This window comes from Colossoma macropomum, unplaced genomic scaffold, assembly GCF_904425465.1.
Source record: "Colossoma macropomum unplaced genomic scaffold, Colossoma_macropomum, whole genome shotgun sequence".
Lineage (NCBI taxonomy): Eukaryota > Metazoa > Chordata > Actinopteri > Characiformes > Serrasalmidae > Colossoma > Colossoma macropomum.
The window spans coordinates 43,722,047-43,849,546 of record NW_023494795.1 but is presented as its reverse complement, the minus strand read 5'-3'; the positions used below and the strand labels follow the sequence as shown (position 1 = coordinate 43,849,546).

The following is a 127,500-nucleotide window of genomic DNA, read 5'->3' as shown; positions in this document are numbered from 1 at the left end:
GCTTCCTGTGTGTCCAGGAAGGGGGCGGGGCCCCAGATGCGGACGGTGCCGTCGTCGGAGGCGCTGGCCATCAGACTCGGCACACACGGGTTCCAGCTCACACAGTTCACCGTACGAGTGTGACCCGTCAACTCCGCTATCGGCAACTCACTGCGCTTGTGCCAGATATAGACTTTATGATCTGAGCGAGAGAGAGAGAGAGAGAGAGAGAGAGAGAGAGAGAAAATAATGTACACAGTGTAAAACTTGACTAACAGTAGATCATAATGATATGACAAACTTTTAAATCTCATTCTATGCTGATATTATCAAAACTCGTTATACACATTTAATAAAGCTTAATTTAAGTCTGAACAGTATTTTAATCCCGAATAAACTAAATGCATTTAATGTAAATCAGTTACACTGTTATCACTTAAAATAGCTAATCAGGTAACTCTGCTAACTGTAAACAGCTAACGTCAGCTAACTGTGCCAACTACTCTACTCAAGTTTGCCAACAAAAAACTGACTCTGCTATCTGAAAAGTTAGCAAGTGTGGCCTGAAGTCACACGATGCAGGACAGCGGGGTCACAGTGGTGACTGTCCTGGGGGTCAGAGGTCACAGTGGCGGGGTTGCGTGTACCTTCGCTGCCACTGGCAATGAAGTCCTCGTTGTGTCCTCCGAAACAGGAGTGTATGGTGTAGAAGCCCTGGGTCACTCCCTGATACTTCCTGACCAGCACACGGTCCTGCAGGTCCCAGAGATGGACTCCCTAGGGGGAGAGAGAGAGAGAGACACCTTTATGTAAACAGACAGATGCTAACGGTCTTTTACCTCAGCTAACATCACCTCGTATCTTTCAGCTGGAACACAGTGAGTTTGTACACACAGTAAGTGAGGAATCCAACGCTGAGCATAATAAATAACACTGAAAGTTTTATTCCATTACATTTTTATCATTTAGTATAAAAATGAACTTGATGCTCATCAGCGCTCTCATGGAACCACATTCCCAGACACTAGAGGGCGCTCCCGAATGAGTCCAAAATGAATGGGTTAAGATGGAGCATTTGAGCAAAATCATAATTTACAAACACCTTTTACTGTAAAAGAACACTTTAATTTCCTGAACAGCGTAAAACATTTTAACACCGCTGTTATATTTTTAAGAGCTTTTGAACTCAAGTTATAGTTACATGGTGTCTCATGTACATTCACGTCAGGAAGTGCAAACAGCCAATGAGCTGCTCCGCTCGTCAATCAGCGCTCAGTAGCAGTAATGCTAACCAATCAGCGCTCAGTAGCAGTAATGCTGACCAATCAGCGCTCAGTAGCAGTAATGCCAACCAATCGGCACTCAGTAGCAGTAATGCCAACCAATCGGCGCTCAGTAGCAGTAATGCTAACCAATCAGCTCTCAGTAGCAGTAATGCTTTGCTTTCTAAAATTAAAGGAAAGTTCTGTGACAGTGATTAGAAACTATTTTAACTCTGTTTTTAGCCGTTCGGTTCCATTCACCCCCATTCATTGAGGACTCGCTCGCTGCCGTTTGGATGAAACGGGGGAAACAGGACGAAGCCAGCCTCCTCATTAAGCAGCTTTGACCGCCGTGTTCAGCAGTTCTTCCTCTGACTAAAACGTAAAACAGGCTCTACACTGCCCTCTGCTGGAGAACAGAGTTCAGACACCTCATGATTCTGCAATGCCAGCACTAAAACATCTTATTTACTGTTCTGTTCCTTACCTGAGTTGCTACATTTAACAAAGCTAATCTTCCATTCTTGGAAACAGTGAAAGACATGATAGGGTGGTCCTCCTGAACTCTGCACGAGAGAAGATACATTTCAGTATTTCAATATAAATTATAATCTATATTTATTATATCACAGCAATAGTAGTGGTAGTAGAATAATAACAATAGTAAAATTGTATTAATAACTGTAGTAGTAGGGATATTAGCAATTGTACAGCCATAAGATAATAATAATAATAATAATAATAAACAACAATAATAACAATAACAACAATAACGTGGTAGTAATATTATAACAATACCAGTAGTAATATTTTAATAAGAACCGTAGTAGTAATATTACAATAACGTATATTTTAATAATAACAGTAGAACTCATAGAAGTAATAGCAAATAATAGCAAGTAATAACAGTAGTAGCAATATTTTAATAATAACTAGTAGTAATAACAATAACAGTAGTAGTAATATTATAACAATAGTAATACTTTAATAACAGTAGTAGTAATATTTTAATAATACAGTAGTAGTAAAATTATAATAGTAATATTTTAATGACAGTAGTAGTAATATAACAATAAGAGTAGTAATAATATTTTAATAATAACAGTAGTAATAATATTTTAATAATAACAGTAGTAGTAAAATTTTAATAATAACAGTAGTAGTAATATTTTAATAATAACAGTACTAGTATAATAGAAGTAGATGTAATAGAAGTAATCAATAATAGTAGTAATACAGAAGCCACAGGAAGTGCTACTGACATGTTTCTATCTGTAAGGTCCTCAAAGTTGTAACCACGGATACGCTGATGCGTGTCGGAGGCCAGAACAGTCCGTCCGTCACTGAGACACCACAGACACTGCACACGCACGCCTTCCCATGAGTCCAGCAGGTTACCGTCCAGATCCTGACCACACAGCACAGTCACAGTAATCAATCACACAGTAAATTAATCAATAAGCCAGTCCGGTAAAAGGTCTCGGTCGACTCACGCATTGATAGAACTGCCCCCGCTGTCCGCCCGTCACGAATCTTTTACCGTCAGGGTTCCAGGCAACGCTGGTCAGACTGTCCTCGTGAGACTGGCTCATTTTCGTACGCAGTTCTCCTGTCTGAACACCAGGGGGAGACAAAACTCACTCAACACTGAACTTAATAATGTGATTATAATTATGTGATGCACTCTGAGCTCTCCATAAACTCATTATAAGGAAAAACAAATTTGTAATTAAAAAAAATATATATTTAGTCGTGTTGCAGTTTGGTTTAGATTCTGAACCTGGAGTTGCGGGTTGGACTCTAAGCTAAAAAATTTAATTTAACTGAAGCTCGGCAGGACAGGTAGCAGTAACACACTGCGTCTAGAGGTTTACCTACAGGACAGGCAGAAGTACAATGCCTTTAGACACAGGGTTACCTGCAGGACAGGTAAAGGCAAAGTGCCTACAGAGGAACAGAACAGGTACAGGTACAGTGCCTCTCGAGGCGGGGGTACTTGCACGACAGGAAGCGTTACAGTGCGATTAGAGGCAGGTTACCTGCAGGACAGGTAGCATTACAGTGCCTTTAGAGGCAGGGTTACTTGCAGGACCAGTAGAGGTACAAAGCCTCTAGAGGCAGGGTTACCTGCAGGACCGTTAGAGGTACAGTGCCTCTGGAGGTGGGGTTACCTGTACGTTCCAGAGCCAGAGTTCAGAGCAGTCGTCCGGTCCGCAGGCGATGAGGTAAGTGTCGTCCGGACTCCAGGCCAGGTAAGACACTCCGTAAGCGTGTCCCTCCAACGTCCGCCACAGCTTCAGCTGGTGTGTCTCCTGATGAGAGGGAACAGGTGATGTGTGTAGTTATTATATTAAAACAAGCACAGCTTTTAGAGACAAATATGAGCAATCAGACAGAAAATGACCAAATCAACAGCCTGATTAAAAACACCTGATACTAATTTAAGCAGTAGAACACCGAAGAGGGTGCGCTGCGGTGAATATAGAGCACTGTGACCAAATCACAGTCATCACCATAACATCACACAGGTGGGTGATACGGCAAAAACAAGAAATTTTCACAATACACGATATGTGTATCGATATGCTAATCGTTCGGGTTCAATCTTCCATTGCTTGTTAGCCTCGTAGCTCCTGATACATGCCTTGCCTGACTGACTACATTTGGGTTTGAGGTAAAACTGTATATACAGGGTGTCCCAAAAAAACTGATTTTGTAGTCTAATAACAGCCAATTCTCCCTCAAATGATCTCAAATTTTAACAAAATGAGTAAAAACTAACCAAGTTTAATTTTTAATGTTTTTTCCAGGGTGAAGAATGGAGTTCGCTAGAAATGAAAAGGCATTGTGTGTGTTAGAATATGCTCAAACACAGTCAAACAAGAGTGCAGCGGCATTTTCCAGAAAATTCAGTAAAATGCACCAACTGGAAAGCAGATTTGGACACGGCACAAAAAATTCAAAGAGGAAGGCTGTCTGTGCAGCACAAAGGGGTCTGGACGACCACCAGTATCGTAAGATATTACAACTGTGAAGCTGTGAAATGGGTTATTAAATCTCCATCCCTCTGAATTTCTTGTTCGAATTTTGATAAATAAATCTTGTATTGTTCATCATGAAGCCCGTTTATTTAATTTTAATATGTATTTACTCAGATATTCACATCTCAAATGATGTCAATTTGTTTGGGACACCCTGTATAATTTTTAAATTACAGTGCTTGATAGTGATCTAAAGAGCTTAAACCAAGTGTGTTCTAGAGCAGGAGAACCGGAAAAGAATGCAGAACAGAGGTTTATCCTACAGAGGGGTCAGCTGAACTGGCCCTGCACTGACCGGGTCCACCTGCCACACGATGACGGTGGTGTCTTTGGAGCCTGTGGCCAGTTTGGTGCCGTCGTTGGAGAACTTGCAGAACCAAACCTCGTTACAGTGCTCTGTCAGGATCTGCTGGGTGTAACACGGGAACTGCTTTCTGGAAAAACACAGACACAAACAGGAAATCAGTATTTAGAGGCCCAAACTGAAGGCTGTGTCCCAAACTGAAGGCTGTGTCCCAAACTGAAGGCTGTGTCCCAAACTGAAGGCTGTGTCCCATACTGAAGGCTGTGTCCCAAACTGAAGGCTGTGTCGATGTCTTGCTGTGTCGTAAGTCAGTGCCTGTTAACACAGTGATTGAGGCACCTGCAACCGAATCGAGATGCACTTCGAAGGCAGCCATACTTCACTACACTGCCAAGACACCGACAGTTCACAGCTACCTGTTAGCCTTTAGCCATTTTAGCATCTTTTACCCAGGGAAAAGAGAGCATTTTAAGAATAATAATATACTGAACGTTTTATAACACAATGTGTAAACAATCATTGCACAGATGAAAATTCGATTTATCGTGCAGCCCTAATGGGCAGTATTTGTTTCAGATATGGCCAAAAATGCTAAGTTCTGCTAGCGTCCCTATGAGATTTTAATAGTACGTTAACATTAACATAATGCTGGGGGGGCTTTATACCACCGTAGTGGTCTCAGGTGTGTGTGTCGGGGGGGTACCTGCTGCAGACGTGGTCCAGCAGTAAAGACACTGAGTCCAGGCTGTTGTCCAGCTTGGTGTTGTGGTAAAGGCAGCGGTCCCTCTGCAGCTCCACCGCCTGCCGCAGGAGTGTGTGGAGTCTCCGTGGAGGCAGCATCACCGAGGGGGGGAGGTATGCTACACACACACACACACACACACACACACACACTAAACATCTGTTTGAGATTGATGACGCACTGCAGAGGCATTTTCGACAAAATGATTAAACTGTTTTGTCCCTCAATCCAGTTTTAGCAGGAAAATATGGCAATTGTGTAGTTGTCGGTACACTAGATGGCGCTGTGTGTCATTTACTGTGTGTCTACATATATTTATTGTCATCAGGCACAATAATTAGCAACAATCCTTAATATCAAATTATATTTGTTTCTAGACATGGCTTTAAGGGGAATTCCACCAATGTTCCTAAATTTTCTGCATAATTAAGTGGTTGAGATGTAAACAAAGTTTCTAGAGAAACTTAAAGAGTCAGAACTGTTCACAGTGGTGGTGATAGGAACCAGACGTCCACATCTAAAAGCTCCCTCACAGAAAGTTCCTACATGAAATGGTTATGAATTCACTGCCTGATGACTGAGACACTGTTTTATGATAGTTTAGAGAACTTAAACTCCATTCATGGTGGAGGGATACATGCAGGGCGCTGTGAGGCAAAATAGTCCCCAAAGAAAACTTATTATTTCAGATTTTCCACTATTTTCCATCATCAACATTCCATATAAACTCAGAAGACTCGTGTAGGTTCACTGGTGGTTCTGGATAGTAAATAAAATGTCTATATCTGTGTTGTAGTCATGGCGATCCTAACACCACCACTGTAAAGACACCATTTCACACCAAACCACTCTGAATCACTCTGTTTACACCTCACACGCTGAATTATGGAGGAATTTTGGTGGAATTCCCCTTCAAACAAAGGACTGCAATGCCAATAATGATTAAACCCTATTAAGCTCTTTACAGCCCACATTTAATCTTATTCTGGCACCAAGAAACCAGCTCAGCAACTCAGAGATGATTATAACTGAAAACGCGAGTCTGGACGTGTATAAACGTGTAAGAGTATCTGTGCACATACAGCTCTGTGCAAAAGTCAGAGACCACTATACACTAATCTAATTTCCAAAACAGCTATTAAGAACAAGCTATTCATTTTTCTGCATCAGAAAGTTACCCAGAAGCCTCAGCAGCAAAATCTACTATCAGATGGTTTGAGTGTTCAGTGAGTCCCTTTATTCCAGCTTCCACTCTTTTCAGGAGACTCACTTTCAGTTCCTCAAAGAATCTGCAGACACACCTCCAAAGTTCAGTCTTAGAAGCTGGTTGATGATTTTCTGAAGTAATCAAACACATTCAGTGGTGTTGAGGTCTGGACTCTGGGGTGGTCAGTCCATCATTCAGCTTCTTTGTTTGATGTGTCCGTCTCCTTTTCTCAGTGAGGTTCTTCTTGATCAGCTACACATCCTTTCAGACCCACAGCGCTGAGTCGTCTTCTCACAGTGGAAGGATGGACAGAAACACCTGTGGATGTTTTCAGATCTGAAGCAGCTTGATTTTCTCCTCTCTCTCAAAGATGAAAGCTTTAAGTGCTGTTTATCTGATGGGGGCAGTTTTGGGGTCGACCAGCTCTTCCAGGTGGTTGTTAGGAGCCACATTTTCTCAGTAGCTTTTAATCAGTGTTTGGAAACTCACTCTGACTTTCTCCTTTCTTAAGCAAGTGGATTATCTTCTCTCTAACCTCCTCAGAAATATCTATAATAATATAGATAGAATAACTCGTGCTTAATGGCTGTTTTGACTGGAAGCTAAATAAATGAAAGGTGGTCTCTGGTTTTTTGCACAGTGCTGTATATCTACTGGGGCCAGGCTGTGTGGATGTGTACACTCAATGTGAAAAGAACAGATCAGAGCTCTTCTGAGAGAGTGTTGGGGTTTCTCACTCTGTAGTTTGTCCAGTAGTCTGGAGCGTGAGCTGACCCCTTTTCCCTCCCACTCAGCCTTCGCCCTCAGGTCCTCCGCATGGCTACACATCAGATACCTGCATGACAAAAACACACACAGTAAATGTAGGTATTTTAATTAAAGTTTTTCCTGGTCAAAGTTCATTTAAAGTCTTTCAACATTCTTTGTTGACGTGTCCCCCTGCTGTCCTGTATATGAGGGAGAGACCACCCTGGTCTGATGAAGCTGTGCTGAAGTTTAGTCTGTAGTCTGCACTGAAACACTTCTATTGAAAATGCACATCTTTCACTACAAATGTAAAAATGTGCTGGAGGAAATAACACAGGTAAAATGTAGGTGTTTAAACGTAGCCAACAGCTCAGTTTGGCTTTAGTGACCGACAGATTGGATTGGTTACCTTGTTCATTCAGCAAACGGCGACACTCAAATGCCAACCAATCAACGCACAGCAGCAGTAACGCTAACCAATCAGTGTTCAGCAGCAGTAACGCTAACCAATCAGCACACAGCAGCAGTAACGCTAACCAATCAGCGCTCAGCAGCAGCAACGCTAACCAATCAGCGCTCAGCAGCAGCAACGCTAACCAATCAGCGCTCAGTAGCAGTAATGCTGCTGTAACTCTTGTTATTGCTTAGACTGACTTTACATGCAAAAAACATTCAACAAAGTTACTTCACTAGTTAATCAAATTAGCTGCTCATATTTTATCCACGACGCCCAATTTACATTTTCATAGCATTTTTATCATCTTCACGTATCTTTCCCGCTGTTATTGCTGTTCTTTTCCTAAAGTTGCCTTAAAGTTTCATCAGGCCTATACGCTCATCAGTTAAAGGTTACAGATCCGAGGTTCTGGGTTATTGGCGTGCCGGTCAGTTACCCGCTGAGAACGTGGATGCGGTCTGTGTTGTACTTGAGTGGCGTCAGTTCTCCTCTCAACACCTGTAACGCTTCCAGAACCTTCCCGTCCTCCAAGTACTCAAGATACTTCTGCTGCAGGAGCAGGAACTTCATCCTCTACAGAGAGAGAGAGAGAGAGAGAGAGAGAGAGAGAGAGAGAGAGAGAGAGAGAGGGGAAGCCTTTACCCCCAGAAAATAACACAAATACAAACAATATAAAAACAAACCTGAATCTTGAACTGTTTTTAGTTCAGTTTAATTTTTTATCGTTTATGCTGGGGTGGCCCATATAATGCATATTACGATAATTAATGCTTCTAAGTTTATCTTGTAAGAACAGTAATTTTTCGCTTTATTAACTAGTTTTATTCAGTAAACAGGAAATGCAGCAAAGTGGGCCAAAATCCAATCGGCTACCTGTTTCTATGCAGCTTTAATCTGATGTACGGTGCCACTGCTGGTGGTCGTTTACAGGCTATATAATCGGTCTAAACGTGTCTCGTTGAAGGTCCAGTGTGTTCAGTGTTCTAGAAATACTGAATGTAACCATCACATACTCAGAAAACAGCCTCATGGTGGAATTCGGTAAAGTTCCAGGAGTGTTGGGATTGTTTTCCTAATAACAAGATGGAATTTTCGATTGTTTATTTAAATAAAATAATCGTAATTAAGGTTTAGGGTCACTGAAAGCAATTTTATTTCATTTTTGGGTGCACAAAGACATTCGGACCGCTTACAGGAAGCAGAGGCAGGATATCGTCACCCGTTAAACAACAGAAGAAGAAAAAGAAGCGTGAGAGGAGAAGAAAACGAGCCGCGGTAGCTCACGGGGAGGAGACCGAGTATTTAACGGTAATTTGATCTGTATAAAGTGCTGTTGGAGTCGCAGTGTCTCTGTAACCTCCACCCTCAGCACTGAATTCTGCTCTCAGCTGATACTGAAGGAGGTTCACACACCGCTTATCTGTGTGTCACACTGACCGTCCATGCTGGGCGGAACACCCCCCACCCCCCAACACACACCACACACCCCCTCTTTACTAAACTTATTAAACTTCTGTAGGTTCAGGGACCGAGAGCCAGAACGTCTGTTATTTTACCCATTCAGGAACGCAGCTCAGATCAGATTCAAAGGGGGATCCCACCAATTTTACAAAATTCCCACATAATTAAACAGTTAAGATGTAAACAGAGTCATTCAGAGCGGTTTGGTGTGAAACACTCTGTTCTAGACAAACTTACCGAGTCAGAACTGTTCACAGTGGTGGTGATAGGAACCAGACGTCCACCTCTAAAAGCTCCCTCACAGAAAGTTCCTACATGAAATGGTTATGAATTCACTGCCTGATGACTGAGACACTGTTATTTTGGTCTATAACGTACTTTACTCAGCTTATTTCAGTCTATTCATTGTGGAGGGATAAATAGAGGGTGTTGTGCCCAAAGAAAACTTTTTTTTTCCCCAGGTTGACCAGTATTTCACCATTGTCAACAATTCATAATACACTTGTGTGGGTTAACTGGCAGTTTTGGACAGTAAGTAAAATGGTGTCAGTAAGTTTCGCTGCAGATGAACCTTTTCACATCAAACCACTCTGAATGTTTATATGTCAACCTCCGTATTTCCTACAGAAATTTGGGAAAATTGGTAGAGTTCCCCTTTAGGGCGGAACAGAAAATCTGAATAAGAGGCAGGCAAATAAGAAGTTGTGACTTTTCCGTGACACTCTGTGAAAAATACTGTTTGTTTTTCAGTTTTTGCCCCTTTTACTGTTTGTAATCACGGTTTATTTCAACCTTAAATCGAAAACGACTTGTGTTGACTGTTTAACGCCCTGCGTCACACTCGCCTCCATAAAAACATCCTTTGAACCGATTATGATCAAAGAACAGAGTTAACAGACTCGAAGAGTCGACTCCAAGTGTTTCCAGTCTCAGAGTCGTTGGCTGAGTCGACCTAATGTAGCCTTTTTTTTATGTTTGCGTCGGGCTGCTAGCCATAATCGCTAAACACAGCATTTTTATCACGTTTATTAGCCGACGTTGTTAAATATGTATCAGAGACTGAAATAAGCACTTCTCCACTGTGTCTGAGCTCATGACCTGCTTTTATTCAGCACCGCCAACTATCAGTCCAGGCTAATGTAGCTAACTACGTTAAATACAGCTAACCAGTCTAGCTAGTGCTGACAGCAGTGTGATCCTCTTGAGCTAAATCTCAGTTTAAGGCTTAAAAATTTGGCTTAAAATGTTTAAAACTGAAAAATTAAGACATTTAAATCACAGCTTCGCCAGTGAGCGTGTTATTCTTTAAATAAAATTTCATTTACCACGTTACGTGTAATAGGCTCCAGCACCCCACCGCGACCCAGAAGGATAAGCGGTTTAGATGATGGATGGATGTTACATGTACCATGTAATTTGACATGTTTTGACCTGACTGCATGACAAGCACGTTGTTTATGAATGTTCTGTTAAATAATACATATTTTTCTTCATAGAACTGAACATTAAAATCGAAAGCCAAGTGATTTTTTTAATTGATAACTCTATCAGTTCATTTTACTATACCAAGCCAATGCTAATGCTAGTGCTAAACTGCTTTATGTTTTCAGTCCTGCACGCCACATTGTCTGTCCTTCATTTACGTTTTTTGACCTCCTTCGTCCGTCAACATCACTGCGGAAGCAGAGCAGCGTCTCTCCAGACACTCATCAGGACACTCAACACTGTTTAGCCTCTCTCGCTAACAAGCTGGTGCTGTTTAATTAGCCTGCATCGCTGCGGCGCTCAGGCCTCCGGGCCGTCCTTAACGCTGGAGCTCCGACTCTCCGGAGACGCTCTCCCGTCTCTCTGGACCAACAAAGGTCTCTTTATAAGTACTTCATAAACGTCCTGTTCTCCGGCGCTGCTGGGATCCATTCTGGGGTTTCTCACAAACAGAACCGGTTCTTTCAGCTGGTTTTAGCGCCTGTCTGCCGCATTAGCTAACATAGCTAACGCTGCTACGCCGTCTGTACGGCTTTAACAGCTTTCCAAACCTGTTACTTTATTACCTCAGTCCAACATACGGCCTGTGGAAAACGAACGGAATTAACCTTTTTCACATTTCCGTCCGGTTTAGAAACGTTATGTTGGTCCTTAAGTAGAAGAGCAGAGTATTGATACTGTATTGATACAAATCAATATCACAGTATTTCCCCAACAAACAACAATATCACAATATAGGATATTGAGCTCATTTATAGGCGGACTCGATCAGCTCCATCGCTAAAACGTCGCTACGACTGAAAGGCGTCAGGACGCGTCAGAGTGACGAGCGGCGAGTCGAGCTGTTCAGACTGTAACGACCCAAATCTGGGCGAGTATCGGCTGCCAGAGACATTCCAGAACATCAAACCGACCAATCAGAGAGCAGCTCAGCTTCATCAGTGCTGCTGCATTCCACATGATTCGTTCCAGACGTGCCTTCAGAGGCTCAGAGAGAGAGAGAGAGAGAGAGAGAGAGAGAGAGAGAGAGAGAGAAGGAGTAAAAAGAGAAAGAGAGAGACAGAGAGACAGAGACAGAGAGAGAGAGAGAGCGAGGGCGAGAGAGGCTTACCACGACAGCGTTGGGTGAGTGCATCAAGGCTTTGAGCTCGCTGAGGTCGTTCTCTGCCTGCGTCACACAAACACACAGAAACAGAAGAGTTAGTTCAGCAGTTTGATTGGTCAGGACTGAACGGCGCTCAGAGCTTCCAGACCGGCGGACGGACGCACTGACTTGGCGCCTGAGGCGGGAAATACGACTAAACTCATCATTACTGTGATAAACAAAGTCACACAGTGCTTTGCAGAGCGTATCATGAGCGTCGTCACCATCAGGGACTCCCCGATTTGAGAACCGTGAGCCAATGCCGATATTTAGTATGACTAGTCAACGACAGAATTTGGACATATTCCTGCAACAGCCAATAAAAACTGAGAGCGAAAGAAGGAAATACAGGAAGTAAACAAGGAATAATGGAGAAAAGTCTCGTGTGGAGTGAAGCTTTTTAATGAGCTGAGTTTAAGGCTCAATCGATTTTATTTTTGTTTAAACTCTAAAAAAAAACTCTAAAAATCCGACACATCACATTTTTAGATCCATGATCCTCTTAAACATGTTTACCTGCTGCTTCTTTACTGTTTCAGCGCAAACGGCAGAGAAAACAGCAGCAGCAGCACATGTTTGTTTATTTGCGTCTCCCAGTAATGAGAGAACATGAGAGTTCACACGAATTCATTAAGCTCCGCTCGGTTCAGCAACAGCTTAAAAGCTGAGTAGTGTGTGATCCCTAATATTTCAGTCACCCCCCCCACAAAAAAAAGGCAAAAACCAGTCGGATAGTGTGAGACACCCAATCTGTTAGAATCTGCTCAGACTTTAAAAGTCGTGTACTGAACCCAAGGCTTAAGCAGGACTGACTGTTTACTGTGTTATGTAGCTTTTTTGTGCATGTATTCAAAAATTCAAGACCACTGTTTTTAATGCGAGCACTGCTCTCAGTGTGTCACGCAGCGTTCTGACAGCTCTGCGTTAAATTAAAGCATACAGAGACAAAAGAGACACACGGTAGATCAAACACGGCTTCAGTTTACACAGAAGAGGCAGCCAGTCTTTTAGGCTTTGTTCACTCAGCAGGAGGGCTGGGCGATAAAACGATAACGATAATTATCGCAGTGTAACTTTCCTAGATAGAAATATAAGAAACATTTAATATAATGGGTCAGAGGTCACTAACAGGCAGACCGCAGTCCGAGTCCGGACCCAGACGGTGTCCTATTTGAACCTGGGCCTATAACCTATAAACTGTGGAGAACTATTTATTTCGACTGGGTGGTCCTACTGTAATCGGCGTATCATTTCTAGCCTTTACGGTAGCTTTAGCGGCCCAGGAGACTCACAGACCATGCAACTACGAGTGTGAAAATCTCACCAGCCTTTTTCTATCGACACTGGTCAGGGGATGCTGGGACTGCCGTAAACAAACAAACAAATAAATAAATAAATAAGCAAGCAAGTACACACCTTGTCCCATTCTCCTTCCATCACGTGGTTCCGAAACTTGGTAGCAGAAGGATGTTCAAGTCTACAGCCAGATTCCTGCATGAGCAGATCCACCGTCTGACTGGAGAGAGAGAGAGAGGGACAGACGGAGAGAGAGAGAGACAGGGAGGGACAGAGAGGGACAGAGAGAGACAGAGAGAGACAGAGAGAGACAGAGAGAGAGAATGCATTACCCCTGCACCCAGATGCCATCATCACACATCAATGTCTGTATATAAAGCATTCACAGGGGTGGGCACAATGACATCATCCTTAACGTTCTGCAGAAACGTTCCACTCTGTTCTGCTCTTTTGTTTGGAGTCAGATCATGTCCGTCCCTTTTGTTTTCCACCTAACAGTCCTTCACAGATCTCTCCATTAGTGTTCTCTGAACTACAGGCTGTTACTGCAGGGATCACTTCTACAATCCGTTCATCTATTTACTGTCATCCGATTCATTGATCGATCTAACTCAGTTCTTCTCTCTTTGTCGACGCCATCATCACTTCTGTCTGCGCATCAAAACGATAAAATCTACTTTACAGGTCACTTATTAAAGAGCCCATATCACAGAGAACCCATCTCCTCTGGTTTGTTTTAAACATAAGGCGTCAGCATAGTAACACAGAGTTTCAAAAACATTATAAAACAGGTAGTTCTGGACCTAAAATCTGATTGGCTGAGCCACTTTCTAAGCCGTTGTAAAATCCACCATATATGCACACTGATGACGCCTCACAGCAACCGAATTATATATTTCTACGCCACGGCACAAAAAATCCTTCTGCTGTTATGAATAATCTTTGACTCTCATGCTGCTCACATGGAGCACCGAGTGTACTGATGAAGAAAGAACCCGTTCTTTGTTTAACCTGAGGAGCAACTTATGTTCTTATCTAGAACCAGGCTGGTCAGCTAGCTAACAGGCTAAAAGACAGCAAACAGGCTAAACAACTACATCAATAATATCACATGCTTGAATTAAAGCACTTACAGTATGATTCACTGTAAAACTGCAGTGTAAAAATCTAAAAATGTCACTTTAATGTTTTACACCCTTCAAATGTTGTGTTTCAGTCAGAAGTCACGTCAAACCCAGACTGATTCCCAAACGGCTCTGTACTCCCTAAATAGTGTCTGAATCCCAAATGACTGTTTCATAGCTGTATTTTGCTCTGTTGGGCTGCAGGATCCAGTATTTAAACTCCACTGTAGTGCACTATGTAGGGAGCAGGGAGCTGTTTGAGATTCAGCCCCAGTGTGAAAAGAGGGCGCCGCTGGATTGGTGCTAAATACGACTCGCGGTGGTGATTTTGTACCAAAAAGTACTTACAAAGCAAATTTTTTGTATTGAACAGTGCTGTGTTATCATACATTCATTATTATACAACAAAAATGAAATGATAAAATCACAGTAAAACACAGCCTCAAGTGGATTATTGCTTTATTCACTATACTGTTAATATACAGAAGCTAAGCTGTTAAAAGACCCATTTTGAATTTAACATCTTTGTGAAAAACAGCAGTTTAGCTCCGCCCACACTTAAGCTTAAAGAAGCTTAAAAGCTGTAGGCTAAATAAGTGGAAATGTGTGAAAGAATAAATCACTTCAAAATTTTTAAAATGTTTATAAACTAAATTAAACTTTAACAATTTTATTTCAATTAAGCCCCCTACACTTCCTTTAGTGTATTACAGTCTGTCAGAGTGACTGTGTGGATCATATGAACGTTATAGAGGCTTTTTAAATGAAACAGTAGAAGCCATATCGCCCCCTACACTTCCTGTAGCGTATTACAGTCTGTCAGAGTGACTGTGTGAATCATATGAACATTATAGAGGCTTTTTAAATGAAGCAGTAGAAGCCATATCGCCCCCTACACTTCCTGTAGTGTATTACAGCCTGTCAGAGTGACTGTGTGAATCATATGAACATTATAGAGGCTTTTTAAATGAAACAGTAGAAGCCATATCGCCCCCTACACTTCCTGTAGTGTATTACAGTCTGTCAGAGTGACTGTGTGAATCATATGAACATTATAGAGGCTTTTTAAATGAAACAGTAGAAGCCATATCGCCCCCTACACTTCCTGTAGTGTATTACAGTCTGTCAGAGTGACTGTGTGGATCATATGAACATTATAGAGGCTTTTTAAACGAAACAGTAGAAGCCATATCGCCCCCTACACTTCCTGTAGTGTATTACAGTCTGTCAGAGTGACTGTGTGGATCATATGAACATTATAGAGGCTTTTTAAATGAAACAGTAGGAGCCATATCGCCCCCTACACTTCCTGTAGTATATCACCATACACTGCTACATTATGTATTATTACTTTTCCTTTTATTCAGCATCATTCTGGCCTGTGTTTTGACCTCCTGAACACAGGGGAGAGCACTGTGCCCTCCCACAGCCCCTGTCCTGAGCTTCCCGGGCCGTAAACGCTGGCTTAAAGCGGCCCATGTTTACTCAGGGATCCAGGCTGTGGCCGGACTGAGCCAGTGGAATTTCCCTGCAGGCTGCGGCTGAGCAGAATCCAGCCAGACGTTCAGGATTTCCCGGAGAAACAGCCTGAAACGCAGCGCTCGATGGCTTCAGCAGGCAGGATCTGCACTAAAATTAGACCCGAGGCGCGTTTCTAATGGAAAGCAGCTGCTCCAGGCCGCATACCGCGGGCGCCATGAAGCCAGAGAACAGCTCGCACACCTCAAAACGACCCCAAACTCGGGCTAAACAGCCTCCCAAATACCTCCCTAATGCGGCTTTCCCGAGCAACAACCCCACACCAGCGCTGCCACAGCGCTGCTACTGTCCACAGGCAAAAAAAAACCCAACCCAGCCATAATCATCCAGACATGAAGTAACTGAGTTTCGTTATGAAACCAGTTTCAGAGCAAAAATAAAGACTCTGAAACTTACAAACTGAAAACCAGAAGCTGAGAAACACAATCCAAACTCCACAGAAGAACATTGAGAGCTGCAAACCTACAGACGGAACGATATATCACTTTTACATTGATGAAGTTGTTGCTTATTAGTATGTTCGTCATAATTTGGGCTGGAGCTGAAAGATCAATTGTTTTTATATCGAAATCACAATTTAAGAGCACAATTCTGAAATCACAAGAGCTGCAAATTGTAAAAATTTAAAACGTAAAAAAAAACAGCCTACATTATCAAAAACCTTGTCTTAAGTTTTAGAGGCGAAATTTAACCTAACAGCACAGAGCTTGTGAACTACCTGTAGATGAGTTAGACCAATCAGAGGCAACTGAACCTCCTTGTGTTGTGACATCACAACCACAACTTACTGCCAGGCCAGAAAAACTGCATATTCTGAACTTCTTTACCAAAAAAAGAGGCCTGAATCTCAATTTTTAGAAAATAATTTGCAATATTAGTCAGAAACATTGTACTTTGATATTTCTTAAAGCGTTCAGCCCTAATTTGGGCTGCAATATGCCAAACTGGCCAATCACAACACAACTTACTGAGTGCTGTGGACATCCTGACCAATCACAGGCAAGTTCCTGAGGTTGTTTTCATGATTCAAGGCAGCAAACGTGACCCAAAAAAGGACAACACAGGCCGATCAATGACACGGTTACCAATGTACTTTGGAATATATCAGATTCCCAGATTCTAGATTAGACAGACAGCGCACAACTCTCACAAAGCACAGGGTTCCTTACTGAGTTCCAGCTTCGAAACACTCAAACAAACATCAAACGGAACCGCAGTTAACTCATTACTTTACGATGACAGTATCTCTGCTAATCCGGGTTAAGACACTCGCAAGGAGTGACGTTTAGGACGACCAATCGTGTGAAAGACAGAACATTTTCCAAAGAAGAAAAAGAAATAATATGATATACAGCTGTGTTAGTGCACAGTGGAGTAATAACGCTTTATACTCTTCATATCCACTCAGTATGATTTGCTTCCTCGGCTGAAAAGTAATATTTTTCACATGATTGACACCACAAACATCACAAAGACAAAAACAGTGACCCGAAAAGGTCCACCTCCATCAGAAGGCTGTCCCTGATGGGCTGACTGGCTAGAAACTCAGCCCTGACTGGTCCAAAAGCTGTTTATGATCTATAATCCTGAACTTAACCGGCCCTGGAGCAGGTTAGACAGGCAGTATCCACCGCATCCACCATCTCAGAACAGAAAAAAACAGGGCTGAACTGAACTAAGCTAAAGTTAGCTGGCTTCGTGCTTCGTGAGACCCCAGTCCAACCTTTCATTCCTGAAATACACTCCAACACTGGTCAAAACAATGCAGGTCAACCAATGTTCACCAATGAGCCGTAACACAGTGCCTCATATCAATATAAACATGAGATTACGATCAGATCAATGTCAAACAATTCGACAGATGGAAAAAGCACCAACAGTTTTCCATCAAAAAGCAATTTTCTGTGCAGTTCTTGTATTTTTTAAGCAACGTGGCTGTTCGCTCTTGACATAACAACCAACTGTAGAGTTGATCAACAGAAAAAGTTGTGAAGTCAATAAAACTTGACTAAAAACAATTCATTCATACCACATCAACGTTTACCCGCTGAAAAAAATAGAGAACATCTAGTCGAGGTCAACTAACCCAACAATCCATGTGTGCTTCCCCTTAAGAGTCTTCAGGTTTTGTGAAGAAAACTGGTGTTTGCTTGTGGTGTACCAGCCAACACTCCAGTAGAACATGGCATAACGTCAGCAGTGCCGGTCATTACGATTAGTTTTTCTGAGGGTCATCCATGACCCTGCTTATACCTGGTCACTACTATCTGGACTGTATCCTGAATAGATTTAGCCCCATGTATTTGCACTCGGTAGTCAAATGCATCTCCGGTTGCTGTGGGATGGAATATGCAAATCCTCTCGGTACGCAGCAACCAATCACCAACTGTTAACCATTCAGCCTCTTCACCTGCAGTGTGTTTTGTACAGTCGCGTCCGTCCATGTTGATATTAAGTATTTCATTTCGTCCCCAAACACGAGCGTCCACCATGATTCTCTTCCTCACAGACACGGATCACACACTGCATGGGGCTGCGCTGGGAGGAGTTTCAGTTGTACTGGGAGGGGTTTCAGTTGTGCTGGGAGGGGTTTCAGTTGTGCTGGGACAACAACACTGGTCTTTGCTTGTGGTGTAACAGGTAACACAAGTAGAGAATGACAAAAGGGGTTTCGGTTGTCAAATGTATCTTGGAGAGACGGACGTGTTCACGCTGCTACAACATGAGGCTCAAATGCGTCTCAGTCCACCTCCTGAAGCGATTTGTATCTGTTTTAAATGCGTCTTGGCTGCGTTTACACTTGCATTTTTATGTGGCCTCATCCAGATATAATCCTGAACTGGTGTACAGGGGTCCATGTCTACTAATGTTGCGTTGCAATAATGCAATATTAGTGTCTCTTAGATTAGTTAAATGCTAAACAATCCAACTGACAGGACAGTCCAGTGTCCACTGATGATGTTTTGATGTGAGGCAAGATATCAACAGATGTTAGATTACTCACAGATTACTCAAATATAACTTGTAAGAGCCAACAGCTGGGTTGACAACCTGAGAACATGTGCAGCTCTTAGTAAACAACAATGGAACCGTGTAATTGTTTTTCTCTCAAAACAAAGGTTTTGTAATCAATGTCAGTGTTTGCTTGTGGTGTAAGAGCCAACAGTGGGATTGACAACGGAAAAAATGTCAGCAGTGTTGGCCAAAACAACGCAAGCTGTGCTACAGCCAAGCCCACCAATGCTGATTCAATATACAGCAATATACCCCCACACAGATTAGACTATTCTTAGGTTACTCAAACACAGCTGCTTTTAATGCATGTCAGGAAGCCAACGGTTGACTTAACAAACCGAGAGCATGTTGTGTAGCTCTTTGTAAACAAAGCAACGAATCGGATAGTCTCAAAAATACATTTTCCTCGAGTTTTCGGGTTTTGTCGGTTATTTTGGTGCTCGTTACTGGCTCAACAGCTAGTAGTCGAGGTAGAAATGTGAAAAAATGTCAACAACAGTCAACAACGTTGGTCAAAACAATGAAGGCCGCTTGTTATCCATGTCCACCAACGTTGCTTTCATAAAATGCAATTTATACATCAAAACATACTAGATTACGCTTAAATTAGTCAAAAAATAACCAAGTAGCTCTTTTTTACAACATCGTCAGTGTTGTCTCCTTATATAAGAGCCAATGGTTCCATTGACAACCTGAGAACATGTTGTGTAGCTCTTGGCACACGGTCAGAAAAAAGGTACCGAGCTGGCGAGGCTCCCTCAAGGGAACGTCTTCAGTATCTTTAGTTACGGATCATAATTGTACCATATTCCTTTGCGATTTCTCCTTCTAGAAAAAACGTATTAAAGGTGAACAATTGGACCTTAAAACCACTGTGGTCCCTTTGAGGGAACGTTTACGTTGCTCGTACCTTGAATAACAAAAAAATGCACCTGTGCAGTTCCTTCATTCTGACAGTGTAAACAATGAGATTCATGCTGCAGCCCCATTGTTATTGCCTCAAAAAAACATTTCTCTTTGAGTTTTCAGGCTTTGTGAACTATTTTGGTGTTCGTTTGTGGCGCAACAGCTAACAGTCAAGCTGACAACGTCAACGGCGTTGGTCAAAACAGCACAGCCCCACTGTTACCCACGCCCACTAATGCTGTTTTGATATAATGCATAAGAGCTAACGGTCAATTTGGTCAAAATGATGCAAGCCGTGCTCCATTCACGTCCACCAATGATGCTTTTATATACTGCGATACACATCAACATACCGCCGTTGTTGGAATCTCCAAAATGGTAACTTTACCAAAGAAGGAAAAAACCTACTCTACTTTTAATGTAGGTCAATGGAACCAGACACCCCACCCCCCCAAAGTCATTTTGGTCCATTCATCATGAAATTTACACACAATGTAAAGAACAACAGGCATTTTCAGATTCTGTCAAAAACTGAAAAACGACAAATACAGAGATACGAGGTTTTGTTCCAACAGCAGCGATAAATTCGATTAGATTTTGCTAAATTTCCTTCAGGATCAATAAAGTATCTATCTATCTATCGATCGATCGATATTCAAAAGCAGGTCTTTTTAAAACAATGTCGGAGATGTAACGTCAGCGGCGGAGTTGACAACCTAGAACATGCTGTGTAGCACACATTTCTCCAAGTTTTCAGTGTTTGTGAGTTATCTTAGGGTTCTCCTGGTGGTGGCGTCCACCAAAGCTTCCTTTATATATCAACATACATTAGACCACTTTTCATTATTCAAAAGTATCTCTTTTTAAAGCAGTGCCAGTGATGTAAGAGCCATTGTCTGAGACCTGAAACCTGAAAACATGTTGCGCAGCTCTATGTAAACAATGTGATCCCTGAAAAGAAAAATTCTCCAGGTTTTCAGTTTTGTCAGTTATCTTGGTGTTCACTTGTGACGTCCACCAAAGCTGCTTTATATATCAACATATAACATATTCTTTTATCAATCAAAAATAGCTCTTTTTAAAGCAGCGTCAGTGATGTAAGAGCCAACGCTCGGGTTGACAACACGGGAACATGTTGTGCTCCCCATGCCCACCAACGCTGCTTTAACATACCTCAACATATTTAACTATTCTTAAATCACTCAAAATTGGCTCTTTTCAAAACAACGCTGGTGTTGTCACCTGATGTAAGAGCCAATGGTTGAGTTGACAACCAGAGAACATGTTGTGTAACAAAGCAGTTGGTGGAACGGTTCTCCAGAAAACATTTTTCTTTTCAGTTCAGAGTTTTTAAATTTCTTGTTCTTGATTTCAGGGCCATCACTTGCGCTGACATTGAGAGGTGGACGATATGGGAAAAATATATCACGATACTTCAAGACGTACACGATACGCATCACGATATTTCGTGTTGTTTTGAGATTTAATAAGTTGGAAGAGACAAAATAGAACCTGTAGTGCCTCATATAAAAATACTATTATTACATACAATAATAATAATGTTAATAAAGCTACAACTACACTGACTCTTAATCAATGTTTTACAAACCGCTCTGCACTAAATCCAACTAAACAGGCCTAATTATGCTCGTTTTGTAATCAGACGGGTACTTAGTGCTCTTTAAGCACTGACGATACCCGAGACAAGCTCAACAAAGTGTATTTTAACATCATTTATCACAATAACGACCACATATCATCACATCGCCCAGCTCTACGTTGACAAAATACTGACAAACCAGTCATCAATGGTGCTCAAAACAATGCAGGCCAATCTGCACCCATGCCACTAGTGCAGCAGTATATATCGAATTAAGCAGATGTGTAACCGCGATGTGATCACTGTGTCGATACCGTGCAGCCCCTGAGCGGCTGTAGGCCCCACTGCTGCTGTCAACGCTGCGCCTTTTGCGCAATCCTCCACAAAAAGCAGACAAAAAACAAACCTGGCGAGCCATCTTTCTCTTTGTGCTCGCCTGTAGGGTAAAAAAGAGCCCCATCTCTGTCCATGACACGTCGATTTGAGCTCTAATGAGGCAGGAATTAGGGGGTGATGTAATGCTTTTTCGCACCGTGCAATAAAAACAATAACAAAAGCGCAAACGTCCAGAACATTTCTCCAGAATCGGGTTTTCAGATGTGATCCGTGTCCGAAGCGAGGCTCGTTTAGCTCGCTGACATTCCACATTTCAAAACAGAGCCTGTTATCGTGCTAAAAACCGGGCTGAAGTTGGCTTGTGATTCGGATTTCCCCGTTCCACCTTAAACGGTGCAGCAGTTACATTCTGGATGTAACATTCTGTTCGTAACTGCTGCACCATTTAAGGTGGAACGGGAAAATTCGAATCACAAGCCAACTTCAGCTTCGGCCCCCTTGTTCTTAGCTTCCTAACTGTTAGCGCCCCATCCCCCATTGTTTTTCTGCTTTTAGAGGCACTAAAAAGCTCGTAAAAGCAGAACCGGGATCTAATTTTTCATCCCCACACTTACTTCAGCCCTAAGCCGTGCAGATGCTGCCCAATCAGGCGGATCACGTCCTCCTCCGCCTGAGAGAGCCGCTTCTTCTTTTTCAGCGAGCCGAGCTCCGAACCGAGGACCGTGGTCGGAGCTCCAGACCCGGCTCCGGCCCCGTTGCTGGCGCCGGAGAGAAGCCCGTTGGAGTGAGCTCCGGCGGCCGAGGAAGACTCTCCGTTCTGCGCGGCGCTCAGGCAAGAGAGAGCCGCCGGATCCTGGCCCTGGCTCTGGTCCTGGTTCTGGCTCTGGCTCTGGCTCTGACCCGCCCCGTTGGACTGCATGCTGGAGCCGAGGCTGGCTTGGGAGCTCCGGGTGAGGAAGGCAGCTGTCCTGGTGTCCGAGGGAGAAGCAGCTAGCGCCAGAACCAGCGCCGCGGGAAGGCCCGCCGAAGCCCCGGGCTCTCCTGCTCCCTCCGCCGCCGAAGCTCGGTGCTTTTTCCGCGGGGGCGGCGACGCTCCGCCGGTGTCCGAGTCGGAGGAGGAGGAAGCGGAGGAGGCCAGAGTTTCCTCGCCGAGAGCGGCCGTGGTGAGGGCGAAAGGAGCGAGAGAGGCGCCGGGAGGGTTTGGGGGGAGCTCGGAGGGCGGCTGCTGGGGGGCTGCTGGGGGGCTCCGGCCTTCCGCTCCGCTCCTGCTCAACACACAGCAGCCTAATGCAAACACACAGCGCCTGACGTCACCGGAAATGCCTCCGCGGCGTCCGGGCACCTACGACCAGCAGGGGGCGCGATTAAAATTAATATCCTTTCAAAACAAAACAGCTCGTTCAGAACCAAAAACCCCAAAACTGCTTTTAAGTTATTTTGGTGTTTGGTTTTGATGTAAAAGTCCAGTCGATAACCAAAAAAAACGGTTTGCTTTATCTCTGACACAGTGACCAGCAGGGGGCGCACGAGCCTCTCAAAGGAGGAGTTCAAAACAAAACATCTTCTTGTTTGTTTTTAAACAACAATATAAAACAGTTTTATTAGTAATTTTGGTGTTTGTCTTGATGTAAAAGTCCAGACAGACTCCCACAAACTTACTGTACCACTGGACACCCTGACTGACCAAAAATATTATTATTATTATTATTATTATTATTATTACTGTTGTTGTTATTATTGTTGTTGTTTTTGGTATTTTTCTTGAGGAGTTCAAAACAAAACTTATGTTGTTCTTAAACAAGAAAACAGAACAATCCCAGAAAACTTTGCTTTTTTCCAAACAAAATACACTAAAATCAGTTTAAAAATCTAAAAATCAGCAATTATGGTGTTTGGTCTTGATGTAAAAGTCCAGATGAAGCCCCAAAAACGCACATTACAGCTTAGCTCAGTCGTTCAAAATAACCTCTGTTTCTACGTTTCCATAAAACTTATTTTACTTTTTTCAAACTAAAATACACAAAAAACAGTTTTAAAAGCAACTTTGGGTTTTGTGTTTGATGTAAAATTCCAACCCAAAATCTTGTTTTTCCACGGGACTTATGGAAATATGGGGGCGTATGATAAAATGATTTTTCAGAGGTTGTTCAGAATAAAACTTTTTTTTATTAAAAAGAACATTTGAAAATGTAAGGAATTTGTTCTGTTTGGTGTTTTGATGTAAATTCTGGTTGATTGCCCTGAAAACTACCTTTTCACCGGACACAGCGACCAGAAGGGGGTGCACGTTAAAAATCTTAGCTCACAGTAGTAGTTTAAAACAATGCTTTTTGCTTTTTTCAACCAAAAATATATTTTAAAACACAGTTTGAAATTAATTTTAGTGTTTGGTGTTGATGTAAAAGTCCAGTCGATAACCCAAAAACACTTTATCACTGTACCAGCAGGGGGCGCACTTTAAAACACATAATTTACTGTTTTCTAACCATAAATATGTTTAAAAAAATTAAAAAGGTGAAGCACTGTTCACCTCAGTCATTTAACCAAACCAAATTTTTAAGATTAAAGATATAAATAAACAGTGTTTCTTTAAAAAATCAACTCTAAACTGAAGCTTATACAACACGAAAAAACAACACTTTTAAAAGCAGTTTTGGTATTAGGTGAGTCAGTAATGCCCCAAAACCTTTACCATAAACAAACAGTTTGGCTGGCTTTGCTCAAAAAGTATTTCTTTTGCTAGTTTTTAAATCAGAGGTATTTCAGATTAAAGACTAACTCAACAGGCTTCAACTAAGAACATGCATTAAACACAGTAGTGAAAGCGCACGGCGTCCAGGAGACACTGAGCCATAAACCTTTAGCTCAAAGGAACAGCTTTCATTTCCTTTCCTTCTCTTTTTCTTCATTTTTACAATGTTTTTATTTATAAGCAGTGTTGGCGTTTATTTTGCTATAAGTCCCAACAGCCGAGTCAATGAGATAAACTAATCTATCAGATGACACGTCAGTGAGAATCATCACGTATTCACTACAATTAACGGTTATATTCATATACATAACACTGAGAGTATATAAACCAGTCAGCCATTACACTAAAACCACCATTCTATCAGCTCCACTGACCGTATAGTCTCACTCTGTAGTTCTACAGTTACAGACTGTAGTCCATCTGTTTCTCTGCATACTTTGTTACCCTGTTCTTCAGTGGTCAGGACCCCCATGGACCACCACAGAGCAGGTACTATTTGGGTGGTGGATCATTCTCAGCACTGCAGTAACACTGACGTGGTGGTGGTGTGTTAGTGTGTGTTGCGCTGGTCTGAGTGGATCAGACAAAGCAGTGCTGCTGGAGTTTTTAAACACTGTGTCCACTCACTGTCCACTCTATTAGACACTCCTACCTTGTCAGTCCACCTTGTAGATGTAAAGTCAGAGATGATAGCTCATCTGCTGCTGCACAGTATGTGTTGGTCATCCTCTAGTCCTTCATCAGAGGTCACTGTGGTTGTTAAAGGTTGTCACTCAGGTGTTGCCAAGCAGTTTCTTTGGTATCCTAGATGGTTGCTTGGGTGTTGCTAGATGGTTGCTACTGTATCCAAGGTGTTTGCTAGGATGTTGCAGCTTAGTCGGTATGGTAAACTCTGTAAAATTAGCCCAGACTGAAAAGCAGGAACGCTGCACACTCAGCGTGCATGACTGTAATTGAGCTATAATAGCTCAATCACTATAAATCAGTTATTACAATAATGCCTAACTTAGCTATTATTCTAAACTGGATTGATAGGTAGTTAAATCTGCCTTCATGGATTCATTCAGGACACAAAGAGGGATACAGCGCATCAAAACTGAGAAATGAATGGTATTACCACGTAATCCTGCTGTTAAAGGTAAGTGGACTTGATTTATTGCATTTATTCTACCAATAATGACCTTAATTATCAATTTTATTTTTATTATTAGTAGCCGTAGTGGTTTATGGTGACAGACTATTGCTTATAAACACTAAGGTGTGTTTAAATAAGTGTGAATGTTATGCACATAAAATATATGACATTTTTTCCTGCATTTTTCCAACTGGCCCTCCTTGGAGAAGACCACCAATTTGAGTTTGAGACCCCTGTTCTAGACGGAGATTCTCCAATATGAAGACTGGGCAAAGGCCCTTCTGATGTAGAGGGGAGGAAACATTGAAAAACTACCACTGCTACTGAGGACGTCTTCTGATCATCGTTACAGTGGAGAAAATGAATCACTCAAACCACAGAAAAGACTCGTCAGTCGAAGCAGACAAGCTAAAAGCTAAAGTTAGCCTGGCTATCTAGATATCTTACCTCAGTTTGGCTCTTTTTCTCTGACTGAAAGGGTAAAAACTCGTCTCTGAGGTTCATTTAGTGCTGAATAAACTTACAATCACAGTTTTCTTTATGATTTTATTGAACAACCAAGATAAGAGTTACGCTAACGCTAGCTTGGTTGTATTTTTAGCCTATATCTCAGTAGCTAAGCTAGCAGTCAGGACTGGGCGACACCACAGGGATTCCCAATGGCTGTATGATGTATTAGCGTAATGTATGCTGGATATTGTTCTTAGAGATAAACAAAAACATGAAAATGATTTAAAATCGTGAATTCTGCGCTACACAATACTGCATAACACGGCAAACAACATATCAAACTGTAGTTATGAAGCAGGCAAGTGTCTTTGCATACACGCAGAAATATGTTTGTACATGATTTGAAGAGTGGATTTGTCATTGAACATCCCTGTGATGAAGGTTCATACAGACGCAGAGGTGGGTAGAGGAGCCTTAGTCAATACTCAAGTAAAAATATTAATCCTCTGGTAAAATAATGACACAAGTAAAAGTACAAATAAAACAACTTGAGTAAAAGTACTGAAGTATCAGGACAGAAAGCTACTTCATTTTTCTATTTTTTGGATTATTTTGGTCTTAAATAAAATGCTAAAGCTCTAGAATCCGACATGCCACCCATCACAAAGCAGTACAGGAGTTTCAACAGTAAAACAGAATGAAATTAAACACAAAAAAGGAGCGGATAGCTAAATATGCACAGCTAAAATGTGTCTGAGAAAAATGTAGACTCCTTTAATCACTAATGTACTTCAGTAGATGTGAAAGTGTGACAATTTGAAAATACTCAGCTGAGTACAAATCCATGACCATGTACCTGAGTAAATGTAACGAGTTACTACCCACCTCTGCACAGGTATAGGTAAAGGTTTAGGTGCCAGTGCAAAGCTGTTGTGAACATTAGACAGAGTCTCTAAACATTTCCAGAAAGTTCTACTCTTCTACAGCAGTTCTCTGTGTGTAAACGTTCTCGTGTGCGTTCCAGTCTCCTCCGTTTATGTACAGCGTCGACATCATCAGGACTTGTCCAGTATCTGGTTGGGGAGGCTGGGGAGGACCGTGTGGCCGTTAGGAACGGATTTGTCTTTTCCCTTCATGAAGTAAGTGAGCAGTTCTCCCTTCCCTTTCACGAAGATGGGGCCTCTCCTCACGAAGCGGAACCCGTACTCCCTCAGGATCTTATAGCAGTCCTCCACCACCTGAGGGCGCCACACGCTCACAGTTAAAAGCAAAGGAAGTTTCCACAACACATCCTCAACCGACTGTAACAGAAAACCCACAAAATACTTTTAAATCAGTGTTTACTCCCAAAGCAAGAGCCTGAGAAAATGGCCTGGGGTTCTGTATACAGGCTGACCAGCAGAGGGCGCCACAGTCAAGGTTAAATTACAGTCTCCACAGTAGAGAAGCTGATTCTTCCACACTGATTAACTGTGTTTTCACTGAACAGGACTGAGCTTTATTTACTGGAATGGATCAAAGTTGACAGTAGTGCACAGTTAGTTTAGTACCTACTAGTTTAGTTTAGAGCTTGAACTATTATAGAGTTAGTTAGGTAATAGATTTATTTTAGTGTTAGTTTAATACTTCAGTTAGTTTAGAATTAGTTTAGTATTAGAGTTAGATTAGTACTAGAGTTAGTTTAGAATTAGTGTAGTGTAAGTTTAGTAATTAAGTTTAGATTTTGTGTGTGTGTGTGTGTGTGTTTGTGTGTTACCTGTATATTACCCATAACTCCAGTGGACTCCATGCGGCTGGCCACATTAACTGTGTTCCCCCAGATATCATAGTGAGGCTTACGAGCTCCAATCACACCAGCTAACACTCCACCCATATTCAACCCTGACAACACACACACACACACACACACACACACACACACACAGCAGCACTGTATTCAAAAAGCAGTTCATATCTTATCAGCTGTTCAGAAGAACACAAGTTTGTACTTCATGCTGCTTCTCAGCCATCACATGGATTTATTACATTTAAGCAGCACTTAGTTTCATTTAATGATGTGTTGTTCAGATAAAGCAGATAGGAAGGAAGGATATATATATATATATATACATACGTACACACACACACACATATATATATATATATATATATATATATATATATATATGTATGTATGTGATCAATCACTATCCAACAAAAAACATGAAGCTGTTCCTTTTTCATTTTAAGATGAATGGACCAACAGAAATGCAGCAGAAGCGTAAACATACTCCTGTTAACTTACTCATTTACAATTTACTTTTTGCTTTAAAACTCAGTTCCAGAAAAGTTGGGACAAAAGGCAAAACAAAAAATAAAAATTGATTTGTAAATCCACATTGACCTGTATTTAAACGGAAGCAGTACAAAGACAAGATATGTAGTGTTTTATCTTATCAACTTCATTGACTTTTTGTAAACATACTGGCATTCTGAAACCGATGCCTGTAACACATTCCAAAACACAAATTCATGGGGAAAATTAACGACTAGAAAAATGTGAAATGTTTAGAAGACAAGGAGGAATCTGGAGAAATCTGTGTGTAAAAGACAAACCACAACTGCATGTCTCTGTAGACTGTACTCTGCACAGTGGAAGGCATATCAACAACATCCAGAAACGCTGCCGACTTCTTTGGGCTCAAGCTCATCTGAAATAGACTGATGTTCAGTGGAAATGTGTATTGTATTTTATACAATGGACCAATAGAAATGCTCCAGAATCACTTGGAACAAAACCTCTTTACTTTAACTTACAGTAAACGTTGACTTATGTAACAGAAGAACAGTAAAAAATTTGCTTTCAACTAAATCGGTTTGTGTTTTCAGTCAGCAAATGTTTATTAAGTGTCATTAAAAGGACAGATGATGTAACGCAGTAGTAAACATATGTGTTTTTGGAATGTGTTGTATGCAACGAATTTGGAATCAATGTATTTTTACACAAAAAACAATAAAGTTCACAAATTACAAGACCAAATATCATGTTTTTGCACAAGCATCAAATAAATTTAGGTCAAACAGAATTTACTAATCACTGCTTTTTGTTCTTATTAGCATTTCACACACTGTCCCAACACCACTACCTCAAACCTTTGGAACTGAGGTTTGTAAGATGATGTTTTTTTTTTACCAATGCGGAGCATGAAGTTGTTGAAGGACTGCTTGTTGAGGTTATTGAGGGTGACCTTCATGGCCAGAGCAAAATCAGCCAGATCAGCCAGATGCTGCCATCGTTCCATAAGACACTGATCCTCCTTCTGTTACACACAAACACAACACAGCATCATCCCTACAGTACAGGTACTGTCATAAACACTGAGTGTGTTCTACAGTTTCTCATTAGGCTGAATGAATAACCGACTCTAAATGTAGGTATTGTGATATAAACTGAGTCTGTTCTGCAGTTTCTCATTAGGCTGAATGAATAACCGACTCTAAATGTAGGTATTGTGATATAAACTGAGTCTGTTCTACAGTTTCTCATTAGGCTGAATGAATAACCGACTCTAAATGTAGGTATTGTGATATAAACTGAGTCTGTTCTGCAGTTTCTCATTAGGCTGAATGAATAACCGACTCTAAATGTAGGTATTGTGATATAAACTGAGTCTGTTCTACAGTTTCTCATTAGGCTGAATGAATAACCGACTCTAAATGTAGGTATTGTGATATAAACTGAGTCTGTTCTACAGTTTCTCATTAGGCTGAATGAATAACCGACTCTAAATGTAGGTATTGTGATATAAACTGAGTCTGTTCTGCAGTTTCTCATTAGGCTGAATGAATAACCGACTCTAAATGTAGGTATTGTGATATAAACTGAGTCAGTTCTACAGTTTCTCATTAGGCTGAATGAATAACCGACTCTAAATGTAGGTATTGTGATATAAACTGAGTCTGTTCTACAGTTTCTCATTAGGTTGAATGAATAACTCTCTCTCTCTCTCACTCTGCTGTATCCGTTGGTGTTGCTCTCCGGTGTGAGCCCCGATGCTGCCATGTAGGTACTGCCAATCGTTTTTATTTTGGTGATGCAGCGAAACTCCATCCGATCCAGCAGCTGCCCGGGGTCAAAGGTCAAAGAGAGGAACATACTTTTAGAAACATGCATGAATCAGTAACAGACAAATAAAGTATTGAAACAAAGAAAAAGGGGGGGAAGAGAGAGAGGGGTAGACAGAGAGGGGTAGAGAGAGGTGTACTGACAGTGTCGAAGTCGGAGATGATCTCGTTGAGGATCCTCAGACACTCCAGGCCGCCGTTGTTGATGCTCTCCTCGGTGTAGAAATCAGAGAAGTTTGGGATCGAAGCGAACATCACGCCGATTTCATCATAGGACTGACTGTACAGCTCCTAACACACACACACACACACACACACACACACACACACACACACACACGTACAGACACACACACACACACACACACACACACACACACGAACAGACACACACACACACACACACACACGTACAGACACACACACACACACACACACACACACACACACACACGTACAGACACACACACACACACACGAACAGACACACACACACACACAGACACACACACAGACACACGCACACACACACGTACAGACACACACACACACAAACAGACACACACACACACACACACACACACGAACAGACACACACACACGCACAGACACAAACAGACACACACACACACACACGAACAGACACACACACACACACAGACACACGCACAGACACAAACAGACACACACACACATGCACACAAATACACACACAGACACGAACAGACACACGCACACACACACACACACACACACAAACAGACACACGGACATACACACACACAGACACACACACACACACGCACACAAACAGACACACACACACACACACACACACACACGCACACAAACAGACACACACACACACACACAGACAAAGACACACACACAGACACAGACAGACACACACACACACACACACGTACAGACACACACACACATGTACAGACACACACACACACACACACGTACAGACACACACACACACACACGTACAGACACACACACACATGTACAGACACACACACACACATACAGACAAATAAACAAAAATTCTTCAGCATTTCTGCATCATTAAGTTGTGAAGATGTAAACACAGTCAGAGTGGTTTGGTGTGAAATGCTCTGTTTTAGAGAAACTCACTCAGCTAAAGTCAGCCAGAGTTAACTTCAGGTAACAGGTTAGCGTTAGCAGTGCGCAGAGTTAGTTAGCGGTAGCAGCGCAGAGTTAGTTAGCGGTAGCAGCGCAGAGTTAGTCAGCGGTAGCAGCGCACAGAGTTAGTCAGCGGTAGCAGCGCAGAGTTAGTCAGCGGTAGCAGCGCAGAGTTAGTTAGCGGTAGCAGCGCACAGAGTTAGTTAGCGGTAGCAGCGCAGAGTTAGTCAGCAGTAGCAGCGCAGAGTTAGTCAGCGGTAGCAGCGCACAGAGTTAGTTAGCGGTAGCAGCGCAGAGTTAGTTAGCGGTAGCAGCGCGCAGAGTTAGTTAGCGGTAGCAGCGCGCAGAGTTAGTCAGCAGTAGCAGCGCAGAGTTAGTTAGCGGTAGCAGCGCAGAGTTAGTCAGCGGTAGCAGCGCACAGAGTTAGTCAGCAGTAGCAGCGCAGAGTTAGTTAGCGGTAGCAGCGCACAGAGTTAGTCAGCGGTAGCAGCACAGAGTTAGTCAGCAGTAGCAGCGCGCAGAGTTAGTCAGCGGTAGCAGCGCAGAGTTAGTCGGCGCTAGCAACGCAGAGTTAGTCGGCGGTAGCAGCGCAGAGTTAGTCGGTGGTAGCAGCGCACAGAGTCAGTCGGCGGTAGCAGCGCGCAGAGTTAGCCGGCGTTAGCAGCACAGAGTTAGTCAGTGGTAGCAGCGCAGAGTTAGTCGGCGGTAGCAGCGCACAGAGTTAGTCGGCGGTAGCAGCGCAGAGTTAGTCGGCGGTAGCAGCGCAGAGAGTTAGTCGGCGGTAGCAGCGCAGAGTTAGTCGGCGGTAGCAGCGCGCAGAGTTAGTCGGCGGTAGCAGCGCGCAGAGTTAGCCGGCGGTAGCAGCGCGCAGAGTTAGTTAGCGGTAGCAGTGCGCATCTTGTTTTGCACCAATGCTATAAAGCATTAACATTGCAACATTTTTGGCAATATTGCCTATGTTACATTTCTCTTTCACTCTCTCTCTTTATTCTCTCTCTCTCTCTCTCTCTCTCTCTCTCTGTCTCTATCTCTCTCTCTCTCTCACCTCGTCCCTTTTCTTGGAGCCGAGAAAGTGTTTGGCGACGTGCTCAGGCAGGATGTTGGTGACCAGAGCCTCGTTATTCGTCCTCATCTCGAACACTCGCTCCTTCTGATCATGAACTTCAATCTTCCACAGAAACAGCTTACGGGACTGTCTCTCCACCTGAGAGAGAGAGCATAAAGAGAGAGAGAGAGAGAGAGAGAGAATGAAGATAGAGAGAGAGATAGAAAGTGAGAGAAAGAGAGAGAGTAAAAAGAGAGAGGGTCTCTAAGCTGTTCTCTCTACTTGATATTATCGGTTAATATGATTTTGCAGTGATGACATCATCATAAATCAGTATAAGTTTTGGAGGCAACAACAATCGAGTCTTTTAAATAATACAATATGATGAACCGTTAATGTTAAACCGCTCAGTTAGAGAATGTGAACTGCAGGAGGAGCTGAGAGTGCTCAGTGTGACGTACGTGCCGAGCGAAGTGGTAGAAACTCATCATCATCACGATGATCATCACCGTCATCAGATATTTAGTGGGAACCACAGAATGCCTGCAGATAAACACACACCAGTATTGATCAGTATCAATATTCATACATCATTTGTAATACACCACAGGAAGTGTAGGGGGCGATATGGCTTCTACTGTTTCATTTAAAAAGCCTCTATAATGTTCACATGATCAACACAGTCACTTTGACAGACTGTAATACACTACAGGAAGCGTAGGGGGCGATATGGCTTCTACTGTTTCATTTAAAAAGCCTCTATAATGTTCATATGATCCACACAGTCACTTTGACAGACTGTAATACACTACAGGAAGCGTAGGGGGCGATATGGCTTCTACTGTTTCATTTAAAAAGCCTCTATAATGTTCATATGATCAACACAGTCACTCTGACAGACTGTAATACACTACAGGAAGTTTAGGGGGCGATATGGCTTCTACTGTTTCATTTAAAAAGCTCTATAATGTTCATATGATCCACACAGTCACTCTGACAGACTGTAATACACTACAGGAAGTTTAGGGGGCGATATGGCTTCTACTGTTTCATTTAAAAAAGCCTCTATAATGTTCATATGATTCACACAGTCACTCTGACAGACTGTAATACACTACAGGAAGTGTAGGGGGCGATATGGCTTCTACTGTTTCATTTCTAAATGCTCTATAATTTTCTGACGATAATTGTTCGTTGCAGTCGTGTCGTATATTGAGTGAGATAAAGTTTTGGACATAGCACAGCTCACCGGTACTCCAGGTAGCGTATGAGGTCATAAATGTCATAAATGTCCCTCCAGCTGTAGAGGTCCACGGCGGTGGTGGCCACGGTAACCAGCAGCATGAGGGCGAGTTTGACCAGGTGGCTGACCTGCACCAGCATGGTGGTGGCCACCAGAGAGAGCACGGCGATGTAACTGTAGTGTTTGGGGTTTTCGGCGCAGCCGCCGTCACCCAGAGACTCCAGAGTCAAACCTGCAGTGGAGTTCAGCACCAGCAGGGGGGGCTGCACACAACTCAGCTACACACAGCACACAGACACATTATATTACAATAGACCAACAACTTCTGAGTAATTGTATAGTATTAAAAATAATAATAGAAAATAATAATAATATTAACCCAATTATTATAAACTAGGCACCAGAAAGCATTTTTTGATGTTTTATTCAGTATTTCAAGTGTTTTTTAACTTAAATTTGCATTCATTTTTTGTGAACTTATCTGCCTCATGTTTTGATGACACTATGCATAGTAATTGTGTAAATATGTATCAGTGTGAAAGCGATGATATAGCAGCATTCTCAAATGTGATGCGCAATGATATTACAATCAGTATCAGCTGATAATTGCTTAAAGGAGAATTTCACCAGTTTTATAAATTTTCTGCATAATTGACTGGTTAAGATGTAAACACAGTGGTTCAGAGTGGTTTGGTGTGAAACGCTCTGTTCTAGATAAACTTACCGAGTCAGAACTGTTCACAGTGGTGGTGATAGGAACCAGACGTCCACCTCTAAAAGCTCCCTCACAGAAAGTTCCTACATGAAATGGTTATGAATGCACTGCCTGATGACTGAGACACTGTTTTATGATAGTTTGGAGAACTTAAACTCCATTCATGGTGGAGGGATACATGCAGGGCACTGTGAGGCAAAATAGTCCCCAAAGAAAACTTATTATTTCAGGTTTTCCACTATTTTCCATCATCAACATTCCATATAAACTCAGAAGACTCGTGTAGGTTCACTGGTGGTTCTGGATAGTAAATAAAATGTCTATCTGTGTTGTAGTCATGGTGACCCCTGGTTCCTATCACCATCACTGTAAAGACATCTTTGCAACCATTTCACACCAAAACTCACTTTGTTTACATCTCAACTAAGGGTGGGCAATATGGCATCAATATAACATCACAATACTTGACGATATTTTCACCATCACAATATCTACCACAGTATTTAGATTTCCTGAGGTTTGTTAAGTTGGACTAAATAGTCTTTGAGATGAAACATGTAGTTGATCAGTTTTCTTTAACATGATTTTCACAATATTCTCAGAAAAGCATATTGTGGCATGCTGCCAAAATATCGTCATATTGCACACTGAACCTCTCTGACACTGAATTATGCAGATATTTGAAAAGGTGGTGGAATTCCCCTTTACAAGTGTCATAAAATACTTATTTACCCACAAATATGAGCCGAACTAGAGTTTTACAGTGATGTTATCAGCTTTTCAGTTGTTAAACTGTATGTTTTCTCTGTCTGTAATGAAATGTAACAAACACCTAAATAGCGGTAGTGCATATCACTGCTGTCGTTTTTCATTTTTCAGTTTTTGTCATAATTTGAAAATGCCTGCTGCCCTTTACATTGTGTGTAAATTTTATGATGAATGGACCAAAAGAAACGACCCAAAATGACTTGGAAAAACGTCTGGTTCCATTGACTTACATTAAAAGTAAAGTAATTTTTTCCTTCTCCTGTAAAGTTACAAGGTTTTGCCACTGTAACATCTATGACAATTCAATTATTGTTATCAGCCGATATTCAATATTTAAACACATGGATTGGGATGGAGCTGGATCTTTGGGATCAGGACATCTCTAACACAGACCAGGAGAAATAAAAATCAGAAAGAAAACGAGAGAAAAGAAAACGACTCACCATGTCCGCCACCTCAGCCATGGCCAGGACAAAGATGGCTGCCATTGCCCAGGTGTTCCGAGCCCAGCGGGTGCGATCGATCCACAGAGAGAACGACACCAGCTTCTTCGAGAACAGCTAACAACAAAAATCATCATTATTACCAAAGATGTATTTATTATTTAGGTATCTCGTTTACTTATTTATGTAATACTATCACTACTGAACCCATAAAATGGACAAAATTCAAGCTTCAGTCAGGCTACTGCTGTGTTTAGCTATGCTAATGTTCTTTAGCCCATGTTTATAGGTAACAGTGTTTCATACGGAGTCAGAAACCACACAATTGAAACCACAGTGTCTCTATTAGAGACACTGAACACCTCCACATGCTGTGAGGCTATGATTTATGCAGTTAGCACCATGCTAATTCACATGCTAACAAGCTTATTTGTGCCAAAACAAGGAAACTTCAGACACTAAGTCTTGAGGTCAAGGGGGAAAACGGTAAATTAGTGCTGAACAGTTCCTTTAGCTCATCATTGTTGCTGTAGCTTTGCCGCACCCGTGGGAAGATGACCGCCAGTGAGCAGATGGTGAGGATCAGGAGCAGCACCTCGCCGACCACCAGCGTTACATAATTCACTGTCAGCCTATCAGAAACATGAGTAGAAGAAAATCAGCCAATCAAATGCAGGCACATTCAAATGATTTCAGAATATCTGTAGTCACAAGCTTACAGCATCATTTCCGGTTATGATTATCTCTGGGATCTATTGTGTAGATGTTGTGTAGATGGTTCATATATGTTGTGTAGAGGTTGCGTAGATGTTGTGTAGATGTTGCATCGATGTTGCCTAGGTGTTGTGTAGATGTTGCATACAGGTTGTGTGGATGTTTTGGAGATGTTGTGTAGAGGTTGCGTAGGTGTGGCATAGATGTTGCACAAATGCTGCATAGATGTGTAGATATTGCATAGAGGTTGTGTAGATGTTCCATAGATATTCTGGAGCTGTTATGCAGATGTTGCACTGATGTTACATAGGTGTTGAGTAGGTATTGCATAGGTGTTGCCTAGATGTTCTGTAGATGTACTGTATGTGTTGCGTAGATGTTGTGAAGGTGTTGCGTAGATATGTAAGTGTTGCATAGGTGTTGCATAGCTGTTGCGTAGATGTTGTGTAGATGTTATTTAGGTGTTGTTTACATGTTGCGTAGAGGTTGTGTAGATGTTGCATAGATGCTGCGTAGAAGCTGTGTAGATGTTACAAAGATGTTGCATAGGTGTGGCATAGATGTTGCGTAGATGCTGCATAGATGTTGCGTAGATGTTGTATAGATATTGCATAGAAGTTGCGTAGCTGTTGTGTAGGTTTTGCATAGATGTTGTGTAGAGATTGTGTAGGTATTGCATAGAGGTTGTGTAGATTTTCTGGAGATGTTGTGTAGATGTTGCCCAGATGTAGCATAGGTGTTGAGTGGATGTTGCATAGATGTTCTGTAGATATTCTTTATGTGTTAGGCTTTGTGTGTGTGTTGTGCAAGTGTTGTGTAGACATTGTGTAGGTGTTGTGTAGATGTTGTGTAGGTGTTGTGTAGATGTTGTGTAGGTGTTGTGTAGATGTTGCATAGGCGTTGCGTAGGTGTTGTCACTCACTGTGGGTCTATGAGCGTCTCCATGGCAGACGTAAAGAACAGAACCACGCAGCTGCAGCTGAACGCCACTCCAGTCTGCCTCTCTTTCTCCAGCGAGTAACGCGACTCTAACTCAGAATCCAGAAACTGCAGAGAGAGAACCGCCGTTCTTTTCTCCTTCAGCCTGCGGGGGTGAAATTAGTTATTTAGACAAAACATCTCAAATTTGACCTTTGTTTATCATAAAAATAAACAATTTTAAATAGAATTTTATATTATGACTTGCACAAACAGTGAAGGCAGTAATAACTCTGTGTGTGTTTGTGTGTGTTTATGTTTTTGTGTGTGTGTGTGTGTATGTGTGTGTGTGTGTTTGCGTGTGTGTGTGTGTTGTGTGTGTGTGTGTCTGTGTGTGTGTGTGTTTGCGTGTGTGTTGTGTGTGTGTATGCGTGTGTATGTGTGTGTGTGTGTTTGTGTGTGTGTGTGTTTGTGTGTGTGTGTGTCTGTTTGTGTGTGTGTTTGTGTGTGTATGTGTGTGTGTGTGTGTGTCTGTGTGTGTGTGTGTGTGTGTGTGTGTATGTGTGTGTGTGTGTTTGTGTGTGTGTGTCTGTGTGTGTATATGTGTGTGTGCGTGTGTGTGTGTGTCTGTGTGTGTGTGTGTGTGTGTGTGTGTGTGTGTGTCTGTGTGTGTGTGTGTGTGTGTGTATGTGTGTGCGTGTGTGTGTGTGTGTCTGTGTGTGTGTATGTGTGTGTCTGTGTGTGTGTGTGTGTGTGTGTGTATGTGTGTGTGCGTGTGTGTGTGTGTGTCTGTGTGTGTGTGTGTGTGTGTATGTGTGTGTGTGTGTGTTTGTGTGTCTGTGTGTGTGTGTGTGTGTGTGTGTGTGTGTGTGTGTGTCTGTGTGTGTGTGCTCACATTTCCTCCGTCTCTCTCTCCACCAGAGCTTTAGTCAGCAGTCTGTTCAGCTCCTGCTCATTCTCCATCCCTCCATCAGCCAGTCCGGCCAGTCGCAGCCTCTGAAACGCGGTCAGCACAGCCGCAGGTCATTTTCGCCGAATTCAGGTTTAGGAAAACCAGCACAGACCAGTGCGGCTCATCACCAGCAGAACCAGCATATCACTGCTGTCGGAACAAAACCTCTCATCTCCAAACCGGTAACTTTACAGGAGAAGGAAAAAACCTACTTCACTTTTAATGTAAGTCAATGGAACCAGGGTTTGTACCAAGTCATTTTGGGACGTTACTTTTGCTCCATTCCTCATGAAATTTACGTACAATGTAAAGATTAAAAGGTATTTTCAAACTATGCCAAAAACTGAAAAACGACAAAAATGGAGATACGAGGTTTTGTTCCGACAGCAGTGATATGTTGTGTTTTGATGCTGGTTTGCTGGTCAGCTGTAATGGACATTCATATGCCAGTCACTTTTTGCTGATGTGCTGTTCAAAATAATGTGTTTTTCTGCCTTTGCTGGGTCATTTCTTGACTTTCTCTCATCACAGACAGCCAAAGCACTGCTGAGTGAACTTCATGTTGCCGATCAAACCGGCGGCAGCGCGGCTGTGACGTCATCAGAAAAAGTATCGGTTGGTCTGCTTATCATAAAACGTTCACACAGCGTAAAGAAGAGCAGCTCAAATGATGTAAAATAAAAGACAGAAATAGAAATAGAAGTTCAGAAGTAGGTCAGCAGTGAGGTGAGTGACCTCTGACCTGGGCTTCGGCATCCTCTGTCTCTGCGGTGATGCTGCGGACCGAACACACACTGCCGTTAGTCTCTGTGGTAGCAACAAGGAGAGGAGAACCCCTACTGACCACCTGAGAGAGAGAGAGAGAGAGAGAGAGAGAGAGAGAGAGAGAGAGAGAGAGAGAAGGAAATGGGAGAGAGAGGGGAAGAGAGAAGAGAGAGGGATTGAGAGAGAAAAAGAGGAGAGAGAGGGAGAGAAAGACAGAGGAGAAAGGAAGAGAAGAGAGATGGAGAGAAGGAGGAGTGAGAGAGTAGAAAAAAAGAAACAAAAGAAGGAGAAAAGAACGAAAGAAAGAGAGAAAACAAAAGAAAGCAGAGAAAAGAAAGACAAAAATAGCAGAGAAAAAAGAAAGATAAGAAAGAGAAAAGAAAGAAAGCAAGAGAGAATGAAAGAGAGCAGAGAAAAAAGAAAAGAAAGAGAAAAGAGAGAGAGCAGAAAAAAAGAAAAGAAAGAGAGAGAGAGAGACAGCAGAAAAAATAAAGAAAGAGAAAAAAAAGAAATAAAGAGAGAGGGAGAGAGAGAGAGTGAGAGTGAGAGACAAAGAGAGAGAGAGTGAGAGAGAGAGAGAGAGAGAGAGAGAGAGGGTGCTTTATATTCTGCTTTATAGAAGAGTCTGTATTCTTTCCACAGATGGACTGTTTTATTGTACTCACGGTTTCATTCGTGACCCTGCCCGCTCCATTCGGGGCCCCGCCCACTCCGTTTGGGACTCCATCCCCGATGCTGGTTTCCGTGGGAACGAGCACCAGGTAGGTGTCGATGCCTTTCTCCATCAGGTACTCGCAGCGCTCTCCTCCGTTTCCCGGCTCCAGCTGAAACTCGCCGTGCAGACATTCCATCGTACTCTGGGAGATGTGGACCCGCCTGCACACGGTCATCACACGGAGCAGAGTGGACGGGTTAATACAACACACACACAAGATACATTCACCTACAGAGAAAACGCGGATCCTCACAACCACCTGGGAGACCTGGTAGCCCCCAAAACTGCCCCCATCAGATAAACAGCACTTAAAGCTTTCATCTCTGAGAGAGAGGAGAAAATCAAGCTGATCAGATCTGAAAACATCCACAGGTGTTTCTGTCCATCCTTCCACTGTGAGAAGACGACTCAGCGCTGTGGGTCTGAAAGGATGTGTAGCTGTCAAGAAGAACCTCACTGAGGAATTCTGGGTAATTTTCAAATATTTTTTCCTGCTATTTTCCTGACTCTCGTCCTCAATAACCATTTTGTCTGAATGTGAAATAAACGCTGTCTGACTTTTTATCACTTTCTGTGATAAATTCAAACATTTTACAGTAAATGAGAATTTTGTTCTTACTTTCAATCATTTTTCAAAAAATCTAACATCATATTTACATTTCAGGACTGAAGCCAATTTTAGCAATAAAACATCATCCAAAGTTACCAGCAGACGTGAGTACACTCTGAAATAGATGGTTCTTTAAGAGTGCTTCGGTAAAGAATATGGTTCTATATAGAACCACAAACACTCAGCGAACCCTTTGCATGATTGTAGTCCTTTAGTAAAGAATATGGTTATATGTGGAACACAAACACTCAGGGAACCCTCTGCATGATTAAAGTCCTTCAGTAAAGAATATGGTTCTATATAGAACCACAAACACTCAGCGAACCCTTTGCATGATTGTAGTCCTTTAGTAAAGAATATGGTTATATGTGGAACACAAACACTCAGGGAACCCTCTGCATGATTAAAGTCCTTCAGTAAAGAATATGGTTCTATATAGAACCACAAACACTCAGCGAACCCTTTGCATGATTGTAGTCCTTTAGTAAAGAATATGGTTATATGTGGAACACAAACACTCAGGGAACCCTCTGCATGATTAAAGTCCTTCAGTAAAGAATATGGTTCTATGTAGAACCGCAAACACTCAGAGAACCCTCTGCATGATTAAAGTCCTTCAGTAAAGAATATGGTTTTATATAGAACCACACTCAGAGAACCCTTTGCACGATTAAAGTCCTTCAGTAAAGAATATGGTTTTATATAGAACCACACTCAGAGAACCCTTTGCATGATTAAAGTCCTTCAGTAAAGAATATGGTTCTATATAGAACCACACTCAGAAAACCCTCTGCATGATTAAAGTCCTTCAGTAAAGAATATGGTTCTATATAGAACCACACTCAGAAAACCCTCTACATGATTAAAGTCCTTTAGTAAAGAATATGGTTCTATATAGAACCACACTCAGAAAACCCTCTACATGATTAAAGTCCTTTAGTAAAGAATATGGTTCTATATAGAACCACAAACACTCAGAGAACCCTTTGCATGATTAAAGTCCTTTAGTAAAGAATATGGTTCTATATAGAACCACACTCAGAGAACCCTTTGCATGATTAAAGTCCTTTAGTAAAGAGTATGGTTTTATATAGAACCACAAACACTTAGAGAACCCTTTGCATGATTAAAGTCTTTTAGTAAAGAATATGGTTCTATATAGAACCACAAACACTTAGAGAACCCTTTGCATGATTAAAGTCCTTTAGTAAAGAGTGTGGTTTTATATAGAACCACAAACACTCAGAGAACCCTTTGCATGATTAAAGTCTTTTAGTAAAGAATATGGTTCTATATAGAACCACACTCAGAAAACCCTCTGCATGATTAAAGTCCTTTTGTAAAGAATATGGTTCTATATAGAACCACAAACACTCAGAGAACCCTTTGCAGGATTAAAGAGCCCTTCAGATGGATGGAGAATGTGCTGTACATTAACAATATGGTTCTATAATAGCACCAAAAAGCGTTCTTCTTATTGTTACGATGTCAATCTTGTAGCAATGTAAGAATGCTTTTTGGTGCTATCTAGAACCCTTTTCAAAAAGGTTCTATATAAAACCATCTACGGCACATTCTCCATCAATCTGAAGAACGTTTCACAATTTTTAAATGTTTTGTATTTTTTGCTGAAAAGTTACAAAGCAGCGCTTTTTGAACAGGAAAAAGAAGCTCAGAGTTATTATTATTAAATATTTGTATTGAATGTTAGTTTTTACAACAGATTACAATTAAAACTGAATGAGAGATATAATGAAAAATATAAAAATGTTTAGAAATCATTTTTCTGTTTTTTTTTTTTAATTGTATGTTCTTCCTTTGTTTTACTCTGCTAATGCACGGCATCCCCATATTTGGACAGTTTACAACTTTTTAATAAACTTTTTACATGTAAAATGTACGATTTTTATGAAAATTCATAGGATTTTTAATGTGAATCTGAGTAATAAAAATGATTTTTAAAAAATCTGAAAACAATTTCTACTAATTTATGCATGAAAGTACATTGGAATTGTGCAACACGAGTCCAATGTATATATATATATATATGACAGTTGATTTGAAAGGGTTAAACGAAGTCAGCCACGTTACTTGATTTAAATTAAAACAATTCTTTTTCACAGTGCAGTAAAAATTTGGACATGCAGGTCTGAATATCGTGAAAGTGCCGCTGACCCCGGGATGCCGCCGGACTCCATCTTGTTGGCCACGGTGACGTCGGTGGACCAGACGTCGAACTGCCAGCGCTTCTGTCCCAGAACTCCGCCCAGAACGGTCCCCGTGTGCACGCCCACGCGCATGTCCACTCCCGTCTTCGTCTTCTCTCGGACGTACCTGAGCAGAGGTGAGCACAGGTCAGTCTGAGCCTGACATACTGACCCCTGGAGGAGGTTAATAACTGAAATTGGCTTCTAATGCTTATTTTCAGCGCCACCTTAAACAGTCAGCTTTTTTCATTCTGAATGTAACAGCTGTGCCATTTAAGGTGGAACAGAAAATGGCCAGTTTCAGCTTCAAGCAACTTACATTTTTGTTTTTTCATTGAAAAATTCCCTGCTAATACACCTGGAACCTGGCAGGTTATTGAATAAAAAATCAAGCAACTATGCAAAATTTGACAAAGGAGCCATGAATAATTTTAGGTTAACTCACGAGATGGCCTTCACCATGGCCAGGCCCATCATGATGGAGCAGGCCGCGTGGTCCTCCCGGTAATCAGGTAGCCCACAGATGCAGTAATAACAATCCCCCAGAATCTTTATCCTCAGCTGGTGATATTGCTGCACAAACACACGAAGGTTAGGCCTGTTCTGTACAGTTCTCTCTCACTTCTCAGCTCCATTTAGGACATTTGTGTCACTTTATGTACCAAAAAGTTGTCATAACCACATTGCTTCAATAGGAATGGGAATGACTAAACTGCTATAGGCTGAATGGGTGGAGCTAAACTGCTGTAGCTGAATGGTGGAGCTAAACTGCTGTAGCTGAATGGTGGGGCTAAACTGCTGTTGCTGAATGGGTGGGGCTAAACCGCTGTAGCTGAATGGTGGAGCTAAACCGCTGTAGCTGAATGGTGGGGCTAAACCGCTGTAGCTGAATGGTGGAGCTAAACCGCTGTAGCTGAATGGTGGAGCTAAACCGCTGTAGCTGAATGGTGGAGCTAAACCGCTGTAGCTGAATGGTGGAGCTAAACCGCTGTAGCTGAATGGTGGAGCTAAACCGCTGTAGCTGAATGGTGGGGCTAAACTGGTGTAGCTGAATGGTGGGGCTAAACTGCTGTAGCTGAATGGTGGGGCTAAACTGGTGTAGCTGAATGGTGGGGCTAAACTGCTGTTGCTGAATGGGTGGGGCTAAACCGCTGTAGCTGAATGGTGGAGCTAAACCGCTGTAGCTGAATGGTGGAGCTAAACCGCTGTAGCTGAATGGTGGAGCTAAACTGCTGTAGGCTGAATGGGTGGGGCTAAACTGCCAGAGGCTGAATGGGTGAGTCTAGCTCAATGTGTGTATGTGTGATTGTGTTTATGCGAGCGTCTTACTGCTGCCAGCTTGTCGAAGCGGGCGAAGAGTTCGTTGAGCAGTTTGACGAGTTCCTGAGCGCTGCAGGCCGACGAAAGCTGAGTGAAGCCGACAATATCAGCAAACAGGATACTGCAAACACAGAGGAATAATCGTTGTGTTTTCGTTATCTTAGAATGAGCCCTTCATATCTACAGAGTGAACGGCTCCTCTTCAGTAGAGGCCGCCGCTATGTTTCTACAGTAGCTCAGAACGGACAAACCAAACTCTGGCTCTAGAGGGCGCCTTTCACGCTTTTACACTGAAGCAGCAGGTTGAATTTGGTAGTGCTGCAGCTCCGGTTGGAGGACGGAGAAAGAAGAAGAATCAGTGGCTGCTGCCGGTGCTGACTGAGCATTTTGTGTTGTGAGAAGTTTGTGAACCCAAATTAAGACGAACGGAGGATCAGAATTATTATTATGCACGAGAAAAAGTGAGGGAGGGTGAATCCTCACCGTCAAAGAAGAGAAAACATGATCCGGACAGACGACGACAGAAAACCTGACAGCCACCACAGGTTCTACTACACGCTTGGAAAGGGAGGGGTGAAGGAGGGGGCTTCAGCTGGGTGCAACCTGCAACCTCACCACTAGATGCCACTAAATCTTACTCACTGCAACTGGTTTTCCTAGTTTATCAGTTCGACCCAGGCTGCCGATGGGTTAAACCAGTTTGGAAAAGGTTCTATATAAAACCTTGAACACTCCAAGGACCATTTAATCATCTTTGCATGGTGAAATGGTTCTGTATTGCACCAAAAATTGTTACAAGCTTGACATCGTAATTACAGCAGAAACCTTTTAGGTGCTATATAGAAACAATATGCAACACATTCTCCATCAATCTGAAGAATCATTTCACCATGTAAAGGACCATTTAAGCATGTAAAGATGGTTACATGGTCCTTTGAGTGTTCATAGGTCTGTAAAAACCAGTGTATTTACTAAAGAAACGTTGAAGGACCTTTTTTAAAGAATGTAGGGGGAATATTTAATAGAAACGATCCAAAGACGTTTTGTTCAGACAGCGATGCTGAACAAACACACGTTAATACACACATGCGTGTGCGTTACCTGACGTTCTCATGTCTGTACATGTACATGGTGTTGAACTGCTGAGCTTCTGATTTCTGATTGGCTTCTTTCTTCATTCCCTGCAGCATCTCATCAGCTATGTGCTTCGGCAAGATGGACAACAACAGCTCTTCCTAAACACACACACACACACACACATACACACACACACACACACACACACACACACACACATAAATATTAATGTTTTCCAGCTTGAAAATTACTATGAAGCCATAAACACATTAAACCGATTAAAACCATTAATAAGTAGTTCTACAGTTACAGACTGTAGTCCATCTGTTTCTCTGATACTCTGTTACCCTGTTCTTCAGTGGTCAGGACCCCCATGGACCCCCACAGAGCAGGTACTATTTGGGTGGTGGATCATTCTCAGCACTGCAGTAACACTGACGTGGTGGTGGTGGTGTGTTTAGTGTGTGTTGTGCTGGTACGAGTAGATCAGACACAGCAGTGCTGCTGGACTTTTTAAACACCTCAGTGTCGCTGCTGGACTGAGAATAGTCCACCAACCAAAAATATCCAGCCAACAGCGTCCTGTGGGCAGCGTCCTGTGACCACTGATGAAGGACTAGAGGATGACCAACACAAACTGTGCAGCAGCAGATGAGCTATTGTCTCTCACTTGACATCTGCAAGGTGGACTGACAAGGTAGGAGTGTCTAATAGAGTGGACAGTGAGTGGACACAGCGTTTAAAAACTCCAGCAGCACTGCTGTGACTGATCCACTCGCATCAGTGCAACACACACTAACACACCACCACCACGTCAGCGTAGATGAGTGGACGAAGAGTGTGGATACAAGGAGGTGGACTTGAAAGTAGAAGATCTTGAATAAAACTGTACATCAGGAATGAAGTTCTTCAAGGGGAAAGAGAGAGAGAGAGAGAGAGAGAGAGAGAGAGAGAATAGAGGGAGAAACAAGGAGAGAGAGAGGGAATATGTGTATACAAAGAGAGAGAGAGAAGAAAAAGAGAGAGACAGAGTGAGAGATAAAGAGAGACAGAATAAGAGAGAGAGAGAGAGAGGAGGAAAGGAGAGGGAAAGAGAGGCAGAGAGAGAGAGAGCAGGAGATGGAGGGATGTAGGGTTTGTCTCCAGAGCTTCGTTGCCGTGGTGACGTGAAGCGGTCGGCTGCGCTCCGATTGGTCGTCCGCATGCGTTTCCCAGCAGCCCCGGCTTCTCCTGCGGCATTCTGGGAGTTTTCAAGGCTCCAGAGCATCAGAGAGACGCAGAGGAAAAAAAAGGAATAACAGCAAGGAGGAGTGGAGCGAGGGATGAGGGCTATAATGGGGGTCCCAAGGGGACGCAGTTTCACTGTGTGTGTGTGATGGATCATCAGGAGATAAATGAGGACACAGTTTACTAAACACAGTAATGGGGGGTAAACACTGCACCGCGCTGCTGTTCACAACAACGAGACCAACTAAACAGCTAATTAAGAATAATGAAATAATGCTGTAGAGAATTAAAGCGATAGTTCAGTGTCAAATACACACAATTCCCCCTTTCGCCCAGTAAACTAGCAGTGGGGAACAGGCTTTACAGCCCATACACGGACATTTACAAGAACAGGGTCCCCTGTATGTGGGAAAAACATTACAAAATGATAAACATGTGAGCCAAAAGTAAAAGGAACTCCAAACCGGATATTCTGTTTATATCCCTAATTTCACTGCCCCCATTTTCTCTTGCAATGGGCTAATCCCCACAGGGGCGCTAGCAGAGACTCAGCATTGAGAACCAGATTAAAAACATTCGTTTATAAAGCAAACATGTTTATTAAGATGCACAGTTGTTGTTACTGAGCAGATATAAATTCTTAGCAAAAAAAAATTGTTTTCAACAAGCAGTTTGGCCTGGTTGAGATGGGAAGCCAGCAAAACAAGTCAACCAAGCTGGCCAACCAGCACGACCAACATGACCAAGCTGGTAAACTGCATGACCAACATGACCCAGCTGGTCAACCAGCACCACCAAAATGGCCAAGCATGTCAACCAGCACAACCAACACAACCAAGCCGGTCAACACCATGACCAACATGACCAACCAACCTGGTCAACACCACAACCAACTCGACCAAGCTGGTCAACCAGCACAACTAACACCACCAGGTTGGTCAACCAGCACAACCAACACAACCAAGCTGGTCAACCAGCACCACCAAAATGGCCAAGCTGGTCAACCAGCACAACTAACACAACCAGGTTGGTCAACCAGCACAACCAACACTACCAAGCTGGTCAACCAGCACCACCAAAATGGCCAAGCTGGTCAACCAGCAGAACCAACATGACCAAGCTGGTGAACCAGCACAACCAGCATGACCAAGCATGTCAACCAGCACAACCAACACAACCAAGCTGGTCAACACCAAGACCAACATGACCAAGCTGGTCAATACCATGACCAACATGACCAAGCTGGTCAACCGCATGACCAACATGACCAAGCTGGTCAACCAGCACCACCAAAATGGCCAAGCTGGTCAACCAGCAGGACCAACACGACCAAGCTGGTCAACACCAAGACCAACACGACCAAGCTCAAGTCAAACAAAGTTTCTCAAGTGAAAAACGTATGATCACATGTTCTCTGTTCAGGTTCTAACATGCCACATGTGATCACACACTGTGATTATTCACACTATGCTACTTGTGATCACATGTTTTAGACACATGCAGTGTGAACTATATGTGATGTTATTCAAATTACTCGAATAACAATTAAAATAATCAATAAATTAATGGACTGTTTCTGTAATCAATAATGACGGCCCTTAAGACGACAGTGTACCTGTTCCTGGCTCTGCTCCTCCAGCGTCAGTCGGACCTCCAGCGACTGTTTGGCCTCCAGGAACGCCGTCCGGTATTTACGGTCAGCCATGAAATATGACATCACACCCACCACCATGGCGCCCAAATACAGCATCATATTCGCAACAAGCTGCACACACACACACACACACACACACAAACATACACACACACACACACACACACACACAAACATACACACACACACACACACATACACACACACACACACACACACACAAACATACACACACACGGACACAGACAAATATCAGTAAACGTTGCTGTGTATCAGAGTGTACACATGTACAGCTGTATGCAAAAGTTGTTTTTATATAGCAAATATTAATGCACAGTTACTTTATTAGTGATAGACCTAAAAATAATCGAAAATCATTTTGTGTGAACATTTTGGACACATCTTTCAGTTGTTAAGACTCAGAACTTAATTAACTCCTTAGGCCTTAATTGACTTGTTAGACCTGAATTAACTTGTTAGACCTTAATTGACTTTTTATGACAGACTAGTGCAGGTTGTTGTCATGAGGACAGAGTCTTCAAACCTTGTGCCAACACTCAACAACTATGAGCTCCTCTGAGAAGCTGAGGATAAAGCTGAAAATAAAGAGAATTGAAGCCTGTGAAGCAGTTAATGACTATAAAGAGACATCAAAACACAGCTCCCAATTTCCACTGTCCGAAATGTCATTAGGAAATGGCAGTTAAGGGGAACTGTGTAAGTGAAGGCAAGATCTGGATCTCTCAGATACATCCGCTCACACGCTGAACAGAAGGCAAAGCAAAACCCCCATAAGACTGCAAAGGACCTGCAGGAAGGTTTAGCTAACAGCGTTGTTCTACATGATCTGTACCTTATAATATATATATATATATATATATATATATATATATATATATATATATATATATATTATTTATTAATTATTTAAAATCTAATTAAGCCCTTGCAATGAACAGTCTGCATGACATTTTTTGTAAAAATCATATAAGCATGGTGTGGCATTGTTTAATGCCCTGTATTTAAAATAAAGGGGCACTAAAACATAAACAGAGCATAGTTTGTCTTTTTCATGTAAAAGGTTGTACAAAATAAAATACAAAATAAAATAACTGATAATCAAAAACAGACTAGAATTGTTAATCAATTTTTTTGTTTGTTTTTTTTTGTTTAAGCCAGTTTTTTGGAAAAAAAACATTTTGCTTGTAAAATCAACACTTCATTAGAATACATGCACATAAACACAAATACAGTAAAATACATATTGTTTAAAAAGCAGGTGATATCTTGTGAGCTAGTTTAAAAAACAAAGCATCACATGAATTTATTAAACTCCATCAGCACATCAGATGTCATTTAATGAAGTATTGATTAGATAAAGCAGGCCTTGAATGAAAACTATAAATTGTATTAGGCACGAGGAGCAGTTTGGAACTGGTGACTTTACCTGTCTGATCAGCATCTGCAGGTTGTCCTGCCGCCGCTGCGCCACCACGATCCCGAGCAGCACCGTGTGCGTGACGCACGACAGCGCCCCCAGCAGGACAACGTGCGGCAGTGGCATGGGCAGCGTCAGGAAGAAGGAAAACGTGAAGAACGTCTGCCAGCCTACCGAATCTCCGGGCTCGTAAACACCCACGAAATTCAGTCCCAGGTAGCACAGCACGTGAATCGTGATCAGCAGCCACGCGATGTACGGCACGACCTTCCGAATGACCTTGTCCGGCAGTTTGCCTGACCTCAAGAGGCCATAAAACGCGCTGTCCAGTGCTAGCCCGATCGCAGCCGCTAACACCGTGGCTAGCTTGTCGGGGGAATAAAGCACTGCGGCCATGACGATGACGTAGCAGTTGAACAGCACGGCGGAAACCAGCAGCGCCAGCAGCGTCTCCTGCCTCTGCCGCAGAAAATACGTCTGGTAGACTCTCTCGAGGGAGGCCGGAGAGAAGGTCAGGCGCAGGAACGAAGGGAGGAATGAGAAACGTCCAGAACTTCGCAGACTCATCCTGTGTGTTTGTCCCTTCATCCCTGTAGACTCGGGGATGGTCACCACACAGTCTGGCTGTTGGGACATCTTTTTTGCTGCCTTCACTCACTCAGACTGACCTGTTTTCCACTTTGTAGTCAGAAATATACGTGGCTAATTCGCTGGCCTGACGGATTTTGGTATCTTCCTAACATTTTCTTGTGATTACGATGAAGTATTTGTGTTGAAGTGCTTTGTATTCAGAAATATGGTTAGCTACCTTGCTAACCTGCTATTTTTGGTAGTTTCCCAACATTTCCCTGTTGTTATTATACACTAATGATGTATTACGTATTATATATTAAGTCTTTGTGGTCAAGTGCTTTGTATACATGGTTTGCTAACTAGCTCTGCCCTTAATCTGTGGCTGATAAAAAGTAAGTGGCGAAATAGAAAATCACTAAAAACGTTCTTTTCTCTGCTAATTAATTACAGCTTAAAGAGGCGATTATGTACAATTTTAGGTCCACTCATATTTATGCTAATTCTGTTAAGCACATGAAGGCAGCATAATCCAGACGTTCTCAACATAATACTGCACTTTTTAAAGGGCTGAAAGTTTCCAATGACATCACAGGTGTCTATTCCACTTGAGTCTCCCGACGCTGTCCGTTAACAGTCAGAGCACACGGGACGACTCCCGGAAAAGTGAAAATGGAGAAACGTCTTGAGGGCTGGGGGTCACTCCTCAGAGGTGAACTTCAGCGCCTCAGGCCTGCAATGTCCCTCATGCGCCGCTTCCAAGGAAAACCGTGCTGTTCTGATGTCTTTTTGAAGATCCACGTCCGTCCTTACAGCAGGAGATGAACCTGGGATCTGAAAAAAGTCCAAGAGTCAAAGACACAAACTCATATTATTATCTAATTTGAACAAACTCAGGGCATCTAAGCTTGACAAAAGAGGAACAGCCACGATAACATGAAATTTACATGTTTACAATTACATTCTTAAAGGGGAATTCCACCAATATTTTCAAATTTCTGCATTATTTAATGGTTAAGATGTAAACAGTGGTTCAGAGTGGTTCAGAGTGGTTTGGTGTGAAACGCTCCGTTCTAGAGAAACTTACCGAGTCAGAACTGTTCACAGTGGTGGTGATAGGAACCAGACGTCCACCTCTAAAAGCTCCCTCACAGAAAGTTACTACATGAAATGGTTATGAATTCACTGCCTGATGACTGAGACACTGTTTTATGATAGTTTAGAGAACTTAAACTCCATTCATGGTGGAGGGATACATGCAGAGTGCCTTGAGGCAAAATAGTCCCCAAAGAAAACTTATTTCAGATTTTCCACTATTTTCCATCATCAACATTCCATATAAACTCAGAAGACTCGTGTAGGTTCACTGGTGGTTCTGGATAGTAAATAAAATGTCTATATCTGTGTTGTAGTCATGGCGACCCCTGGTTCCTATCACCACCACTGTAAAGACATCTGAACCATTTCACACCAAACCACTCTGAATGACTTCTGCAGAAATTTTGAAAATTTGATGGAATTCCCCTTTAACAATAGCAGGAGAAACATGGAAAACACTGAACAGAAATGTAGAAATATAGAAAACATACACACTAACACACCTCTAACTCCACTTTGTATCTGTAGATGAATCCATAAAACACTGCATTGTTGCACATTACTATGTTAATATAATATTTTAATATGAGCTCTTTAAATTTAAAGGGAAATCCCACCAATTTTTTCAAAATTTCTGCAAACGTAAACATAGCCGTTTTATTTACTGCCCCAAACCACCACTGAACCTACACGACTATACCTCTCTACCCAAAAAAAAATACATTTTAGACAAAAACTATCATAAAACAGTGTCTCAGTCATCAGGCAGTGAATTCATAACCATTTCATGTAGGAACTTTCTGTGAGGGAGCTTTTAGAGGGGGACGTCTGGTTCCTATCACCACCACTGTGAACAGTTCTGACTCGGTAAGTTTATCTAGAACGGAGCGTTTCACACCAAACCACTCTGAACCACTCTGATTACATCTTAACCACTTAATTATGCAGAAAATTTAGAAAATGAGTGGAGCTCTCCTCTAATGATCAACTCCTCTGAAGCATAATGATGTTTTTGTGATGAGTGTAAATCTCAGAAGAGCTGAGGGAAAACTCACCGCCGGCGCCCAAGGAGTTGAGCGCAAATCCATCGTCCTTTTCTTGTTTTCATTAATTACGTGTTGATTTTATCAACGCACCTCAATGAAATAATGAACTGTGAGAATGTAGCTCAGATCCGCATTTCAGAATGTGTATCTAATGAGATAATGTCTCTCTCTCTCTCTCTCTCTCTCTCTCTCTCTCTCTCTCTCTCTCTCTCTCTCTCAGGTATATGCAGAGACAGTGTTGCTAGAGCAGCTGTAACCAAACTAAGCTGAGCGTCAGGTTGCTAGCGCACTCGCTCTGGAGAATACTGGCGGCCCGAGAGAGAACAGCAGTGAACATCACTCCAGCAGATACTGTCCGTATTATCTGCACTGAACACTCATTACGAATATAATTGCACTTCCTTTGTGCTTCCTTGAGCAGACGCTCCAGCTCAAGAGCACCAATCACCCACAGTGACTTACTGTGGGTATGTGGACACTCCTAATTACTGAGTTCAGGTGTTTGAGCCAGATCCACTGTTAACAGGTGGATAAAATCAAGCACATAGCCTTGCAGTATCGACAGACAAACACTGCCAGTAGGGTCGCACTGAAGAGCTCAGTGACTAAACATGCCACCGTCATAGGATGCCACCTTTGCCACAAGCCAGTTTGGGAAAGCTCCGCCCTGCTAGAGCTGCCCTAGACAACTGTAAGTGCTATTATTGTGACATTAAAGTGTCTAGTGTCTATCTTTGAAGTTGCATGCTGTTCTTTTACTGCCCTGTTGTGGCTCCACAGCAGAATCAGATTATTAGGTAAAAATAAAATAATCCTCCTTTACAGTAAAATAAAGCTCTGCTGATCGTTCAACACAGTTTAACAGTAAATGGTCTTAAACTCTGGAGTTAATGTGGAACTGCTAATTCACCCTTTAACCCTGAAGATCAGCGCAGACTGCTGGTCACCATAGCAACACAGACAACAATCTCGCCTAGCTAGTAGCTAACGAAACAGCAAAGAGAGAGATTTAAGATGAACATAGTTAATTTGGAGATGAATGGACTTATTTACGTTTATAATCATATTTCTAATTTCTAATTTCCTGATACGTTTAATCTGCAGCGAGAAACTGACAAACACTAAAAAGTCGCAAAGCTGAAGTCACTTCGCATTCAACAGCTTCTTGTTCGAATTCTTCCGTTCCACCTTAAATGGCGCAGCAGCTACATTCTACAGTTCATAGAGGCTGAACTGTGACTGCTGCGGCATTTAAGGTGGAATGGAAAAGTACGCGTGAAGCCCGCAGATCCGCTGTCTGCGGTCGGCTCGGGTTACAGTTTCATTGCTCGTGAGCGCCGCCTGCATTTCACTCATTCAGTTCCTGTGTGAATGGTGAGGTTTCTGAACGGTTCTATTTAGAACAATGAGCTCTATAGAACCAGTTCATGATTAAAGGGTTCTTTGCATGGTGAAATGGTTCCTCAGATTGATGGAGAATGTGTTGTATATGGTTCTATATAGCACAAGAAAGGGTTCTGCTACTTGACATCATAACAATAGCAGAACCCGATCTGAAGAACAATTTGACCATGCAGAGAACCCTTTAATCATGCAAAGGGTTATTTGAGTGTTCATGGTTCTATATAGAACCATTTTCTTTACTAAAGAACCTCTGATCTGTTTTAAGTGTGTATGTCTGTTCTGATTGGCTGCTCTGTATTGAGCCTCATTCAGAAAGCATTCTTCATAACTTTGGCATGAGTGGGCGGAGCTAACCTGCTTTAGGCTGAATAGGCAGACATACAGTTTGTGTGTGAAAGTTTGGGCGCCCCTGGTCAAATTCCATGCTGTTGTTGATTCTCTAAGTGTGAATAAGTAAACACATCCTCTACAGAGACTCACTTCTGCACATTTTAATACAAACTTACTGTTTATTTACCGAATTTAACAGATTAGGGAAAAAATTAAACATTAAATGTGGCCTGTGCAAAAGTTATGGCACATTTTACGTTTTTATTTTTTCCCAGTACGTTAAACTCCACAAATACACAGATAACAAGTCGTCCAAATCTTCATATTAAAGATGATGAGACGCCACTGTTGCATCTTCCACCCTCTTTTATCCCTGTAACCAAACTGCAGTGCATCTAAATCTCTCTTACAGTCTCTCTCACAGTTACTTCTTTCCTGACCAGCTTCTCAAATTACAGCACTGTCGGTCTATGAACATGGTTCTCCTCACATCAAACAAAACTGGGAGCCAGTAGTCTGGAAAATCAGTATCTTTTAATTAAAGATCTTATAATGAATCAGTTACACAATTATGAATGCACAGGTTTAATGAAGACTTCAGAAGGCATGGCATGTTTATTTATTACAAGTTTATTAAATAAAAGCGCAAATCAGAGTACTTCACATAAACAAAAGCAAAACAAAAACAGTACAATAAACTTAGGGGGAAGTAAAATATAAAATAAATTGAAAAGAAGTGCAAAGTCTAAACAGAAAGTGTGGAAGACGCACAAGATAAAAAGAAGAGTCTGAGGTTAAAGACGGACAAATTAGTAGCAGATCTGAGATCTTCCGGCAGCTGGTTCCAGCCTCAAGCAGCAGGCGAGCTGGTTTAGTGCAGCCAAAAGGATGTTTATGTTTCATTGGTTTGGCTGAAACTGTTTCTACTGTATGTTGAAGATGTTCTGTGTAAAGAAACAGGGTTTTAGAATTAAACAAGTGAAGATTAACATCCTGCATTGCTCGTTGAATCAGTGTGTTATCGCAGAATTTAAAATCAATCATGGACGGCTGATATTGCAGATATTATTGCCGTTACTCTGTAATTTAACCGGCGCTGTCCTATCAGGTTTTATTTGGCACTTTGTGTGAAGATGGGCCACTTTAGGTCAGTTTTGGGCAGAATTCTGTTGGACTGGTATCAGTTTCAGCCCGTAAACCTGATGTGGTTCAGGTCACGTTGAGCCAGATTAAAGCTTTAATTTGGATCCGTTAGGACACCCAGGTTTCTGACTTGGTCTTTAGTCTTTGGAGCTCTGAAGTGCTCACTGACTTTCAGTCTTTCCTCCTCACTGCCAAATAATATTACTCCTGTCTTTATTTAGCTGGAGAAAATGTTGATAGATCCATTAATGCAGTTCAAGATTAATTTCTAGAGCACTTTTTACAACGAGCGTCACAAAGCAGCTTTAGAGAAAATCCAGGTCTGAGCCCCAAATGAGCAAGCAGAGAGGGACAGTGGCAAGGAAAAACTCCCTAAGAGCAAGAGGAAGAAACCTTGAGAGGAACCAAGACTCAAAAGGGGAACCCATCCTCCTCTGGTCGACTCCGGATTTGCTCTGAGCACCGACACACAGTGTCTATGGGACCACAGTCATTTGGTGAGAGAGTGAACCTGGGTGGCATCAGGATAACTATAATGAGTGATTTTGTTTTCTGGCAGGATTCAGCCTAACGGGAGCATCGAGAGAGGTTATGATTATGATGATGGAGCAGATAAACAAAGAGGGAATGAGGCAGCTTGTTTCCTAAAGTAGGAGATCATCCTGGTGAAGATGGAAGTTCTCCAAGGCTTCTTTTTGGGAGTCGCACTGTTGGATCCACCTGCAGAAAGAAAATCTCACATTCAGTGTTTGCAAACCCAACAACTGAAATGGCTGTTTTATTAAATATGTAATACCTGCTTTTAAAGTTATATTGACATTCATCTCAACCTTTTTGCACATCATTAAATTTAAACTACATACAAACTTAACAGTGTAAACTTACTCATATCAGCAGTGCAGCGACTCTGATCTGAAGATCCAGCATTATTGTCCTTTTTGGATCTCTGTGATGTGAAACATTGAACATATCATCAACCTCATAATCATGGAAGTCTTACCTCATTTCAGTGTATTAATACTAATAATGAATATAAGTAAGTTATTACTATATTGTTACTGGAATAAAACAGCACAAGATTAAAACTACTTAAAAATTACTTTACCTTTTTGAAGATGTTGATTTTTGGCATCTTCAGATGGAAGAAGATGCTCTTTCGCTTCTTCATGTTTACATTTTTCGCCCCCTCTGTTTCAGGACATGCAGTTCGAGCTTCTGGATCTAGATGCTTCCGTAAAGCAGTAACCAGGGCCTCATCAAACGTAGAGTCTTGAGAATTCAAGATCTTGTGCAAGGGACCTTTCTCACCAAACCTTTGAAGGAGCTCAGCAAACGTACCACTTAGAACTCCATCTAGCTTTGCAGGACCAGATGATGTAGAGAAATCTAGGAGAATTCTCTCAATTAGTTCTTTAGGATCGTTGGAGCTCGTTACTTTTCTCAGGTCAGATGAAGATGCTGCCAACTGCGCCAGAACCCGAAGAACCAGCAGAGTCACCAGGCTTGCATGATCCTCTCTGTCGGACTTAAGCAAAACTTTGCTTGCTAACAGCACGTCATCAGTGATCTGGCTGGAGACTAAGGGACAGGAACCAGACTGAACTGATAGAGGACAGTACAAGTCTTTAGGATCTGCGTTCTTAATTGCCCTGACGATGGACACCGCCAGAGATCCCGTCAACAGCTGACTCTGGGCTCTTACACCCTCAATCAGCTCTCTTTCAGAACGACTTCTCTGAAGAAGTTCTGCATATACGGCATCAATGATGGAGTGGTGAAGCTCTTTGAGAGCATGTTCTCCATCTTCTACTGAGACCGCAGTGAAAAGGGCCAGAATTCCCTTGACAGTGTCGGTCACATTCTGGACCTGGACATCATCAATCAAGAGGGGATATCCATGGACCCCAGTGGAGGACATCTCCTGGACTTTGTGTAATATTACACATATGCAGTGATGGAGAGCAGCCACGGAAATGGTTGGAGGAGACGGATTCAGTTTTTCAGAGCTGCGTAAATCAGTGTCAGGTGTTTCTTCAGCCTTTGAAACCACAGCATCCTCCTCATGATCAGATGGTGCTGACATTTTGTCCATTACGTTCTTCACAATCACTTTGGAGAACAGATCTATCGTGTCAGCATACACCTCAGATGGGGGTCTCAAGATCTCAAAACTCTCAGGCGTGACTGTGAAGGGCATCACCAGACTTGGAATATCTTCAGTGGAGTCAGAAGCTGTTCGAGGGGTGATGCAGGACATGAGCAAACGTTTCGCTGACTCATGTGCAAATTCGTCGAGAAGTTCTATAGCGAAGTATTGATGAAGATCAGGGTTCAAGATGTTCAGGTAGCGCAATCTGTCCGTCAGGCTGAGCTGGACCATTTCAGCGAGATCCTGAGTGGCTGTGGTCGAAAACAGGTCATCCACTCTTTTGGTCGCTGCAGACAACTCCTTAAGAGAGATCTGACCTGAGCCCTGTAAACCCAGGGAGGTCATCATGGTGTCCACTAAAGTGGAGATCGAAACCCTCTCTCTGCTTTTGGGTCCTTCTTGTTTGTCTGTAATCCTCACTGATGATCTTAGAAGGTGTGATTTCTTACCCTCACCCTTAGATGACACAGAAGGAGTAGGGGTCCCAGGAAGTGAAACCGTGTGTTCAGGTGACACGAGGTGACAAGATCTGTCTGGATCTAAGGGACGTTTGTCCACGGACCTAATCAGATTACATGTCAGCTGCGGTTTCTCTGAACTGTGTTCATCCGTTGACAAAGCAAGTTGGCCTTTGATGGCCAGAAGCATTGGGTCAACAGTTTTCCCCACATCGATCTCTGGAGCTGATTTCTGCTGATATGTTGCAGAAAAGTCCCTGAGCTGGCTCATCGTACTGCGGTAAATAGTATTCGCACTGGACCAGAGATTCTCCTCAGACACATCAGAACCTGATTTCTTCCCATCCAAATGTTCAGACTGTGTCTCTTTTGATCCTTCAGATGACGTACTAGAATGCAGTCGTTCCCAGATTCCATCAGTAACCGAATCGACGAGAGCCGATGTCGTGGCCGAGCATTTAGACAGGGTTGGTTCAACGTTTTGAGACACGCTGGAATGTGTCTGGCTGGTGTCAGCCCTCAGTGAATGGAGCGAACTTGCTGTGAAGCTCTGTGAAGACTTCAGTAAGATTTCACTCACCTTCTGAGTTGCCCTGGTTCGAGTGTCCTCACTCTGGATCTTCTGGAAGCTTTGGAGGACAGACGGTATCTGAAAATCCAGAGGAACGACAGGTATGGAATCTCCAATGTGTGAAGCTGAGACCTCCTGCATGTAAGCCAGTATACGGTCTACAAGCAGCTCAGCTGTCACAGAAGTGTCAGAGGAACATTGTCTAAGTTCTGACTGGCCGTTCTCCGATACCTCAGACTTTGTAAACAACTCCATCTGGGATAACAGCTCGTCCACAAAGATTTGTGCATACGGGGACGCGTTCCTCAGAGTCTGTCCAGGAATGGAAGTTTCAACTTTGTTCATGTCCGCTGTCGCACCAGGCACGGGTTTCTCTTGGTTCTCCATCTTGAGAGTCATACTGGACAATTTTACAAGGCTGGGAATTCTAAGAATACTCCGGGTCCTTTTAAGTGCTTTACCAGCCAAGCTATCACTTTCACTAGAGGCTGAATCAGAGCTGATATTGTCACTGATTGATGAGCTCTGAGACGACGTTTTCATGTCATCCAGCTCTGACAGAAGACAATCAACCAAATCCCTAACAGTGACAGACATCTTGGGAGAAACAGACAGATCTGTCTCGCTTCCCCTCCTCAGTTTTTCAGCTTGATAGATGGAGTAGATCTCAAGTGTGGCCTCATTAGCGCATTGCTTAAGTTGTTCCTGTTCTTCAGACGTCAGTTCGTTGAGTTTCTCTGTGCTGGGTTCAACGGGCAGTGAGGAATGAAGGAGCTCAGCTGACCCATGTGTGGATTCCAGGAGCTCAATCTTTTCCGTCACGTCGCTAAGAAGCTCGAGCATCTGAGAATCCTCCTTTTCATCCATAGAGTCACAGATGGTCTTCACGAGGGCTTTCGCAACATCTTTGGTGACCGATTGCAAGGACTGGCGTGAGGATCCTCGGCTTGCAAGGAAAAGCGACCTAGGATCCACATCGAAAACTTCTCTAAGCTTCGGAACGATGGTTTTCTGTGAAATCGTGGACACAATCTTCTCAACGTTCCTGATCATGTGGGCGATTTCGTCCATTGTGAGCTACAATCAAAAAAACATTGACAGGTCTTAGTCATCACTAGTATTGTTTTACAGGGTTCATCTGCTTTAATTTCACATTAATGATATTGAAATAAATATATAAATTAAATATTTTGAATTTACAAAACTCACCTCAACACTCATTCCACGCTGCATCACTTGTAATTGCCTGAAAGATTAAAAAAATGCAGAAAAGCCATTTTAGTGCTAATGTAACAGAGACGGTGACTGTTGTGCCAAAATGATCATAAAGGTCAACAAATTCATCATTGATGAGTTCTGCATACTGAACCACCCCTTTTCTTAGAGAAGCGTTGTGTCTGTTATCTTGTTTAATCACACTTTATTGGCTACCAGCTGCTACAGATTCAGGATTAACCAATCAGGATTCAGCGTTGTTACTGTGATATTAATAATTTGAAAGCTAGCCCATCAGCACCCCGGCCGTAATGGAACATCAGCCATAATAGCCTCCATACAGGTATTTTATTGTATATACATAGTAATGACACTGATATGATGATGATAGCTGCATCTATATTGTATAATGTGTATATATTTGTATATTTTTATACATGATATGTATAAATATTTTATATTTAGAGTATTTATATGTAGAGTAAATCCTGGCTGGACCACTCACGTCTGAGTACATACCGATCAGTCAGGCTCTGCAGGAAACAGGAGATGTCCAAAGACGACGCCGAGTCATCAGGTTCCGAGAGAGAACCCGCTGCTGAGTTACGAAGCTCTTCTCCCGCCATGTTAGACTGTCCTGAGAGTTTAAAACACAAAACGCCAGAAATCAGAGAAAGAAACACAGCTAAGCCTACCAGACCACAGCGTCACACAGCGTTACCGCCTTCATCCCACAGCAGCCTTTTGTTCTGATACGACACAGAAGCTCATGCGTTTTTCTCCTGCTGACAAAGTAATGTCCTCCACAAGGGGGCGCTATTAGCAATGTGTGCGGTACAGCACTTCAGCAATTACTTCATTATTAATGCATTACTGTGTGAACAATCCTGCATAATAACATCAACTACAAATAAATAAACAAAATTACTGCAAAAATCCTGTTTGTGCAACAGTCAGTGTAGCTACTGACACACATCATAGAAATAGACAGACATTTAGCAGCAACAAAGGTTCTGAGACTGATAGAGGAACCCTTTTATCTTTAGAACCATCTTTAACAGTTCACCATGAAGTTCACCATCATGGAGATTATATATGTTAATAATAAAAATACAAGGCCTAATAATGATAATAATAATAATAATTATAATATGAACAACAATAATAATAATAATAACAATGATATCAACAACAGCAACAACAACAATAATAATAACAATAATAATAATATGGATTATATGAGAAAGAATATGAAAACCAGCATAATAAACTGTGACATAATTAGAATTTACACCCATAAACACTCCATTATAATTCTTCATCTCAATTATAATCATTTACTCTGGTTCTTTTTCTCTGTTCTGGTTCTTTTTCTCTATTCTGGTTCTTTTTCTCTGTTCTGGTTCTTTTTCTCTATTCTGGTTCTTTTTCTCTATTCTGGTTCTTTTTTCCTCTTTTTCGTTGTTGTTTGTTTTGATTTTATTATCTTCCATCCTTCTTTCTGTAAATATGATTAAAACTGTACTCACGTTTTATCTGATTGTGTTGGTTCCACGCTGTTCTACATGAAAATGATGTTCAGGTTCTAGAGAAACATCGCACATACCGTCATTACACGCTCAACTAACAGACTGAGCAGGACGCTGGAAACGTCGGCTATTTATAGGGAGGCCCCGCCTCTTTATGACGTCACATACGTCGCTCAGTATGTATGTATGTATATATATATATATATATATATATATATATATATATATAATTTTAGAGATTATCCATAATAATAATAATAATAATAATAATAATAATATATAGATTGTATAAGATTATAATAACCAGCGTAATAAACTGTAGCATAATTAGAATTTACACCCATAAAAATAACATTTGGTCAAATGTATTTAGGTGTTCAAATGGTTCTATGTGAAGAACCCACATTTCTTCTTATTGTTAAACCAAAATCCACATCTACACAGTCAATGACTTCACTTCTGGTTACCTTTCACTGAGAGTTCATCTCTATTATAATCCTTTACTCGGGTTCTGTATCTCTATTCTGGTTCTTTTTCTCTATTCTGGTTCTTTTTTCCTCTTTTTCGTTGTTGTTTGTTTTGATTTTATTATCTTCCATCCTTCCTTCTGTAAATATGATTAAAGCTGTACTCACGTTTTATCTGATTGTGTTGGTTCCACGCTGTTCTACATGAAAGTGATGTTCAGGTTCTAGAGAAACATCGCACATCCGGTCATTACACGCTCAACTAACCGACTGAGCACGACGCTGGAAACGTCGGCTATTTATAGGGAGGCCCCGGCTCTTTGTGACGTCACAGGCGTCGCTCGGTATCAATGGCAACCAGACTTCCTGGCACCCTTATATGTACACGCACATACACACGTATACACACACACACACACACACACACACATATATATATATATATATATATGTATTGTATATGTATATATTATGTATGTAAACTAAAGAGAAAAGCAAAATATATATATATATATATATATTGCTTTTCTGTTTAGTTTAATACAAAGTTTAAAACACTGAGAAAAAGAATTTGACCACATTTGAACATGAATTTCAGAATTTCTTAGTATTTGGTGGTGTTTCCCTTTTGCTGTAATGGCAGTGTTCACTCCAGCTGCATGTGGTCTCAGTCTTTTGGATCTGTTGTATATTTTACCCTGTAAACTTTAAAAACTGTTAGAAAATGGCCGTTTCTGAGACATTTGGTGATGTTTGTTGCTGTTTATTGGTGTTTACTGGTGTTTATTCGTGTTTACTGGTGAGAGTTTCAGTGGGACGAACGAGTGATTCTCTGTTTAGCTCCGTCTCAAATCGCTCCCTCCTCCCTATCTAGTGCACTACGTAGCTCATATACTAACATCTTCTACACCCAAACAGGGCGCTGTGTGTATAATAGAGGGTCATTTGGGATTCAGCCACAGGCTGCACGGCTTCTTACTGACATATAATTCACTATTTCGGTGGAGGTGCCCTAGTTTAACATGCGCTACACAGGGAGCCTGGAGCCGTTTGGGACACAGCCTGCTCTTTTCTGCCTCCTTTTCTGGAAGAATCGTTCATGGATGACGTTAATCCACCCGATTAATCATCTGTCAGATGAAAAGATCATCGTCATCGTTCTCTTCGTTCAAATTTTGTAACTTATCTAGAACTTTCGATGAAGCTAGATTTGTCTTCCTTTTAGCCCGATTTTTTATCCGAATTACCCGTTCCACCTTAAACGGCGCAGCAGCTGCATTCTGGCGCCTCAGCACCATTTAAGGTGGAACGGGAAAATTCGAACAGGAAGCTGGCGAATACGAATCTGACTTCAGGTTCGTGTCAGAAGGTTCTAACATTAATCTATTATGAATATCTACACGGATTAATGCTATAACTTACTGCTACAGCACATTAACCATCATTGTAAATAAATAACTACTACATAAAGTTAAGATCCTGAATAGACTATTAAATGAAATGAGCTTAATATAAAACCAGAGGAAAAACAATCACATCAACAGGTTCTCTGAGCTTCACCAACCACAAACATCACACAGACATGAGTGTGGATCACTGCGTTCCCTCCGTTATATAATCCTGTCCCTCTTTCTGAGTGTAATATTATTGAAATAGTGTAATTTTGGACAGTATCTTTCTTAAACTGCCTCTCTGTAATGGTACTGAATGCAGTCCAGCAGCGATGCTGACCGCCCCAAAATGGCGGCGCCGTTGACGTGCCTGGCTGGACCCAACGCGGCATCTAGGTCTGTATATCTATGACTAGACCGCCGTTTTCACGAACTTTCTGACTCACCAGTGTTTTCTTATCTGGGATTTGTTCTTAGGTAAGAACAGAATCTACACAGACTCAAGAGCACAAAGGTGAGAACAGTTCTACGCTTCAAGAACACATCATGGACCAGACGTAGACTTTTTCTTAGGACCTTTCTCAAGAACACACTTAAGAACAGACTTAGGACGATTTGGGAGAATGAGGCCCATAATAAGTAAGAATTCCCTATCCTTTGTTTCTTCTCTCACTACAGAGCTCCAAACTGCCTCTGGAAGCAACGTCAGCACAGAACTGAGCGCCAGGAGCTTCATGGGCTTCAACGGCTGAGCAGCTGCACAGAAGACTAAGGTCACTATGCACAGTGCCAAGCGTCGGCTGGACTGGAGTAAAGCTCAGACACAACTGTAATAGAGATGCTTTGCTCCATTGGAGGATCTCCAGAGGTATTTTGTAGCACTTACACTAATAACAAAGGTTGGGTGTGGGGGCGGGTGGTCTTTGGGTGTTGAGGGGGTCTTATTAAATAAATTAGTTAGTAAATAAAAATAATGCGTATGCATTAGGATCTCGTTCCCACGTGTTAATATTGGCATGGCCACAACTTAGTAAGGCATGGGAATGAGGCAGTTAAGTCGTGGCCATGGGAACGAGATCACTAAGTCGTGGCCACGACTTAATTATCTTATCCCACGTCTTACTAACGCATTATTTCCATTTATACAGGATGTCACCAGCAGGGCGGCGTACTTATTAAAGGGCTAATGTGCTACATTTGTCTCACATTTATGTAATTTATTCATATTTCATTTAATATTTTAATTTATTCACAGACACACTAAGGTTATGGTTATGCTTGTGGTTTTGTGTACCAATATCAGTCCTAATTTACATGATCAACTTCTCTTTCTCCCAGCCAGTCAGAACAGAGCTCATTTACATACATTCACAGAGCTTATTTACATATGTTCATCGAGCTCATTTACATATATTCACAGAGCTTATTTACATATATTCACAGAGCTCATTTACATATATTCACAGCATGTTTAACTGGCGGTAAAATGACTAAAAAGGGAAAAGAGCCCCTAGTTTCAATGCAGCAGAGTGAACACAGGGGGGCGCTGCAGTCCCCTGTAATCTGCAGCTGAAGATCACTTAATCTCTGTCTCGCTCTCTCCTCTGTTTCTCTTTCCTTCCCTCTCTCTTTCTTTTGCTCTCTCTTTCCTTTTTTCCCCTTCTCTTTCTCTTTTTCCTTCTTTCTTTCTCTTCGTTTCACTTACTTTTTCTTTTTCTCTCCCCCTCCCTCTTTCTCGGTGCCCCATCTTTCTCTTTTCCTTTTTTCTCTCCTCTCTCATTACTCTCTCTGTCCCTACATAGACTCTCTCTCTCTCTCTCTCTCTCTCTCTCTCTCTCATTTTCTATCTCTCTCTGTACTCTCTCTCTCCTTCTCTTGTTTTCTATCTCCCTCCATCTCTCTCTTTCCTTTTCATCCCTACACTTTTTTCTCTCTCCTTTCTCTTGCTGTCCATCTCTCTTTCCTTTTTCTCTTACTCTTTTTCCCCCTTCTTTTCCTCTGTGTACTCTCTCTCTGTCTCTCTCTCTCTCTCTCTCTCCTCTCTCTCTCTCTCCTCTCTCTCTCTCTCTCCTCTCCCCATCTCTCCCAATTCTCTCTCTATGCCTCCATATTCAATCTTTCTCTCTCTGTTTTTCTTTCTTCCTCCATCTTTTTTCCTTTTCTCCCCTAAACTCTTTTTCTCTTTCCCTTTCTCCCCTTCTCTTCCTCAGTGTACTCTCTCTTTTTTATCTCCCCCTCTATCTCTCCCTGTTATCTGTCTTTCTCTCTCTCTCTCTATTGTCTCTTTCTATTCTCTCTATTCTCTCTCTCTCTCTCTCTCTCTCTCTCTCTATTTCTCCCTATTCTGTCTCTCTCTTTCTTTCTTTCTTTCTCAATCCCTCCCTATTCTCTCTCTATCTATCCCTCCTTATTCTCTCTCTCCATCCCTCTCTATTCTCTCTCTCTCTCTATCCCTCCTTATTCTCTCTCTCCATCCCTCTCTATTCTCTCTCTCTCTATCTATCCCTCCTTATTCTCTCTCTCCATCCCTCTCTATTCTCTCTCTCTCTCTATCCCTCCTTATTCTCTCTCTCCATCCCTCTCTATTCTCTCTCTCTCTCTCTCTATCCCTCCTTATTCTCTCTCTCCATCCCTCTCTATTCTCTCTCTATCTATCCCTCCTTATTCTCTCTCTCCATCCCTCTCTATTCTCTCTCTCTCTCTCTCTGTCTCTCTCTCTGTTATAAACTCTATCAGCAGGTTTATTAGGTGTAGTAATAACAGTAATAAACACATCGTTTGAATCATTTATTTTATTTTTTTAAAGATCTCCTCAAACTGAGGTTTCACGTCAGACACTCAGTGACAGACAGACAGACAGTAAAGCGGTCAGTGTGATTTGGCAGCAGGTGGTGAAAAGGTCTCTGGTCACTGGCGCGGCTGTCCGAAAGTCCCAAAATTCAGTCAATCAAGGCATAGTGTAAACACCTAATCTTCAGCAGACTAAGTCATCGGAAAGAAAGAAAAACAAACAAACGGAAACATCTGTAAATTCTGAACCTGCACAGCGTAAAGAATCACACAATCATGACTGTCCAGAGAAACGGCCGGACAGGAAACTGGTGAGGAGTAAAACACTCGACTGCTGGCTTTGTGAACACTAGCGTAGAAGTAAACACAGTAAACACATTCAGTACGTCATCGTCATGCACCAAAAACATTCAGTTCAAAGCAACAATTAAAAAGATACATTATTCATTTATTATTTATTCATTTATTTACTCATTTTATCATAAAATACTTTCTATTCCACAAAGAACAAACATAAGTCATCGTTTTTGTCGTTAGGATATGTATGGAGCAGAACTAATGCCGCCTTCAAGCCCCTCGGAAGTTCGTAACTTGTTCGTAAGTTGTTCGTAAGTACTATGTGACATTTGTTTAAGTGGTCGTTAAACAAAACACATGGGCGACGTGATGATATCTGTCGATATTGTGATCAGTTATTGATGCGCTGTTAAGCTATGCTTTTACAGACCTATTTTACTGTTTATGGCGCCCCCTTGTGGACAGAGAGGCGCTTTGCGAAAATCACTGCACTCATAGTTTTGGATAGTATATATAAATAATATTTATATTATTATATTTTTTTTCATCTTTTCCAACTTATCAGACTAAACATGTCGCATATCAGGAAAATAAGTAGTATCATGATATTTTTGCGACACTTTTTAATAATTTAATCGTTAAAGAAAAGGGGTTTGTGCTACTGCGAGAGCTGAGAATACAGTGTTCAGTAATGTTTTGCATTGAAGAGTGAAAAAAATCATCACAGACACTCTTAAAAAGATGGTTCTTAAAAGGTTCTTTAGTAAAGAACCTTTAGTAAATGGTTCTAGATGAAACCATGAAAATTTAGATCATTAGACCATTTGCATGCTTAAGGGATTCTATATAGAACCATATACAGTCTTTAAAAAGATGGTTCTAAACCCTTTTTCAAAACATGTTTTTTTAAAAGGGTTCTATACAGTTTTAAAAAAGGTGGTTCTATATAGAACCCCTTTCAAAAAATGGTTCTCTGCATCTATATATAACCTTTTTAGAAAAAGGGTTCTGTATAGAACCATATACAGTCTTTAAAAAGGTGGTTCTATATAGAACCCCTTTTCAAAAAAATGGTTCTCTTCATGGTGAAATCGTTCTTTAGATTGATAGAGAATGTGTATAAAGTTCTATAAAAAACCTTTTTAAAAGTGGTTCTATATAGGACCAAAAAGGGTTCTACTTCTACGATTGTATATGCTTGTATGCAATAGCAGAACCCTTTTGGGTGCTATAAAGAACCATAAACAAGACATTCTCCATCAATCTGAAGAACGATTTCACCACGCAAAGGGCCATTTAAGCATGCATAATGGTTCTGTGAGTGTTCGTGGTTCTACAGAACTACTGTCTTTACTAAAGAACCCTGAAAGAACCTTCTGAAAAGTGTAGATGAGAACGAGCCATTAAAAAAGCAGTTTAGCGTGAGAACGTTCACGCGTCACTCCTGAAAAACAGGAATAAACACTTTACCATACATTTGTTCTACGATTTTATTTAAATCTGCGACGCTTTCAGGGCTCGTTTACGAATCCGAGAGTCCCGCTAACGTTTACGGCGGCGCGTCTCGTGATTACGGTGTTTCCGTCAGGACTTGAGGGCAGCATAAGGCCTCATCCGTCAGTAGTCACATTGTGAGTAAGCATCTGTTGTTCCACGTAGTTGTGAATCGTAGGTTTGTCATCTTTTTATTCACCTCGTCGTGATCATAGGGAGGGAAAGTGGTCAGAGCGCCCCCTGCTGTTTACGTTCAAAGCGTAGTTTAACAGTGTATTGGAGGTGATGCGCGTCACAGGCTGTACGACGCGTCCCACGTTCAGTTATAGCTGAGAGCGCGTCGGCGGTCTGAGACAGAAATAAATACAGGCTATAAACTCTGTTGTATCAATCGTATTCACAATCATTTGCATTGTAAATATTATACTGTATAAATACTGTGTAAATACTGTATTCGTAGCTACTGCGCTACTGTAATAAACTGTATTATAATTCTCCCTGTGGAGAAACAAATGGTGATTCAGAATGTTTTCGAACCCAACCAGCAGATGGCGCTGTTCTGCCCTTTCCCTCCCCATAATCGTCAATGGCCCTCGTGAAGGTACTTAAAGAACCCGTTAAAGTTCTCCCGCCGTGGCCGGTCAGAGCGGGTAGTGCGGGACGTTGATGTGCTGGTGGAAAGGCGCGTGCGCACCGTAGAGCAGGTCCGAGGGGGCGTGGCTTAATCCCGTGCACAGCGGCTCGTGGTTGCTCAGCACCGTGGAAAGATATTTGGCCTCCTCCGTCAGCCTCTTCACCTCCTTCCTCAGAGCGGCGTTCTCCTTCTCCAGATTCTCGCTCTCCTGCGCAAGAACACAGCGAGAACCAGCATTAACCCCCCAGTTCACATAACGGCTCATCCAAAATCACATTTAGCCCAAGTGTAGTCGTTTAGCGGAGGCGTCTGAAGTTTGCCTGTTCAGTGTCTCTGATAGTCTTGATGATGTGGTTTCTGATACTGCATGACTCACTGATGTCTACAAACATGGATTAGCATGTAATATCAGATAATCTATATCAGATAAAATATTAGATAATCATTTGTGGCTCTTGTTGTGTTTATTATTGTTGTGGTTAATCTTACTGTGAACTGATGTGGGTCATCTGGAAACCGTGTCACAAAGGTTTCAGGGCTTAAAAGGATGCTTAAAATATCAGGCTCAGCTCCGAAAGTCAGTATGTACATTTAGACAGCCGACCTGAGATTAAATGACACTTTTCCTTTATGATTCTCAGATTTTTCTCTTTTATCCTGTTTCATAGTCGCTCTGCGTGCGTAGAACAGCTCAACACAACACCAACTTTTAAACCATTTTTAATATAAGACAATATTTTTAAGAGGTTTAACTTAAGAATTTGTATAAAACAGGTTCATGTTTACTTTTTAAATTATTAACGTTATACTACGTTTAAAAAATATGTATTTCTTTAAAAGAGATTTCGGTCTCTGGTGTTACCAGGACTCTTATTCTACATTGTAACACAGTATTTTCAGCTCTATTAAACTGCTTCTTTGGGTCGAGACTCAGAGAGGAAGCATCTCAAGGCATGAGAAGGCGAGTCATACTCGCTCACTATACTTCATTAATTTATTAATAATTCTGTTTGTCAGGCAGCTCATAACTTCTGTGTGTCACTGGTGTTTTGTGCTTTAATAGCTGGATCATTAAAAGTTTGTCAAAATAATGCTGGATATTCATTTTTATTATTGATTTTAAATAGTTGCTCAAGATCACCTGATCAGCCAACAAGTCAGCCAGTTTACAGAATCCTCAGTTTTACCCAGAGCATCACTGGAGTCACCGTCACTGGTGTTACACCACATTCATACAACACCAGTGACTGTAGAACATGTCTGTAATTAAGCTCCTTTCTGCATTTATGATAATAGGAGATGTTAATGGACATATTAAGATTATTTAGTTTTGGGATGAAAGAAAAAGAAGTTTTTTTTTTAAATGTATCTACCTGAATTTCCACTCCAGACGGAGAATGAGCCGTATGTGATAATATTTTATAAAAAAAAATTCCAAATAAAAAGGAAATTAAAGAGAACAAGCTATACTTTTCTGTTTGGGTGACTTTGGCTTTTATCATGTCATCAAAACTTCAGACGTCAAACATGTCCTGGCCCAAAACTAAATTTAGGGAAAGGGGATAAATGTGTGAATTTTTGGTGGATCATGCTCCGCCCACATGTGCATTCTCTCCAGGGCGTGTCTTGCCGTAAGCCATGCAGGAGGATATTTAGGATCAGTTAATTCATTTATTATTTTTATTTACACACAATTTGATATGTTGCATTTTTTTCTATATGGTTATTATTGTTTATTATGTTTACATTAGCATTTATATTACTTTTCTCCTGATGAAAATTAACCCCTGTAAATCCATCATTACACACTATGGCTTATTATACAGTAACTGCTGGGACTTCAGTGTAAACTGGCTGAGCTGTTCTTAGGTTATAGAGGTGTGTAATAAAAGTTCGGGCCCTGATCGATTAATGGGTTAATAAAACGATCATTTATTTCATTTTCACATACAAAACATTATGATTAGCACTGGTGGGGCCTCTAAAATGTGAGGAAATTCATTTTCAGGGTGTAATTTATGGTAATTAATTCAGTTTTGCTGCTGTGAAGTCACATATAAAAATTCTCAGTGCTGCAGACAGGGGGCGCCACAACACAGACCACTGCAGACACAGCAGAGCGTTCACACGCTGTACAAAAAGGCCTTCAGTGATTAAATCAGCACAAGACGCGTTCTAGAAAACAGAACGATGAGTAATACTGATAAGAACAGACTGATCTAATACACTGAAGTGCTATGTATAGGCACCGGTTCTACACAGAAGCATGAACCTTCGACGAACCATAAACATTTGCATTAAATTGTTCTTTGCATTGTGAAATCGTTCTTCAGTATGACGGAGAATGTGTTGTATATGGCTCTATATAGAACCTTTTTGAAAATGGTTCTATACAGCTCCAAAAAGGGTTCTTCTATTGTTACAAACTTAACATTGTAACTATAGCAGAACCCTTTTTGGTGCTGTATTGAACAATTTTCAAAAAATGTTATATATGGAACCACATATACTCTTTAAAAGAACCTTTGAAGATTCTATATAGAACCTTTTTGAAAATGGTTCTATACAGCACCAAAAAAGGTTCTTCTATCATTACAAACTTGACATTGTAACTATAGCAGAACATGTACCATTTTCAAAAAGGTTCTATATAGAACCATATACACTCATACAAAAGATGGTTCTACAAGGGTTCTTTAGCAAAGACACTGGTTCTACATAGAAACTTGAACCCTCAAAGAACCATTTGCATTTAATGGTTCTTTTCATGGTGAAATGGTTCTACAGACAGATAGAGAATGTGTTGTATAAGGTTCTATATAGCACCAAAAAGGGTTCTTCTACTATAACAAGCTTGACATTGTCACAATAGAGGAACCCTTTCTGGTTCTATGTAGAACCATATACAACACATTCTCCATCAATCGGAAAAACATTTCATGGTGCAGAGAACCATTTAAGCATGCAAATGGTTCTCTGAGTGTTCATGGTTCTATGTAGAACCATTGTCTTTACTAAAGAACCCTTGAAGAACAATCTTTAAGAGTCTGCTTTAATGTAATATTAATTCAGTTTAATGCTGAGAGCTCAATATCCACTATTCTGAGTTATAATAATGATATAAACACTGAGTGATGTTATTGTTGTAAATATTAATAATGTATATCGTGTATTTGTACATCTTCAGCAACTGAATCAGAGAAAACCCTGTGTTAGTTACACTAATTACTGCTCACAAAGTTTTGATACTGATACCAAAGCTGATACCTCGACTTTCGATATCGATTCCTCACTTTGACTGTGATATTTTTTTTCCATACAATCTTTAAATATAAAAAATACATACAGTATTTGAGGACTACCTGCGTAAGAGCTTCATAAAACAGGCATAAGCATTAAATAACACATAAAAAAGCAACATTTGGGTGTTTCTGAGCAGTATTCGCTAATAAATGACTTTGTATTGACATAAACTGAAGTGACTGACATTTCTTCCCTTTATAACACTGTTATAAACAACTTATAAAGCACAGGCCTAGTTCATCTAACGCCCTCAGACTAAAAGCAAAACAAGGAAATCTTGGAAATGTTCCACAGAACTGATATTCAGTGATCTTCACTACATTCTAAACAAAAATGGTTCCATGTAGAACCCAACAAAATGGTTCTATGAGTTGGAACAACAGCAGAACTTTTTAAAAAAAGTTTATAAAACTCTGTTCAACAGCGTTTCCATCTGTGAGAAGAACCATCTGAGCATGCAAAGAATAATTTTTGCGTTCAGATGCTTCTCTAAGTGTTTATGGTTCTATATAGAACCGCTGCCTTTACTAAAGAACCCTTGAAAAGACACTTTTTAAGGGGGCTGCGTAATAATGCTTCATAACAGTCTTATAAATGGAGCACATGTATCATGAATCATATTATCAGCTACTTTATTAGACAACTCATGTCATGTTGCGAGACATAAGCTGTTTATTAATGCTTAGTGTGGCGCTATGAAGGCTGCGTATGGAGCTGTTTGCTATTTGTATTTGTATTTATGTTAATGACACGCTCATCAGCCAATCACCAGCCTCGATTATGGACCAAATATGCAAACTTTTAATTAAAATTTCTGCATAATTAAGTGGTTAAGATGCAAACAGAGTCATTCAGAGCGGTTTGGTTTCTAGATAAACTTACCGAGTCAGAACTGTTCACAGTGGTGGTGATAGGAACCAGACGTCCACCTCTAAAAGCTCCCTCACAGAAAGTTACTACATGAAATGGTTATGAATTCACTGCATTCTTGGCAACAAGGGTTCTAGATAGTACCAAAAAAGGTTATTTGGTTTGTAACAATAGTGGAACCCTTTTTGCTAAGAAAGGGGTTCTATATAGAACCATCTACAGCACATTCTCTGTCAATCTGAAGAACCATTTAATGATTTGAAGGTGATTTAAGGGTTCTTTGGTAAAGAAAATGGTTCTATATAGAACCAAGAATATTCAAAGAACCCTCTGCATGATGAAAGGGGTCTTTGCAACATAAAAAAGGTTCTTCTACAGTTACTATGTCAATCTTGTAACAATAGAAGAACCCTTTTGGTGCTACATAGGACGCTTTTCAAAAAACGGTTCTATATAGAACCATCTATAGCACATTCACTCTCAATCTGAAGAACCATTTGATGATGCAAGAAACCCTTCAGTCATGCAAAGGGTTCTTTGAGTGTTCATGGTTCCATATAGAACCATTTCTTTACTAAAGAACCCTGCGCCCATTGTCTGAGACATTGTTTTCAATGAGCTTAATTATATATTATTAATACAAGATAATCTATATGTATGTATATTTATGTACATATATGTTTTACATTTTTTTTTTCAGATTTTCCACTTTTACCATCATCAACATTCTACATAGACACTCAGAAGACTCGTGTAGGTTCACTGGTGGTTCTGGATAGTAAATAAAATGGCTGTATCAGTGTTGTGACCCCTGGTTCCCATCACCACCACTGTAAAGACATCAAAGTGGGCAAGTTTCTCTACAGAAATGTTGCTGGAATCCACCTTTAACTCTGGCTGCATTGATTTCTGTTGGCATTTAGGCGCTCGCTGCGCCCCGATAAGATGAACCGGTGTCCGGTGTGCCGTAGGTGTTCGTTTTAATCTACATTAGAGGAAAGCAGCGTTTTCTGGTAAGTTATCTTTCTGATGGGGGGATGACGTTGGTGTTGAGGTGCGTGCCGGGCTGCAGAGAGAGAGAGAGTGAGTTCCCGCCAGCTTTATTTTGCAGAGACACCTCAGAGGCCGCAGACCTGCCAAGCCTCTCCGCTGCCTTCCAGTTAGCGTTAGCGTTAGCGCCTGGGGTATGCCCCTGTGACGCACGTCACTCGGGCTTCATCCTGCCCACGGCCCTCATCGAGCCTTACCAGAAATGACAGCAGAGCCCCCCCCGCGCGGCCCACACTGAGCTTTTTCACTCTGCAGCCCGCCGCGAAGACACGCTCAGAAAAGTACTACAGGAAACGTGTCATACGGAGGGAAAATTCAGCTTCCTGTTTATCTCTGCATGGCCACGAAGAGAGAAACCACACTGTGTGCTCACAGCGAAGGCCGCGCGCACACACACACACACACTCACACTGCCTTCGATTACCTCCGCCGCATGCCGGCTAGTGTTAGCACTTAGCCTTTAGCAGCTAACTTTTCATTTTAAAAATCTCTGTTGCTCATTTTAGCGTCTTCGAGTTCGAATGTTATGCAAATATGTCCCACATCATTTTCAAATTAGGCCGCAAAAGTTCGTAGGGGTGGCCGATACGACGATACTTCATCGTTATTAAAATCATTTTTGTTATCGTGACTCAAAATTTGTATTTCCGAGCCGGAACTTAAAAAACACTGAGTATTTTAATAATATAAGAGCACAATTAGACCTGTTTAATATGATTTAGCACAGAGTAGAAGGTGAAATATTGAATAATAATGATTTTATTCACAGCAGCTTTTTGAATGTCATAATATTTTATCTATTGTAGACTCTCTTCCACTTTGCACACCCTATAAGGTGGTACATAATATTAAAATCTGTCATTATTACATGCATTTCATCTGCAAATGTGCATGTATTGGCGAATAATTCAAAAACAGCAAATGTAAATATTATAATATTAAGTATAGTATTAAGTATTTCGCACATATATTGCACCTACATTGTTAATAAGACCAAATATATACCTATTTTTCATCCATATGACAAAGCAGGTTATTTTGATAATGTCTTCATTGTCATGATATCTGAAAGGTCCTTTATCAGATGAAAGAACACTAAATGCTAAATGCCAAAAAAAAAAGAAATGAAATGCATTTCCTAGTACCCGTTATCATCACGAGCACCGCGACTCGTTTCCTGATAATCAACTCCTACTTCACCCTTGTTCAGAGGAAACCTGACTAGGTTGTGGTCGAGGATCCACTGATAAAATACTGAGAAATGACCGCTGGGGAATTTAAAGAGGTCAGCAGGAAATATCAGTGCCTCGCTGCCTGTAGTAGCAGTGAGTAATGTGAGGGGTCACCTCACGACCTAATCAACACACTCAGGAACGAGACGCACTTTCTCGCACACAAAAAGGCCCAAATCAGGCGTCGCAATCTAAACGGCCTGGACGTGTCACTGATATGGAGAGAGCTGGTCCACACGAAAGGCCTTGATCATCAAAAGTCTACCAGGTTTTCACCCTGACGCACAAGATCAATCAGCCAAGGCATGATTAGAGTCTGGAGTTTCCTTCTTTACAGCTACGAGGCTAAAGCAGCTGCTAAAGAAAGCATACATGCCATTAGCGTCATGCTAGCTGCACCGAGCGAGTCTATTAGAGATTACAACTTCATGCAGTTTGAGGCACAATTTTGATCTGCAGTTAGCACAATGCTAATTGGTGGGACCAGGCTATGTTTTGGTGTCTGAAGTCAGCTTCATTAGTTTTGCACTGGAGCTGTGAGGCTAATATGACTAGTAATGAAAGCGTATAAGCCATAGCATCATGCTAACTGCATGCAGTAAGTCAAAGGAGATTGCTTACCAACTGTATGCAGTTTGAGGCATGGTTTAGTTTGCGGTTAGCATAATGCTAATTGGTGGGGTTGGTCTATATGTTTTGGTGTCTGAAGTTAGCTTCTTTAGTTTTGCACTGGAGCTGTGAGGCTAATATGACCAGTAATGGAAGTGTATAAGCCATAGCATCATGCTAACTGCATCCAGCAAGTCTATTGGAGATTGCTGCATGCAGGTAGCACGATGCTAATTGGTGGGGTTGGCCTACATGTTTTGGTGTCTGAAGTTAGCTTCTTTAGTTTTACACTGGAGCTGTGAGGCTAATGTAGCTAGTAAAGGAAGTGTATGTGCCATAGCATCATGCTAACTGCATGCAAGAAGTCTGTTGGAGGTTGCTTAACAACTGTATGCAGTTCGAGGCATGGTTTAGTTATGCGGTTAGCACAATGCTAATTTTGGTGTCTTGAGTATTTTTACCGGAGCTTTGATGCTAAGCTGGTAATGGAAGCATATGTGCTGTAGCGTCATGCTAACTGCATGCAGCGAGCCTATTAGAGATTACAACTTTATGCGGTTTGAGGCAGGCGTGTGATGATTTAGACATGCAGTGAGCACCATGCTAACAGGCGGAGCTTCCATTACATCAGCCTTGTAGCTTCAGTGCTAAGGCTATGTAGAAAAATACAGGTTATGTGCATATATTTGCTCACATTACTGTAAATATGTGAGGAATATTTAGATTTGTAAATATTTAAATATATGCCAATATATGTCAACATATTGAAATATGTGCACATATGTAAATTAAATATATGTGTCAATTTTTATTATTTACATATCTGTCAGCATTATTTGCGAATGTTTACACAATATATACCCGTACATTTCCTGTGCATATGAGTTGGAATATGGGCGGGGTTGGACTGTGTACATAATTTTTGCTGAACTATGGCTTAACATGCACTTTTTAGTGTTGTTAGCTGACTAGCTAAGTCGGATGTGCTCTAGCAGTGAAAGCTCAACAGCAGGGGTTCTCCAGGCGCCGTCATTGGGAACCACTTTTGTGAAGGTTCTCAGAGTAACGACCATGACCGCAGACAGCGAAGAAAACGGGGAGGGGAGCGAGGGGCGGCGGTCCGCTCAATAGATAGTGAAAGGACATGAGTAATAACGCTCCTAAACAGCCAGTCATTGAGTGCTGTGTAGTGAAAGAGACCGAGCAGTTCAGCTTTGAGTAAGAATCCGAACGCGCAACTGTGAGCTTGTGTGTGCTCAGCAAACACAAAGCTGTCGCTGAATGATGTATAAGGCAGCACCACTGAAAGTCTGAGTCAGAAGAGGTGCAACAAGTCCTGTTTTTGTATCCGCAGAGGTGATACAGACGAATAAAGAGGCGATAAAACACGCTCAGCAATGACAATAATAACAATAACAACGATAATAATGATACTAATGACTAAGAGAGCGAATCATTTTTATCTCCGAAGCACAGAAAGTGAAGAGAACAGACAGGGACAGAAATGTAGGCACTTTTCTAACTAGATGCACAATCGTGAGGTTCGCCACGGTTGCTCTCCCACGCGATGTAATTAATGCCAGAATCGGAGGCAAACATGGCCAGAGCCACAGCCAAGTGTGAAATTCGACAGAAGCCATGACGCATCGCCACATGCTCACCAGCGATCCATGTAAATATACGGCAGGACAAGAGCCCGTGCCGCTGTTAGCTTATTAGCTTCGCCGTTGCCTTTGCTAGCATTGTTAGCTGCGATGGCCATGCATGAACACCTCTGAAAAGTTATAAAAAGTGGCAGTACTTTAAAATTAAGGTTCCTTAATGGTTCCTGGCTTGGATGCATGGTCCGTATGTGGTATAGAACCTTTACATTACTTTAAAAGGGCTCAATTACAAAAAGAGGTTCTCTAAAAATTAGCCAAAGGTTCAAAAGTGGTTCTTCTTGTGGCATCGAAAGAAGAAAGAACCCTCATTGCTGCCTTCATGCAAGACTGCATGAGTACATTAAGCATAACATGTGATGTTATCATTACAACTAATGTTGGTACAGCCAAAAGTATGTGGACACCTGACCATCACCCCTGTATGAGCTTGTTGCAAAACCATGGGCATTAGTATTGAGTTGCCCCAGCTTCCACTCTTCTGGAAAGCTTTCTACAAGATTTTGGAGGGTGTCTGTGGGAATTTGTGCCCATTCAGTCTAAAGAGCTTTTGAGAGATCAGACACTGATGTTGGACGAGAGGGTCTGGCTCACAATCTCCGTACTAGTTCACCCCAAAAGTGTTCAGTGGGGTTGAGGTCAGGGCTCTGTGAGGGCCACTGGAGTTCCTCCACACCAAACTGGTCACTCCATGTCTTTATGGAGCTGCTTTGTGCTCAGGGGCTCAGTCATGCTGGAACAGGAAAGGCTCTTCCCCAAACTGCTGACACAAAGCTGGAAGCAGATAACTGTGTAAAATGTCTTTGTGCTGCAGCATCAACATCACCCTTCACTGGAACTGAGGAGCCCAAACCCTGAAAAACAGCCCAGCCCATCATCTCTCCTCCACCAAACCTTACTGTTGGCTCTGCATTCTGGTAGGTATAGTTCCCCATCCGCCAAACCCAGATTCATCATCAGACTGACAGATAGAGAAGCTGATTCGTCACTCCAGAGAACACGGTTCTACTGCTCCAGAGTCCAGTGGCGGCGTTTTACACCACTCCAGCCGACATTTGGCATTGCGCATAGTGATCTTAGGCTTGTGTGCAGCTGTTCAGCCATGGAGACCCATTTCGTTAAGCTCTCAACACACTTCTTGTGCTGATGTTGCTTCCAGGGACAGTTCGGAATGCTGTAGTGACTGATACAATACAGGATTTATATGCACTTCAGCACTCATTGAAGTTTGTGTGGTCTACCGCTTTGTGGTTGAGCTGTTGTTGCTCCTAGAAGCCTCCACTTCCTAATAATAGCACTTACAGTTGTCTGGGGCAGATCTAGCAGGGCAGAAAATCCACAAGCTGACTTGTAGCGAAGGTGAAAGTGGCACATTTAAAGTCACTAAGCTCTTCAGTACGCCCCCTATCTACTCTCAACATGTTGGAGATTGCATGGCTATGTGCTTGATTTTATTCATCTGTTGGCAGTGGACATGACTGAAACACCTGAGATCAATAATTAGGAGGGTTTAGGATACTTATAATTAGGATAATAATAATTAGGACACTTTTGGCCATATAGTGTATGTCATAATGTTTGATGGTAAAATAGAGTACATGGGTAATGGGAACATGACACTGTTATATCACTGAACAAAATCTGTCCTGACAGCTCAGGCCAGTATATGACATCTGCCGTGACATGTTAACGGCAGGCTTATGTCAGTGTTATATCGCAGTGTTTGAGTGAAGTGTTACCGACTCATGCCTTTTCACATCTCTGGGATTTGCACACTTGTGGCTGCTGCAGGTTTGAGTCTCAGACGTACCATGTGTCCCCAGAGCTGCAGAACAAAACTGCACGTGTCCTAATTGGAGGCGAAAACCAATGTCTAGCGATACCAACACGGCTGTTTACAATGTTGACGAAGATGATCGTGACTTGGCGGCCTCCCTTGAGCTCGTGGCACAGCCAGCCGTCATGAATTCTGCCATGGTGAGGGATCCATTGTGGAGGGAGCTTCACACAAAGGCATTCAATCCAGAGATGTGCGTTCTGACTCACATCCACACAAGAAGGAAAAGGCTTACTTTTTTAGGTGATAGCACAGATATTAGCAGCACACAGAGGAGCACATACTTTAAAATTAAAAAATTGCTGAAATTGGTAATCAGTAGGTTTCTGTCTTAAAGGTGCAGTGTGTGAGATTTAGGGGGCTCTATTATCAGAAATGGAATATAGTAAACAAAACCATGTTTTCATTAGTGTACAATCATGTTTTCGTTAGCTTAGAATAAGCCCTTCATATCTACATACTGAGCAGCTTCTCTTCCAACAGAGGCTGCTGCCACCATGTTTCTACAGTAGCCCAGAACGGACAAACCAAACTCTGACTCTAGAGGGCACCTTTCGCATTTTTACCTTTCATTTGGTGGCGCTGTAGCTCTGGTTGGAAGACAGAGAAAGTAGAAGAATCAGTGGTTGCAGCCGGTGCTGCTGACCATTTTGTGTTGTGAGAACTTTGAGAGCTTAAATTTTGTCAAAAGGAAGATCAGACTTATTATTTAGCATAAGAAAAAGCGAGGGAGGGCGAATCCTCACCGTCAATAAAGAGAAAACATGAAGAAGCGAAATGAAACTGGGACAGACGAGAGTAGAAAACCTGACAGCCATCACAGGTTCTACTACACACTTGGAAAGGCAGGGGTGAGGGAGAGGGATTCAGCTGGGTGCAGTCTGCAACTTCACCACTAGATGGTACTTAATATTACATACTTCACCGTTAAATGAGTAACTGGTGCTGCCTCTTCACATGAGCTAATGGCTAATGAGCCAACACTCGAGCCAGACAGATTACAGTAAGGATTTTGCAAGAGGTATTCTCTAATCAGTGGACGATGCGCCAACACGTTTGGCTGCTCTCTGGTTTTGTGTGGAGAGAGCAGGTGTGTCAGGTGTTGAGATGCTCTCACCAGGTGCAAGCTGTCAGCTTTCTGCGTTTGCCTCAGCCTGCTCTTCTGGGCCGCGATGCGGTTCTTCTCTCTCCTCATCACCTTCCTCATGTCGTCTGATGAACCCTGGACAAACAAAGACATTTTATTTACTATCCAGAACCACCAGTGAACCTACACAAGTCTTCTGAGTTTATATGGAATGTTGATGATGGAAAATAGTGGAAAATCAGGAAAAAAAAGAGTACCCACTCCACTATGAATGGATTTTCGGGCCCAAATCGTCTCAAAACTACAGTAAAACAGTGTCTCAGTCATCAGGCAGTGAATTCATAACCATTTCATGTAGTAACTTTCCGTGAGGGAGCTTTTAGAGGTGGACGTCTGGTTCCTATCACCACCACTGTGAACAATTCTGACTCGGTAAGTTTCTCTAGAATGGAGCATTTCACACCAAACCACTCTGAACTGCTCTGGTACTCTGATCTCGACTACTTAATTATGCAAAATTTTTAAAAGATCAGTGGAGTTCCCCTTTGAGGTCAGGGTACCATTTTTCAAAGCAAAACAGTCAGCATGACGATTCTTGAGGGAGTCTATTACTCACTCATAGCATGACCTATGAAAAACTGTGAGCGCAGCACTTTTATTAAATTCAACATTGATCAAAACAAAAGGAGCAAAAATCTAATAATTGGTAAAAATCAGTGATAATAAATGCCGTCCAATCGGCTCGCTGTTGCAGTTTACGCAGTTACTGTGTGCTGATTGCTGCTCACTGGCTCTATACCTGATCTAAATCTGCCTTTAAACCCATCAAATATTCAGGAAACAGTTTCATTATTAAAAAATTTATCACAATAGTGATAAAATATCATCATATTTCCCTAATATACATGCTCAATAAATTAACTACACTGCAAAACGTGGTCTCATCAAGTGAAATGATCTTAAATAGAGTCAATAAATCTAACATTTCCCATTTTGAGACGGTTGTGCACTTATTATAAGATTATCTAGCTTATTTCTAGAACTTTGTACTTTTTTATTAGGTAAAATTATCTCACTATCCTGGCTGAAAATTTTGCTGGTTTCAAGCTCATTTTTTACAACAAGGAAAATTATCTGCCAGTATAGTGAGGTAATTTTACTTAATAAAATGACTTAAAACAAGTAAAAAATGTCTAGAAATGAGATAAATAATCTTAAATTAAGCTATTCTTACTTGACAAGACACCATTTTTGCAGTGTAGAACTGTTGAATTACATTTCAAACACTGAATTATGCATAAACTTTCAGAAATCAGTCGAATTACCTGTAAAAGATTTTGACCTGAAGGTCATGTAACATACTATCCACCAAACTCCCACCCACAACAGCAGATACCTGCACCAAAACCACATCACCTGCTGTTTATCTGTGAAAGGTCTGACGTTATTAAAGGTGATAACATTTTCCCTGAAGTCTGAGGTTGTGTGTGTGTGTGTGTGTGTGTGTGTGTGTGTGTGTGTGTGTGACGTTAATCTGCCAAAACCCACAACAACAACATCAGAGCACCTTTTTCCATCAGAAACTTCCCCACAGGCAGACCCTCAGACAGAGAGCGAGCGCGTGTGGGCGCAGACGCTGCTCTTAAAGGGATACTTCACTGATCTCAGGTGGAGGAGCTGGTGGGTGTAATAAAAGTGGCGGTTTAGTTTTTCGCTGTTTTTAATTTGTGTATATGTGCTGCTTTACAAGGCTTAAAAAACAGCCTGCAATAGCCTTTAGCTAACCTAGCTAACCCTATGAGGTCCATCATTATTGGCCACTTTTACATAGCCTCTCTTTTTTGTCGTTTTTGTAGCTTTATGTAACGTTTGCATGATGTTTGTGCATATTTCGCAAAACAAACCACACTATTAACTCCATTAACTCTGCTAACAACTAATCAGATGAATGCAGAGTCATTCAGATGTCTTTACAGTGGTGGTGATAGGAACCAGGGGTCGCCATGACTACAACACAAATATAGACATTTTATTTACTATCCAGAACCACCAGTGAACCTACACGAGTCTTCTGAGTTTATATGGAATGTTGATGATGGAAAATAGTGGAAAATCTGAAATAATAAGTTTTCCTTGGGGACTATTTTGCCTCACAGCGCCCTGCATGTATCCCTCCACCATGAATGGAGTTTAGGTTCTCTAAACTATCATAAAACAGTGTCTCAGTCATCAGGCAGTGAATTCATAACCATTTCATGTAGTAACTTTCTGTGAGGGAGCTTTTAGAGGTGGACGTCTGGTTCCTATCACCACCACTGTGAACAGTTCTGACTCGGTAAGTTTATCTAGAACAGAGCGTGTTACACCAAACCACTCTGAACCGCTCTGATTACATCTTAACTACTTAATTATGCAGAATTTTTAAAAGATCAGTGGAGTTCCCCTTTAAGGCCTAAGGGTCTGTACATGGGCCCAAACTTTAGTTTCTCACTTTTATAACTACATCACTTACATGTTTTACAGCAGTTTTTACATCGTTTATAGAATTGACTTAGTATTTCATCTTTATTGTTCCTTTTCGCTAATATTTAATCTTTATCGTCATGTTTTATGGTTTAAACAATACTAAGTCCAGGGTTGAAATTACATGTTAATTTTACTTCGATGTGTAGTGGCAGAGCCAAATCAGTGAATGAATGAATCAATGAATGAACAAATCAACGAATGAATGACTTTAGCCTCTGAGTATCTGTCTTCATGTTTTCCATTCTGTCTCAAGCAGTTTCACCAACTCCAGAACCACAGAGCCCTTTTTCTTTCAGTCCTTAATACTCAAACACTGAGGGTTTATGAAGCTGAGCAGACCTTCTGACCTTAAACTGCCTCCAGTCTTTACAGTCTGAGGGAGAATTAGCTCAGCTAGCAGGCGTACCTGCATACGCTTTAGCCGCCTGACACACTTTCTGAGAAGCTTTTAGGAGCAGAACACTTTTCACACTGAACTCCGGCAGTTTTGGATCAGAGTTTGGTCAAATTGGTGAGTCTTCAAGCTATATACCGAGAAATGGCACCACAGCTAGGCATGAATGAATGTTAGCATGGGCCAGTTAGCGTGACTAGCATTAGCGTTAGCATTGCTAGCAAAGTGGAGTTTGACACAGTTTTTAATTGTTCAGAGATTCTGAGTGGTTTGGTGTGAAATGGTTCAGATGTCTTTACAGTGGTGGTGATAGGAACCAGGGGTCACCATGACTACAACACAAATATAGACATTTTATTTACTATAATTACTATAAAACTAAAGGTTTTGTCAGATCAAAAATAAAGGATAACATTTTCCCTTAAGTCTGAGGTTGTGTGTGTGTGTGTGTGTGTGTGTGTGTGTGTGTGTGTGTGTGTGTGACGTTCATCTGCTAAAACCCACAACAACAACATCAGAGCACCTTTTTCCATCAGAAACTTCCCCACAGGCAGACCCTCAGACAGAGAGACCATATATGTGTTATGGCTGGGCAATATGACAGTATATATCAGTCTCATGATAAATGATGTCACAATTTAATACAGTACGCTTTTCTGATCATGTCGTGTTTATCATCAGTACTTGTGGACACCACAAGTGACCAACTGCATGTTTCATTATAAAGAGAACAAAATTAGTCCAATTAACTGATTTAGTGCCAAATACTGAATAAAAATCAGTGTGTTTACAGTTTTTGATAGTATTTTTAAAATGTAGCACTACTGGCTCTTTTTTCTTGATTGTTTACATGGACCAGCTAGTATTAGCAGCAGTAGCATACTGCTACTGAGTGCTGATTGGTTAACATTACTGCTACTGAGTGCTAACTGGTTAGCATTACTGAGTGCTGACTGTTTAGCATTACTGCTACTGAGTGCTGACTGGTTAGCATTACTGAGTGCTGACTGTTTAGCATTACTGCTACTGAGTGCTGACTGGTTAGCATTACTGAGTGCTGACTGTTTAGCATTACTGCTACTGAGTGCTGACTGGTTAGCATTACTGCTACTGAGTGCTGACTGGTTAGCATTACTGCTACTGAGTATAATTACTAATCGGCTTTATCAGTTTAGTTCCAGAGTTAACCTGCTTAGAGATGATTGAAAGGAAATCTGGAGTTTTCAGTAATTTGAGAAGCAGGTTTTATAAAGAATTTTATAGATAAACTTTATTATATGTTCCACGCATACTGTTAAAAAGGACAGGAAGGGTTCTTGATATCATCAAGCTAGTTTAAAAGTTTAAGTGGGACTGTTAGAAAAGAATCGGATCATGTTTTTGATTTAATTTTGTGACTAAGACTGACAAAGAGCTGCTAATGCTAACAGTCAGGTAAATGAACTGACTCACTGAAAACAGACAGGCTATTATTTTTATCAGTGCTGAGAACTTTATGGAAAAAACCCAGTTTCCCTCTGAAACCCAGTTTAAGCCCTGCTGCTAACACAAAACAACAACAGCAGCACATCTTTCCATCGAAAACTTCCCCACAGACGTGTGTGGGACACTTCACCGAAAGCGCCACCGCAGCTAGGCGTGAACGAACGTTAGCATGGACCGTTAGCATTAGCATCAGTGCTGCTGTTGAAGGCAGGATGGAGTGAGTTGGTGAGTGAGTCTGGCTGGTGGAGGGTGTGGTGGGTCCCGCTGTCCCTAACGGCACTTTCACTATCAGTAACTGCTCACACTACTCATAAACACCGGCTCCGTCTCTGTCCCCGCGACTCTCTATCTCTCTCTAACTATCTCTCTCAGTTCTTTCTATCAATATCTGCGCTTCTATCTCTCCAACTCGAACATTCACTCTGCATCTCACTCTTACTCTCACTTTCTCTCTCTGTGCAGACGGATATCTCTCTATCGCTGCTCGTCTCTCCACCACTGAGCCTTTATTAGGCAGCTCAGCCATTAAAACATGCACTCTTACAAATAACGCTGCCAAACAGGGAACCGCTTTTGGAAAAACGGGGGTTCTGGGTTCTAGGAGGTTCTGTAAAGGTTCTAGAATGTTGGTACAGAACCTTAACATCGTGTGAAAGTTCTTTACACCTGGGAAAGGTCCTTCACACTCTCAAGTCGGTTTCTTAGGGAACCAACTCGTTGTCGTTTTGTCATTTTGGAACAACCACTTTTGAGTTCCTAAGGGGGTTCTGGGTTTCCAGGAGGTTCTGTAAAGGTTCTCGGACATAAAAAGAACCTAAACATCGTGTGAAAGTTCTTTGAACCTTGGAAAGGTTCTTCACATTCACAAATCAGTTCTTTTGGGAACCAACTCAAAGAAAATATTAATTTGTAAGGAACTATATTTTTTTGGCTTCTGAGAAGGTTCTGGTTTGTAGGGGGTTCTGTAAAGGTTCCAGGATGTTGGTACAGAACCTTTACATCATGTGAAAGTTCTTTAAACCTTGGAAAGCTTCTTCACACTCACAAACAGGTTCTTTAGGGAACCAACTCAAAGAAAATATTGTTTTGTAAGGGACTACTTTTGGAAGGATCACTTTTGGGCTCCTGAGAAGTTTCTGGGTTCTAGGGGATCTGTAAATGTTCTAGGATGTTGGTACACAGCCTTTACCTTATGTGAAAGTTTGTTAAACCTTTGAAAGTTTCTTCACACTCACAAATCGGTTCTTTAGGGAACCAACTCAAGAAAACATTGCTTGGTATTTTTGGAAGAACCACCTTTGAGTTCCTAAAGAGGTCGTAAGATGTTGCTGTAGAGCCTTTACACTGTGTGAAAGTTTTTTAAACCTTGGAAATGTTCTTCACACTCACCATGCAGTTCTTTACAGAACCAACTCAACAAAAATTTCATTTTGTGAGGAACTACTTTTGGAAGAATCACTTTTGGGTTCCTAAAGAGGTTCTGTGAAAGTGTAAGGACATTAGTACAGAGTCTTTACATTATATAAAAGCTTTTTAAACCTTGGAAAGGTTCTTTACACTCACAAATCAAAGAACCTATATGGTTTTGTTAGGAACACACTCAAAGAGCCCCTTTTTAAGAGCGCACAGCAGTTTTTATATTGAAAAGCACTTGCAAGTGTCAAAATCTGTTATATATTATTTAATTATTGTCAAAACTCCTTTTCAGAGGTTTTTCGTCCAACGGTTCTCTTTCTATTTTCTTCCACACTCTCAAAAAAAGATGGCTTTTCAAGGGTTCTTTAGCAAAGTCAAATGGTTCTATAGAACCATTTGCATATCTGGATCTGTATAGCAACATTTTTGGAAAGGGTTCCATATATCACCAAACAGGTTCTTCTATTGTTACAAGCTTGACATCGTAATAGTTGAACTCTTTTTGGTGCTATATAGAACCATCTGCAGCACATTCTCCATCAATCTGAAGAACCCTTTCACCATGCAAAGAACCATTTACTCGTGCTTTTAATCAAGTTCTATATAGAACGCGTTCTAAGCTGTCTGTAAGTGTATTTTGTAAAAGTTTTTAACACCCTGCTACTGGTGTGTGTTACCGCCTGCAACCATCTACCAACATTAACAATCTTACTGACTTCAGACCAAATGGTTTTACAAAGAGACTGATTGTGTTCGGCCCCCACTGCATCCCCTCCAGTCGAGCCCCCGTTTGTCGTTTTGTTTACAGCTCTTCAGCTCATCTACTGCTTCGTTTAGCGTACATGCTAACTTAAAGGGTCAAACAGTGCAGTGTGTAATGTCCATTTAATTTCACACCAGCCCACTGTTGTGTTCTTCTCCTCCAGAAGCCCACTGTGGAGGTGTGGGAAATATCAGTCACCGCACTACCGCTTCCAAAATTCATTACAGCACATGGAGCTCAGCTAAGAGTGAGTAACTGACTGTGGGTTCCAGTCTCAGAGCTGCACAGCGTCCACATGATTCAGACCTGCATCATGCAGAGCAGGATCAGCGGTTATATTTAACACTTAAGAGGTGATATTCAAAGACGTTTACCCAGTTTCCCAAACGTAGTCGACCAGCCAAGACCTGTTGGGTGTGCGAGCTTTGCTTCACTGGAGCTACGAGGCTAATAAGCTAACAAGCAGTGGAACCTCAAACCAACCAACAGACCCTTCGCACATTTCCGTATCCATTCTGCCGGAAGTTCTCGTCACAGGGTTCCGCTGCTTCAGGGGCAATAACAGCGATGGCTCATCCACCTGTTTGGTTGTTATTTTCTCCTCCCAGTACAACCAAAATACCTCCCAGTACAACCAAAACACCTCACAGTACAACCAAAACACCTCACAGTACAACCAAAACACCTCACAATACAACCAAAACTCCTCCCAGTACAACCAAAACACCTCCCAGTACAACTAAAACTCCTCCCAGTACGACCAAAACACCTCCCAGTACACTTCAAACACTTCCCAGTACAACACAAACTCTTCCCAGTACAGTAAAAGCCCCCCTCAGTACAACCTAAACTTCTCCAAGTACAACCGAAACCCCTCCCAGTACAACGGAAACTCCTCCCAATACAACCAAAACTCCTCCCAGTACAACCCAAACTCCTCCCAGTACACCCCAAACTCCTCCCAGTACAGCCAAAACCCCTTCCAGTACAACCGAAACTCCTCCCAGTATAACCAATTCTCCTCCCGATACTGTAAGAAGCTCTCTCAGTACAAACAAAACTCCTCCCAGTATAACCAAGACTCCTCCCGGTACAGTAAGAAGCCCTCCCAGTACAACCGAAACTCCTCCCAGTATAACCGAAACTCCTCCTGGTACAACTGAAACACTTCCCAGTACAGCACAAACTCCTCCCAGTACAGTAAGAAGCCCTCCCAGTACAAACGAAACTCCTCCCCATGCAGTGCGTCACTGGGCTCGTGATCCATGGCTGCAAGGAAGATAATCATGGAGGACGAACATAGCCGGGGGCCGAAAGGCTTAACAGCAATAAACTAAAATCTTATCAGGATTCATCCAGATACCGGACGCAGGAAGTGACCAGGTGTGAATGGGGTCAGAGATAAAGTGACACACCTTTCTGAGCTGAACTGATGAGGCCATGGCGGAACTTCACCCAGTGTTTACGCACTTCTGCTTCTTGTGAAAAGCGCCTAATAGCAGCTAGATTACACGCTCAGTATCTCTGATAGTCTTGATTGTGCGGTTTGTGACTCCGTATGACTCACTGATATCTACAAACACGGACTGAAGCCAGGCTGCAGTATAGCTTCCATACTTTGCTAGCTATGCTAACGTACTGTGGTCCATGTTTATAGATAACAGTGAGTCATGCGGAGTCAGAAACCACATAATCAAGACGATCAGAGATTAATGAACAACTCTAGATGCCTTGGGGTGATGATGATTTAGGCCTGCAGTTAGTGTGATGCTAACTGGTAAACATTATCTTCCTTTTCCTGCTGATTAAACCAGCACAGACCAATATGCATTCCATGCTGGTCTATGCTGGTTTATACTGGTCTGGTGCTGGTTTAGGTGGTCACCTGGTATGGTCATGCTGGTTGACCAACCTGCCAGCATCCAAAAACAACATATGCTGGTTTTGCTGGTGACGAGCTGCTGGTACTGCTGGTTTTTCTAGCAGGGTTGGCTGTTAGCCACATTAAAGACTTTAGGCACTAAACATGTTGGTCTTGGTGGATCTAATACATTTGGGGTAATGGAGGGGGGGTGCCCCAAGAAGGGGGGGGGTGTCGTTAGGTGAACATATGGTGGTCCAGATGTTGCAGAGACATTAGCATCAGCACCTGCAGTTTCAGTTTGATGACCAATGACTGGAGCGTCAAAAATATCGACTAATCATGGAGCAGCTTACTGGATCTTCTACACTGTGAGCTACTCAGGGGGTCACTGTTCTCACGGAAGAGGCTGATCAGAGGGGACGTCCCTCACAGCACAGAGGACCAAGAGGAACGGATGAATGAATAACTTCACGTGGGGAGAGAGAGAGAGAGAGAGAGAGAGAGAGAGAGAGAAGAGGGAAGAGTGAGAGAATATAAGACATGCAGAGAATGAGAAAAGAGAAAGTTAGGGAAAGAGAGAAAGCGAGAGAAAGAGAGTAAGAAAATGAAGAGAGAGTCAGGGAAAGAGAGATAGAGTGAGAGAATGAAGAAATAGAGAGAAAAAGAGAGATCACTCAATAAAGCATGAACTACATTGAACTGAACTGAATTTGTGCATGCAGAGTTGCATGCGAAAGCATAAAATCTGAAAAAGGTATCAATAAAGCAGTGGTCATAATTGGCAGGTTGTGGGGAAAGATAGAGAGAGAGAGAGAGAGAGAGAGAGAGAGAGAAGAGAGGAGAGGAGAGATGGCTGAATGTTTTGCCAATAAAATAATCTGAACTAAATGGAATTGAAGGCGAATTCTACAATGCAAAAAATCACAGAGGAGTGAAAATACTGATAAAGTAATGATCCTGATAGGAAGGTTGAGCGAAGAGAGAGAGAGAGAGAGAGAGAGAGAGAGAGAGAGAGAGAGAGAGATTGGTGTTATGGCAATAAATTAAGTGAATGCGAGTTTCCAAATAATCTGCATGCAAAAACGAAAGATTGCAGAAGAGTGAAAATATTGATGAAAAAGTCATCCTGATAGGCAGGTTGTGTAGAGAGAGTGAGAGAGAGGGAGATAGAGAGAGAGAGAGAGAGAGATATGGATGTCATGTCAATAATTAAACTGAATTACACATTTCTAACAAATTACAAAAACAAAAGATGACAGAAGAGTGAAAACGCTGATGAAGGAGTGATCCTGATGGGGTGGTTGTGTAGAGAGAATGATAGAAAGAGAGAGAGCGTGCAATTGAGAGAGATGGAGAGAGAAATGGATGTCAAGCCAATAAACTGCATTGAGTGCAAGTTCCGCAGTAATCCGCATGTGAAAGCATCAGAAAGTGGTGCAGAGAGAGAGAGAAAGAGAATATGAGAGATAGAGATAGATAGAGAGAAAGAGAGAGAGAGAGAGAGATGTATGTTACAGCAGTAAATGAATTGAATGCGAGTTCCTCTGTAATCTGCACGCAGAGCTAAAACCAAAAGATTGCAGAAGAGTGAAAACAATGATGAAAAAGTGATCCTGATTGGCAGGTTGTGTAGATAGAGTGATGGAGAGAGAGAGGAGAAAGAAAGAGAGAGGAGAGAGAAAAAGGAGAGGAGAAAGAGAGAGAGACAGGTGCATGTCTTGCCAGTAATTGAACTGAATTTGAATGTCTCAATATTCTGCATGCAGAAGCAAAAGATGACAGAAGAGTGAAAACACTGGTAAAGGATTGATCCTGATGGGGTGGTTGTGTAGAGAGAGTGATGGAGAGAGAGAGGAGAAAGAAAGAGAGAGGAGAGAGAAAAAAGAGAGGAGAAAGAGAGAGAGACAGGTGCATGTCATGCCAGTAATTGAACTGAATTTGAATTTCTCAATATTCTGCATGCAGAAGCAAAAGATGACAGAAGAGAGAGAATATTGAAGAAAAAGTCGTCCTGATGGGCAGGCTGTGTGGAGAGAATGAGAGAGAGAGAGAAGAGAAAGGAAGAGAGTGATGAAGAGAAAGAAAAAGAGAGAGAGAGAGATGGAGAGATCTGTACCTGTTTGTTTCCCGGTGAAGGGGATTTGGTGTAGCTGGTGTCGTTGCTGTCAGAGCCTTGAGCCATACCAGAACAATCCTGCACTCAAACTTCTCCTCTATTCTCTCTCCCTCGCTCGCTCGCTCTCTCTGTGTGTCTCTCTCTCTCGATGAGTGCGAGAGTGTGCCTTTAGAGAGAAGTGTGTCGAGTCGACCACGGTTCACCGCTTAATGCGTAGCGCCTGTTCCTCCTTCTCTCTCTCTTTCTCTCTCTCTCTCTCACTCACTCTCTCTCACTCTCTCTCTCTCTCTCTCTGCCTAATTAGCAGCGTGTGATGTGGTCAGAGATAGAAAATCTAGACTGGAAGTCACATGACTCCTGGAAACTTTGCATAAAAAAAATAAAACTTTGGGGCGCTGGAGACGCCGAAACCCCAGAAATAGTCCACAAGAAGAAAAAAAAATAACACGACGAAAGGAGGAAAAGGCAAGACGCTCTTCTGAGTTTTTAACAAACAGCAATTTGTTGAAGGGGGTTTTACACTTTCACACCGTACGCCTCAAAGCCACACTGCAGCACAGGCGCCGTTACTCTCTGCTCGGCCTCAGAGGACTTAAAATAGCTTTTAAGAGAACTCAGAAGGGAAAGGGGACGTTTTTTTCACTTTTTTGACATGGTGGCAGCTTGTGGTCATTGACTTGAATGTAAAAGTTCATGAAAATTGTAATATATTAATATGTAGCTGCTGTCAATATGTTCCAAAATATAACTTTAACATATTGTGAGCTATTTACAGTGCACTGCTGCAAAAACAGTTTCAGGATGCTTCTTTCAATGGTTGAGAAATTAAGTTTATTGTCTTCTGAAGGGCCTGCCTATTTCAGCTGAGCTGAACAGAGTAGAGCTGAATAGAGTTGAGTAGAGTTAAGTAAAGTTGAGCTGAGCTGAGCTGAGTAGAGTTGAACTGAGTTGAGTTTATCTGAATTGAGTGGAGCTGAGTTGTTTAGAGTTAGGTACAGTAGAGCTGATTTGAGTATAGTTCAGCTGTTTATAGTAGAGCTTAATAGAGTTAAGCTGACCTAAGAGCTGAGTAGAGTTGAACAGTGTAGAGTATAGTTGAAAAGAGTTGGGCTGAGCTAAGCCGAGTAGAGTTGAGGAGTTGAGTTGATCTGATCTGAGTGGACTGGAGTAAAGTAGAGTTGAGTTGAGTTGAGTATAGCTGTGTAGAGTTGAACAGAGTTGAGCTGAGCTATACTAAGCTGATCTGAGTTGAGCTGAGTTGAGTCGATTTGATCTGAGTGTAGCTGAGTAGAGTTAAGTACAGTAGAGTTGTGCATAGTTGAGCTGAGCTAAGATAAACTAATCTGAGCTGAGCTTAGTAGAGTTGAGCTGTGTAAAGTGGTTGAATAGCTGGGCTAAGCTCAACTTAGTTGAGTATGATACAGTAGAGTTGAGCTGAGTCGAGCTGACATGAGTTAAGCAGAGTAGAGTAGAATATAATAGAGTTGAAGTGAGTAGAGTTGAGCTGAGTAGAGTACAATATAATAGAATTGAGCTGAGTAGAGTTGAGCTGAGTTAAGCAGAGTAGAGTAGAATATAATAGAGTAGAGTTGAGCTGAGTAGAGTAGAATGTAATAGAATTGAACTGAGTAGAGCTGAGCTGAGTTAAGCTGAGTAGAGTAGAATATAATATAGTTGAGTAGAGTTGAGCTGAGTAGAGTAGAATATAATAGAGTTGAGCTGAGTTAAGCTGAGTAGAGTAGAATATGATAGAGTTGAGCTGAGTAGAGTTGAGCTGAGTAAAGTAGAATATAAAAGAGTTGAACTGAGTAAAGTAGAATATAATATAGTTGAGCTGAGTAGAGTTGAGCTGAGTTAAGCTGAGTAGAGTAGAATATAAGAGTTAAGCCAAGTAGAGGAAAGTAAAGTGGAGTTGAGCTGAGTAGAGTTGAGCTGAGTTGAGCTGAGTAGAGTAGAATATAAGAGTTAAGCCAAGTAGAGGAAAGTAAAGTGGAGTTGAGCTGAGTAGAGTTGAGAATGTAATGCATTAAAAATGTAAAATTTGGTTGCTGCTTTAAGAAAATCTCATCCTTCTGAAACTGTCACTTTATTTAAAAAGGAAAATATATTTTTTTTAACTGACCTTCTAAATTTTAACTTTCAACATAATGTGATTTTAGATTATTTCTATTCATGCATGTGTCAAAAAAAATGTACACACAGCTGGCATTTTTTAAAAGTTTGCTTTGACAGCCACAGTTTTAAGGCGTAGTGTTTTTTTTTATCAGGTCAGCTCGACTTGACATTTGAATAAGAGTTTTTTGACTGTCAGTAAATTGGATCATTACATCCCACCGGACGGAGCAGCGAGCAGGAAGGCTGTGAGCTTCAGAGCGAAACGGTTCAGACGGTAATCCACACCAGTGTGAGAATAAGTGATGTGCTTCGGGGTTTTTGAACTCACCACCATCCTACATGACCATCCTACTAACTACAGGCAAAGCTCCTTCAGCTAAAGTTCATGTGCTTATGCAAAGATGTTATTTCCTCTCTGAGATGTTAGCATTCATAATGAAATAGTGAGCCGTGTTGGAGAAACTCAGATATTTTTCTTCCTGCTATTTGGTTGTGTGCATAATCAAATGCGAGTGTACGTATATTTACACACATATGTCAGCGAGTGAGAGATGTGGGTGATTTCCCCTGTCATGTGGAGCATAGCAGCAGCTGCACTCTGACATGCTTGAGTCTCTATCAGGTCAAAAATTCCACCTGACCTCACCCTGCGTTACTCTAAAGCTGCGCTCAGGCAGCAGCGTTATTTTTTTCTCTTCTCTGAACGCTGCAGCTCTCCCACCTCATGCAAACCAGCTTGCTTCCTGACAATGATGCGAATGATGCAAGCCATGCAAATTTGCAAATGATGCCAAATGCCCAGAAACCGAAGTCCTGATTTCCCTGAGCTGACGTTGCATCGTGCGCACACCCAGGCTAGTCTCACTTTTCCTCATGAACAATGAAGAGTGTGAAAAAAAAAAAAAACCTTCAGAAGAAAAACAAAAATGCCAGGAAGAAGACGCCGTTAATTATGAGAGCGAAGCAAAAACGAGACGCATTGTTCGGCCCAAAATTTACCCAAACTTCCCCATCTTATCCCAAATGTACATTTAGCGTACGAACTTTACTTCTGTAGTTTTAGCTCTGGCGCTACGAGGCTTGAGCACGCTTATGCGCACAAATTAGCATAAAGCTATGATCAAACTGTGGAATCTCTAATAGACGCTCTGACACTGTAATCTGTAGACACAGACATGTTTCAGGCTTCAGTCAGGCTGCTACTGTTTTTAGCTATACTAACATATTTTAGCCCATGTTTATAGATAACCGTGTGTCAGAAACCACATAATCAAATTAGCATAAACCAGATAGCGAGCATATATCGGTCCGCTGGCTTGATAAGGTCGACACCCCACTGACTGTTTGCCTTTGCTGGTCCCCCTCGGACCACCCAGATTACTGTCCTGCATACAAACTGTATCTAGGTTTTAATCTCCTCGAACAGATTTTAAATGCACACAGACTTTTATTTTAGAAAATAGACAAAATAAAAGACAAATATTACAAACAACTGAGAGAAAAAAATAAGGATTAGGCCTGATATAAAATGATTTTATAGAAAGTGTTGCTTTCAGTGTTGACACTGTGCTGGATTTACAGTACTCTGCTTAACCACCGGTGGGCTGCCCGGAAAACGCTGAGCAAAACGCCGGTGGACCACCAGCTTTGCCATCAGTGGTTCTAGTGCACTATGCTCTTGCTATCAGGGGATGCTATCATCAAACTCTGTGGAATCACTAACTCTGACACTGTCATGACTGTAATCTATAAACACAGACAAACGTAAGTACAGGTTTCAGGCTTCAGTCAGGCTGCTACTGTTTTTAGCTATGCTAACACATTTTAGCCTGTGTTTATAGATAACAGTGTGTCAGAAACCACATAATCATGCCTTTTAGAGACACTGAACTCCTCCAGATGAGATAAGAGTGCGATGATTTAGGCCTTCAGTTAGCACCATGCTAATTAGCTAATTCAAGTGAGCTTGTAGGATCTGCTGCATGTATGCTTTAAGCTACATTAGCCTCAGAGCTAACTTCAGACTCCAAACATGTCTTGGCTGAACGACTGCATCTGGAGTAGAGTTAGCATGACGCTAATTCATGTACATAAGCTTCCGTTAATAGTTAGCTACATTAGCATGGTAGTACATTAGCTCCGGTGCTAATTAGCTCCAGTGCTAATGTTTTCTTAAGCAGTTTCAACATCTAAGTACATTAAAAACACTTCGATTTTAAGGTTTTCCTTTGCAAAACCTTCAAAACTAAAGGAGCATCTTAAAGACTTCGGAAGGGATGAGTTCCGCAAAGCTAAACTGTAGAAGAACCACTTTTGTTTCTCTGAGGAACCTTTCAACAGATGGCTCTTCAAAGAATCATTTTTGTAAGCGGGATGAAGAAGAAGAACCTCCACAATGTTCTCAGAGGAACCCGTAAATGGGCATATTCTCTAAGCCTTTGAAGAGAGATGGCTCTTCTCTTTTTCGGGGAAGCAAAAGTGGTTCTTCTGTGGCATCACTTGAAGAACCATTTACTGGAACCTTTGATTTAAGAGTGAGCCTTGGGAATAGGGCCACAGGCCACGCCCACTTTATGCACCCTGCTGTGATGATGTCAGCGCTGAGTTCAAGGGCCCCTATCAGGGAAAACCCAATGTCTCTCCGTTTTTTAAATGAGACTGTGCTGTAGTATGGAAACAGCGTTAACGTTTAAAATGCACCACAAAAAAATGCACATATATATAAAATACCTGTTTCCCTTTATATTGTGTGTAAATTTCATGATGAATGGAGCAAAATAAATGGCCTAAAACTCACTTAGACAAAAGTCTGGTTCCATTCACTTAGGTTCTGAAAGCAGCGTATATATATATATATATATACATATATATATATATATATATATTTATATATAAACCTTTCATACTGTAAACTTACACTAACTTCACTTAAAAAAAATCATGTGACCTTATCACCTTGAAAAAATAAAGCTATTTAACAGATTAAAGCCTAAACAAATTTACATATCAGTTATAGTTACTTTCTAATGTTCAGTGATCCTCACTTCTGCAGCAAGTCGTTTACATGTTCTGCTTAATCTGTAATTAGTCAGATTAACGTAAATCACACACTCTTCTCTGTGTAATGTATCAGCATCAATTAAAACAACTCCACTACATTAAATGGGCTGTTTTGTACAGTAAGGAATGAATGGCTCAGATTAGACTAGAATCAGCCATTTCTAAGATTTTAATAGCTTAAGTCAGGGGTGTTAAACTCAGCCGCTGAAAGGGCCATATTAAAAAATCTCAGCAAATCTGTGGGCCAGCTGAACGGGCCATTTATTCAAAATATGGCGAAACTACAACAGCAAAATAGGAATTAAATACTTATTCAAAAATAATTCTAATTAAAAATTATTTTTTTTAACTGTCAATTTGCTTGAACTAGACACCAGGAATCTAGCTACTGGCACATAGATTGTTGTTGGGGTCAGAACACACACTATGTTACAGTGCATGCTGGGGACTGTAGTGCATTTCAGGGTGAAACAGGAAAAATAGAATATTGCAATTATTTCTTGGGCCAAATAGGACTGTGTCACGGGCCTGACTCCGCCGCGGGCCTTTTGTTTGACACATGGGGTTTAATGCATGTCAGTTTAACGCATGTTAGCGGTTCTGTTAGAGTTCACAGCTCCGGATGAACTGATAAACCTGAACACTGAACCTGAACAGTGAGAATAACAACAACATGCTAAATTCACCCAAACTTAACATTTACTGTGTTTCACTCTGACACAAAAATAACACTTCACAAAAAAAACTACGTCCATAAATCAGAAAAATAAGAGTTCATTAACAGAAACCAGCAAATCTGCTAAGAATGCTGGGAAGCTTCTCGGGCACAAGACTCTTCAGTCTGTAGGACTGATCTAAATGAACTGGTCTAGCTACACTCTTAAAAAAGACGGTTCTTCTAGGGTTCTTTAGTAAAGAAAATGGGCCTCGTTCTCCAAAATCTTCCTGAGGTTGTTCTTAAGTGTGTTCTTGAGAAAGGTCCTAGGAAAACGTTTACGTCAGATTCATGACGTGTTCTTATAGCGCAGAACTGTTCTCACCTTTGCAGTGATTGTGTGGAGATTCTGTTCTTACCTAAGAACAAATCCCAGATAAGAGAACATAGGTGAGTCAGAGTCTTCATGAAAACTGCTTCAGTGGGTTTAAGAAGAAATTTCTTCTTAAAAATGGTTGGAGAATGAGGCCCAAAGGTTCTATATAGAACCATACACACTCAAAAAACCATTATGCATGCTTTGCATGGTGAAGTGGTTCTTCATATTGATGGAGACATGTTGTGTATGGTTCTATATAGAACCTTTTTGAAAAGGGAACCCTATATAGCACCAAAAATTGTTACAATTGTTACAAGAACACTTTTTAGTGCTATATAGAACCATATACAGGAAATTCTCCATCTCTGGAGGTTCTTTAAACTTCTTCATCTCACTTACAAAAATGGTTCTTTGAGGAACCATCTGTTGAAAGGTTTCTCAGGGAACCAAAAGGAGTTCTCCTATAGTAGAGTATTGCATTGCACATAGAACCCTTTCCGGCATCTTTGTTTTCAACATGTTCCTTTAGTTTTTGGAAATTTCGCAAAGTAAAATGGAAATTTCGAAATGTTTTTGTTGAAGGTGCACAAGAAAGAATGGTTTCTTAAAAATGGTTCTGTGAGTGTTCAGGGTTCTAAACAGAACCATTGTCTTTACTAACGAAGAACCATCTTTTTAGGAGAGTAGGTTTACTTTGGTAACTAAGGATTATAAAAGAAATAGTAAGTATTACCAGATTTATATCAGTAATTTAACAGATTAGTGACGTAAAGCTAAATAAACTGCGTTAGATCAGTCAATCTGTTGTACAGTGCAGGTGTTTAAACCACTTTTGGACCAAAAGAGCTTCAGTCTGCGCTTTTTAACTGCAGTTTGATGGACCTGGAGCTGAGAGCTGAGGATAAACACACACAGAGCTGCTTATGTTGAACTATAAACTTCACTGGGTTTTTCTCTCTCACTTCACTGAACAGTAACAGTGGAAATTGGAAATCAAACATTGCTTGGAAAATCTCAGAAGAGGGCGAGGAGGCGTCCGCGAGCGGCTGCCGGGCAGTGTAACGTAATACAGCACTGTTGAACCCTATTGATGTGACTTCTGCCTCAGAAAGCTGTTTACCGTGTTTTGGGGAAGCGTCTAAAATGCTGCTTCATTAGTCACCGAAAAAAACCCTCAGCAGCAAATTCACTCAGATCAAACCTGCAGGAGCGCGAGAGCTCCACACCCAGAGACTGAGGCCTGATAGGCTGAGAGGAGGAGGAGGAGAACAAGAAGAAGAAGGAGGAGCAGAAGAAGACAAAGAAGCAGAAGAAGAAGAAGAAGAAGGAGGAGGAGCGGAAGAAGACGAAGAAGAAGAAGGAGGAGGAGGAGAAGAAGAAGAAGAAGGAGGAAGAGGAGGAGGAGGAGCAGAAGGAGAAGGAGGAGGAGGTGAAGAAGGAGGAGGAGGAGAAGAAGAAGAAGGAGGAGGAGGAGGAGAAGAAGAAGAAGGAGGAGAAGGAGAAGAAGGAGGAGGAGGAGGAGGAGAAGAAGAAGGAGGAGGAGGAGGAGAAGAAGAAGAAGGAGGAGAAGGAGAAGAAGGAGGAGGAGGAGGAGGAGAAGAAGAAGGAGGAGGAGGAGGAGAAGAAGGAGGAGAAGGAGAAGGAGAAAAAGAAGAAAGAGGAGGAGGAGAAGAAGAAGGAGGAAAAGAAGGAAAATTAATTACAGGAAAAATGAAGATAAAAAATAAATAAATCAATAAATAAGTAAGTAAATGAATAAAGTTTGTGAATGAACTTTAACTTGACTTGAAAAAGCCAGTTAATAACATTGAAATGTTAAAATGGTGGTGAAGGCGCTACTAAGCTGTTGCTGTGCTATTCCAAGTGGTTGCTAAATGGTTGCTATGGTGTCCTAGGTAGTGCTAAAATGTTGCTGGGTCGTTGCTATGGTGTCCAAAGTGGTTGCTAAGTTGTTGCATGACAGTTGCCATGGTATCGTATATGGTTGCTCGGCACTTGGCATAGTATTCCAGATGGTTGGTAAGAAGTTGCTAGCTAGTTATTTTGGTATCCCAGGCGTTTGCTAAGGTGTTGCTAGGTGGTTGCTATGGTGTCCTAGGTGAGTGCTAAGATGTTGTTAGTCGGCTGCTATGCTATCCCAGGTGGTTGCTAAGGTGGTGCTTGGTGGTTGCTAGGTGATTGCTATGGTATTCTAGTTGGCTACTAAGATGTTGTTAGTCGGTTGCTATGGTATCCCAGGTGGTTACTAAGGTGTTGCTAGGTGGCTGAGTGTGTGTGATCATGATATAAGTATACTGTCCAAAAACTTTTGGCTACAGATTGTTACTGACTGTATTGGAATACGAATTAGAGGCATTAGGCTCATGTAGTGCATAGTGTGAGAAAGTGTCAGTCCCCCGACTATGGAAAAAAAACGTTTGAACAAAGATTGTATGAAAATTGTACGTCAGATCGGTTCTAAAAGAACGCGCATAAACCTACACTACAGGAACATGGAGGACAATAATAGTACAAATATTAATGGTAGGTGTGCCAATATTCATTTCTGCTCTAGATTAGGATAGTTTACACACTTGGTTCTTCAAGGGATCTTTAGTAAAGGGAATGGTTCTATTCAGAACATTGAGTTCTCTGTAGAACCATTTCATGCTTAAATGGTTCTTGGCATGGTGAAATGGATATTCAGATTGATGGAGAATGTGTTCTACATAGCATATATAGTTCTGCTTCTTATGGTAGGAGAACCCTTTTTGGTGCCGTATAGGACCTGTATAGGACACATTCTCCATCAGTCTGAAGATGCGTTTATGCAGTGAGCATGCAACTGGATGTATGTTTATACATCTCATGGTTCTAAATAGAACCATTCCCTTTACTAAGGAACCCATCTTTTTTTAAGAGTGATACGTCAGGACACAAACTGATGTGGAGCACCAGAAACCCTCAAGCACACTAAGAACGGTACATTGTTCTGCAGGCAGTGATTGAGACGGTATGTTTAATCTTTCACACAAACTTTTCTTTCTCTTCTTTCTTCCATTTCACTGAATGGACGTTTGGTGTTTGTGGAGTATTTAACACTGCTGTCTGCTTCAGTGACCTTCCCAATAGACACATTAGCATGGTGCTAATCAGTGCGCTGTAAGCTTCCATTACTTGTTAGCTACTTCAGCATCTGCTAAGACATATTTGGTGTCAAAAGTGCCAACATGGAAAAATGTATACTTGTATTGAAATGTATGCGATAAACGGACCATTTCTAAAGTATTGAAATCAGTCTATGTATGTAAATGTCAACACAGTGAAATATATTCAATATTTTCAAATGCTTGAGGCAAGCAGGATGATTAGCATGATGCTAACTAGTGACTTGTGCTAATCCAAAGAAGTGCAGTTGTTCAGTATTCTGTAATAAACTTGATTAGGTGTTTTCTGACTCTGTATGTCGTATATTTAGAGCGTAAATAATTTGGAGATGTAAACAGAGCGATTCAGAGTGGTTTGGTGTGAAATGGTTCAGATGTCTTTACAGTGGTGGTGATAGGAACCAGGGGTCGCCATGACTACAACACAGATATAGACATTTTATTTACTATCCAGAACCACCAGCGAACCTACACGAGTCTTCTGAGTCTATATGGAATGTTGATGATGGAAAATAGTGGAAAATCTGAAATAATACGTTTTCTTTGGGGACTATTTTGCCTCACAGCGCCCTGCATGTATCCCTCCACCATGAATGGAGTTTAAGTTCTCTAAACTATCATAAAACAGTGTCTCAGTCATCAGGCAGTGAATTCACAACCATTTCATGTAGGAACTTTCTGTGAGGGAGCTTTTAGAGGTGGACGTCTGGTTCCTATCACCACCACTGTGAACAGTTCTGACTTGGTAAGTTTATCTAGAACGGAGTGTTTCACACCAAACTGCTCTGAACGACTCTGTTTCCATCTGACCCATCTAATTATGTGGAAGTTTTGTAAAAGTGGTGGAATTCCCCTGTACATCCTTCATGAGCTGAAGCAGGTGTGCTGGAGCGGGAAAACACGGCTGTTGGCCGGGGCGAGCGGCCCTGTAATACTATTGGATTTTCTCTCTCTCTCTCTCTGAAATGACCTGCAGTGGACATTTAAAGCTTAAAATGCTTTAAAAGACAGACGTGTGTTTGTAATCGTGGTCATTTTTCTGCCGCTGTCAGATGGGGAGCTGAGCGCTCTCAGCACGGCTCTGTGAGATGTGTGGGAGGAGATCCAGTAAGTCTAATACAGCAGAAGTCACTATTTCACCTCTCTGTGGTTTCACTCCTTTACTCAGAATGGAAGTTTTGCAGTAGAGACGTGGACGTCCTCCCTGCTTCAGAGGAAACAACGCTCTACACTGCAGCTCGTTACCAAAACACCAGCAGGATCTTCTGCTGAAACCAGAAAGCCTCATCAGACCAACCTCAGCTGTCAATCACACCAGCCGCAGCTCAGCACTCCCCATCCAGAGCTGGAACCCTCCAGAATCTGAGGAGAATGTGTGTGTGTGAGAGAGAGAGAGAGAGAGAGAGACAGACTGCTGATATCAGCCCAGGGTTTGAGCTAATTCAGGATATTCTAAATGTAGCTGAAGGGGAACACCACCGGTTTTCCAAAGTTTGCGCTAATTAAATGGCATTCAGAGTTGTTTGGTGTGAACAATGGTTCTTCAAGGGGTCTTCAGTAAAGAAAATGGTTCTATATAGAACCACGAATACTCAAAGAACCATTTGAATGATTAAAGTGTTATTTGCATCGCAAAAGCGTTCTTCAGACTGATGGAGAATGTGTTGTAGATGGAACTCTTTCAGGAAAGAGTTCTACATTCTTAAAAAAAGGTGGTTCTTCAAGGGTTCTTTAGTTAGGAGAATGGTTCTCTATAGAACCAAGAACACTCAAAGAACCCTTTGCATGATTAAATGGTTCTCTAAATGGTGAAATGGTTCTTCAGATTGTTTGGAGAAAGTGTTGTAGATGGTTCTATATAGAACCTTTTTGGAACAAGTTCTACAATCTTAAAAAGATGGTTCTTCAAGGGTTCTTTAGTAGAGAAAATGGTTCTATATAGAACCATAAACACTCAAAAACCCTTTGCATGATGAGGGTTCTTTGCATTGTGAAAGTGTTCTTCAGATTGATGGAGAATGTTCTGCACATTGAAAAGGGTTCTATATAGCACCAAAAATTGTTCTTCTTTTGTGACAAGCTTGTCATCATAACAACAGCAGAACCCTTTTTGGTGCTATTTTGCCCCTTTTGCGAAGCAAAAAGAACCGTTTAATCAAGCAAAGGGTTCTTTGCGTGTTCATGGTTCTATATAGAATCCTCCATGCTTTTATCTCCAGCAGGGTGGGCTACTGTAACGTTCTCGTAAATAGACTTCGCAAAAAGACCATTAAACACCTGCCGGTCATTCAGAATGACCAGGACCAGATCAGAGCTCATCACTGCAGCTCTGAAATCTCCACACTGGCTTCCAGTCACAGAACAGAGTCTGAAGTCCTGAAGTCCGTAAATCTCTGAGTGGTTTCAGCCCAGAATTCGTCTCTGATCTGTTTAAACAGTATAAAGCGAGCAGGTCTCTTACATCCATGGACTCAGGACGGCTAGTCGAGCTCAGAGTCCAAACTAAACAGCATCTACAACTGGAAAAACTGCCAGAAGATCTTAGGTGAGCTCCAAATGCAGAGATTTTAGAATGCAGATTTAAACGTTTATCTTCTCAGGTGTCTGTAATTGAGTCGCACTTCATTCTTACTGCACTTTAATAAGCCCATTTTAATGACACGTACACTCTTCGTCAATTCCTTAATACTTTGTTCTTTAATTTAATGACCTGCTTCATTTCTTTAAGATGTTAATCTTCTGATCACTATTAATGCTTTGCAATGCGCAACACTATTACTATACATCCAATTTATATTCTTCTTCTTCGAGATATCAGCACCGTTCCAGCTCTGGAATGCTCGGTCTGATCGGGAATGCTCTGCTTGTGTTCAGCTTTTTGATTGGACCTACGGTTTTCAGACAATCACTGTCATATGGCGATTTTTTTTCCCATAGGAATGAATGGGGTACAAAAGTTTGTGCACCCAGCTCATGTGACATTGATACAAGTCCATTAGCATCACCCTATTAATCATGTGGGGAACCACAGCAACCACCCAACAACACCCTAGCAACCAACAAGGATGCCATAGCAACCATCTAGTAACGTCCTATATCAACCACCCAACAACACCCTAGCAACCAACAAGGATGCCATATCAACACCTTTGCAACTGCAAAAAAATACCTACTGTTTAGCAAGACCCTACACAGTGAAAAATCATGGTTCTTCAAGGGTTCTTTGGTAAAGCAAATAGTTCTATCTAGAACCATGAACACTCTAAGAACCCTTTCAATGATTAAAGGGTTCTTTGCATCATGAAATGGTTCTTCAGATTGATGGAGAATGTGCTGTAGATGGTTCCTCTATTGTAACAAAACCTGACATCATATATATATATATATACATATATATATGTGTGTGTGTGTGTGTGTGTGTGTGTGATTTTTCAGTTTTGTCATAATGTGAAAATGCCTGTGTCCCTTTACACTGTTTCTAAATTTCATGATGAATGGCCCAAAAGAAACGACCCCAAATGATTTGGAAAAAAGTCTGGTTCCATTGACTTACATTAAAAGTAGCGTATGTTACTTCTGTTAAGTTAGTTGTTGTTCCAACAGCATCAATATATTAAAAGAGATGCAGCTTTCGCACAAGTCATGGTGCTTTGTTCTCCAGCTGTTGTGGGCCACAGCTGCGCAGTACATAAGCAGAGTTTTCTCTAACAGCCTAACTCTCTCAGCTCTCAGCTCCCGTCTCACTCGGTCTAGCCCTGCCTTCACAATAAAACTCCTTAATCAGAACAACACCATGAGTAACTGCTGACGAACTAATAAGCTGAACTGTCAAAGTCATTTCTTGTACAATGTGTATATTTATCATTACTGTAATAGCAAAACCCTGTTTTTTATTTATTCATGTAATTTGAAAGTACCAGTTGCCATTTCTTCCAGCCATCCGTGGCCAGGAGTTCAAGTGGGCGCATTTCTCCTCTCTCTAGGGCGAGCCCCTCGCCTCCCCCATCACTCAGCACAATGCTGGCCGAAACAGAACTGGCGGTTAGTGTTCTCCTCCAAGCGTGTTCAGCTGTCCAACGATGATGAGTTAGTTTGAAAAGATATGGTGGAGCTTCACAGGACTCAGAGGAAGCCTGTGTTTGCTTTCGCCTCCTAGCGTTGGTGGTATCGTGTGACTGGGGGAGTCTTAACTAGTGGGGGTAATAGGAGACGACTGAATTGGGGAGAAAAAGAAATTGTCCAAATTCACTTTCGGATAAAATCAATGTACTTTAACTTACACTGAAATGTAGGAATGTTTCTTCCTTCTCTTGTAAAGCTGCTTTATTGGAGATACCGCAGTTTAGCCCCGCCCCTTTACACTGAAGTTATAAGAAGTGTTATAGCACAGACTGCTTTTTGAACCAGGCACACTACAGGACAGCCAATCAGGAGAGAGCTCATTTACACCTATCAGTCTTAAAGGCACAGTAATGAAAGCAGTCCGTTTCAGTGTGAGGGATGAAGAGTGGACCGAGCTGTGGCTCTAAGGGCCGGCGCTGGTCCGTTGCAGTAATGCTGTGTTAATTCCTGGTTGGGGTCAGTAGAGCAGCGGTGCTGGATCAGAGAGGCTGTGAGCTTATAGATTTACAGACTGAGCTTCACAAAACAAAGTTCCTTTTGTTCATGAACGCTGCAGATTTGAGTGGGTGAGTGAAGTCCAGTCTAAAAAACATGATTAAGATGTTAAATATTTGCACGTGATTTATCTACAGCTTTAACTGCTCCTCATTAAATCATACAACAGGCTCAATAAGAAAGAAAAATATGTGTACATATGTCTGCTCATACTAAAACATCTGCAATATATATGCAATACCTTCATAGATATATGGGCTTTGGATTTATATGTACCTATATGACAATATATTCACATGTATGTCAATGTCACAACATTGAATCATTAATTTTTTATATTTGCATATGTTATAAATACATGATGTTATTTTGAAACATTTTGAAACATTATTTTGAAATGTGCACTAAATCACACCATATGTGATGACTTATGAATTGTGTCAATTTCTAATATTTACATATATACACATAATTTAAATATATGCCACATACATATGCAATACACATACACATATTCATACACATACACATACGTATATGTATACATACACATTCATTCACATATACATACACACACATATGTATATATACATATATATATACACATGCACATATAAAGGACCAAATACCCATATATATACCCATATGTGTAATGTTTACATATATAAGCCAACATATCGTACATATTTCAATGTCACTATATTAGATCAAACATGTACAATACATAGATATATATACACATACACGTAATGCATATACATACACATACTTATGTACATATACATATATACACACTTACATACATATACCTACACATAATACATATACATACAATTTCATTCACATATACATGTATAATGCATACATTCATATACATATATACATACATACATACATACACATAATACATATGCATACAATTTCATTTAAATATACATATATACATACACATACACACACATATATACATACACATACACACACATATACACATATATACATACATATATATACATATACAGTCAGTATACGTATATTCATAGACACACAGTGACGGGGGGGTCAACCTGTTCCACGGCTCAGATCACACTGTTCTCCCCGTTTCTCATCGTGTTTGTTTTCTGGTTCTGCTGTTGAAATCAAACAGTGTTCTCAAGGTAGCGCTCGGTGGCATCAGACGGGCACGTGTTTACCCCCCCGAACACACAGTCGGCCGAGGAAAACAGGCTGTGGAGCAGGCCAGGCTGGGCCAGCCGCCCACGGCCCAAACATGTTCAGCCAAAAGAGACGGATTTCTGTAAAGGCTGGAGCTGCCAAACAGAAGGTCAGACGTGTGATCCAAACGGCTTTAGGAGAGGGAGAGAGAGAGAGAGAGACAGAGAGAGAGAGACAGACAGAGAGAGAGAGACAGAGAGAGAGGAGAGAGAGGGAGAGAGAGAGAGAAAGAGAGAGAGAGATAGATAGAGAGAGAGAGACAGAGAAAGAGAGAGAGAGTCAGGCTGAAACACAGCAAAGCTGATTAGCCCCTGATCCTCAGCACACGACCCACTTCAGCTACAAAACACAACCCTTTAACTCAGAGGGTCCGAACTTCACTTCCTCACTCTCAACTCACAGACCCTGCACAACTCTGTACATAGCAAACACTGAGTTACTCATAGTATATACTGAATATTCATAGTGGATACTGAATAATTCATAGTAGATACTGAATAATTCATAGTGGATACTGAATAATTCATAGTAGATACTGAATAATTCATAGTAGATACTGAATAATAATAACTGAGATATTGCAATGTGGTTTATATAAAAACTGCATAAATATAAATATCTAAATATAATAAATATTATGTATGAATATGCATCTAAACCAGTCAGGTGTGACAGAGAGTGTTTTAACTGGATTTTGCAGGGTAGGTATCCAGGTCCAGGGTTGGTGACCACAGCACTAGAGGCTCCACCAGCCTTTATCTGTTTGTTAAGCTGTAACGCTGCCACCTAGTGGCTATTGGTGATCAGTCACAGGTCAGAAACCACAGGTCCTTGTTTAAAAGGCCCTGATCTGTCTATATACACTCAGTGGACGCTGATCGAGCCCCTGAGGACCCCCGTAATTATTTCTCCTCCTTTCATCTTAAAGGGCAATTGTACTGTTTCTTCATCCTAATCTCTGTCTGCTACATCTGTAACATACACTCTTCAAAAAGATGGTTCTTTAAGGGTTCTTTAGTAAAGACAACGGTTCTAGCACCAAAAGGGGTTCTTATTACGAAAGGGGTTATTATTACAAGCTTGACATCATAACAATAGCAGAACCTTTTAGTGCTGTACAGAACCATTGTCAAAAAGGTTATATGTAGAACCATATAAAACAGTGAGTATATACAATGCTGAGCTCTATATAGAACCACTTTCTTTACTAAAGAACCCTTGAAGAACCATCAAGTTTATAGCATTGATTTTTCTTGTATGTGTAAAAGAAATATTCTTTACATTTCTTGAAATTACCATTTTACAGCCTTCATCCTTTAGAAATAAACAAACTTTGTTACTGTGCCTTTAAAAGTGATATATGTAAATGAGCTCTGCTCTGATTGGCTGCCCTGTATCGTGCCTCATTCAACAAGCAGTCCAGGCTGAAACACCCCTTATAACTTCAGTGTGAGTGGGCGGGGCTAAACTGCTGTAGGCTGAACTTCGGGATAAATGACTTTGTGACATCACAAAATGCCAAAACCGGGCTGTTTTTGCAGTTTAGTTCCCGCGTGTGGATTCTGGGGAGTGAACGGCCTTTTTAAAAACTTCAATAACGTTTACAAACTACATCAAACTCTGATTTCAGGGAAGAAAACGTGGTTTTCTGTGGTTTGGGCCCTTTAAGGTTACACAGTTCACTGGAAAATCTGTGTGAAATAAATATGTTACGCATCAAATATGTTTTATCAGTTTATTTCTTCCATATAACAAAAGACATTGTTCAGAAACCAAACGAGCTCAGCGACTCCGCACAGCAGAAACCGCTCGAGCCCTCCGATCAACACCGAAGATCGCTCGGAATAACACAAATCTGCATTTTACCACGTCAAGTGATAACAGTACAGTGATATATAATAACAATATGAACAATATTAACAGTAACAGAAGAGTGTAGGATGCAGTACATGCACCAAGTAAAAAATACCACTATACATTCAGTACACGTGTTTAAAGCAACGCCAGCGTCAGTACACAGAGGAGGCCATCAGAGGGCGCCATCTGATGGCTATTCAGAATATTTGGCATTAATGCATAAAAGACCCTTTCAATCGGCTTTAACCACCGAAACAGCCCACACAGCTGCTCTTACAGAGCTTTTCCAATGCACAGCACCAGAGTTTGGGGGTCTTCGGTCTGTTAAAGGTCCACTTCCATTATCAGCTGTTGAATCTATTCTTTCAGTTCAGTATGTAGGGGTGGGTGATATGACAATATGTATCGTTATTGTGATAAATTACACCACGATACTCTTTTCTGAGTGTGTGAGAACACTGAACAAGTAAATGGGACATGAAAAGACAGATAAAGAACAATAACAGAGCCTGTAAACAACAACAGCCAGCGTGCAGTGACTGCATAAACCACACTGTGCATATATATATATACATAAACATATACATATACATATATAGGTTATAATATATAATAGAGGCACTACATTTGAGTGAAAAGAGATTCAGCCCTAGTTTATCCTGTAATAGTGTCACTTGTTGACCTCAGAAAAGATAAATATCGCGATACATATTGTATATCGTGGAAATGTGATCAAGTATTGAGTATTGTGATGTTCTTTTTCTGCCATATCACCCATCTCTGGTTCAGAATGAGTGAAACAGCGTCCCGTATAGCTGCGTCTGTCCTTCTCTGCACAGACTCCACGTCCAAGCAGTATCATCAGGAACCAAGCAGACTCACCGGGAAAAATCCTTCATACAGGGGGCGGGGCTTTAAGGCTGTCAGTCAAAGTGTGCTTATTGTTTACAGTCAGAACCAGAACCAGTGGAAAAGTGAAAAACAACAGTTTTTTTTTGTTTTTTTTGCTGACGAGTCGAGACCACACCCCATCCGACCGCACTGAGAGAAGCCCTCCTTTAGGAAGACACGGATTCTTTCGTGGAGACCAAACAAAACACATTCTCAGTTCATAGAAAGGGACGAAATCGGCAAGATGTCCCGTCAAGTTCATTGACGTCCTGCGTCTGAAGAGATAAACAAAAAAAAAAAGACAAGCAAATCTGTCGGAGCTACAAGGCCACACGACGGGCTACGTCAGCCTTGAAGCTCCTAAAGAAGACCCCCAGTCAAATAACAGGCCACATTTTAGGTTAGATTTCCCCCAAAGTGTTAAACTGAGCAAATAAACAGTAATAATGTGGAGGATATTTTACTCAGAAAATCAACAATGACCTGCAGTTTGACCAGGGGTGTGCAAACTTGTGCACATGACCGTAGCCCACCCGAGACTGGGCGGTAAGGCAGCTTTGGTAGGAAAGGCTTTTGTGCCTCAGGTTCAGTCCTGGTTCCTCTCCGTCTCTCAGCTGGTGGAGAGTTTAATCCCAGCAGCTGTGATTCTGTAGGTGCTCTGGGTGAAAGAGTCTGCAGTGTAAACAGGTGTAAACACAGTGGGGGGGTGGGGGGTTGTCAGTGATCGGGGAGCTGCTGCAGCAGCGGGTTCTGCTCCGTCTCGGGGGTCTGGACGCTGTCTGTGCGGACGATGCAGGTGGGCCGGTGCAGGTTGAGCATCAGGATGAGGTGCTGACGCTCCTGCTTCAGAGACTCGATCTGAGCCTTCAGCTCCCCGTTCACCAGCTCCAAACGCTCCGACTCCTGCACAGAGAGAGGGAGAGGGATCTTAGAGCGTGACCTTCAGTGATCAGGTTCACCTTTCAGACATGAAGCACCTTCTAGATAGAGTTACTTAACTGGTTAGCTGAGTTACTTAATTACTCAGCTCATTACTTAGTTACTAAGGTACTCGGTTACTTTGTTCCCTACTTAGTTACTAAGGTACTCGGTTACTTTGTTCACTACTTAGTTACTAAGGTACTCGGTTACTTTGTTCCCTACTTAGTTACTAAGGTACTCGGTTACTTTGTTCCCTACTTAGTTACTAAGGTACTCGGTTACTTTGTTCACTACTTAGTTACTAAGGTACTCGGTTACTTTGTTCCCTACTTAGTTACTAAGGTACTCGGTTACTTTGTTCCCTACTTAGTTACTAAGGTACTCGGTTACTTTGTTCACTACTTAGTTACATAGTAAGTTACATAATTAAGTTACTCTGACACTCAGTTACTCAGTAACAATTAGTAATTAAGATACTTAATTACTTAGCTCACTGCTTATTTACCTTGTTAGTTACATTATTAAGTCACTAAGATACTTAGTTACCTAGCTGATTACCTAATTATCTAGTTAGTTAGTTACATAAGTTACTAAGTTACATAGCTTTTTAACTAGTTACCTAGTTAGTTACACAGTTAGTAATTAAGATAGTTACTTAGCTCATCGCTCTTAGTTACCTTAGTAACTAAGTAAAATGACCTAAGTTTCTAATTAGTTACCTTGTTAGTTACTTGATTAGTTAAGATACTGAGTTATTTAATACTTAGTAGCTTAATTATCTACTTCAAGAGTTCTTTAGTTAACACAATGGTTCTATATAGAACCATGAACACTTACATAACCTTTTACATGCTTACATTGTTCTCTGCATGGTGAAATGGTTCTTCAGATTGATGGAGAATGTGTTGGTTCTATATAGCATCAAAAAGGGTTCTGCAACTGTGACGATGTCAAGTTTGTAACAATAGCAGAACCCTTTTTGGTGCTATATAGAACCATATACAACACATTCTCCATCAATCTGAAGAACCACGGTCTTTCCTAAAGAACGCTTGAAGGGCCGTCTTTTTTAAGAGTGCAGTAAGTTACAAAATTAAGTACCTAATTACTTAGTTTGCTAGTTAATTATATAACTCAGTTACTAAGATGGTTAATTACTCATTAGTTATTTATTTATTAACTGATTGATTAGTTAACATCTAATAAGCAGCTCATAAGTGATATGCTGACTAGTAACTAAGTGGTTACTAAGGTTTTTATTATACATTATTATTATTATTATTACTATTATTATTATTATTATACAAATCATATAACCATTAAGTAACATACAGTCAACATGTACGCATAATCTTTATTATTATATAATAACAAACTTATAATGCATTAGTTACTTCAATGCTTCCAATGAAACGTGTTTTAATGCCAGCAGGTTTAAAATCACGCCTGCATTTATTCAGACTCACTTTCTGCAGGAAGTCCGTTCTCTCCTTCTTCTTGTTTCGACAGCGCGCTGCTGCAACTTTGTTCTTCTCTCTCCTCCTCTTCCTCCTCTCATCTTCATCAGCCATCTGCGCAGAGAGAGCAGAGATCAGCACGAACTCAAACACCAACTAACACCCATTTAACACGCTCTATCCATCCATTTCAAACAGTTCACACCAACACTCTCCTTTTTCTGCTTGTTTCTGTAAACTATACTGATGTTTGGCCACTAGATGTCGCTGTTGGTCAGCTAAAGAGCACTGTGGGACACTAACACTGCTGTTTATTGTAATTGCTGCCAGCTGAGGGCGCTGCTGTGCTTCTGATCAAGGTTTTTGCAGCGCAGAAAGGCAGCATGTCCACTGGTACACAAAGCTGCAGTCAGCCTAACTGTCTGTTCCACCTTAAACGCTGCAGCAGTGATTTTCTGCGGCCTCCTATAAAAGAAGCCGACTCCAGTTTCTCAGCAGCAGGATTTGTTTGGAATAAATCCTTTCAAACACAAAGCAGCTCAAAGTGCTTTACAAGTGAAGAGTAAAATTAAAGGTACCACTTTAAATTAAGACCACCCTTATAAAGCGTTCGTGAATAGTTTTAAATTGTTTATTAATGGTTATTAATAAGACTTTAAAATCATTAATATGCATTTGCGACACTTAAATTAACCCTGTATTGCATGTATTATCACTTACACATGCTAAAAATATTTTATGTATTTTTGTTATTTAAAATTGCTTAAATAATGGAAATAAAAATATTTATTTTTTCTTAAAGTTGGGTATTTGGTAAACTGTTGCCATATGGCAACAATGTGCAATCGTAGTACAACACCATACAATCTAAAAATAAAGCACCGTAAAATCTCATTTTTCTTTAGATCAAACAAGACCAAACAAATCCAACGTATACTTAGTAGAAATATGAAATGTACGACCTAATATTTACAAATATTGGAAATTATTTGCCCTTTTCATTAATGTGTTTATGACCTAACTAATAAGCATTAACACACTATTTATAAATCATTCATAAACACTTATAAAGGTAAAGTGGTACCACAATAAGTAATACAGACAAACACGCTTGCGCCTCACCTCGCTCTGCAGGAGGCTGAAGGGCCGTTTGCTGGGGTGTATGAGCTCTATGGGCGTCGCCGACCCTCGCAGGCTGAACATCTCGGCTAGTTTGAGCTGCTCCGTCAGCGTGGAGGCCGGAAAGCCGGCCAGAGGAGCCAAACCTGGCAGAGAACCGGCCGGCACCACGGGGTCAGGCATCTGAGCGGGCATCATTACTGTCTGACTGTAAACAAAACACAGGAAAGCTTTTAGTGACGCGTTTTTCTCTGAACTACAACCTGAGTTCAGCACAGTCCAGAAGTTTGGAAGCAACACCAAACATTATTTTTCCCCCCCACAGAAAATTCTCTGCAGGAGAATTCCACAGAATATTCAAAATTCCTGCAGTTACAATGTAAACAAGTAATTCAGAGCAGTTCACTGTAGAGAAATACAGGCATTTTGTTTACTCTCCACAACCACCAGTGAACCTACACGAGTCTTCTGAGTTTATATGAATGTTGATGATGGAAAATAGTGGAAAATCTGAAATAATAAGTTTTCTTTGGGGACTATTTTGCCTCACAGCGCCCTGCATGTATCCCTCCACCATGAATGGAGTTTAAGTTCTCTAAACTATCATAAAACAGTGTCTCAGTCATCAGGCAGTGAATTCATAACCATTTCATGTAGGAACTTTCTGTGAGGGAGCTTTTAGAGGTGGACGTCTGGTTCCTGTCACCACCACTGTGAACAGTTCTGACTCGGTCAGTTTCTCTAGAACAGAGCGTTTCACACCAAACCACTCTGAACCACTCTGAGCGACTCTGTTTACATCTTAACTGCTTAATTACGCAGGAATGTTTGACATCCACCGTCCGCCTGCATGAAACATCTTAAGCATTTATCTTAATTTAAAAGCTAAAGGGGTATGTTAGTTTAAATTGACTTTCTGCAGGTTCTAGATCCTCAGCACAGCAGCCCAGCGTGTGGCTTTCGCTTGCTGGAGAGTGTAAAGGCCTCTTGCTGAGATTTCCAAAAACAGAGCAGCTCTACTGGAAGCCCAGTCTGCCTGTCTGACTCTAAAAAACAAAACAAAAACTCTTTGGTGTCTCCGGCTGGAAAGCCCCACCCACGCGCCCGTAAGCAGGCCGGACCGGGCTTCGGCGCTGTCTGCTGCGGCCGGCGCTGCGAGGTTACATAACGACTTCAGGCCTGAAATAGTTTCCTTTGTTAACTCTGCAATCATCACAAACTCAAAACACATGCGGGTAGCTTTACGCAGAACAGAGAGAGCGAGGGAATGAGGAACTGGCCTGAGGAACTCACACTGACCAAACCTGCTGCCCACGCAACCCTGTAACAACTAGGCCCAGACACACACCCAAACATCTACATTTACTGACCTTTCTTTATGGGAATTAGTCAGTGTGCTGCGAAATATCGAATTTGACCATTATTGCTGTTAAAAATGTTCCAGATTCAGAACGGAACACAGACAATAAAAACAATACCAACAGTCTGAACGCCTCCGGTCAACTAATGACAGCGTTCTACTGATTTTCTAAGTGAAACTGAGTTAATATGTTCTCTACTGGTAAACAATGTGCACTATTTCCAAGTTAGCTTAACGTGTTTGAAAATAAATAACATGTAAAGTGTGCCGTAACTTTTTCACAGGCCCCATTTTACGTTTTATTACATGCCAAATTCAGCAAATGCACAGTAACGTGCAGAGATGTGTTCCCTGTTATTTTCAACAAACCAGGGGTGCACAAACTTTAGCACATGACTAAAGGCTAGCTCTAAGATGAGCTAAACCTCGTCTGGGTTACTGTACTTCTAAACGTTCCTTCGTACTTCTGTTCTATTGATGCTACCAGGCAGGGCTGGGCGATATGGCAAAACATATCACAATCACAATACTTCAGGATATTTTCACGATACACGATATGCAGCACGATATTTAGTTTTTCTGAAATACTATAATAAAAATAATAATAATAATAATAATAATAACTTACACAAAAGATGGTTCTTTATTAAAGAAAATGGTTCTATATAGAACCATGAATACTCAAATAACCGTTTGCATGCCTAAATGGTTCTCTGCATGAAATGGTTCATCAGTTTGATGGAGAATGTGTTGTAACTGGTTCTATAAAGAACCTTTCTGAAAATTGTTCTATATAGCTCCAAAAAAGGCAAGCTTGTAACAATAGAAGGATCCTTTTTGGTGCTACATAGAACCATATACAAGACAATCTCCATCAATCTGAAGACCAATTTCACCATGCAGAGAACCGTTTAAGCAGCAAAGGGTTCTTTGAGTGTTCATGGTTCATTGTAGAACCACTGTCTTTACTAAAGAACCAATTCAGTGTTTTGCAGAACGCGCTAAAGCCAGTCAAACAGGCTGACTCTGCTCACTCTGTGCTGAAACATGGTGAGTCTGCGGCGGAGCGAGCGCTCATCAGCAGGCGGATGTGCCAACTCGCCCCCCCATGCCAGCCTGAAACACTGCACTGAGGTTTCATCATCGCAGAGGATCGGCCCGGAGAACGCGTTCCCTCCGCTCTCACACTCACCACGGGGTTCTGTTTACTTTATTTACACGCATTTATTTACAGTTTATTTTACATTTTATTAACCTCAAACAGCCGGAACTCATTTCTACATGATCGCTTTGTCCCTCACACTCTTCAAAAAGAGTAAGGGTTCTTTAACAAAGGCAGTGGTTCCATTTAGAACCATACGACTTTTGCATGCTTAAACGTTTTTTTGCATGACGAAACAGTTCTTCGGATTGACGGAGAACGTGTCTATATAGCACCAGAAAGGGTTCTTCTTTTGTTACAAGCTCAATATTGTAACTAACAATAACAGAACCATTTTTGGTCCTACATAGAACGGTTTTCAAAAAGGTTCTATGCAGGAACGTATACGACACATTCTTCATCAATCTGAAGAACCAACTCGACCATGCAAAGAACCATAAAATAGAACCATTCCCTTTACTCAAGAACCCTTGAAAAAACATCTTTTTTACAGCGTACAATTAAACGGGTTATTTTTGTTACTGCACCTTTAATATATGTATTATATATGTAAATGAGCTCTGTTCTGATTGGCTGTGCCTCATTTGAAAGCAGTCCGGGCTGAAACACTCCTTATAACCTCGGTGTGAGTGGGCGGAGCTAGACTGCCCAAACATGTTATGTAAATGTGTTACACTGTTATTTGACAATATTTAATTAATATATTATTAAATAAACATATAATTGCTATTTCAATCTGTATAAGTGTCTCTCTCTCTCTCTCTCCCTCTCTCTCTCTCTCTCACTGCTTACAGCATTTCTGCCACTCTGAGCCTGCTCAAACACTTAGGGCTGGGCAATATGACGATATACATCATTATTGTGATACATTATGTCGCGATACAATACAATATTCTCTTGTGATCATGTCGTGTTCATCATCAGTGCTTGTAGAAACTGACCAGCTGCATGTTTCATTATAAAGAGAGTAAAATTAGTCCAGTTTAACTGGATTTCGTGACAAATACTGAATAAAAATCACTGTTTTCACAGTTTTTGATAGTATTTTTTAAATGTAGGGTTTTTTTTCTCTGTTCCAGCTGATCAGGCGTCCGAAAAAATCAATAATGTGACATATCGTCCATTGTGAACATTCCCTGAAGTATCGCAATATTATACTTCTACCATATCGCCCAGCTCTACGCACAATACAGCCGTCTTTAGATATAAATTCCCTGCAGTAACTGAATTAGGATATTTTAACTGCTCACTGAATCGAGCTGCACATGCAGCTACACTGAACTGAATCATCTGGTTTCATTTGTCATGTGATGGAATTCTGCAGCATGTTTATCATAGACAGTCTAGATCAGGGCTGCAGAAAGCTGGCAGTTTGCTTTGGACCACTATACAACTTAAGTCCTTCTAAAACTGAATAATATGTTAAACAAAACATAGTGTGATGTAATAAAATACCTATTTAGGACAGAAACTTCGGCCACGCTGGTCTAGACCAAGTGGACAGTGTTGTTGCTGAAGGCCTACGGTCTGATTACACCCACCCACATATTAAAGTGAGCAGGTCAAACTAGTTTAATAGACCTGATGAATCGTTTTCATGTTGAAAGTTTAATTAGCCATTTTTAAGATTACAGCCCACGTTATCAAAAACGTCTTACGTTTGTCTGCCTGTAGAGTTAGACCAATCAGAGGCAACCCAACCTCCATGTGTTGTGACATCACAACCACAACTCATTGGCTTTCCGGCTCCCTACATTCAGGGGTCAAGCCTCAGGTCAGAAAAAGTGGATATTCTGGTCTTCTTGGTAAAAAAAGGCCTGAAAGTTTTTTAAATATTAGATATTTTCCACAAATCGTTCAGCCCTGGAAACAACTCTGGGAGCGACTCTCTAACCAGTAACCAAGTCTCTCTCTGGAACCGGAGGAGGAGCAGGAACATCCAACCAGAACTCCATCACCTTCAGTCCTCCGCCGGACACCTGGCAGTTTCAGTTGTGACCAACACCAGCCAGGAGAAGCGAAGGCCTCCTGAAACTAACGTCCAACAAGTCTGGACTGGATGAGCGAAGCCACGAATCCACACCTGCAACATCTCAGACCTGGAGGAGCTGAGCCTGCACCCCACCGCTAACACCCTCCAGCTCAGAGTTCACTCTAAAAAGTGCTCAAAAGACCTCCATTCAACTTTAAACCCCCCAAACACAACTGCAGTCATGAGTTAGTCTGGAGCCCCAGGCTAAAGTTCTGAGAAGTTCCGTGTTCTGCACTGTTATGCAACCAAAACATTCACACTGTGCAGCTGGAGAACCTCGTAAAGGCCGCTGCTCAGGTCAGCTCAGTTAATAAGACTGTAATTAATGATAATAACCTCATTTATAGCTGCACGTTAAACTCAGGCTTTTACAGATTAACAGAACTTTGCTGTTAAGTTTGTATTTCGGGCGAATTTTGAAAAACAAAAACAGAAAATAAACGAATGCAGTCAAAACAAAGGAGTAAACAAATGTAGTTAAGAAGAAAATAATAAATAAATACAGTCAAAATGAAAACAAACGAGCTCACCTGTCTTCTCCGGCGGGAGTGTCGCGAGCCCTCCGTCCCGTCGCTCGTGCAGCAGATGTGAGCTCCGTTGCATCAGCGCGCTTAAATACTCTCCGCGGCGGCACGCGGAACTGATGATGTCAGCACCCCTTGGGCGCGTTCCAATCCCAGCGAGGGCACTTCAGCCCCGAGCTCGAGCGCGGAGCACCAGAACGCTCCGAAAGATCCGAAAATGGAACGTCGCGTTCTGTTTAGAACCTCCAGAGTTCTAGAACCGGAACGCTCAGGCGCGCAGCGTTCCACAATTCAGCCAGGCTCGAGCGCTCTACCTAGAACCCTAGAGCGCGTATGGGGACGCGCGCGCACACCGAAAGCAAGGCCTCCCCCTCCCAACCGAGGCTCCGCCCCTAGCAACCAAACTCCACAGCGCCGTCAAACCACAACAACAACAACATCTACAGCAACGGCAACAGCAGAGGAGCTCGAGCTAAAGGAGTTTCTGCTCGCGCCTCCCACGCGGTCGGGAATCCCATCACAGAAAGCGCGAGAGTTTTCCTGAAACCAAAAGAATGTAAACATGACTTTAAAGAGGCTCAGAGTTCGCACTGTAAACAGACAGACGGAGGATTATTATCGCTAATGTTTCTGTTTGCTCCGCAGTCTGACCGTCTGCGGGGGACGATCAGAATCATATGTGTGTGTGTATATATATATATATATATATATATGAGAATATATATGTATAAAAAAATTTGAAAAAAAGACATTTTTTTACTTTTACCCTTTGAATTGTGTTAAAATTTCATGAAGAACGGACTAAGTTGTTCAAAATCAATTGAAAATAAATTGTGTTAATAATTGTGTTAATAACAATGTTAATAATTAAAAGTTTTTCTTCTTTTGTAAAGTTACCAATTTTGAGGTACAGCGAGGTTTTCTGACAGCAAACACACACACACACACACACACACACACACACACACATACACGTATATACACACACATATATACACACACACACACACACACACACACACACACACACACACACATACACATATATACACACACATATATACACACACACACACACACACATACACATATATACACACACATATATACACACACACACACACATATACACATATATATATATATATATATATATATATATACACACACATATACATACACACACACATATAAACACACACACACACACATATATATATATATATATATATATATATATATATATATATATATATACATACGTGTATATATATATATATATATATATATATATATATATATATATATATATATATATATATATAATTTTATTTATATAGCACTTTTCATGCCAAAGTGCAGCTCAAAGTGCTTTACAGCCAGGTGATAAAACATAGTTATAGAAAAGATCATTAGTACTTAATTAGAATCAGAAGAAAATGAAGATTAAATTACAAGATAAAAACCACGAGACGTTCAGTTTTAGTTAAATGCTAATTTAAAGAGAGACGTTTTTAGGTGTTTATTAAAAGTGAGCACTGAGCTTGACTGTCTAATAAAAGAATTGAGTTCCTCAGTTTAGAAGCACAATAACTGAAAGAGTCTCTCCATGTCTTCTGTATTGTACAGAGGGTGTCTGTAGAAGGCCACTATCTGCAGATCTTAGATTGCGTGCCGGAACATAAACAGACAGACACTCTGTGATGTAAACAGGTGCTAGAGCTTTAAAGACTAGGAGCAGAACCTTGAAATCTATCCTGAAAGATAAAGGCAGCCAGTGCAGCTGTTTAAAAGCGGGACTGATCTGATCTCTCTGTTTTTGTTAGGATGCTGCTGTGTTTTGTACGAGTTGTAAGGGATGTGTAGTTTTCTTAGGAAGTCCAGCAAGAAGATCATTACAGTGATCAAGTCTGCTTGTAACAAATGCATGAACAAGTTTCTCTGCGTCGCTCTGAGATAGAAAAGGCCGAACTTTGGCGATATTTCTTAAATGATAAAAAGCTACTTTAGTGACCACGTTTACATGTGGGGTAAAACAGAGCTCAGAGTCTAAGATCACACCCAGGTTTCATACTTAAGGTTTGGTAGATGAAGCTAAAGAACCAAGTTTCTCATTTTTCTCTGAGTTTCTGTACCAACGATCAGTAATTCAGTTTTTTCATGATTTAATTGTAAAAAAATTTGCGATATCCACTGAAAAATATCTGACACACAGCTGGTTAGTTTGTCTACAGAGTCTTGATCTTCAGAAGGAATAGTAATGTATAACTGGGTGTCTCAGCATAGCTATGAAAATTTATACTATGTTTCCTAATAACATCACCTAGAGGTAGCATGTACAAAGAGAAAAGCAAAGGCCCTAAGACTGAACCTTGGGGGACCCCACAAAAAAACGGCAAATCGTTTTGATGAATGATTTCCAAGTGAAACCATGGACTGCCTATTACTTAAATATGATCTAAACCATTCTAAAACTGTGCCTGAGAGGCCGACCCAGTATTCAAGACGCTGGAGTAAAATCTTGTGGTATCAAAGGCTGCACTAAGATCTAATAAAACCAAAATAGAAGGATTTTGTGCTTCAGCGCTGAGCCTGAGGTCATTCATAAGGCGAATCAATGCTGTCTCCGTACTATGGTTAGAACGAAAACCTGACTGAAACTTCTCATATAAAATGTTTGATATTAGATACGTATTTAGTTGTTTAGACTTTACTTAGAAAAGGTAGGTTTGAAATATATATATATATATATATATATATATATATATATATATATATATATACATAAAATATATATATATATATATATATATATATGAAATATATATATATATATATATATATGTATGTGTATATATATATATATATATATATATATATATATATATATATACAGACCCATACAATACATGCACACATATATATACACACATTTCGCTGCTGTCAGAACAAAACCTCATAACAAAACAGTAACTTTACAGGAAAAGGAACAAACATACTTTACTGTTAATGTAAGTCAATGGAACCAGAATGTTTTCCAGGTCATTTTGAGTCGTTTCTTTTGGTCCATTCTTCATGAACTTTACACACATTGTAAAGAACAACAGGCATTTTCAAATTATGATAAAAACTCAAAATCACCAAAAATGGAGATACAAAGTTTTGCTCCAACAGCAGTGATGAATACATATTCACATACACATATATACAGACATATATAAAACCCTAAAACTGGACCCATCAGTACTGGACCAATGACCAGTGGAAGCAGCATGGTTCCAGTTTTCTGCTGCTGAAGGTTCCAGTGCTGTGAGGCCTTTCAATTAAGGTTCCGTTTAGATGAGGCAGAGGAGCCAGAACAATAACCACTGTTTATTCTTTAATTCACTGTAAGGGCATGCAGAGGTGGAGCTGCTGAGCGCTGGGCAGATCTTCTACCATATCAAAGTGAAGCGATCTCTACGTGACATTAATCATTCTCAGCCTGAGCGTTTCAGCTCTGAGGACTCCTCCTGTACACGTCTCCTGAATGCGGCCTCTGTTTGTAGAGGTCCGGCTTTGTTTACTTTCAGTTTAGCGTAACCTTCACCACACAGCGCCTTTATCCTGCACAAAAATGTATAACTGTTGTTCTCACGCACTCACACACGCACACACACAGACAACTTCCTCTTCTGCGCCTCCAAAATAACCTCAGCAGACGTTAATCACACTTTATTAGAGTCACTGACTTTCATGCAGCTTCTGGAAGTTTCCCTTCGTCTGGCCTTCGACGTTGATCCAGAAAAAGAGAAATAGCAGCTTAATAAATAACAGAAACGTCTTGAGGCCGACTGGAGAGCTTAGTTTATACGTGCATAACACTGTTTTAGAGATCTTACGTTCCTTTGAAGCTGCAGTGAAACACACTGTCATTACACAACAATGCATTCAGTCCCTGTCCGTTTCACAATGTGTTGTGTTTGCTTACACACTAAAATTAGAAATAACACACACTCAGTGAAACACCGACACTGAAGGAGTATTGCAATGTATGAAAATGGCCAAAAATGTTTTTGTTAAATATACGTTTAAAATGTGTTTATCTGCATGTGTTATTATCTGTGTTGAGTTGAGTGTAATGAAGGTTCCAGATGTAACTAAACGTTCTGACTTCTGTGATCTGCACTGTACTTTACATTAACCATGTACGTCTGCAGTCAGACTCTCACACACAATGTATTTCACAAAAACAAGATATCAGATCATAACTGCATTTTCACAGAGTATCAATACCCACAACACTCGCTTCTGTCCTGTTAAAGGATCATTTGATCAGATTTAAAATGAAGATACTGGAACACAAATTCATCTCAGTGAAGAGCATCAGACAGGATTCTGGATATTTTCATACATTTTCAGATGGATTTGATAAACACATTTACACACAGTTATTTTTGTCTGTGTGTAATATTTCCACATACATTTAAAAAATCTATTTGGTTAATATGGTAAAATATTCTGAAATACATTTTAGTGTTTGGAATGTATTTTAAATATATATAAAAAATGTATGTCCATGTATTTTTCCACACATAAATCTAACGTGATGTCACTTCTTTGCTATTTCAAAGCCTTTCAGAACACCACACCTGAGAACCGACTGATCAAATACGGCCGTCAGGCGTCCAGACACCCAGGTGATCAATTATAAACTCACCAATCAGGTGTAAGAGCTATAAAAACTGTTCTACTTAGAAAACGTTCTGAATTTCAGTGCGAAATGCAGCTGTTGGAAATGCATGGAAGCACTGACTGATGTTTCAGTCTCATCTCCGGAGAATGTTTGAGAAGCTTGACATTATAACAATACAAGAACCCATTTTGTTGCTACATAGAACCCTTTTCAAAATGGTTCCATATAGAACCATCTACAGCACATTCTCCATCAATCTGAAGAACCCTTCCACGATGCAAAGAACCGTTTAATCATGGATGCTTTGAGTGCTTATGGTTCAATATAGAACCATTTGCTTTACTGAAGAACCCTTTAAGCTAAATTACATCCAGAAAATCAACATCAACATGCTGTTTGACTGGGACGCCAAAACGTCTGCACACAACTATGTCTGCCCTGTTAGTCCACCATCAGGACTGGTGCAGAATTACGGAGATGAGTTAACGATCTCCTGATGAGTTACCCTTAAGGGCTGGCTAACGTTAGCAATGAAAACTGCTCCACCAAACGAACGACGTCATTCATTGAAAAATGTAGTAAATACGTTAATAAAGGCTGTAAAAATGTGTGAATCCTCTTCTTATATATATGCAACTCCCACTGGATCGGCTACATAAGTGTGAATAGGGAGAGAACAGAGTTAGCTAGGTTAGCTTGTGTGTTAGCCAGCTAGCTGCCTTACCTCAGCGTGTTTATACGACGGCGCTACTGCTAATGTGTGTGTGTGTCGCATTAGCGCACAAAATGACTTCAAACAGGAATTCTGCTCTCTGTGATGTGCGTCTGATTTTATAACATCATATTTGTTCATTTATGATGGAGGAGCAGGAAAGGAATGCTAGCACACACGCTAATAATGTTAGCAGCAGCTACTTAGCAAACGCTTCGCAAAGTGATAGCAAAAGCAATCAACACATCAACATAGCATTTTAGCTTCTGTTCTGGTGCTTTTATAAAACGGTGGTCAACATAAAATGTGATAAAATACACACATTTTCAGAAAATAATTTAAGTTATTATTAATAATTAAGTTAATTATTAATAATAATCCTCATATATAATATAATATATAATCCTCTTTTATACTGCAGTTTTGCAGTTTTACAGTGAATCATACTGTAAGTGCTTTAATTCAAGCCTGTGATTTTAATGTTGGATTGTTTAGCATGTTTTCTATCTTTCAGCCTGTTGGCTATCTGACTATCTGTAAAACTATCTGTTTTGTAATGCTTGGTGACTTTATCTTCAGCGAGAAGAGTAAATAATTCACTACATTGTGTTGCTTTAGCAAAAATGTTAGCTCTAACTGCGAGTGTTAGCATAGTTAGTGGAGAATTTCCAACTGAAGACACAAACAGCTCAGGCTGAAATAAAAAAGCACCCATCAGAACTCACCGTTCATCTCAAAAAATGCATTTCAATCTGTTTTAATGATAGTTTGCTGTATACTGAGGGTGGTATATTGCTTTTTTCCAACACTGAGGGGAAGATTAGGCTCCTGAGCTGAAAGACTGACCTAAAAGGCCCTCGGCTGCAGGACTGGCCAGCTTGGGGAACTAAGTATTGGCGTGTTTGTGGTCTGACGGCATTAATAGACAATAGACTGATGATTAATCACTGGGTATTTCGCCATCGTTCTGAATGGACGGCAGACTCGAGTATTATTAGAACTTTTCTGCAACATTTATAACACAAATAAAGTTTTCCAGCATGTTTACCCTCAATGAAACATACTGGTCATGGAATGTAAGATGAATCTGGAACATGCAGATGAATTTTTGGCCTGAGAAGCTGGTGATGAATGGAAAAGTCGTCGTGCTGCCTGATGCTTCATGTGTTTAGACTCCATCTCGTTCCACTGCCAGAAATACAGCTCTGAAAAAGCTCCGGCTGACGGAAACTTCAGGATGGCGTCCAGACTGAGCATGAACTGCTTCACCTCACTGACCCTCACCTGAGTCTGCAGAGCGGACATTACAACATCCGTACGTGGGTCCACACTTCGGTTCCTCACTCCACACATAGGACTACATAACTTATATATAATACACACTTTTGGTTCTTCGGGGGTTCTTTAGTAAAGCCAATTGTTCTACATAGAACCTTTTTGAATTTTGTTCTATATAGCAAAAAAATGGGTTCTGCTGTAATTACAATGACAAGCTTGAATACAACAGAGCAATCCCTCTTGGTGCTAAATAGAACCATATACAACACGTTCTCCTTCAGTCTGAAGAACCATTTCACCATGCAGAGAACCATGTATGCATGAAATGGTTCTATATAGAAGTCATGGTTCTACATAGAACTATTTCCTTTACTAAAGAACTTTTAAACAACCATCTTTTTACTCCTTTATAAAGAATCATCCTTAAGAATGTAGACACTGAATAATTCATAGTAGATACTGAATAATTCATAGTAGACACTAAATATTTCGTAGTAGACACTGAATAATTCATAGTAGATACTGAATAATTCATAGTAGACACTAAATATTTCGTAGTAGACACTGAATAATTCATAGTAGATACTGAATAATTCATAGTAGACACTGAATATTTTGTAGTAGATACTGGATAATTCATAGTAGATACTGAATAATTCATAGTAGATACTGAATAATTCATAGTGGACACTGAATAATTTATAGTAGATACTGAATAATTCATAGTAGACACTGAATAATTCATAGTAGACACTGAATAATTCATAGTGGATATTGGATATTTTGTAGTAGATATTGGATAATTCATAGTAGATACTGAATAATTCATAGTGGATACTGAATAATTCATAGTAGATACTGAATAATTCATAGTGGACACTGAATAATTCATAGTAGATACTGAATAATTCATAGTAGATACTGAATAATTCAGAGTAGATACTGAATAATTCATAGTAAACACTAAATAATTCATAGTAGTTACTGAATAATTCATAGTAAACACTAAATAATTCATAGTAGTTACTGAATAATTCATAGTAGACACTGAATATTTTGTAGTAGATACTGGATAATTCATAGTAGATACTGAATAATTCATAGTGGACACTGAATAATTCATAGTAGATACTGAATAATTCATAGTAGACACTGAATAATTCATAGTAGATACTGAATAATTCATAGTAGACACTGAATATTTTGTAGTAGATATTGGATATTTTGTAGTAGATATTGGATAATTCATAGTAGATACTGAATAATTCATAGTGGATACTGAATATTTTGTAGTAGATACTGAATAATTCATAGTGGATACTGAATATTTTGTAGTAGATACTGGATAATTTATAACAGATATTCAATAAGTGAGTTTTAAAGCAACAGTTCAGCCAAAATGTCATTAAAAATGGATAAAGGTCATAAACCATTTAAGCGCCTGTTTGAGATCTCTTAACAGGATTGAGACAGTTTTAAGTGAGTGTTAGTCTCACAGCTCTGGTGCTCTGGTGATGATATGTGGTTTGATGGACTGTGTTTTTAAATGCTGGGTGGAAACTGTAAGTTTTACTGTTAGTTTAGGGAACAGAGCTGTTTGACGGCGTTACAGTTAAGTGACTTTTCCACGCTAGTAAATTAAAAATCTCCCGGGCGGCTGGAGGGAAGTCACCGCACTTCAGGTCTGGAAATTTATGATCTGAACCGTAAAATATTCAAAGCAGGGCCTGCAGGGCTGCACGTGGCACTGACACTGCTGCTTTCGGCTTTCCTTATGTATTTATTTATTTATTTGTTTGTTTGTTTATTTGTTTATTTATATCTGGGGTGAAGAATGTGTAAGTATATGCAACACGTCAGCTGTGCGGTCAGCAAGTGGCAGTAGCTGAATGAATGAGGACACCACGCTTTAGTAGCTTTTCCAGGAACTGGACTCCAGGGACAGACAGGTGAGTAATAATCGGTGCGTAATCTGTGGGCAGATTATTAAAGAGTGGTCACCTCTTTAGACAAACACATGTTTATTATTTTTAATTCAGAAACTACAGTGTTACAGTGTGAAGGGACAGTGTGGTGATGTGTTGTGGGGATATACATGCGTTTAGTACGAAGTGTTTAATATTTAACCCCATAAAAAAGGCTTATTATTCAGTAACTACAGGGGCTTCAGTGTAAACTGGCTGAGCTATTCTTAGTTTATAGAGGTGTGTAATAAAACTTTGGGCCTGCAGGTGAACCCTGACCATTTAAAGTGTTAAAACCCTCTTTTAACCTATCAAACTGAAGGCTTATTATCTTAAGACTTATTATCTATTATCCACTATGAATTATTCACTGTTTGTTATGAATTATTCAGTGTTTTTTATGAATTATTCGGTATCTACTATGAATTATTCAGTATCTACTATGAATTATTCAGTGTTTGTTATGAATTATTCAGTATCTACTATGAATTATTCAGTGTCTACTATGAATTATTCAGTATCTACTATGAATTATATAATATCCACTATGAATTATTCAGTGTCTACTATGAATTATTCAGTATCTACTATGAATTATTCAGTGTCCACTATGAATTATTCAGTATCCACTGTGAATTATTCAGTACCTACTATGAATTATTCAGTACCTACTATGAATTATTCAGTATCCACTGTGAATTATTCAGTACCTACTATGAATTATTCAGTATCCACTGTGAATTATTCAGTACCTACTATGAATTATTCAGTATCCACTGTGAATTATTCAGTACCTACTATGAATTATTCAGTATCCACTGTGAATTATTCAGTACCTACTATGAATTATTCAGTATCCACTATGAATTATTCAGTATCCACTGTGAATTACTCAGTACCTACTATGAATTATTCAGTATCCACTATGAATTACTCAGTATCCACTGTGAATTATTCGGTATCCACTGTGAATTATTCAGTACCTACTATGAATTATTCAGTATCCACTGTGAATTACTCAGTATCCACTGTGAATTATTCAGTACCTACTATGAATTATTCAGTATCCACTGTGAATTACTCAGTATCCACTGTGAATTATTCAGTACCCACTGTGAATTATTCAGTACCTACTATGAATTACTCAGTATCCACTGTGAATTACTCAGTATCCACTGTGAATTACTCAGTATCCACTGTGAATTACTCAGTATCCACTGTGAATTATTCAGTACCTACTATGAATTACTCAGTATCCGCTGTGAATTACTCAGTATCCGCTGTGAATTACTCAGTATCTACTGTGAAACTAATGTGTAAGTTCTGTAGTTGTGATATTGAGGGACTGAAGTGTGGAACCTCATCAGAGACTTGCACAGTTTAACACTTTAAAAAGGTCTTAATACTCAGAACACATAGTTAAAAGCTCTTTTGCTCCAACACCGTTCAGGTGTTCAGTAGACACTTTTATTTTATTTTATTTTTATTTTTATTTATTCTCTTCCCCATATGCCTCTGTCTATTAGAGCTCCTTTTTCCTTTCTTCTCAGTGTGTTTATGTGCTGTATGTGTTTATATAAGCTACTCTGTATGTGTGCATGTGGAGCAACAATAAACTCACACAATCTTATCCAAACTACGATAACTAATCAGCAGGCTGAACTTTATATTCCACATTAGCTAATGGTCTACAGGTCACTGACCGGTGGGAATGACTCAGAATTCCTCCTGAGGAATTTTCCATGGAGGAAGTTTGTATAAGTGCAGCATGTAAACCACAGCAGCTCATTATTAAAATAACATTTATAAAATTTCCCCCATTTGATCAACTTCAAACAGAGCGGAACCCGTCACAAGGAACCGGAGCTTTATTAGAAACCGTATACAGTCATATGCAAACGCTGCATGCAAAAACACCCCCAGCCAAACACAACATGTCGGAGTGACAATACATTAACATCTCTACAGGGACACACTGTAAATTTGAGGGCGCTGTTTCTATTAATCTGCTCAGTTTAACGTGTCAGAAAAAAACTAAAACATAAAATATAAAAAATAAAAAACTTTTATTTAAACTTTCGTACAGGTGTCGTTTTTATGTTAAGTTCAGCAAATAAATATCATTTGACCAGCGTGCCCAAACTTTTGCATCTGACTGTTTGTGTTCACACTGCTGACTTTTGGGTTGCAGCACATTTTGGAATAGAACAGAATAAAATACAGCGCAATATAATGGAATAGAATAGAATAGAATAGAACACTATACTATACAATAGAACAGAATAGAATAGAATAGAATACTGTACAATAGAATAAAATAGAATACTGTACAATAGAATACAGTGGAACTCTAAACAATAGAATAGAATAGAATAGAATAGAACACTGTACAGCAAAATAGAATACAATACAACAGAATAGAATAAAATACTGTACAATTGAATAATATAGAATACCATGCAACAGAACAAAACAGGACAGGACAGAATAGAATAGAATAGAATAGAATAGAA

General features: G+C 40.9%; 4 protein-coding genes across 8 annotated transcripts in view; all 4 read right to left on the bottom strand.

Annotated features, from left to right (window-relative positions):
• wdr26b (WD repeat domain 26b) overlaps positions 1-22,919 on the bottom strand; it is a 24,086-nt gene extending 1,167 nt beyond the window's left edge. The window contains exons 1-13 of the mRNA XM_036582499.1: positions 22,260-22,919; positions 13,246-13,345; positions 11,797-11,853; positions 8,176-8,312; positions 7,273-7,370; positions 5,290-5,446; positions 4,578-4,716; positions 3,413-3,553; positions 2,735-2,854; positions 2,504-2,649; positions 1,729-1,807; positions 627-756; positions 1-181 (exon numbers count right to left, since the gene is read on the bottom strand). The exon at positions 1-181 is cut by the window's left edge and continues 14 nt beyond it. Of these exons, the coding sequence (XP_036438392.1) occupies positions 1-181; positions 627-756; positions 1,729-1,807; positions 2,504-2,649; positions 2,735-2,854; positions 3,413-3,553; positions 4,578-4,716; positions 5,290-5,446; positions 7,273-7,370; positions 8,176-8,312; positions 11,797-11,853; positions 13,246-13,345; positions 22,260-22,564 (1,790 nt within the window). The 5' untranslated portion in view covers positions 22,565-22,919. The remainder of the gene's footprint in view (positions 182-626; positions 757-1,728; positions 1,808-2,503; positions 2,650-2,734; positions 2,855-3,412; positions 3,554-4,577; positions 4,717-5,289; positions 5,447-7,272; positions 7,371-8,175; positions 8,313-11,796; positions 11,854-13,245; positions 13,346-22,259) is intronic.
• Positions 22,920-26,890: 3,971 nt separating this feature from the next.
• On the bottom strand, positions 26,891-49,685 carry LOC118816015 (adenylate cyclase type 3-like). Of its 4 annotated transcripts, none has more exons than XM_036582495.1 (20): positions 49,059-49,685; positions 47,573-47,722; positions 44,755-44,888; positions 43,663-43,774; positions 42,779-42,906; positions 42,302-42,460; positions 39,467-39,677; positions 38,779-38,883; positions 37,980-38,080; positions 37,089-37,250; positions 35,997-36,084; positions 35,453-35,569; positions 33,533-33,804; positions 32,745-32,826; positions 32,284-32,442; positions 30,231-30,377; positions 29,974-30,084; positions 29,155-29,281; positions 27,739-27,863; positions 26,891-27,220 (listed from the first exon to the last, which is right to left on the bottom strand). In XM_036582495.1, the coding sequence occupies exons 1-20, from the start codon at positions 49,683-49,685 to the stop codon at positions 27,038-27,040; spliced, it is 3,300 nt and encodes a 1,099-aa protein (XP_036438388.1). In that variant the 3' UTR covers positions 26,891-27,037. The 4 variants fall into 4 exon arrangements, with proteins under 4 accessions (XP_036438388.1, XP_036438390.1, XP_036438389.1 ...); XM_036582497.1 differs by having other exon boundaries at positions 37,980-38,103; positions 38,769-38,897; positions 39,502-39,677; positions 49,059-49,625; XM_036582496.1 differs by having other exon boundaries at positions 32,745-32,854; positions 33,546-33,804; positions 37,980-38,103; ... (1 more) ...; positions 39,511-39,677; positions 49,059-49,625.
• A 15,509-nt stretch (positions 49,686-65,194) lies between these two features.
• On the bottom strand, positions 65,195-90,119 carry batf (basic leucine zipper transcription factor, ATF-like). 2 transcript variants are annotated; one of them, XM_036582494.1, is made up of 4 exons: positions 89,849-90,119; positions 79,315-79,419; positions 67,696-67,843; positions 65,195-65,402 (listed from the first exon to the last, which is right to left on the bottom strand). In XM_036582494.1, exons 1-4 carry the CDS (start codon positions 89,912-89,914, stop codon positions 65,395-65,397), a joined length of 327 nt encoding a protein of 108 aa, XP_036438387.1. In that variant the 5' UTR covers positions 89,915-90,119; the 3' UTR covers positions 65,195-65,394. The 2 variants fall into 2 exon arrangements, with proteins under 2 accessions (XP_036438387.1, XP_036438386.1); XM_036582493.1 differs by lacking the exon at positions 65,195-65,402 and having other exon boundaries at positions 66,625-67,843.
• Positions 90,120-106,756: 16,637 nt separating this feature from the next.
• jdp2b (Jun dimerization protein 2b) lies at positions 106,757-116,418 on the bottom strand. Its single transcript, XM_036582492.1, has 4 exons — positions 116,365-116,418; positions 111,284-111,488; positions 110,171-110,275; positions 106,757-108,686 (listed from the first exon to the last, which is right to left on the bottom strand). The coding sequence occupies exons 2-4, from the start codon at positions 111,476-111,478 to the stop codon at positions 108,501-108,503; spliced, it is 486 nt and encodes a 161-aa protein (XP_036438385.1). The 5' UTR covers positions 111,479-111,488; positions 116,365-116,418; the 3' UTR covers positions 106,757-108,500.
• Positions 116,419-127,500: the final 11,082 nt, after the last annotated feature.

Bases quoted from the DNA above. Each gene is read 5' to 3' on its own strand.
- LOC118816015 (XM_036582495.1), bottom strand. From the start codon at position 49,685: ATGTCCCAACAGCCAGACTGTGTGGTGACCATCCCCGAGTCTACAGGG. The intron at 39,678-42,301 runs GTCAGCGGCACT...GACCGTGTGCAG, and splicing joins GAGTCCGGCGGCATCCCGGG to GCGGGTCCACATCTCCCAGA. The intron at 27,864-29,154 runs GTAAAAAAAAAA...GTGTGTTGTCAG, and splicing joins CAACTTCATGCTCCGCATTG to GGTTGAATATGGGTGGAGTG.
- batf (XM_036582493.1), bottom strand. From the start codon at position 89,914: ATGGCTCAAGGCTCTGACAGCAACGACACCAGCTACACCAAATCCCCT. The intron at 79,420-89,848 runs GTACAGATCTCT...TTGTTTGTCCAG, and splicing joins CTTCACCGGGAAACAAACAG to GGTTCATCAGACGACATGAG. The intron at 67,844-79,314 runs GTGAGAGCATCT...GTTCTTGCGCAG, and splicing joins AAGCTGACAGCTTGCACCTG to GAGAGCGAGAATCTGGAGAA.
- jdp2b (XM_036582492.1), bottom strand. From the start codon at position 111,478: ATGATGCCCGCTCAGATGCCTGACCCCGTGGTGCCGGCCGGTTCTCTG. The intron at 110,276-111,283 runs GTGAGGCGCAAG...CTCTCTGCGCAG, and splicing joins TCAGCCTCCTGCAGAGCGAG to ATGGCTGATGAAGATGAGAG. The intron at 108,687-110,170 runs GTGAGTCTGAAT...CTCTCTGTGCAG, and splicing joins GAACGGACTTCCTGCAGAAA to GAGTCGGAGCGTTTGGAGCT.